Below are 144179 nucleotides of genomic sequence, written 5' to 3' on the forward strand. Positions count from 1 at the left end.
TTGTTCATTCAAAAAACAATAATACACACATCGTCGTGATGTTTCTTTCAAAACAAGGAACCAGTTGCGTGGAATATTCTTTCGGTTGGGGGTAGGGGGTTGGGGGTTGTGGTTAATTTAATGTCATGAGGTACAAATGAAAATCTGTTGACTAAACTAAATATTTTCTTTCATTTCATTCCACGATAACAACTAACCATAACATTTATGCGGTATAAATATGCATATTGTATTATTGACCACATACTGTACATGTATTTGCAACATGAGATCATTTTAATTCACCGATGTAAGTTTCTGCCACTTGTTTGAAAATTAAAAATGTTATCCGTTAAAATAGGTAGACAGACAAGGCAGAAAACTTTACAATTCATAATTTCATATGGTATGAATAATGTGTATATGTCCGAATCGCGTCTATATCAACACTATGCTTACTCTGTGTTAACGTCGCAGTCTGTAAAACAGACCCGTGAAGATCCGGGGTAGAATTGATCTTCACCAACCCATGCTTGTCGTAACAGGCGACTAACGGGATCGGGTGGTCAGCCTCGCTGACTTGGTTGACACATGTCATCGTATCCCGATTGCGTAGATCGATGCTCATGCTGTTGATCACTGGATTATCTGGTCCAGGCTTGATTATTTACCGACCACCGCCATATAGTTGGAATTTTGCTGAGTGCGGCGTAAAACTAAACTCACTCACTCACTGACTGTAAAACAGAAGAAACAGATATATTCCTAACATTAAATATCGTATACTTATGATATGTATAATTGAAAATAAACAAAAAATCGGATAAATTCAGCTGAGAGATACAGTTACATTCTCAGTATATTTCACACAACCCGTACATATATGGCTGCCCTATTAATGTATTGCAGCATATCAAATTATACACTGGCAGAATGATAGCAATTCATTTCCAGTTTCTCATTAACGGGTTCCCATACACTTGTGGCATACTTATCTATTTTTTGCCCGTTTATATATCATAAATAGAATTTAAGAAGGAAATTGGGACTGTGAGTTGCCGGCACTACTGACACGATATCCGACAGGCAGTATTATGATAACTGCGGATCAGTCATTGCGAGAATATTTCTCACGGGTTCTACTAAATTCTAGAACGTGATACCTCTCGGCTAAACCGAAACAAGTAGTGGTCAACAGATAGTGACCTATAGATAGCTAACGGCTTGATACCGTATCCTGCAGCTTGTAAATGGACGTTGCTCTGCATGGCGGAGTAATTTCTCACGGTTGTTTACAAAACTTGGAATGTGATACGGATACGGTCGATGTCAACATGTGACCGAGGCCGAAATTAATCTCTAACTGGGACATGGGTCAGTTGACCTTGAGCTGGGTCAGACGGGAAAGCAATGGGAACATGAATTAATTAGCAACACACGTGATAGCAGCGGTCACCACACGCTCAGTCGGTACATTGCAGGGCATACAGCGCCCATCAGACACCAAAGTTGGCTAGCAGGTTTCTCGTCTTACTGTAGGCTATGTGTACATCGTAGGAGTCCAGCTAAGAAACACAAAGTGCATCATCATCATCATCATCATCATCATCATCATTACCATCGTCGTCGTCATCATCATCATCACCACCACCACCTCCGCCGCCGCTGTCGTCGTCATCATCATCATCATCATCATCTTCTTCTTCGTCATCGTCATCGTCATCGTCATCGTTAACTATTGTAATTATTTTCAAAACACTTTTCGGAAAGTACTAACATGTACGGCTGAGTTGGTTTGATTTTGTAGCTGCGGGATAGCCTAGTATAAATGTCCGCCCGTCACTCCGAAGACCCGGGTTCGATTTCCCAAATGTTTACAATATGTGAAGTCCATTTCTGGTGTCCCCCGTGCTTACGCTGACAAATGATTTTCTTTGTTTGTGAAAAATACGAATGAAAACAAATATTTGCAGATCACAGACAGGCACGGAAAAGCGTAGGAGTGAGTGAGGTTAGTTTAAAGGAGAATACGTCACGAGCAGAAGGTCACGTGAGTTCCAGCGGAATATGCATAATGGCCAAAGCTCAGATAACAGAAACTGTTTTCGCGATAAAAACATAATAAACCATATTTTTGAAATAAAAATTGGGGTACATGTTTCTGATGACTTTATCTTTCACCCAGCAAATGATTGCAATAGTCTAGTATTCTCCTTTAACGCCACATTGAATGGTATTTCATTGGTCCATTAATCCGGTCAACTTCATATGGGAGGAAAAGACAAAGGGATCTAGTTCCCGGGTCACTTTGGACACAACACACTACAAATAACCCACAAACACAATCAGTGCAAACCTGGGATTCGAACCCAAGAGACCCGAGAAGACCCGGGGTAGAATTGATCTTCAGCAACCCATGCTTGTCGTAAGAGGCGACTAACAGGATCGGGTGGTCAGGCTCGCTGACTCGGTTGACACACGTCATCGTTTCCCAATTGCGTAGATCGATGCTCATGCTGTTGATCACTGGATTGTCTGGTCCAGACTCGATTATTTACATACTGCCGCCATATAGCTGGAATATTGCTCAGTGCGGCGTTAAACAACATAACAACCAACCAACCAACCAACCAATCGAACCCAAGATAATGAATGCAACTCTGCATAGCGGATAGCGACGCACGCCCCACACTGCTGGGCCACCCGAATAATGATTACTGCTTCTTGAATTTATGAAAGCGAACGAGCAATGTTGTTGCAGATGAAAAAATGGCAAATCTTGGAGAAAAGCTATAATTTGACGTCGTGATGTTGGTGCCGTGGGAGTATGTTAAGCGACAGCCATACAGGATTTTAACTGAAGTATCGCTTCCTCCGCCACAGGCGACCACCTTCCCCTCTCACGACGATGTAACAACCTTTGTCCACGTTTCCGGTGCTCCTTGCACATCAACAGGAAATTATCACACGCATATTTCATCTAGTACTTATAATTTGAAATGCCAGTACCACAGAAAGGCGTTATACAACTCTGAACGCTTGGGGTCGCCAAGAGTGACTGAAACGTTCTGAGCATAACTAAGAAGGTGAACAGTACCCGTTTCACGGTTTGCATCCGTTCATGCAATACTTCCCATGGTTACAGGCCGCACTAGAAGCAAATGCTAAAAAATCGAACATTTTTTTGCGTGGCTTCAAAGTGACTAGTGAATAAATGTCTCCTACTGAAAGTCAAACTCCAAAAGTCATCCATCGGAATGTGTGTGTGTGTGTGTGTGTGTTTGTGTGTGTGCGCGTGTGTGTGTGTTTTATAAGGGTTGGTCAGTGGATAGAGTATCTCTAAGTTAATGCAACATCGGGAAGACCTTCGGAAGGCACTACAAAATGATATGCTTAGGGAGCGTTCATAATTTATGGCTAGGGGGGTGATGATGATTTGTATGGAGAAGCATGTACAATGAGAATGACCCACACTAAAATTTATGTGCAAAGTAAGTGACCCCACTGCATGTCATGTACAAAGTCAATGCCGCACCCCCTCTCCCCCTTTCCATATTTTTTAAAGCATAATTTTTAAATATTTTGTGTACAAAATTGCTGACCCCCTAGAGAACAAAATGTGTACAAAATTCATATGACCCCCTACCTCCACAGAACAAAATGGGTGACACACACACACACACACACACACACACACACACACACACACACACACACACACACACACACACACACACACACACACACACACACACACACACACACACACACACACACACACACACACACACCAAGCCATAAATTATTAACGGTCCCTTAGAGCAGACTCATCATAATCAATACAAGGGTCATCGCCTATGCCATCTGCCACAGACTGAAATACTGGCGAACAAGTGGAAACATCTACTACGTGTCAGATCCAGCAACAAGCAGGGTTATGTCTTCGATTTGCAGAGATTCCAAAGGCATCCTACTGTTTATGTTTGGTTTATATGATTCTATTCTGTTCAGGCACCTGCGTCAAAATATCAAAAGTTTAGACGTCATTGAAAACCTATTGAAGGTATGTTGATCCACCCGATAATGCACTTGTGTCTACTGTCGCCATGGTTGCAGACCATGGCTTTGGCTTTGAACACACTTCGTATCCACCAGATTTCCGTCAGTTTTCCAATTCTAACCAGGATCTTCACAGGTAAGCATTCCATGATAGTCTGGCTCAAAACGTTTCAGACAAACCCGCGTACATTACCAGCAACCGGTGTTTGTCGAACTTGGCGACTTAATGGATCGGTGATCAAGTTCAAGGCCCTTATTCTCGGGACGTTCGTAGCCTAAGAATTCTTTGATCGTAGCCAATGTGTTAAGAGTGGGCTTAAGAAGATCGTAGGGCTACGAACGTTGGAGAAAAAGGTCCCTGATGATTGACTGCTTGTGCCATTGGTGATCGTGATCATTACATGAACTGGTTTGTCTGGTCCAGATCCAAACTCTATAAGGCCGCTGTCATATTACATGAAGGTTGCTGGTCGATCTACTAAAGCACCAACAAATGTTACTTATTTAAAGCAAAAGGCTCCAACACAAGTGTAAACGAGTAAGATCGAGTTATTCGATTTCAAGACACGTACAAGGTTGATGTGGGCGTGTTTCCTTGCCGGCAGCACACGTCGCCGAAGACATTCTACATGCATCAAACTCAAAGAAAAGTTCTCTGCCAGTGCAGGTCGTCCATGGGCGACGAAAAGTTCAATCCTTGGCAAGCATCTGGGTTAAAGCAGAAATGACTTTACGAGTGACCTGAGTTTTGAGATAAACAAAGCTGGGCATACTGAAGCAGTAACAGACATAGAGCACACAAAATTAGACGTAGATTATATGAGCATCAGTAGGCGGAAACAGACATAGACGTAAATGACAGTAGACAGAGGCTTGTATAGTCTGTCATACAGACCCTGAAGCAAATATATCCAAGAAAGCCCATGCAAGTCTAGAAAATGTGGCAAGTCTAGATTTCCTCAGCTTCAGGTCTAAGGCTTGTAGTTCGGACATGTGTAGGGAGGTGAGGACGATTTTATAGACTGTCGTAGATAAAGGTAAGTAGACGTCAACAGAAGTGATTAGACGCTGCTAGACGTGCACGACATTAGACAGGGTCTTATAGTGAGGAAGGGTGTAGGGAGATGGGTACATGGGTAAAGACCGATGTTGATAAACGAAAGTGGACGTAAACAGACATATTTAGACGTAGCTGGACGTGAACGACATTAGACAGAGGCTTATAGTGAGGACAGGTGCGGTAGGGAGGTCAGGACGGGGGTATAGACGTAAACAGACATATTTAGACGTAGCTGGACGTGAACGACATTAGACAGAGGCTTATAGTGAGGACAGGTGCAGTAGGGAGGTCAGGACGGGGGTATAGACGTAAACAGACATATTTAGACGTAGCTGGACGTGAACGACATTAGACAGAGGCTTATAGTGAGGACAGGGGCAGTAGGGAGGACAGGACGGGGGTATAGACGTAAACAGACATATTTAGACGTAGCTGGACGTGAACGATAAGAAGACGTCTGTAAACAGGGGTAGAGAGACGGAGTGTAGACAAAAGAGGACTGATTTAAACATCACTTACACTGATGAAGACGGGTGTAGATTGATGAAACCTGTAGAATCAGCCCAACTGCTGTGTCGACAAAGTAGATGTGAAGTACATACAAAGTACATGAATGCTTTAAGTTCTTTGAGAGGCATTTTAGAAGTTGTAAAGATGAAGGAAAACCAAGCTCTATGGATAGTCAACTTCTTTATTGCAATGGGAGCGACGTTTCGGCGTCAAGCAAGATAACGGTGTTATAAACTAATGCTGAGTCTCTGAATATATATAATTCTGATAGTGACAAACAAGCCATTTAAATTGAAAAGGAGCCCCAGGGAGACCAGAGATTCAGAACCTGAACCTGAGGATATCTACACTTGCTTTATTTAGGGCTTTAGCACTGCAGAATGAGCTTGGCAGTGGGGAAAATAATGTGGTTCAGGGACTGTGAGACAGCCTAACGGTGTTAGTACCTACGCCGAAACGTCGCACTCATTGCAGTAAAGAAGTTCACTATCCATAGAACGTGGTTGTTACGAAGTAAATTGTAATAAAAACGCAAATTTACGTCGTAACTGTGGTTTTCCTAGGTGAATGCTCCTTGTTAAACTGTTTGACGTTTAGTCATCTCTAGTATCCTTAACACTCAAATGAGTTTATTTTCAGTGAACACTGTTACTGATTATTTCTGACTCATTAAGTGTTTATAAATAGAAACAACCTAACAAAAACAACTTAATATCTGCATATATTCAGTGTAATTTGATAGGAAATTTGTTTCATTTGGTCAAGTGTGTGAGGTTTTGAGTGGTGATATTCTGGCCGAATATTGGACTCGAACTCATGATAGATATATTAAAGATGATTAGAAATGTATATATTTTAACGACTGAATCCCATATATTAACCTTTCATTATATATTAAACATTCAGTTAAAAGAAATGAACTGTTTAAAGAACGTGTTACTTCCTGTGTGTGGCGGGTGGTATGATGTGTTATATACTCCCTTGTATATGGATACAATGTGTGGGCTAGAGGCCTTGATATTGCTACAATAAACCGTAAAACCAAACTTTTGAATTTTTGAATTTTTGACAGGCGTATCCTGTAGGCCCTCAGCAACCTATGCTTGTCTTAGGAGATCTACATTCTATTCACAAGGATCGTGACGAAAAGAATTCATGTGACAAATTAGATTCAAATTTACTTGTTATAAAACTACAATTAGTGAGAGGCAATATGTCCCCCCAGCCAAGTCAGTTTGGGAAATACATAACAAGAATATTTTGTTACCTGTCACAAGTCACACGAGGAACAACTGATTAGTGTTGCTTAGTTACACAAAAACAAAGCAGGTATATTAAACAGGTGCTCGGGAAAAAGTTCAGGCCACTATATCGGGAAAAGGTCCTTGATAATTAAACCACTTAATACGTTCATCTGTTGGTTGGTTTTAAACATGTACACTCCCCAGTGCTTACAGTTACACATCTTGTTTCCACTTTAATGTTGGGAAAACAAATCTTTTAAATGATGGCAAATACATTTAACTCGATAACACCACACGAAATAAACTCAGATACTCAATAACATTTCCACCTCAATTTGTGAGAGTGGTTAACTTACAGCATAGGAGCGTAGCCGTCCTATCGGAGTGAGAAATACACACAGTCAAATTTAGGTCGCGACCAACTGTCACTTCTGATCAAACAATACTCAGTTTGGTGGACAGGCCTGGTCAAATTTGTCCAGGTCAACGAAATATAAACAACAATATTGACCAAGTGTCAATCGCTGCAACTAGAAGCAGTCTGCACATTTCTCCGTGGGGATCACTGGTTTCACTGTCGGTATACTGGTTTCAGGGAAGGGATGCCATTGGCTGCGATGTTGGCAGCTCGCTGGTGTCTACAACAGTATATCATGGGAGGAGTAGTCCTTCGACAAGGCTGTACTGAATGCTAAGCCCATAGATGTATAGCAATTACATCCTTAAAAGAGGTAAATCTAGAGAAGCGGACAGTAAGGACGCCAGTCTGTTGGAGGAACAATGTGTTAAATTTATCTAGTAACAGTCTTAAAAGATGTTTTCTTCCAAATTGTAACAGTGTTAAGAGGTGACGTTTACAATATGTCTTAAAGACAACTCACCTTTACATCATAGTGCAATCTAAAAGGGTCACCTTTACAATATGCAACGCTCTTAAATAGTCGAATTTACACCATCAATAGCCGTAAAAAGGGCCACCTTTACAACATGCAACGCTCTTAAATAGTCGAATTTACACCATCAATAGCCGTAAAAAGGACCACCTTTACAATATGCAACGCTCTTAAATAGTCGAATTTACACCATCAACAGCCGTAAAAAGGGCCACCTTTACAACATGCAACACTCTTAAATAGTCGAATTTACACCATCAATAGCCGTAAAAAGGGCCATCTTTACAACATGCAACACTCTTAAATAGTCGAATTTACAGCATGCAATAGCCGTAAAAAGGGCCACCTTTACAATATGCAGCGCTCTTAAATAGTCGAATTTACACCATCAATAGCCGTGAAAAGGGCCACCTTTACAACATGCAGCGCTCTTAAATAGTCGAATTTACACCATCAATAGCCGTGAAAAGGGCCACCTTTACAATATGCAACGCTCTTAAATAGTCGAATTTACACCATCAATAGCCGTGAAAAGAGCCACCTTTACAATATGCAACGCTCTTAAATAGTCGAATTTAAACCATCAATAGCCGTGAAAAGGGCCACCTTTACAATATGCAACGCTCTTAAATAGTCGAATTTACACCATCAACAGCCGTAAAAAGGGCCACCTTTACAACATGCAACACTCTTAAATAGTCGAATTTACAGCATGCAATAGCCGTAAAAAGGGCCATCTTTACAACATGCAACACTCTTAAATAGTCGAATTTACAGCATGCAATAGCCGTAAAAAGGGCCACCTTTACAACATGCAGCGCTCTTAAATAGTCGAATTTACACCATCAATAGCCGTGAAAAGGGCCACCTTTACAACATGCAGCGCTCTTAAATAGTCGAATTTACACCATCAATAGCCGTGAAAAGGGCCACCTTTACAATATGCAACGCTCTTAAATAGTCGAATTTACACCATCAATAGCCGTGAAAAGAGCCACCTTTACAATATGCAACGCTCTTAAATAGTCGAATTTAAACCATCAATAGCCGTGAAAAGGGCCACCTTTACAACATGCAGCGCTCTTAAATAGTCGAATTTACACCATCAATAGCCGTGAAAAGGGCCACCTTTACAACATGCAGCGCTCTTAAATAGTCGAATTTACACCATCAATAGCCGTGAAAAGGGCCACCTTTACAACATGCAGCGCTCTTAAATAGTCGAATTTACACCATCAATAGCCGTGAAAAGGGCCACCTTTACAACATGCAGCGCTCTTAAATAGTCGAATTTACACCATCAATAGCCGTGAAAAGAGCCACCTTTACAATATGCAACGCTCTTAAATAGTCGAATTTACACCATCAATAGCCGTGAAAAGAGCCACCTTTACAACATGCAGCGCTCTTAAATAGTCGAATTTACACCATCAATAGCCGTGAAAAGGGCCACCTTTACAATATGCAGCGCTCTTAAATAGTCGAATTTACACCATCAATAGCCGTGAAAAGGGCCACCTTTACAATATGCAGCGCTCTTAAATAGTCGAATTTACACCATCAATAGGCGTGAAAAGGGCCACCTTTACAATATGCAACGCTCTTAAATAGTCGAATTTACACCATCAATAGCCGTGAAAGGGCCACCTTTACAATATGCAACGCTCTTAAATAGTCAATTTACACCATCAATAGCCGTGAAAAGGGCCACCTTTACAATATGCAACGCTCTTAAATAGTCGAATTTACACCATCAATAGCCGTGAAAAGGGCCACCTTTACAATATGCAGCGCTCTTAAATAGTCGAATTTACACCATCAATAGCCGTGAAAAGAGCCACCTTTACAATATGCAACACTCTTAAATAGTCGAATTTACACCATCAATAGCCGTGAAAAGGGCCACCTTTACAATATGCAACGCTCTTAAATAGTCGAATTTACACCATCAATAGCCGTGAAAAGGGCCACCTTTACAACATGCAGCGCTCTTAAATAGTCGAATTTACACCATCAATAGCCGTGAAAAGGGCCACCTTTACAACATGCAGCGCTCTTAAATAGTCAATTTACACCATCAATAGCCGTGAAAGGGCCACCTTTACAATATGCAACGCTCTTAAATAGTCAATTTACACCATCAATAGCCGTGAAAAGGGCCACCTTTACAATATGCAACGCTCTTAAATAGTCGAATTTACAACCATCAATAGCCGTGAAAAGGGCCACCTTTACAACATGCAGCGCTCTTAAATAGTCGAATTTACACCATCAATAGCCGTGAAAGGGCCACCTTTACAACATGCAGCGCTCTTAAATAGTCGAATTTACACCATCAATAGCCGTGAAAAGGGCCACCTTTACAACATGCAGCGCTCTTAAATAGTCGAATTTACACCATCAATAGCCGTGAAAAGGGCCACCTTTACAACATGCAGCGCTCTTAAATAGTCGAATTTACACCATCAATAGCCGTGAAAGGGCCACCTTTACAATATGCAACGCTCTTAAATAGTCGAATTTACACCATCAATAGCCGTGAAAAGAGCCACCTTTACAACATGCAACGCTCTTAAATAGTCGAATTTACACCATCAATAGCCGTAAAAAGGGCCACCTTTACAATATGCAGCGCTCTTAAATAGTCGAATTTACACCATCAATAGCCGTGAAAAGGGCCACCTTTACAATATGCAACGCTCTTAAATAGTCAATTTACACCATCAATAGCCGTGAAAGAGCCACCTTTACAATATGCAACGCTCTTAAATAGTCGAATTTACACCATCAATAGCCGTGAAAAGGGCCACCTTTACAATATGCAACGCTCTTAAATAGTCGAATTTACACCATCAATAGCCGTGAAAGGGCCACCTTTACAATATGCAACGCTCTTAAATAGTCGAATTTACACCATCAATAGCCGTGAAAAGGGCCACCTTTACAATATGCAGCGCTCTTAAATAGTCGAATTTACACCATCAATAGCCGTGAAAAGAGCCACCTTTACAATATGCAACGCTCTTAAATAGTCGAATTTACACCATCAATAGCCGTGAAAAGGGCCACCTTTACAATATGCAACGCTCTTAAATAGTCGAATTTACACCATCAATAGCCGTAAAAAGGGCCACCTTTACAACATGCAACGCTCTTAAATAGTCGAATTTACACCATCAATAGCCGTGAAAAGGGCCACCTTTACAATATGCAGCGCTCTTAAATAGTCGAATTTACACCATCAATAGCCGTAAAAAGGGCCACCTTTACAACATGCAACGCTCTTAAATAGTCGAATTTACACCATCAATAGCCGTGAAAAGGGCCACCTTTACAATATGCAACGCTCTTAAATAGTCGAATTTACACCATCAATAGCCGTGAAAAGGGCCACCTTTACAATATGCAACGCTCTTAAATAGTCGAATTTACACCATCAATAGCCGTAAAAAGGGCCACCTTTACAATATGCAGCGCTCTTAAATAGTCGAATTTACACCATCAATAGCCGTAAAAAGGGCCACCTTTACAATATGCAACCTCATAAAATAGTCGAATTTACACCATCAATAGCCGTAAAAAGGGCCACCTTTACAATATGCAACGCTCTTAAATAGTCGAATTTACACCATCAATAGCCGTAAAAAGGGCCACCTTTACAATATGCAACGCTCTTAAATAGTCGAATTTACACCATCAATAGCCGTAAAAAGGGCCACCTTTACAATATGCAACGCTCTTAAATAGTCGAATTTACACCATCAATAGCCGTAAAAAGGGCCACCTTTACAATATGCAACCTCATAAAATAGTCGAATTTACACCATCAATAGCCGTGAAAAGGGCCACCTTTACAATATGCAGCGCTCTTAAATAGTCGAATTTACACCATCAATAGCCGTGAAAAGGGCCACCTTTACAATATGCAACGCTCTTAAATAGTCGAATTTACACCATCAATAGCCGTAAAAAGGGCCACCTTTACAATATGCAACGCTCTTAAATAGTCGAATTTACACCATCAACAGCCGTAAAAAGGGCCACCTTTACAACATGCAACACTCTTAAATAGTCGAATTTACAACATGCAATAGCCGTAAAAAGGGCCACCTTTACAATGTGCAACACCATAAAATAGTCGAATTTACAACATGCAATAGCCGTAAAAAGGGCCACCTTTACAATGTGCAACACCATAAAATAGTCGAATTTACAACATGCAATAGCCGTAAAAAGGGCCACCTTTACAACATGCAACGCTCTTAAATAGTCGAATTTACACCATCAATAGCCGTGAAAAGGGCCACCTTTACAATATGCAACGCTCTTAAATAGTCGAATTTACACCATGCAATAGCCGTAAAAAGGGCCACCTTTACAATATGCAACACCTTAAATAGTCGAATTTACAGCATGCAATAGCCGTAAAAAGGGCCACCTTTACAACATGCAACACTCTTAAATAGTCGAATTTACAGCATGCAATAGCCGTGAAAAGGGCCACCTTTACAATATGCAAGCGCTCTTAAATAGTCGAATTTACAACCATCAATAGCCGTGAAAAGGGCCACCTTTACAACATGCAACGCTCTTAAATAGTCGAATTTACACCATCAATAGCCGTGAAAAGGGCCACCTTTACAATATGCAACGCTCTTAAATAGTCGAATTTACACCATCAATAGCCGTGAAAAAGGGCCACCTTTACAATATGCAACGCTCATTAAATAGTCGAATTTACACCATCAATAGCCGTGAAAAGGGCCACCTTTACAATATGCAACACTCTTAAATAGTCGAATTTACACCATCAATAGCCGTGAAAAGGGCCACCTTTACAATATGCAACGCTCTTAAATAGTCGAATTTACACCATCAATAGCCGTGAAAAGGGCCACCTTTGCAATATGCAACGCTCTTAAATAGTCGAATTTACACCATCAATAGCCGTGAAAAGGGCCACCTTTACAACATGCAGCGCTCTTAAATAGTCGAATTTACACCATCAATAGCCGTGAAAAGGGCCATCTTTACAACATGCAACGCTCTTAAATAGTCGAATTTACACCATCAACAGCCGTAGAAAGGGCCACCTTTACAATATGCAGCGCTCTTAAATAGTCGAATTTACACCATCAATAGCCGTGAAAAGGGTCACCTTTACAACATGCAACGCTCTTAAATAGTCGAATTTACACCATCAATAGCCGTGAAAAGGGCCACCTTTACAATATGCAACGACTCTTAAATAGTCGAATTTACACCATCAACAGCCGTAAAAAGGGCCACCTTTACAATATGCAACGCTCTTAAAAAGTCGAATTTACACCATCAATAGCCGTGAAAAGGGCCACCTTTACAATATGCAACGCTCTTAAATAGTCGAATTTACAGCATGCAATAGCCGTGAAAAGGGCCACCTTTACAATATGCAACGGCCACACATAACGATAGTTTTACGACAGGCATTAGTCTTAAAGAAGGTAGTCCGTTCAGAATGTAGCGGTCTGAACAGACTTAAATACGAGTAACATTGAAACATGAGCACGGCCTTTCAGGAGACAGTCATCTTTAAAATAGGTAATATCGCCTTAATATAACGGTTCTTAAAGACAGGTCACATATGAAAAACATGGTCCTTTAAAAGACATACAATATAACAGCCTTGGCACTCAGTGCTGATATAAAAAGTGGTAATCTCAAAAGAACGGATCTGATATAGCAGCGGAACCAGACACATTTCTAACTCAGAGAAACTTTAAGAGTTCATTATATACCTCGATTTAACTATAACACTACAACTGCAAGAGTAATACATACCAATTTGCAAAGTCCAGAAAAAATTCTGATAATTATACCCTGTGAGTTAGAAAGCACTTAACTGCAGAAACCTCAAACATAATATCATTACAAACATGCCCAGTCAATGAACGACAGCCTCGACTGGTTACCCGTCTCAGCAGCAAGTTCGAGACCTGTGTACTCATATATCAACGATGTTTTTGTTATTACGCTGCTAATTTGTGCAATAAATACGATGTTATTCCCCAGATGAGTTACCAGCGCGTCCTCTGTAGTGTCGGATCTTCAATACAAAGCTGGTGGCGATCCGTGGCCCTCCCGTATACGCCCCTACATATCAGTATCATTATCACACGGACGCTCATGGTAGGTAAGTGTGAAAAGACGGATCTGCAACACGCACTTAATGGATTAGGAGTTGATACACCTGAGGCCGCGCCGTCACAAATTGGACAATTCTTTTTGGAAAAATTCGACATGCGATACCTTTTCCGCCAATGGAATGTTGCTTTCTGCTACCCGACCCCTCCCTCGTCATCGAGCCCTGTCATGTGATACTGCTCCTATCCAATGAGAAAAGCCGTTAATGGGTTGGGATGACACGTGATAAGCATTTCCGCTACTAAGTGAGGTGGTGGCTCTCTCATCAAGGAAGTCCGTTATAGTCTCTCTAATTACAGGTAATCTACAAAACCCGAGCAAATATAAGGGTGGAATTATTCGCGGATTTGGAGATGCACATGCGTGAAGACTTAATATATATTTTGTGTCTTTTACTGTTTTTCTCTCGTAAATTGGATGTCGATGCAAGAAATAATCTTGTAATCCTTTGAACAGTTTTATTAGGTGAATGATTACTGCGAGACTAGTAGGTTGGCCATTTATGTACGGGTCTAGACGTAATAAGCAGTTACGTGTGTGGAACAGGGATTTGGTGTCTGTGTAATCGGTGTAATAATTGATTGGTGGTGACGCTGATCACAAGACTTGAGTTTTCAGATAGGTAATGTTGTTTATCGTACCTCGTCAGGCTTACTAGAGTGATTGAGTGAGTTTAGTTTTACGCCTCTTTTAGCAGTATTCCAGCAATATCACGGTGGGGGAATCCAGAAATGGGTTTCACACATTGTACCCATGTGGGGAATCGAACCCGAGTTTATAGCGTGACGATAGGTCTGTCATACAGACCCTGAAGCAAATATATCCAAGAAAGCCCACGCAAGTCTAGAAAATGTGGCAAGTCTAGATTTCCACAGCTTCAGGAAATGAAGAAAGTCTCAGGGCTCCTTTTTATTATATTTTATTTTTTTTACTATGAGCTATTTTTCAGTAAAATATGTTCATTTCAGAGACTAGTTGTTAGTCTACGTGACGACAGGCTTACTAGAACAGGTATAAATACATGACAACGAGCCTAATCCCTCTTTCCGCTGTATGTCCCAGGCCATAAAGAATGTATTAAGAAAAATCGAATTTAACGCAAGTCTAATAAAAACCCAGGTAAGTCTCGATTGCCTCTCTGAAATTAAGTATTGTTGTGGGCTCCTTTGGGGTTTTTTGAATATATTTTGTAGATATATATATATTTGGATTATTATTCCTGGGACTAATTGTTAGTCCACCCCGTTACCAGCAGGGCCAGGTACACTACGTGGCTGTACATCAATAGTGTCGCACACGATGCACTTTAGGGACGGAGCTGATGTCGTGCATAGGAACCATCCGTAACAGCAACATCAGCAAGTGGTAGCAACATCATTACTTGAATTAACCGTAGCGGTAGTCGCCCGCACTGTTACTAACGTCGATCGTAGCAGTAGTCGCTAGACTACTAGTAACGTCGGTCGTAGCAGTTGTTGCCGCACTGTTAGCAACATCGGCCGTAGCAGTAGTTTGCTCATTATAAGTAAAAACGGCCGTAAAACGGCCGTAACAAGCTAGTCGTAGTGCCGATGCACTGTTAGTAACTTAGTAACAACGGCCGTAGTCGTAGTCACCGCATGCACTGTTAGTAACAACGGCCGTAGCAGTAGTCACTGCACTGTTAGTAACAACGGCCGTAGCAGTAGTCACCGCATGCACTGTTAGTAACAACGGCCGTAGTCACCGCGCAGTTAGCAGTAACAACGGCCGTAGCAGTAGTCACCGCATGCACTGTTAGTAACAACGGCTGTAGCAGTAGTCACTGCACTGTTAGTAACAACGGCCGTAGCAGTAGTCACCGCATGCACTGTTAGTAACAACGGCCGTAGCAGTAGTCACCGCACTGTTAGTAACAACGGCCGTAGCAGTAGTCACTGCACTGTTAGTAACAACGGCCGTAGCAGTAGTCACCGCATGCACTGTTAGTAACAACGGCCGTAGCAGTAGTCACCGCACTGTTAGTAACAACGGCCGTAGCAGTAGTCACTGCACTGTTAGTAACAACGGCCGTAGCAGTAGTCACCGCATGCACTGTTAGTAACAACGGCCGTAGCAGTAGCAGTAGTCACCGTATGCACTGTTAGTAACAACGGCCGTAGCAGTAGTCACTGTTGCAGTCACCGCACTGTTAGCAACGGTTGTAGCAGTTAGTAACAACGGCCGTAGCAGTAGTCACCTGTTAGTAACAACGGCCGTAGCAGTACTGTTAGTAACAACGGCCGTAGCAAGTAGTCACCGGCTGTGCACTGTTAGTAACAACGGCCGTAAAAACGGCCGTAGCAGTACTGTTAGTAACATTAGTAACTGTTAGTAACGGTCGTAGCAGTAGTCATGCACTGTTAGTAACAACGGCCGTAGCAGTAGTCACCGCATGCACTGTTAGTAACAACGGCCGTAGCAGTAGTCACCGCATGCACTGTTAGTAACAAACGGCCGTAGCAGTAGTCACGCTGCTGTTAGTTAGTGCACTGTTAGTAACGGCCGTAGCAGTAGTCACTGCACTGTTAGTAACAACGTAGCCGTAGCAGTAGTCACGTTAGTAACAACGGCCGTAGTAGTCACGCATGCACTGTTAGTAACAACGGCCGTAGCAGTGTTAGTACCGCACTGCACTCACCGCATGCACTGTTAGTAACAACGGCCGTAGCAGTAGTCACAGTCGCACTGTTGCACGGCCTGTTAGTAACAACGGCCGTAGCAGTAGTCACCGCATGCACTGTTAGTAACAAGCGTTAGTAACAACGGCCGTAGCAGTAGTCACTGCACTGTTAGTAACAACGGCCGCACTAGTTACTGTTAGTAACAACGGCCGTAGCAGTAGTCACTGCACTGTTAGCACTGTTAGTAACAACGGCCGTAGCAGTAGTCACCGCATGCACTGTTAGTAACAACGGCCGTAGCAGTAGTCACCGCATGCACTGTTAGTAACAACGGCCGTAGCAGTAGTCACCGCATGCACTGTTAGTAACAACGGCCGTAGCAGTAGTCACCGCACTGTTAGTAACAACGGCCGTAGCAGTAGTCGCTGCACTGTTAGTAACAACGGCCGTAGCAGTAGTCACTGCACTGTTAGTAACAACGGCCGTAGCAGTAGTCACTGCACTGTTAGTAACAACGGCCGTAGCAGTAGTCACTGCACTGTTAGTAACAACGGCCGTAGCAGTAGTCACTGCACTGTTAGTAACAACGGCCGTAGCAGTAGTCACTGCACTGTTAGTAACAACGGCCGTAGCGCATGCACTGTTAGTAACAACGGCCGTAGCGTAGTCACCGCAGTTAGTCACCGCAGTGCACTGTTAGTAACAACGGCCGTAGCAGTAGTCACCGCATGCACTGTTAGTAACAACGGCCGTAGCAGTAGTCACCGCACTGTTAGTAACAACGGCCGTAGCAGTAGTCACCACTGTTAGTAACAACGGCCGTAGCAGTAGTCACCGCATGCACTGTTAGTAACAACGGCCGTAGCAGTAGTCACCGCATGCACTGTTAGTAACAACGGCCGTAGCAGTAGTCACTGCACTGTTAGTAACAACGGCCGTAGCAGTAGTCACTGCACTGTTAGTAACAACGGCCGTAGCAGTAGTCACCGCATGCACTGTTAGTAACAACGGCCGTAGCAGTAGTCACCGCATGCACTGTTAGTAACAACGGCCGTAGCAGTAGTCACTGCACTGTTAGTAACAACGGCCGTAACAGTAGTCACTGCACTGTTAGTAACAACGGCCGTAGCCACACTACGAGTTTGTACTAGGATGTAGTAGCAGTAGCAACCCCAGCCTTATTGGCGGTAGGTGTAACCAATTCTACACGCCGCGTCGCTGAGGCTCCGTGGTGTTCCAATTACAGTCGTGTTGCGTTTCTTATTATCTTCAACATATTTGTAACGGTAATATTTGGTTATCAATGGTTGCAGTCGTCCTTGTCGCAGAGCGGAGAGCATGAGTGGTTCCAGTCTCCGAAAGCCCCGAGAATGATCTGGCAAGTCAAGAATATCTCAACCTTAAACATTGTTATCAGATCCATTTTTTTTGGCTTCCGCTCCTTTTGGAAATAGTTCTATTTTGTCGATATATATTTTTATGTTTTTAGAACTTATTATTGGTTACAGTAGCCCCTGTGCTCAGCATTCTCGGTCGTTTCAAGGAGATATTTTAGGAGGTAGAAAATGTAGGCCACACTGTGAAATGAGGCGTTTTAATTAAACACGTAATTTAATACTTTGTACTAAGATCCTAACCAATAATCACTAATCTGTTTGAAAGAATTTACGAGAAATTACACTCCCATTAACTGTTGACCTTGGGGTCGGAGTCTGTGTTGAGAAGGCTGTCGGTGTGGTTGTTTCACGGCTGGGGTGCTGATAAATCTCCCTCCCCACTCCCGCTCTTATCGCACACTGACAGACGGGCGCTCTAATGACGCGATAAAAGTGCCCCAGTTATCCAGTTTGCAATCTTCCTCACCAACAAGTGGCCAGCAATTGACACAGCCCCGCCTCGAGCGTCGGTCCACACACAATGGCCTCGGGGTACTTTTGTTGATCCTGGGAAATTTTAACGGTCATTTGAAACTGAGGTTTTACGTATTGTTGTTGAATTATTGTTAAATTATTTCCTCTAATAAGTTCTGATTGTGGCTTCTAACAAGGACTGGTCGGTTGGGAGTCAGTACACTGTGACTGTGTGTGGTGTATGTATGACCAGAGATCGGTATATATACCCAACAAATACAAGTTACGGACCAACCCAATATTAAATATTCAAATATTATATGAATCAAAATATGAACTATTAGAACTTTAATATTGAAAATAGGGGTGGTTCTTAACTTTCTTTGTTGAATATATATAGATTTAGACTAAGGCTTAGTCTCTGAATATATATAATTTTGATAGTAACAAACAAGCCCATTTATATTGAAAAGGAGCCCTAGGGAGACCAGAGATTCTAGACTTGCTTTATTTAGGGCTTTAGCACTGCAGAGAGGGCTTGGCAGTAGGGAAAATAATGTGGTTCAGGGGCTGTGAGACAGACTAATATAGATTATATGATCTCCGTTGTGATACACTGCGGTATGGTATCTGGGTTGGCTTGTACTATAAAACTGAGTGAGTGAGTGACTTTGGTTTAACGCCGCTTTAGCAATATTCCAGCAATATCACGGCTGGGGACACCAGAAATGGGCTTCACACATTGTACCCATGTAGGAATCGAACCCCGGTCTTCGGCGTGATGAGCGAACGCTTTAACCACTAGGCTACCTAACCGCCCCACTATAAAACTGTCATTAGTCCGAACTAGTGCATGCAGACACACACAAATACTCACACACGCACAATAAACTCTGTCAAAAAGAAACGCAACCCCTGTCCTCAGATATGAGAAAATTCGTTTCAAAATGAAGTTATTGCTTCCAAACTAAATTTTATTCGAATGTATTGAAATGATACACGTAATTAATGAAGATTACCATCCAAACAACTGCATTTGTACGCATAAGTGTATTTTATTGCTTATTCCGTCACAACGCATGAAATGACCCCTCATGGTGACTTCGCACAAAAAACACATGCAAATCATGAAAATGGCAGTTAATGTAGGGTGTATAAAAGCCCATGTGCTTCCGTATTATATTCATTCATTTGTCGCCGAAAAGCTGTGTTAAAATGCCACGATTGAGTGCTGCCGACCGAAATATCGCCATTGGTCGTGTTCAAGCCGGAGAAAGTTTTGGAACTGTTGCACGGCACCTAAATGTTCACAAAACAACGATATCCCGACTTTGGAGCCGCTACAACAACTTCAATTTGACCAACGATCGCCCGAGAAGTGGAAGGCCAAGAATCACGACCCCCCTTCAAGATCGGTACATCCGGGTCCATCACCTGCGTAATCGGCATGCCCTACCAACCGTGACTGCCACACAAATACCAGGTTTGAGGAGAGTGTCAGCTCAAACGATTAGGAACCGTCTGAAAGAAGCGGGTTTACGTGCCTGTAGACCAGTTGTTGGACCTGTACTACGCCCCCTACATCGACGCCGACGACTCAGGTGGTGCAACAACGTAAGGATACGGACTTTACAAAACTGGAGGCGAATCTGGTTTTCTGATGAATCACGTTTTCTTTGCAACGTCACGACGGAAGACAGCGTCTGTATAGGAGACGTCATAACGTTTTGCGCCCATCTGCGTCCGACAGGTGGACAGATTTGGCGGAGAAAGCGTCATGGTTTGGGGAACCATCTCATACAACCAGAAATCAGACTTGGTGATCGTTCCAGGGAACCTGACAGCCCAACGTTACATCAACCACGTGTTAGAGCTTCACCTTCTCCCGATTATTGACCAACAGACACAGATTTTTCAACGGACAACGCCCGGCCTCATACTGCACGTGCAACAATGAACTTTCTGCAGAATTCCAACGTCAATGTCTTGCCATGACCCTCTAAATCACCAGACCTCAACCCTATTGAACACCTGTGGGATACTCTGATCGACGCGTACGTCAACGTCAGCCGCCGCCACAGACGCTGCAACAGCTCGCCGTTGCACTGCAGGAGGAGTGGAGAGCCATTCCCCAGGAAAGAATCCGGCGTCTTATCCGTTCTTGTCCAAGGAGATGCCGTGCAGTGATTGCAGCGCGTGGTGCTCATACGAGATACTGAGAAAGACGCCCCTGGTGACAAACTGGTGTCTGTGAGATGACTTTGAAATGACAATTTTAAACATGCCCATCTGCTATTATTCTGCCAAATTTCAGACTTCTGTCTTAAATAATAAAAATGCCGTGTCGTCCTAAAACTTCAGATCAAAATCTCTAAAATACAGGGGTTGCGTTTCTTTTGACAGAGTTTATAAATAGTGTGACTTGTTCGCAGAGCCGACTAAACAGTGTGAATTGTTCACAGAGCCGACCAAATGGTGTGAATTGTTCGCAGAGCCGACCAAATAGTGTATGGCCGTAACGAGATCGGAGTGTGTTGCTCGTGGCTTCAGCTAATGGTTGTCTGGTCCACATATCACTACTTACATCTCACTGTGATATAACCTGACAATCTCTCATTGCGGCGTTAAACAATATTCACTCACTCCGTAACACAACACCTCACTCGTACATTGTGCGAGATGCACTCTTGCTTCAGTAATCCATGCTTGTCGTAAGAGGCGACTATCGGGCGGTCAGGCTCACTGACTTGGTTGACACATGTCATCGGTTCCCAATTGCGCAGATCGATGCTCATGATCACTGGATTGTCTGGTCCAGACTCGATTATTTACAGACCGCCGCCATATAGCTGGAATATTGCTGAGTGCGGCGTAAACCTAAATTCACTCACTCATTATCTACCTTTATAACAAATGCAACTTGAATGAATATATTCAGAGCTTGAGAGTGAATCAAGGCGACATTACGCTCATGAAATGTTACGGCCTGTAAGGTAATCAACACTGGCCATACCAACCAACCAACCAGTGGTTGATAGTGAGAGCTGCGGCATCCTACCGGAACATGAGGACACACAGTCTGCAGGGTTGGGATTGTTGTGTTAGATTCACCAGTTGATATCCATTTGATCACTATTCATTTCATACCCGTGTCATTATTTTAAATCCAAATACCGTATATAGTTCGTTAAGTGAGAAGGGTTTGGCGCCACTTCAAATACATAGTTTGCTTATTTATGGCTGTTTAAAGCGGCACACGGCGACAGTCTGACAGATATGGCTGCAGTCTGTAAATAATCGAGTCTGGACCAGACAATCCAGTGACTGACATCATGAGCATCGATCTATGTAACTGAAACACGAAGACATGTGTCAACCAAGTCAACGAGCCAATCCCGTTAGTCGCTCTTACGACAAGTATGGTTTGCTGAAGATCAATTCTAACCCGGATCTTCACGGGTCAAATGCATAGTAGTGATATCGCCGATTGTCACTTTACTTACTAATAAAGGGTTAAAGTGATGTAAGTTGTAGACAGTTGTAGCTAAACTAACAAACATGTATCTGGTTCACGGTTCAAAGAACAACGGTTAATAATCAAAAATATTTTGGATTCGTATCCTCAGTCGGCAGAACTGAGTCAACTCGCATAGTCCATCATAATACCACTTTTGGCTCAGAAGAATACTCAAACATTCAAAGTGTTACTTTCAACATTTGTTTATCTTGTTCGCAAACAGTGATTAACCAATGTTGATGTTTTTCTTCTATTCTTTTACTTATACAATTTCAGTTATTATGTCTAAAACTTGAGGGGCGGTGGGGTAGCCTATATAATAAGGCGTTTGCTCGTTACGCCGAGGACCAGGGTTTGATTCCCCACATGGGCACAATGTGTGAAGCCCATTTCTGGTGTCCCGCTCCCTGATATTGCTGGAATATTGCTAAAAGCGGCTTAAAACTAAACTCACTCTCTCTAAAACTTGAGAAAAGTATGTACTGGTGTGTTATGGTGACAGTTTATCGTTCAGTCTCGCCGACTTCTGGAATATTTTACAACCGCTTCGTACATTCGGCGCCAACTTCTGTCTTCCATATCATTTTCCCTTCCGCCTGGCTCGTTCTGCAATGCAAAACCCCAAAATGGAGCTAGTCTAGAGTTTCCTTAGGTTCAGGGTCTCTTTAATGAACAGAGTTATTTGTTGTATCAAAATTATATGTCTATATTTCAGAGACTAATCGCAAGTCTTCACAGGACCACAGCCAAGTCCGAGCGAGAAAACGATTACATGGCGGATTTCCTCTTAAACATGGTAGGGCGTGTGCTTGTTCACACCAGCGTAGTATTAGATTGCCTTTATATCAGACCCATTGTTAATGTCCTAATGGCCAATCAGAATATTGTACCATTCAACTTTGTTTTGGGATTTTAAGTGAAGAATATTTAGTTAAGAACACAGGGCATTCGGGTTTTTTATTTTATTGTAATGAGTAATTCTTAAAATGAGTAATTCGCAGAGTAAGATATCAGTAATCTGTCTATCTGTCTGTCTGTAAATGTGATAATCTTAGATGTTCACATTTCCACTGTCAGTTTTATGTTAATCCAAATAGTAACAAACGTGTCTCTCTACTACCTTCAGCTAGTATAAATATGATAAATCTGTACACCTTTTTTATTATGCAATATCAGTTAGAAATCAATTCACATTTGATAATAAACGCTTATATACAATTAGTACTAAACCCATGCTTGTCGTAAGAGGCGACTAACGGGATCGGGTGGTCAGGCTCGCTGACTTGGTTGACACATGTCATCGTATCCCAATTGCGTAGATCGATGTTCATGTTGTTGATCACTGGATTGTCTGGTCCAGATTCGATTATTTACAGACCGCCGCCATACAGCTGGAATATTGCTGAGTGCGGCGTTAAACAATCAACCAACGTAGTTGTCTCCCTTGGCCACCAGAATCCGGTGGTTGTGGGTTCGATCTCCACATTTGTCCTGATTCTGACTCTTGGTGAGTCGGTGCCATACAACTGACTGACTGACTGAGTTTGGTTTTACGCCGCTTTTAGCAATATTCCAGCAACATCACGGCGGGGGACACCAGAAATGGGCTTCACACATTGTACCCATGTGGGGATTCGAACCCGGGTCTTCGGCGTGACGAGCCAACGCTTTAACCGGTGGCTACACCACCGCCCCCGGTGCCATACAATCACTTGCGTTACTCTGGGCGTTCTTCCGCCATTAAGGTGTTATAACACTTGCTAACTACTGTTCCAAGTGTAGTTCAGCCCAGTTCTCTCACTTTTTTTAATAAAAAATGATTTCTTTCCCTTTGAAAAGCCAAGCCAGCTCTATTCCGTGTCGAATCCGCTTCAGGACGGAACAACCACAGGCCCTCGTGTCTCTGCGAGGATTAAAGATTATTAAAGATATATATAAAAATTTGAGATGACACCCGACTCGAAATGCTTCACAGTACAATACATAATCACCTTCTCAGGATGTATTGTACAGTGAAGCATTTTGAGCCGGGGGTCATCTCAAAGTTTATATACTTTTAAGAATCTATATATTTCAAGAATGGTTGTATAATTTTTCGCAATTGGAGGTGTGTGGGGGTTGGGGTGGGGAGGGGTGACAACCATTATTGGCATGAGTATATAATCCTCGCAGGGACACGAGGGACTGTGGGAACAACTGGAGGAGAAACTGCATTGGTTGTAATTTAAGCTCGAGACCGGCGTTACGAGATATATTTTACGAAACTTCAGGAGATATTTCTTGCTCTTGTGGGGACGTTGGTTAGTCTAAGGGAGATAACTAATGAAATAAATGCAATATTAGAAACCATAGGTGAAAAAAAAGCAAACATATTAAAATGTGCATTTTGGTTCCTGGACAAAGATTCAGACTCAAGTATTGAACTCGGGTTCTTCCTGGGACTTAAAGCATACCACCATTTTTACCAATAATTTGAGTACATACTCCTTACCCTGTTCTAGTTACGATATGTAATAAAACTAATCATGACATATATTCGTTAAGAATGCATTTAAGAAATACAACCCATAAGTTACTGCATTTTTTCATTCATAGTTAAGCTTCAGGAATTCGATGTTTCTAAAGAGATATTGTTCGTTTCAATGTCAATCTAACTTTTTAATTTCCCAAATAACCGGAAGCGGTTCATTCAAATGGTGCTGTCAAGAACATGAGACAGACAACATGCCTAGAGTAAGCCACAATTCCTCCAGAAAGAGAAAACAACCATCGCCTGCTCGACGGACTCCGGGGGGACGATGATGGTTTGTGAAACTTTCCCAATGGGATGTTTTCTATGACACCGTTGCAACATGAGTACAGACTAGGTAGAGACTGAAAACAATGAGTGGTACCATTATAGTACCGATCCGATTGGTATTAGACTAGTTATTGATGGTTCTAGTGCCACAGCACCCTGTAAATATGGACCAGATAGACCAGTAGTTAATGTAAGCAATGTCCTGTGACATATTCAACCAGGTCACTGAATTACTAACTATTTAGTTCCATTCCATATGTTTTCATGTAATTTGAACAATATCCTTGAGTGTTCAAGCAAGAAACGACAAATGAATTTTCAAAAGTTCATAGTCTGGAAAGAATCTTGTGGTCAGAATAGATTCGGTGAAATAGGATAGTAGTTTTTTTGCTAATTGTCATAGTTCTCATCTAAAATATTGAGAATTAAAATAAGTTGATTTCTTTGGATGGAGAAAATGCAGGGCCATTAACCCACCCTGGGGGGGATTAAGATTTTTATCCAGCATCAAACTTTTAAACTGGTGTGTTATTTTATTTTTTTTCAACAGGCCGTCGAAAAAAGGGAGACCACAGGAGTCCACAGAGCCCTCGAAAGCGACGATACAGGCCAGGCACGAAGGCTCTGATGGAAATAAGAAAGTTCCAGAAGTCGACAGATCTACTCATTAGGAAGTTGCCCTTCTCTCGGGTGGTGAGTCGTAAAAGGCGATTAATGGGAACGTGTGGTCAGGCTCGCTGACTTGGTTGACACGTCATCGTATCCCAGTTGCATAGATTGATGTTCATGCTGTTGATCAATGGATTGTCTGGTCCAGATTTGATTATTTACACAATGCCACCATAGCTGGAATATTGCGGGGTGTGGCGTAAAACTGAACTCACTCACTCACTCGGATGGATATATATTGTGATGTATTGACTGGAAGGTTTCTACCCAACTGTGTACATCATAGCTCTCTGTGTGACATCATCTTCTTATTTGCTGTATGTACACCATTGCGTATTTCAGTCATATTACTCACCTAAGTATTATGTCATTGAGTAAGTTTACTTAGCAGGTATGTTCTGCCTTATGTCATACCTAATCAAAACCAAGTTAAATATAATGGAAATGATTTCATAAAAAATCACTCATCCAATACTGAAAGTACAACACTTGTCCTATAAAAACAGTACAACTTGATAGCAATCGATGTCTTTTTCATTTTTATAAATATATTCCGTACGCATTTGTTTTAAACATTTTGCGTATCTAACATTTTAGATGCGTAATTGGTACGCAACAATTAATTTTCAGTGCGTAATTGGACATTTTCTATGCGTATTTTACCCGGATACGCAGCTTATCTGGGCCTCTGTAGAGCCATAATGTGAAATGTTTAATTGAACTATTGCAACAAAGTTTTGCGAAAGTATATTTGGCACTTTCAGAGCACATTTTGATGCTGTGGAAATCAAGCGCAGAGAATTCAAAGGGTGCTAACTCTGGATGACGCAATATATTGCAGAATCTGAACAATAATGCAATATTCGTATCCTGAGATACTGTACTGGTATATACTGGTTTTCTGGTAATATTACACAGCCCTAATCAACTGTGCAAACATATTTTACAACTCTACCCCTGATTTGTTTTAAAAATACCCAATAATATAACTTTAAAGAATTTTGTAGCAATGATTGAATGAAAGTGGTATCTTATCATACATTATATATTCCAATATCGAGTTATCTTGGTTGCAGCTTTCACTATATATTTATAAAAACTAATAGCCCTTTGGAATACTTTATAGTTATTGCCAGATAATCGTTATGTATAGAACAGTTTTTATCAGTTTTGAGAAATACGTCCATCACTAACCACAATATAGGAACAAGATCACATACATCTTGAGTTGTACAAAGAATGTATGTGTCTTTGTAGCAATCTAAAGTGTTTCGGGACAGTACAACGTCTTTGGACATCAGTGTCATGTCTCAATGGTCAGCTGATATAGCACACATGAAATCTGTGTTCATGCTATCTATAGTTCTTATAAAAACCCAATTTAGTCAGACAACAATGATCAATTGATAAATGTATTATCTGCTAATCCTTTGAATTAAGTATGTTGTTTTTACGTAGGTGTCTAGATCTGGGAGAATACTGTTTGCTATATTAAGCCTACAATAGTAAACCTACCTAAAATATTATTGTTAATCCTATGGTGAATGTTTTTTGCAACTCGAGTGGCAATTCTTCTCTGGCTGAGCAGGGGCGGTGGGGCAGCCTAGTGGTTAAAGCGTTCACTCGTCACGCCGAAGACCCGGGTTCGATTCCCCACATGGGTACAATGTGTGAATCCCATTTCTGGTGTCCCCCGCCGTGATATTGCTTGAATATTGCTAAAAGCGGCGTAAAACTACACTCACTCTCTGGCTGAGCTGCAATGTACATATTCTATAACATTTAATAAATTCACCACATAAAACCTTTTTATAACCCAATCTTAGATTTAGTGATTACATCAGACATGAGAAATGCCAATTGCGAACCACTGATAAATATTTGACACCTTCATTGACACCCTCAGAGGTGCGGTTAATTTTACTCGGTTATTTTACTCGGTCTAGGTAATCCGAGTGCTGCCAACAATAATTAGTACCTAATGTTGTACATAGCCTAGCATCAAGGGAGAAGGGAGTAGTAATTGTGTTATCTGGAGCACCGGAAATGGGCCTCACACATTGTACCCATCTTGGGAATCAAACCCGGGTCTTCGGCATGACGAGCAAACACTTCAGCCACTAGGCTACCCCAAGACCCCTCATCAAGGCAGAGAGAAAGATCTGAATTTATTGAGGATGGGTAAAAATTCAATACTCTTATTGAATTCAAATCAGCTGTTATCCTTAAGTCATTTCTCAAGTTTGAAACATACAACCTGGCAAATGTTTGTATGTTCATGTGTAACTCTTCTGTGTGTACAGGTCCGAGAGATTGCCAGCAATATATACAGAGAACCCCTCAACTGGCAGGCCACAGCAATTATGGCTCTACAAGAGGTAACTTTCCAGGACATCATTTTAATAACAAACAACCTTATGTAATATTCTTAAGCATACAACAGAATTTGTATGCTTCATTTTCTATGATATTAATCAATAATCGATCAATATCTAGTTAACAATTATTCATCTCCGTGATCCATATCGATAACCAGCCTTATTATTTGGAGCATATTAAATGAACAGAATGCCATTGGTGAATGAGTTTGAAATGGAAAGAACAAAAGAACTTTAATGTTAGCAAACATTTGTGGTAAAATGTTTGATGTTAGAGCCTTTATTTTCTCAAATTAGTCAAATACAAGTCGGCTCCTCAAAGCTGTACCATTGGTTAAAACTAGTAGACTAAAACTGCATGAATTGATCAATTGTAATTCATGACAGTGTCATACCTGTGAAGCTCCGGGTTAGAATATTGATCTTAGGTAACCCATGCTTGTCGTAAGAGGCCACTAACGGGATTGGGTGGTCAGGCTTGCTGACTTGGTTGACACGTCATTGTGTCCCAATTGCGCAGATCGATGCTCATGCTGTTGATCACTGGATTGTCTGGTCCAGACTCGATGATTTACAGACCGCCGTCATATAGCTGGAATATTGCTGAGTGCGGTGTAAAAAATAAATCACTCACTCACTCATGACAGTGTCTGCAGGGATAACCTAGTGTTCCCTCGCCACGCCAAAGACCCGGGTTCGATTCCCCACTTGGGTACAATGTGTGGAGCCCATTTCTGGTGTCCCCCACTGTGATATTTTTGGAATATTGCTAAAAGTGGCGTAAAACCATATACTCACTCACTCACTCCACATAAATCCATGAACGCATTCTGAAATGCCATTTACAATTGTGTTGTTGTTTCCAGGCAGCCGAGGCATACCTAGTGTACCTGTTCGAGGATTCTCTAATGTGCTCCATCCATGCCAAGCGCGTGACTATCATGCCCAAGGACATGTGGCTAGCTCGGCGACTTCGGGGAGATGATCGATTTGCAATATAGAAAAGATAGTTTGCAAGATGTTTATCACATGGAATGACTATATACTTTGACAAACTTCTGAAGTGTTTGCTTCCTATGAAAGTTTGTTTCGTCAAAATGGATCTTCCAGATATCTCACATCTGATTTCGGTATTTTTATGAATCTGTATACATCTTGGAACTGATTTGCATCTCCGTAAGATTATTATCATGATTATTAGCTTGGCCTCAAACAGTTGGCTAAAATGGCAGACTGTCATAAGGGTACTGAAAACTGGACGGCTCCAATATGACGCTTTGATGATTTCATGTCACTGTGCCCTAAAAGTATGGATATTCATCTGCCCACGTGCCTGAATTGTTTCCGGAGCGGTGGGGTAGCGTAGTGATTAAAGCGTGCGCTTGTCACACCGAAGACCCGGGTTCGATTCCCCACATGGGTACAATGTGTGAAGCCCATTTCTGGTGTCCCCTGCCGTGATGTTGCTGGAATATTGCTAAAAGTGGCGTAAAACTCAACTCGCTTACTTACTTACTGAATTGTTTCGTCACAGATGGCCTTGAAATAGCTGGAACATTGCTTACCAGCAGGAATCACATCTACCTGACACTGGGTTTGGGCTAAAAAGAACGATGATCAAATCATTCTTTATCATTTACCTGTCCAATTATAAAGTGCTCCATTTCTTGTCCTACCCTTTGTCTAGTTGTTGAGAAACGTCACAGTTTTACATTTGCCCTTGGGTTGAAAAAGAACCATTTGTGTGGTTGGTGAAAGTAGAGTTAAATTCATATATATCTATCTACTTTGGGATAAGTTGGAGTATGTATATTCTGATCCGAGGAATTGTAGAAAGTTGGCCAAAGATTTGCCATCCATCATGGTCTGATTTGGTTAGTGCATGGTTCACGCAGATTTGAGGCTTTGGATTTCTATCTTGAAAATAGGTTATATGCTTTGGAAAGGGCCGGGGATTGAAATTCTGCCATGAAAATGGGTGATGTTTTTTTAAAATGACCTGAAATTGAAAACCTGCCTTGAAAATGATTAATGCTTCTTGAAGAGGGCCTTGAATTGAGATTTTGTCTTGAAAATAGGAGATGTTTCTTGAATAGGGCCTTAAAATAAGAGTCTGCCTTGAAAGTGTGTATTGTCTTTTAAAAGGCCTTGAATATCTCATGTTAAATTTCTTTTTATTCTTTGAAAACAATGTGAATATGAATTTTGTATCTGTATAATATCTGTTGGAGTTACTAGCTAGAGCCACTGCTGTTTACTATGTATACAATGGCGTAGAATTTGTTAGGTTGTGTGCACTGCCATGGATTTGGGAGGGAGAGTATTGAAAATTCCTGGAATTTTACGAATTTATGTAAAAAGAGTACTCCCACATACAGAAATGGTTTTAGCGTTTGTTGGTAAGGAACCCAAAAAACTGTAAACATTTACTAAATGTCATTCAATTAGGTGGTTATTTCAAGTGTTGTGTCATACAAACTGGCTTAATAACAAAATTATGGTTAAGTCCAGGGTATATATTGTAAATGATACAGTGGGGATTCAAGGAGGAAAAACAAACTGAAGTGAAATTATATACTTGATCACGTTTTGCAAGAACAGTTTATCTCTCAATTCTTTGAAGGGGCCGTGGTGTAGCCTAGTGGTTAAAGCGTTCACTCGTCATGCTGAAGACCCAGGTTCGATTCCCCACATGGGTAGAATGTGTGAAGCCCATTTCTGGTGTCTCCCAACGTGATATTGATGGAATATTGCTAAAAGCGGCATAAAACTCAACTCAGTTCTTAAGAGGGCATTTAGAAGCGATAAACATGAGTTACAGATTTATATGAGACATCAACTTAGTTGTTTGTTAAACACGAGATTTCAGGATTTTTTGTGTGTTTTTTTGTGTGTTAACATTTTGTGGTGTGATTTATGTTTTTTCAAAAATGATATAAGACATGGTGTGACTTTACCTAAGTTGTGGAAGCCTGAAATGATATCTTACTTGTGTTCAGATCGCTTCCGGAAGTTAAAAGAATCAAAACTACTTACTAGTTATAGTAAAATATGTATATGATTGATGACCATAAAGATTTTCCATAACACAACTTGTAACATAACGATTTCTTCCTCGGAAGTGAGGTTGTGGTGAAAGTAACAATAATATTGTAAGTAGTATTATATTGACACCCATTCGCTGCCAGGAGGGAAATTGTTATGTTATACGCTATGTCATAAAATCCTATTGGCCATCAATAAAATACATATTTTACTACCAGTAGAAAGTAGTTTTGATTTTGTAACTCGGTGAAAAACAAACCTAAATAGCATTTATCCACAGACTGGCGGATGTTCCCGATGGGGCACCCGCCATTTTGAAAAATCGTGAAGTCTGTTGAAATTAATGAGATTATAGTTTGTTTTCATCAAGTTAGAAAATCAAAACTACTTTCTACTCGTGAGTTAAATATGTATTGGAATCATAACCAAAAGGATTTTGCATGACACAACTTATAACATAATCGATTTCTTCCACGGAAGCGAGGTGGGGGTCGGAAGATACAATACTGCGCCGATAAATTTCTTGCTACATTCACATGGTTAATGTCCACTCACCAGTATGTAGATACTAGTCAATGTGCGTCTTTATATTTGGTCTTATAATCCTAATTAGTTTATTATCATACTTTTATGCATTTTGAAACTAAATAAAAAGCTGACGATCTGCTGATACTTATAGTGAATTTATAACAGAACTGTAATATCTAGACATTTTATAGTTTGCCAATGTGAATCATAATTGCACACACACCCTAGTGTATGTTGTCTGTCCTATTACACTTCACGGCTAAAACAATGATTCTGTTGAATGCTACCACAAATGAATAAAAAACAAAATGCAAAGATTAAAATTAAAACAGATTAAAGTTATAGGAACAATATCAGGCCATTACCTTGTTTGAGGGATGTATCCATCAATATCCACAAAACTGTTCCAAATGATGTGTCTTTTAACAGTTTAATATAATGAAAAAGTGATAAATCTTTTCAGGTATTGGTGTATAGTCTCATTGGTCACCCAAGATAGCACACCTGGCAACTAATTGCATAATGTCCGCCTTCATTAAAACAGTAATTTAGTTAGCCAATAATGGGCAATCAATCAATGTATTGCCGGTTAATCCTTTGGAAAGAAGGACGTTTGTTTTACGCAGACAACGTGAACGCAGAGTGTATTCAGTATAGATTAGTAAATCTACATACATAAACACTACCTTTTGACAATTCCGCTGTGTAAGATAAAAGTAATTAAATAATCAGCGTGTTATCGGTTAATCCTTTGAACGATGTTTATAATGTTGAATATTTACTCCAGACACAAGAAATGCCAAATGGGAACCTTTGTCGGGTAATCTAAGTGTGTTACCACTAATTATACCTGTTATAAATTCATTAACTGACCATCAAGTGAATGATGACAAATAACATGTGTAGGTTTATACCACCTAACACGAGGTTACAACAAGGGAGTATTAATTGCTGTATTGCATGTGAAAACTTATGGGCCGACACTGTTTTGGGAATACAAACAGATTTTTTACATGACATGATTAAATATCGAGGTAAAAAAACACAGAAATGGGATCAATTTGGATCAGTCATTATACTGAATAAAATTCCTAACGACACCAATCAATTCAGACAGAAGCCGCCTATGAAAACAAGTTGTAACTCGAAACCAGAAGGCAAAGCATGAGACAAAAATTAAATGCCAGTAGATTGTGAGAACATATATAGCTTTCATTTTCCACAACAAATAATTGTCACGATTTCAGGTTTATACAAGCCTGTAAACAAGATAATTTAACCCCTAAAATGGTAGATGAATTCTGCATCGGCCCTCAAAGCTATTCCTCATATGACGCCACAGAGTCGCTACCAGCCTGATTGGTTGAAATTTCGCTCATGGGTGAGAATTGTGCACTGTTGTCAAAAGGTCGATTTTAAGTCAATTAAAGGTCGAAATGAATAGTTTTAATGACGGGGTTTCATTTATAACGATGCCAGTTAGTGATTTATGTATTTTTACCCCCTAGGGTTTATGTGGACCTTTAATGCAACATGATACAAAGGTCTCCTTGCCCCTTCGTTCTATTTCTTTGATAAGTGTACGGGAAATACCATGTTCTCAGGCATATGATTTTTACATTGGCGGATACAGCTTTTTAAGAAAGGGGGGTGCACAGTTCATTTTCTTCCATTTCATGAGAGTTTCAATGGTCATGTAATAAAATTTCACAGTCTAAGTGAACTTAGGCTCAGTATTATTCATTACACTGCTATACTGAGTCTAACAAAACCTAGTAGAAGGTCGCAGCTAACCTTTGAGCTAACCTTTGAGCGTCCAATCAAATGCGAGACAGATTTAACCAATCAGACAAGGGCTGCTGTTTAGGGTTCGGCGAGATTTACAAAATTCCCTAGTCACTGACACTGATCTCTCAACAAACCAAAATCCACATAAAACACAGATATTTGACCTGCAGTATATATGCTTAGGGCTTTCTGATGACATGGTTACCATTAGCTAATATTTTATGCAAGCTGACATCCTTGAATATTGACAAAAACACTATTATCAGCGACTGTTTACTCACTGTTGTGGCGTGCTTCATGTGCATCACTCAGAAGTGATCATACGGAAATTAGCATTCGGAATCGTTCGGGTGCAAAATGTCAACTTTCACGATTTGGTTAGCTGTGTTCTGATTGGTCTGAAGGTTAGCTGACCTTCTACTAGGGTTTGTTAGACTCGGTATAAGCAGTGTAACGAATAATACTGAGCCTAAGTTTACTTGGACTGTAAAATTTCAGTACAAAAGGGGTTTTGCACACCCCAGCATCCCCCCTCTGGATCCGCCTATGATTTTTATGAATATTCTTATAGCCATGTAACCTACACTTTAATGTTTCTATGTATGTTTAGTCAGCTCCAGAATATGAAGCTCGGACTTGAAATGAATTATTATTTCATTTACATTTTAGGGTGATGGGGTAGGCTTGTGGTTAAAGCATTTGCTGTCTCGAAGAAGGATAGGGTTCAGATCCTGACATGATTAATGTGTGAGAAGCTCTGTGATAGTGCAGACCCAACTCATTCGAAATATTACAAAAAATGTTTGAAGCAGGAGGCATTTTGTTTTGTGTCTATTTTAAATTCTTAAGAACAAACAGTACCTGTGTTTTAAACTCATCAAAGGAAGTGATGTTTGAAGGTAACAATGAATTTATTGTGTATGGAATAGTGGAACAAGCTCTGTGCTAATCAGTGTTTTTATTCAAGGCATGGCGTGCAACCGTTGCCTTGTGACATGCTGTTTTGTTCCTCAGTGAATGAGACCTGTTCTTGGAGAGTGCCTTGTCATAATGGAATGGTTTGCATTGGTAAGATCCAAATTCAGCGTTTGAGGATCAGCGAGAAGATATTTAGACATCACTGCCAAGCGATACATTGCGTTTGTATTCATTCACATTTTAATAAAGTTTTAAAGTTTTGAATATTTCATGAATATTTCATGTTTTAGAAATATTGTAAATATGATTTGAGCAATAAAAACTCAATATGGATAATACGTTTGTGTTAATTATTCCATGGAGGGATGTGAAATCTGTGGTGAGGTGTCTCCTGTGGGGTGTCATCTGTAGTGATATGTCTCCTGTGGTTGTGTCATCTGTAGTGATATGTCACCTGTGGGGTGTCATCTGTAGTGATATGTCTCCTGTGGGGGTGTCATCTGTAGTGATATGTCTCCTGTGGTTGTGTCATCTGTAGTGATATGTCACCTGTGGGGTGTCATCTGTAGTGATGTGTCACCTGTGGGGTATCATCTGTAGTGATGTGTCTCCTGTGGGGTGTCATCTGTAGTGATGTGTCACCTGTGGGGGTGTCATCTGTAGTGATGTGTCTCCTGTGGTTGTGTCATCTGTAGTAGTGATATGTCACCTGTGGGGTGTCATCTGTAGTGATATGTCACCTGTGGGGGTGTCATCTGTAGTGATATGTCTCCTGTGGTTGTGTCATCTGTAGTGATGTGTCTCCTGTGGGGGTGTCATCTGTAGTGATGTGTCTCCTGTGGGGGTGTCACCTGTGGGGGTGTCATCTGTAGTGATATGTCACCTGTGGCGTGTCATCTGTAGTGATGTGTCTCCTGTGGGGTGTCATCTCTAGTGATGTGTCTCCTGTGGGGGTGTCACCTGTGGTTGTGTCATCTATAGTGATATGTCACCTGTGGCGTGTCATCTGTAGTAGGGGTGTCATCTGTAGTGATATGTCACCTGTGGTGTGTCATCTGTAGTAGGGGTGTCATCTGTAGTGATATGTCACCTGTGGGGGTGTCATCTGTAGTGATATGTCTCCTGTGGTTGTGTCATCTGTAGTGATGTGTCACCTGTGGGGTGTCATCTCTAGTGATGTGTCTCCTGTGGGGGTGTCACCTGTGGTTGTGTCATCTATAGTGATATGTCACCTGTGCCGTGTCATCTGTAGTGGGGTGTCATCTGTGGGGGTCATCTGTAGTGATGTGGGGTGTCATCTGTAGTGGGATTTGGGGTTGTCCACTGTAGTGATGTGGGGATGTCCACTGTAGTGATGTAGGGGGATGTCATCTGTAGTGATGTAGGGGATGTCCATCTGTAGTGATGTAGGGGGATGTCATCTGTAGTGATGTAGGGGATGTCTACTGTAGTGATGTGGGTTGTCATCTGTACTGATGGGGCTGTCATCTGTAGTAATGTGGGGATGTCCACTGTAGTGATGTGGGGTGTCATCTGTAGTGATGTAGGGGATGTCATCTGTAGTGATGTAGGGGATGTCCACTGTAGTGATGTAGGGGATGTCATCTGTAGTGATGTGGGGTGTCATCTGTAGTGATGTAGGGGATGTCATCTGTAGTGATGTGTCACCTGTGGGGTGTCATCTGTAGTGATGTAGGGGTGTCATCTGTAGTGATGTGGGGATGTCCACTATAGTGATGTGTCACCTGTGGGGGTGTCATCTCTAGTGATGGGGGGTCATCTGTAGTGATGTAGGGGTGTCCACTATAGTGATGTGTCACCCAGGGGGTCATCTGTAGTGATATGGGGTGTCATCTGTAGTGATGTGGGGTGTCATCTGTAGTGATGTGGGGTGTCATCTGTAGTGATGTGTCACCTGTGGGGTGTCATCTGTAGTGAAGTGTCACCTGTTGGGTTGTCATCTGTAGTGATGTAGGGGGTGTCCACTGTAGTAATGTGTCACCTGTGGGGGGTGTCATCTGTAGTGATGTAGGGGGTGTCATCTGTAGTGATATAGGGGATGTCCACTGTAGGGGGTGTCCACTGTAGTGATGTGTCACCTGTGGGGGGTGTCATCTGTAGTGATGTAGGGGGTGTCATCTGTAGTGATATAGGGGATGTCCACTGAAATGTTGTTGGGGATGTCCATTTTAGTGATGTAGGGGTTGTCATCTGTTGGGATGTCCACTGTAGTGATGTGTCATCTGTAGTGATGTGGTGTGTCATCTTTAGTGTAGTAGGGGGTGTCCACTGTAGTGATGTGTCACCTGTGGGGGTGTCATCTGTAGTGATGGAGGGGATGTCCACTTTAGTGATGTAGGGGACGTCATCTGTAGTGATGTGGGGATGTCCACTGTAGTGATGTGTCACTTGTGGGGGTGTCATCTAGTGATGTGGGGTGTCATCTGAAGTGATGTAGGTAATGTCAACTGTAGTGATGTTGGGATGTCCACTGTAGTGATGTGTCACCTGTTGGGGTGTCATCTGTAGTGTTGTGTCACCTGTAGTGATGTAAGGATGTCCACTATAGTGATGTGTCACCTGTGGGGTGTCCACTGTAGTGATGTGTCACCTGTGGGGGTGTCGTCTGTAGTGATTTAGGGGGTGTCATCTGTAGTGATGTAGGGGATGTCCTCTGTAGTGATGTGTCACCTGTGGGGTGTCATCTGTAGTGATGTGTCACCTGTTGGGGTGTCATCTGTAGTGATGTAGGGGGTGTCACCTGTTGGGGTGTCATCTGTAGTGATGTAGGGGATGTCGACTGTAGTGATGTGTCACCTGTGGGGTGTCATCTGTAGTGATGCAGGGGATGTCATCTGGTAATTTGTCACCTGTGTAGGTGTCATCTGTGTAGCTGGGTGTCATCTGAAGTGATGTGTCATATATTTGTTGTAATCCTTAGTTTGTCCTTGTTGTAATCCTTAGTTTCTGTCATTTCCCAAAGCCTTTTCTCTTCACACTGAAGGCCTGCATTTGATTTCAAGCTGCTGAGAAAGACACAAACCACTGTTTCACTTGGAGCTACACATGCATCAGTGTGTTGTGACACTGTGGAGGGCGGTGGGGTAGCCTAGTGGTTAAAGCGTTGGCTCGTCACGCCGAAGACCCGGGTTCAATTCCCCACATGGGCACAATGTGTGAAGCCCATTTCTGGTGTCCCACTGCCGTGATATTGCTGGAATATTGCTAAAAGCTTGGTAAAACTAAACTCAGTCAGTCAGTCAGTCAGTGACACTGTGGACCTAAGTATTCATGTCCAGGTCGGGAAAACAGCAGCCGATACCGTGAGCATACATGATGATCTGTCCAGCAAATCATTCAAATCAGTGCTCAACAACATGAGAAGTTGTTCAGCTGTTATCTTTCTGATAAGGTGGTTAAAACGTTCGGTTGTCACACCGAAGACCCGGGTTTGATTCCCCACATGGGTACAATGTGTGAAGCCCATTTTTGGTGTCCCCCGCCACGATGTTGCTGGAGTATTGCTAAAAGAGCAGTAAAACCATACTCTGATTTAGTGAGTGGTCTAAAGCACTACAATTATCAGTGCCGAGTTGTGTCCTTTAGATCATGAGGTCAATCCTTATTTCTTCATGGTTATTTCAAGCTGGGTTAGCAAAATGGCTTGTCAGCGCCTGTTTTTATCTGTCTAATATGTACACCATTTTTTTATGGATTTTTTTACCCGTGAATATTTACAGACCCCGATTATTTAAAAACCGCTACCATATAGCTGGAATACTGAAGAGTGTGGCGTAAAACTAATCTCACTCACTCATTTTGATGGATTTTTGTCTCAGATCAGGCAGAAGTTGAGATATGTTTGAAATACTACAACTTTAAATCCATCGTAACTCAATATATAGCTTTCCTCATGTTACAGGTAGATTATCTCAATATTAAGACAAGGTACTGTCTCAATAATGGTTGGCATCAGTGCTACTTTACGTATCTGGCAACCTGGCAATATTCACGCTTGTACCAGCAAGCATTTTGTTAATATGAGCAGAACTCAGGTTGGGTTGAATAGGTCCACTGAAATCTATGCTGGTTGTAAGATAAATAATAATAATATTTCAATAGTGCCTAACTTCCATCCATGCAGGTTGCTCAGTGGCGAGGTGTACAGGAGAAATAACAAAGTGATTCGGTGAGATTAGAATAGCTGGTCAAAGGCTTGCTCGAAAAGGTGTCTTTAAAAGAGTCTTCAAATAAGGTTTGTCAGAGACAGTTCTTGTAGGAAGAGGTGGATCGTTCCACAGAAGAGAAGCTGAGGCAGAGATAGCTCGATCACCCATTGACGTTTTCGTGATTGGGACTGACAGGCGAAGATGAGTGAGTTTAGTTTTACGCCGCACTCAGCAATATTCCAGCTATATGGCGGCGGTCTGTAAATAATCGAGTCTGGACCATCTGGACCAGGATGGCTGTTAAATGCTCAGTTCGCGGCGTGCATGTTACAACCCTTGCTGCTGCATTCTAGATTTGCTGTAACTTTGTGATGAGAGATGAAGGAATATGGAAGAAAAGGGAGTTACAATAATAATGTGATAAGTGTCTGCATAAGAAGTTTTGTTGTTTCATGGTCAAGATGTCGGATTTTACTGATGTTGTGAAAGTGGAATGTGGAAGATGAAAGCTACCGAATCAGCTCGTCAAGTTTAGGGACTACGTTTGCTCATTATATCAATCACCAGATTCCCTGCTCCAGTTTCCATTATTTACAAATCTGTAATGTATCTGGAATATTGGGGAAAACAAATAACCAGTGCAATGCCCTGGGCCATGACAACACTCAGAAGTCACCTTCACCTCCAAACACAAGTGGGTGATGGGGTAGCCTAGTGGTTAAAGTGTTGGCTTGTGACGCCGAAGACCCGGGTTCGAATCCCCACATGGTGTCCCCCCGCTGTGATGTTGCTGGAATATTGCTAAAAGCGGCATAAAACCAAACTCATTGAGTGTCAGGTTACGATTAGTCCCAAGCAACTTTCGCTGGTCGTACCGGATGGATCCGCGGTTGGCTCAGTAATTTCGTTCACTGCATGTCATCGTACATTCTCTTCCCACAGAATTTACTTGTCATATCTTCCTACAAACCTCTGTTCCAATATGGCCATTTCATGGTGCGAGTGTTCAGGATTCGTGATTGGTTGCAATCAGATTTAGTTGTGCAATCAGCGACGTTGTTTCAAAAGTGATCATTCGCAAGGCCTCGGTAATTTCCGTATGCTTCAGGGAAAACTAGAACCTCTTCCCCTGCGCGATGCGCAAACGTTTCCTCTAGACAGAACTCAGCATTAATGGCGTCTCCATCACCATCGTCGACAACGGACAAGCTAGCCATGTCTTGTGTGTCACATCAACACAAGTCCCCGGCAGAGGAGGGATATTTGTGGCCCCACATTTGCTTGTATTAGTCAAGTTGGATCTAAGTCGATATATAACACGTGTTCTGATTGGATAGAAAGAAGGGAGATAATTCGTGTTGTGATTTTTTGCCGCTAGGTGATTTTACGAGTTCCAGGAAATGTGGCCGTATTAGAACAGAGGTTCGTAGGAAGATATGACAAGTAACCTCTGTGGGACGAGAATGGTCATCGTACCCCAACGATGCATAATGCACACTATCATTGACTGGACTGACTGTACATACCCACATTAAGCTGGACTATTGCCGCTGAACTTCTGCAAACAAACAGGAGCAGTGGGGTAGTGGTTAATCCGTTTGCTGGTCATGTCAAAGACCTGGGTTCGATTCCCCGCATGGGCACAATGTGTGAAGCCCATGTCTGGTGTCCCCACCATGATATTGCTGGAATATTGCTAAAAACGGCATAGAACTAAACCAACCCATCACTCATTGCAAACAAACAACAACGGTTGCACTTGTGCACTTGTTTATTGAATGATATCTACACACATCAAATGCACTTGACTTATAAGTACACTATGCTACATATTGCAGAACCCATCGAGCATTTACAGCTTCACTTAAAGCTCGGACTTATCTTAAGGATGCTATTTACAATGCAATATACAGCTGAGTATATACATATAAGATAGAAGTGTACAATTATCCAGTAACCATGGCAACTGGATAGTTTAGCATATACGCTCAAGTTTTCTTGAATTGAGGTGTGAAGACTCCTTGTCTTGCCAACTCGGGAGTAAGTAGGAAGTGTCAGTCAGAAAGAGTCTAATTCCTGGTCATCTCAAACTTACTTTATAGTCCAAAAAGCTAAATATGTATTTAAATCTTACCTATTAAGTCGGATAATGACATTGTACATCTGACAGTAATATGGTTGAGTGTGTAGTGTGGATCCTTGGACAAACCTAATTATTTCTCTGGGAGCAGATCAACAAATGTCTGCAGCAAGACAACTCCTAAGCCAATGTTAAACTACAAGAGTTACCATTGGCCATAACTACAAACGCTTTGTAGATCAAGGGCCTGGGCCCCATTTCACAAAGTGATCTTAGCCTTAAGACAATCGTAACTCCCACGCTTTAACATAAACTTACGACAGTTGTAGTGCTATGATAGCACAGTGCACCTTCAGGTGACAAAATATAACCATTAACCTGTTACCATGGCACCTTGATACCTTCATAATTGAAGTTTGATTGTTTCAAATTTATAGCAGATGTCTTTGATGGTGAAATGAGGTCACTGTACTCCAAGCATTATCACAGTGGATGCTAGGTCATCACATCTCGAGCAGAGCCCACATGCATGAAAAGATTTTAGTGGTATGACTCTCATAATTAAACACTGACGTTAAATACCGGTATGTGCCCTTGTCACCAGTTTTTCATACACCCCAGAAGGTTAGGTGGGGGTGGCAGGGGATTAGTGGTTAAAGCGCTGGCTCAACCCACAAATACTAGAATCGGACCCGGTAATCCCGATTACTAACAGTTACATGGGCACAATGTGTGAAGCCTATTTCTGGTGTCCCCCCTCCGTGATATTGCTGGAATATTGCTAAAAGCGGAGTAAAACTAAACTCAGTCGATGTATATTACCTCATTTTACAAAGCCATCTTACACTGTCGTAATGCCTATACTGTAACCAAGAATTTGACAGATGTAGCACGACAATTGCCCAGTAAAACAGGCCCACACTATCATATATGTTACGATTCTGAAGAACATTCAGCCAATCACATAAGTTGAAATAACAATCACTGTCATGTGAGCATGGAGCACAATATCACTGTCCATGCATATTATTTGGAAACAATTAACAATTTCCACTATAATATATATCAACACCCAAAGGTCAAGGTTAGAGGTTGGCCTTTCCCTTCAGTCGAAGACGAACAAGTTTAAACAATAACGCCTTGAACAGTCTCGCTGTAACACGCGCTCTATTTCACACAGTTTCTGCAACATCATACAAAAATAGGAGGCATCATGCACCTTAATCTTTCATAACAAAATAATTCACAATACCGTATTTCCTCTATTAGACATCGAGTTATCAATACATGAATGACACTGTGTCAAATGCTCTGTAACAGAAATGGCAGCCAGTCCACTATTAGATGCTAGGTCCATCATTTGTTGATATTAATGAATGCCTAAGACAACAATTTCCTATTTCATGCGGGGCGGTGGGGTAGCCTTGTGGTTAAAGCGTTCGCTCATCACGCCGTAGACACAGGTTTGATTCCCCACATGGGTACAATGAGTGAAGCCCATTTCTGGTGTCCCCCGCCGTGATATAGCTGGAATATTGCTAAAAGCGTCGTAAAGCTAAACTCACTCAATATTTTATCCAATGGTATGTTGATCAATATTAATGAATCATACCCATTGTCGACCAGAGCGTAGAATTCGGGATATCGTAAGGCATGGAGCTGATACTGTGCCAGCAGTAAACAGAATACACACCTGACCTCTAATACACGCCAGGTCAACGCCTTGTGCAAAATTAACAGACACCCATCGTGTACACTGCCTCTAAATGACACTGTGAAAGAAATGGTGGCAAGGCCACTGTAAGATGCCAGGACCATCATTTGTTGAAATTAACAAATGCCCAAAATAACAATTTCCTATCTCATCTTACGATATGTCGAGAGTTTCCTGGAAATGTAGAAATTTGTAGAATTTGGGATTTCGTAAGGTACTGAGTTGTCAGAATACAGAATAGACGCCAGACACAAGACAGCAGGTCGACACACGGACACCTAACTGAGGAAATACAGTACTCCACAACATGTTGCATCTCTGATTTCATAGACTTTGTTAAATCGTACAGCTGTCATGGAACTCACAGATTTCATCATGATATCTGGACGATCAGTTTCTGATATCCCAAATTTATTATCTACATGTTAAAACCATCTCAGGTGCATCAAAATTTGATAATTACGAGCTCCAGATTTTTCAAGCCATCAAGTATTTACTTGCATGTTACCACTAATGTCGGATTGTGATAGTTTGGGAGGGGAGGGGGGAGAGGTGGTGGGGAGAGGTGGTGGTGGTGGTGGTGGTGGTGTGTGGTGTGGTGTGGTGTGGTGTGGTGTGGTGTGGTGTGGTGGTGGTGGTGGTGGTGGTGATGGTGGTCATTCCCCTGGATGCAGTGGGTTTAAAAACTAAAAAATAAAAACAAAACAGGGAGGTGTATCTATACTGAAAAGGATACATTCCCAGATAGCATTCAAACATTGGCCCAACGTTGGCAATGTTGGCAAAACCATTGCCAACGTTGGGCCAACGTCTGAACGCTATCTGGGTTGTAGTTGTTAACTGTTTCTTATATTTCTAGCAGTTTGGAAAGGGGATGTTGCTCACTGGAGAGGAAGTTAACCTACACCGTGAATTTAAGTAAAAAAATTCACTAGTTTACAAGCATGAGTTCAACAGTTCAAGACAAACCACATGTACTATTGACAATAGTTAGTTAGGGTGACACAGAAATGTCACAATGCACATCACGATACACAGGTAATGATACACTATGTATCATGATACATTGGTAATGTTGCAATACATATCACAATGTGCCATTGCAGCTATTTTAGCAGTAAACTTGCATCCCTGATTACAGTGAGTGAGTTTAGTTTAACGCCGCACTCAGCATTATTCCAGCTATATGGCGGCGGTCTGTAAATAATTGAGTTTGGACCAGACAATCCAGTGATCAACAGCATGAGCATCGATCTGCGCAACTGGGAACCGAAAGACATGTGTCAACCAAGTCAGTGAGCCTGACCACCCGATCCTGTTAGTTGCCTCTTACGACAAGCATGGGTTACTGAAGATCAATATCAACGGTCAACCCTGATTACAATTCATTTTACAGTATTGTACTGACAAATTTGGGATGGGAGTGTCATTGTACAAGTAGAAAGTATTTTAGCAATAGTATCAATACCCAAAATATGCATTGTGTGTCATATGAAAAGTGAGTGACCTGCACTCATGTATTGTTTCATCCCTAATCGTTCCAGTTATCGCTGGAGTGATCTGTCTCATGAAGTATTACCCACTGAACGTTTGCATACATCAGTAATATTCCATTAGGGAAGAAGTATCTAATGATAGAAGGAACCTGCTTCAGGTTATCTACAGACAACGTATCATGACGCCACTCCCACAGGTTAATTAGCATATCATGTGACCTGCCCTTTTTCTTGTGTGTAAACAAACATGGTTATTCTAAACTCAGAACATGTTGGCCTAATGTAAGCTTTTCAGTGCACTCAACATATTGCATAATTACATAGACATGTCACTACAACTGTGACAGTGTGGTACATGATATAGATTTAAATGTCAAAGTGACCATATGTCTAGCTCCTAAATAGTTCTTCATGTTTTTGAATAGTTTCTTGATGATAGTTAACCTATCTATCACATCTGTAGATGTAAAGACTTGTAAAAAATGAAACAGATAAGGACCGTGTAAGATTTGTCTCTTCAGAGTTATCTTTCCTTGGTAATAGTACTAGACTATTTTCATCTCCATGCCCGTTTGCGCTTAGACAGGGCTCAGTCGTAAACATGGCCACGAGAGGGGTACGAGACTCCATCCGGCTTGCCGGAATGACACAAGTAGTTACGAATGGGAAGAGAGTGGCTACAGCCTTCTGAAAGTAGTTCCTGCTCAGTCATAAACATGGCCACGAGAGGGGTACGAGACTCCATCCGGCTTGCCGGAATGACACAAGTAGTTACAAATGGGAAGAGAGTAGCTACAGCCTTCTGAAAGTAGTTCCTGCTCAGTCGTAAACATGGCCACGAGAGGGGTACGAGACTCCATCCGGCTTGCCGGAATGACACAAGTAGTTACAAATGGGAAGAGAGTGGCTACAGCCTTCTGAAAGTAGTTCCTGCTCAGTCGTAAACATGGCCACGAGAGGGGTACGAGACTCCATCCGGCTTGCCGGAATGACACAAGTAGTTACGAATGGGAAGAGAGTGGCTACAGCCTTCTGAAAGTAGTTCCTGCTCAGTCGTAAACATGGCCACGAGAGGGGTACGAGACTCCATCCGGCTTGCCGGAATGACACAAGTAGTTACGAATTGAAGAGAGTAGCTACAGCCTCCTGAAAGTAGTTCCTGCCCAGTGATCTCACTGGCATGTTCTCAGAACATAACACCATTATCCCATGTGGTAGAGGGGGATATCGAGCACAGAACATAACACCATTATCCCATGTGTTAGAGGGGCATATTGAGCACAGTGTCTGGCAAGGTAACTTTCTTCACAATCTACATGAGAACAAAGTCTTTCACCTGTGACACTACCTGGCTGAAATAATATCCATATGGTGTCAAATTTGAACTCACTCACCTTCCCTCCAGCACTGAAACCCAATACAACAGTGATGCTTTCTCTGCTATAGAAGCCTTTTCATACCATTGACTGACAACTACTACTCTCAGAAGGTAAGACTGAAAACACTGTCATCTAGTCTTAAAACTGATTCCTGTGGACAACTATCATCACAATAACTGTCAAATATATTCTTATCAATCATTTCAGAAAAAATATTGATTTACCTTAGTTGCTGATTTAGCAATAAGGGACACCAAGGGATAACCTTGGTGGATACAGCAAGAAAATATCTGTGTCATCTTAAATAGTATCACTAAAAAATGCAACTGATTGTCAGACAGATCTTAACTGAGGGAAGTTCAAGACTACAATCCATTACATTCTAAAACAAAGGCTGATTGTTTTTCTCATTCTCAACATCCCTAATCCAGAGTATTTTCCCTTCCATCCAGCCCTACTGTAACGCTATAGCTCTAAATGAAGCAGGTCTAGATTTTCCAGTCTCTCTCAAAGTTCTGAAAAAAAACTGATCCATTACGTTTCCCCTACCACCCAGCCCAACTGTAACGCTGTAACCCTAAATGAAGCAAGCACTGACTTTCCACTGCCTTATAAAACCCTGAACCATTACGTTTTCCCTTCCACTCATCCCTACTGTAACGCTATTGTCCTAAATGAAGTACGTCTAGATTTTACACCGTCTCACTCAAAGTCACTGAGCCATATCATATACCTTCTGTAAATCCCTTACTGTAATAAAGGAAGTCAAGTTTTTCCACAGTCCCTTTCCAGGAACCAATTTCAAAGTAGTTGCTTGTTTTTATAAAAATCCAGTATTTTTACAGACTGTGTTTGTCTAGCTGGCTATGAATCGAAAAGGTTCCCGTGAGCGGATTCAGATCGAGATATCAATCCAAAGACAACTTGTAATGATATTAACTTTCTTGTACAGTAACGAAAATGGGAGAAAATTAAGACACTGAACTACCCATCTACAAAAACGTAAAATTAGTTAATCTAAATACATCTTTCTGAAATATCAACAGTCTTGACATCAAGGATCCCTGTCAAACTGAAAATGAGATCTTTGTACGTTATTTCACAGCCTGGTACATCAAAATTGCACAATACTTTATGAAGTCACAGCAGAGTACCATTCAATCAGCGTGTGACCACTTGAGGCGGCATGTTTATGTGGAATCAACAATTATCACATAAATCATGTTGAGTTACTGAACACTGATAAGCTTATGTTTGTTATCCACTTATCTAAAACACATTCTATGTTAGCAGGGTCACTTTTTTCCTCATAAAAAAAATAGAAATATCTTATATACCTTAAATTTTAATACATATCCTGCATTACATATTTCACAGGTAATAAAAAGGAATGCAGTTTGTAAAATAGGATAAGAAAAAGATTTATACATGTGGAACAATATTACAATTTTTTAGAATAATGTTTCCGTGGGTTTCAAATTCAGACATGCATTTTATTATTCAAATAAATTTGAAGTAGGTAGACATAGGGGTTAACCCTTTTTCCCTTAAATATATTTTCATGTTTTATATTTTGATTTTACCAGAATGACAATGTTATCAAATCTCCTTAGTTGTGGAACCTTAATTTCTATTTTTTGGATTGTCCAGTGTATTTATAAAGAATAATTATTTTTAACAAGGAAGTCAGACGTACATGAGTGAATGTTACGCACAGCTTACAGAAACAACATAACCAATACAGACGAAACCTGTACAGTTTCAATAACAGACATGGGTTACCATGGAAACATGAACACAAGTAGTAACAAGATTATCAACAATGGAGTACTACATGAATCCGCGACTGCCCCTGCAGCTGTGAGCCTGCACAGGTGACGTACACACATATCGGCATACAGCGTAATAATGCACACAAATAAGGATGTACTTACATAATGGCGTACACATATAAAATAACAACTGAAGTATATCACAGTCTGTATGGATCTCTCCATGTATGTCAGTCGAATGTTTCCCATGTGCCACTTTTCTGGGCTTCCGTTTGTTGGCTGTTTGTCGGTTTAGTGATCTGTGGACCAATACTCAACCTAACTAGGTTATTCAGGTCACCAATGTCACCAAAAGGGTCCTTTTTGGGAGGCGGAGGTGGACTCACTGCCTGGGATGAACTGTTCGTTGTCATGCCAACATACAACGGATTAGACACCCTGGGGTCTTTGTAAAGAGGACTTGAACAAACTGTTGGTTGTCCCAGTTTGGCCGCAATCGGTGGTGGCTGGTTCCTCATGGACTGTGGCATTGTCATGTTGTAAGCAGGGTTGGACATGGAGCTTTGTTGGGGTCTTGGGGGGGGACTGACCATCGGGGAGCTTGCCAGTTGGCTGAATGACCAGTCTTGTAATAATGATGGAGATTTGGGGCTAGTGGGTTTGGACAGACTGGACAAAGCTGGGTCAAGTGATTTATTGAAACCAGCAAGAGGGTCAAATAGTAACTTGGGGTCTTCAGCTTCTGAATTTTCAGGTGAATTGTCCGGTTTGTAGCAGTTTCGTACAGGTGTCTCTTGACCTGTTTTTCGGAATGCAGGTGACCGATTAATGAGTGAACTTCGGTTAGGTCTTGATCTATCAAACCCTGGAGAACTATTGAAGGAATCATCTGCTAGTGTCGCTTGACTGGCAGGTGACTGGGTGTTACTTACTGCAAACGGGTCAAACACAATCTCAGGCTCGGACTCCGTTGATTCAAACCTTATCAACTGTTCATCATTTGGTTTTGGCTTTGACGGACGTGGTGGAGGACGAGGACCTGAAATTTTTGATGACTTTGACCTAGGGGCAGGAATGGGAGGAGGTCCTTGAATAGCCATACTAGGAGCTCCGTTTGCCCTTCGTATGACAGGAGAGGACCTTGGTAAGGAAGATAACTCTGCCTGAGTATCGTCTGTGGCATTTGGCACAGGGCCTGAGTCCAGGCCAATGTATGGTATCCCAGATTCCTCTGCAGGTGTCTGTGAGCCACTAGAGGGAGTCTCCGCTGACGAGTCATCACTGGCTGGCTGAAGAGGAAAAATAACAATTATAAGCAGTTGAGACACTAAGTATGGATTTGATATGGATGAACAGCTTGCTTTTTTTGTTTAACACCGCCCTCAGCAAGTTTCCAGCTATATGGTCCAGCAGGCTGTAAATAGAGTCTGGACCACACAATCCAGTGACCAACATCAACAGCATCGATCTACACAAATGGGATAAAATGACATGTGTCACCAAGTCAGCAAGCCTGACCACCTGATCCTATTTGTCGCCTCTTACGACAAGCATGGGTTGGTGAATACCAATTCTAAACTGGATCTTCATGGGTTGAACAACTTCTTTAAAACAATTAAGCAAGTTCTTCGATAACAGAGTTGGGACCTAAACCCAAACATTCTTCCTAATTGCAAAACATCAAGTTGTTCATCCATATTTCATATCCATACTTATTCAAGTGAAAGCATCGTACAACAAAGCATGTATCAGTGAATTTGAAACTGTAAGGAAGGGCTGGGTAGTTTAGTAAGAGATGCAGTAAGTGGAAGACAGCAGGCCGCATGACTGTGTTAGTACACTGAGTGAGTGAGAATGGTTTTATGCCACAATATTCCAGCAATATCATAGTGGGGACACCAGAAATGGGCTTCACACATTGTACCCATGTGGGGAATGAAACCCAGTCTTTCAGCGTGATGAGCGAACGCTTTACCCACTAGGCTATCCCATCGCCCCTGTTAGTACACTGACATTGTAGATGGAGAAACCCCTTGGCTTCAGACTTCAGCACATTTTTGATTCAAAGATTCAGAATTTGCTGTGTGAATTTACCAATCTGATGACATAGTACGCACCCAGATATGATTTACATAAAATAATGCATAGAACCAAGCCATCATTATGAATTACATACATTTCATTTACTGAAAATTTATATACAAAACAGAAATTTGAAAATATGTTGTTTTTAAGAATATTCCAACATGCAACAACAGACATTGGCTAATATACAGCAGCGATGCAGGGAATGCAGGCCAGCTAAATGTCAGTAAGGGAAGATAACTCTAAACCCCTCACCCTTAAGCTACACCCGCACCAATACCACCTACACAGTTATGCCTAATATTGATATTTGAGAACAGGAGTGAGTGAGTGAGTGAGTGAGTGAGTTTTTTAACACCACCTTTAGCCATATTCCACCAATATCACGACAGGGAACATCAGATATGGGCTTCACACATTGTACCCATTTGAGGATATCAATCCTGGGTCTTTGGCAGCACTTTAACCGAGTTGATTACCAAACTACCCCCTTGAGCACAGGAAGTGTGAGGATCCATGTGCCCAAATAGGGGAGATAACTCACAGACATGTAAAGAAAAATTCCATACTGACAACATACTTTCAAAATAGCTCCTAAATCCACAGTGTTCTAAAGCAATTATGAACACAAGACATTTTGCAAAGAGATGCAAATAGGCATTTACATCGCCACATCCCGACCCCCAACTCCCAATCACCATGACAACAACCGCCACCTCCGAAAAGACAAGTTTACCACAACCTGCATTAAGCATACTGTTCTCATTGAAAAAGTCAGCAAATCTTTTCCCCAAATTAACAAGAAATAAACTTTCTCAACTTTACTTTCTCTAATAATGGGAGAAACTACCTGATGTAAAAGAAAAAATAAAAGCAAAAAAAGGTTTTCACGCAAAATTGTGATTTGCCTCTTTTGTCAAAGGGTTAGACAAATGTCAGTATTATTTATACTTGAGCCAGACCAATTTTGTTTGTTTTACATCTGAACCTATCTTAATTTTTGAAAAAGAAAAAAGATGATGTAAAAGATAAAAAATTGCAGTGTTTACAGAAAATGCTTAAACTGACTATTATACTACTCAACACTTGCTACGGTACAAATTATCCCTGATCACAGGTGGACCTTATCAAATACTGAGCTGAATATTCTACCCTCTGCGTCATGGGTTTCCGTGGTATTAAGAAATTTACGACTATGAACATGATCGCTCATATTGCCAAGTCATATAAACATAATATAGTGTTAGAACGACATACCTTTGTATCATTTAATGTCAATAAAACACTTTTGTCATTCTGAAGTTCATTGTTGTCCGTATCAGACGACAGGTGGCCATTGTGCACAAACTCTGGTGACGTCATATGTTTCCGTGGTATTTCCTTCAGATCAAATTACGGGCGCACAGCACATGTCACAATCTCACACGTTGTCAACAGCCAATCCGGGAGTGTCAATGTAGGTTTACAGTAATATCGAAGTTGATAAATTGTAATACAGTAAACGATTTTGTAGAATTAACACACTAGTCACATTTCTTCAGCATGAATTTCCAGTTCATAAAATATGTAGAGTTGATACAGGATACATGAAATGAAAAGTGAAGAAACAACTTAAGAGATGACCCTGTCGGGCTTCTATAGTTTAAGAAATAGAGCTGGGATTCCCCCCTTAGGTCACGTGATTGTTTTATTGATGACATCAGCTAGCAGACGAGCGATGTTTAGAAACCCTGAAGCTGAGTAAGTTTATAGAAAATGTTTGCAAAAATCGCGCAAAAAATGCATTACATGCTAGACATAAAGTTGCATTAGTTTTTAATAGTAGATGACTGTTCGTACGCAAATTGATGAAAGTTCAGACCGGTGCCGATCAACTGATGAACGTAAACAATCGATAGGTGGCACGATTTGGCGAGTGGCTCGTGAGAAATTATATCATTAGAAAATACCACGGAAACGTAAGTACCACGGAATCATATGACGGCATGGTATAGATGTTTTCGTTTGCATTTTTCCCATTTTATCCAGGACATTGAAACCAGCCTGATATGTAATCTCCTAATTACCATCTCAGTTGTTCCGTTATTAATTTAATAATCATGCAAAATAAAATCTCAAATCAACCAGATATGTTCTTATTTTCCCGTCCAACCTCCAGGTCAGGACATTCAGGTCACGCAGATTAGTAAAACAAACAAAAGGATGTTGGTCTGGCCGCTGAGTACATAACGGTATCATGCAGGGCTGGTAACTGATGGGAGAGAGATACGTAAGACCAAACTATACAGTGTTCAGTCTTATGTATCGAGTAATCACGTGTTTGACCTCTCCACAGAGTTCGGAGGTGGGAGATCGTTGGTATGCCTGCTGTATATCAGGGTCGGACAGGAGGCTGCAGCTTACACGCTGGTATGTCGACATCAGGTCATCGTCTGTCGTAGAATCGTCTTCAGGGACGTCCAGCACCTTGTACGTCGTTGTTGGCCTGAAATGACGAGTGAGTGAGTATGGTTTTATGCCGCTTTTAGCAATATTCCAGCAATATCACGGCAGGGGACACCAGAAATGGGCTTCACACATTGTAACCACAGGGGTGAATCGAACCGGGTCTCTTTGGCCGTGACGAGCAAGTGACACTTTAACCACTAGGCTACCCCATCACCCCGACATGAAGACAGAAGTGTGCTCTACCCCAACATATAGTGTAATTGGGAATAGTTCTGCCCTGAACTATTATATCTAAAGTATGAGGACACTTTGATCCTTCAGAAAAGAATCTCAGAAACAAAAGTCTGGGGATATTTAGGCTGAAAGGAAACTGCGAGAACACATGCAATAATATGAAAATGCATTAGAAATTTTCTACAAAATATTGTTTCACTGTAAAGTTTGCAATTCTTTATGAGTTTTCTGTTCCCATGGACAAACACTGATGCACAAATATTAGTTCTATATTGGGTAGTATGAATGGACAAAATATTTTCATACTGATGCAGATACAAGCCCTATTCAAAGAAAATACAATCAGTGCTCTGTAGACAAACTTTATGGAAAACAACTTCTTTATTTTATGAGTGCGACATTTCGATACATTATTCTTGTACCAGTTGTAGACAAACTTTATGGAAAACAACTTCTTTACTTCAAGCTGGAATGTAAACATGATGTACAGATGGCTTCTACGCCTTTCCCTTTGTCAACTTACTGGCTTTATCAGCTTACTGCCTAGCCATTTATATTAATTATGTTTATTTCTTTGTTACACTTAGTATATTTACTATGCCTCCACTTCATGTTTATGAGGGGTGGTGGGGTAGCCTAGTGGTTAAAGTGTTTGCTCATCACGTCGAAGACCCGGGTTCAATTCCCCATGTGGGTACAATGTGTGAAGACCATTTCTGGAGTCCCCCGCCGTGATATTGCTGGAAGATCGCTAAAAGCGGCGTAAAACCATACTCACTCATGTTTACGAAATGTTGCACTGATGAAATAAACAAGTTGTTATCCATAATCTTTGGCTATATTGTACTTCCCAACTTCTAAAATGTCCCTCAAGGAAGTTATAATCAGTGCTGCTATTTGATACTGATTCACAATGATCATTGTAGTGAGTAAGTGACTGCTATAATCAGTATTTCAGTTACAAAACAATGTTTCAGCTTCGTGGAAAGTTCTCGATGAAATGCATGTATTGGATGCTAACCCGTTCAGTGAAACCCACAATCATGAGTATGGTGCTGACAAACTTAGTAATATCAACAGCACTAACCATGATTCAAACTCAGGATCTTCGGTTCATGGTACACCTAAGGGCCACAACTCTGCCCAATGAATTTTAAACCATTTTTGAACAAGGTTACTTGTGACCCAAAATTAAACCAAGAGTCATCATAGCATGATACATGTGGTCTTATGTTCTAATCTCATGTTACCTATCCAATGTTCTTGATCTGAGATTAGCAGCTGATATCTGGGGAGGCCTTGGAGGCTGAAGCAAAGAAGGAACAACAGATGAAGGCATCGCTGGAAAATTAGGTGAAAAATGTAACAAAATTAGATTTGTATGATTTTAAAATATAATCTACAAAAATGTACAAAGTATACAAACATTAATTCAGAAATTAGGTTTCCCTTAATAATTGATTGACAAAATGTCTAAAAAAAGGAAGTGACATTTGTCTCAAATTGTTATCTCCCCTGTATCCATGACAACAAAATGGCAGCAACTGATTAAGCTGAGTAATATTTTTTAACCAGGTATGTACAAAATAGTATCTACAGGTTCAATCAGATTATATTACTGTCAACACTTTAGCATATCATAGACAGATACATGTATTGCAAATTATTACAGTAAATTAGCCTACCCTCGAGCCCTTTATGGTGGGGCCAATGATAGTGGCAGGTCTCTGTCGGTCTGGTGTGCGCTGAGATCCTACGCGGAGACCCTTTGAGCTCTTTGTGCTCTCGTTAATCTGCCACATTAGAATGTGCTAATTGAGACACTCAAATATAAGGAAAATATAATTAGCACACATTTTTCAGAGAAGTGAATTCTAGTCAGAATACCTTCCTCACATCATATCAGCTTGAAATATACAAAAATTAAATAGATATAATGTTTGAATTTGAACGAGGCCATTCAGTAAAAGACTTGTACTATTTCTATAAAGTAAGGAGAATCTTAAAATTCTGACATATAACATAAAAGAAAAATACACAACCCCTGAAAAAAGGTGTTCACTGCCCAAAATGTGTTTGGTTTTACTGCATGTTAACAAAGAGAGTCAGGAACCAAATCACCAACACTAAAAGTTGGTGATCGTAACTAACTCAGACACCAAGGCTTCCAGAGTGAGTGAGTGAGTTTAGTTTTATGCCGCACTCAGCAATATTCCAACTATATGGCAGCGGTCTGTAAATAATCGAGTCTGGACCAGACAATCCAGGGATCAACAACATGAACATCGATCTACGCAATTTGGAGACGATGACATGTGTCAAACAAGTCAGCTAGTCTGACCACCCGATGCCGTTAGTCGCCTCTTACGACAAGCATGGGTTGCTGAAGACAAATTCTAACCCGGATGTTTACGGGTGTCAAGACTCCCATGGTGGAATGATCCAAATATAAAATGAAAATCACTAAGAACTAAGCATACAGAACCGTAACCTAAGTTCGTGGATAACCTTGATTCGTGGATCGTGCAAATTATGATGCTAGCTCGTAACTTCAGTCTCAACTGATGTCAGGAACAGTACTTTTGATGTATATACAATGCCACGCCTAGCTGACAAAAAAGTTCCGAATCTCTGCATTACACGCAAGTACACTAAATATATTTGTCCAGCATTGAGATAAATAGCGCCAGATCACTAATACCACCATTACCAAATTTTATTTTTACAAAATGTCAAGTAAAAAAGATACCGCTAGCTCCAACCTTCTCACTGTCTGCTTTCTTTGGTGTCAATACTTACTGCAGTGGGATGTCGTACATAGTGGTATAAAGTAACCGACTACGTAATCCACAAAACAAGGTGACATCACATTTTGTGGGCACACGAATGGGTGATGATTGCAAATGACTTTCGTAAACAAACATTTCATTCACGAGTGGAATATTTGGCATTTTCAATTTGCTGAATTAATGAATAAAATATTCAGTGCGTATACAAAATGAAATCATGCATTTAAAATATGAATTTTGCCGCACTTCCCTTATATCCACGAATCAAGGTTATGCGAGTGTAAGTCATTTACTAACCAATCTACACGCTGCTGCAGCACTAACCTCATTTAATCTCGCCTTGATACCAGACACAGCCTTCTTTCCTTGGTGCTTCATCTGAAGAATACACACAATATCTAAATAACTGACAAATATGTATCTGGTGGTCAGGGCAACCAGAATATGAAACTAGTCTTGGAACATTTCTTTCCATTCAATGCCTTAGAGGACCCTCAAGGGGTTCAATGTTCCACCAAAATGGCGGACCTGGGAAGTAGGATTCCAAACTGAAGACAAAGTTTATTATGCTGATCTATCTAAGTTTTACACTACAACGTTTATCCGACTTATGCCCCAGAAGTTTGGATGTGTCTTGTCAAGGTCAGTGACATCCTCTACGTGGTAGGAAATGCCTAGCACCAAGATATATGCCATTTCAAACAGTATGGAACATTAAAGTTAATTGTACACATATACTCATTTTACTATGTGTGTCAGAGAAATTTCGATTCCTTAATGCTGATCTAAGTTATTTCAGGTATTTTCATACATGCATTCAAAAGGAAACTTGCTGTAAAACATCACATACATAGCCCTATTAAACACAAATACTTAATTTTGTCATTCTGTAACCATGGTTACTGGATCAGTGGTCATAACTAATCAGTCAGCTGTATAATTAGTGAGTGAGTATGTGTTTAATGCAGCTTATAGCAGTAATCCTGGAAAAGCATGGTGTATATCACACACTCTAACCATTTGGGAAATAGAAACTGTCCCATAGTTAGACACGCTTTTACCATAAGACTACCCCCACCACCTTGTGTAATTAATGAGTTTGTTTTTTGTATGCTTATCGCACACTATACCCATATAGGGAATCAAACCTTGTCTTCAGTGTGACAAGCAAACACTTTAACCACTAGACTACCCCACCACCCTGTGTCATTAATGAGAATAAACAGCTGTGAACAGATAAACAGATAGATATAGAAAGGTAGAATGTGCATATTTAACATTTCTAATTTCGTTTTCTCCCCAAGTTGATATTTTCTTGGTGTTTGTCAAATCTGACAACTGTTCCAAAATTGTACCCATGTGGGGAATTGAACCCTGGCTTTCAGCGTGACGAGCCAACGCTTTAACCACTAGGCTACCTAGCCGCCCTGTTCCAAACATAGTTTCTGGCATCAAGCACGGTGGGACAAACATGACAAGAATGAACCTTCCTGTCATAAAAATGTAAATTGGTAAAACGTAGAAGGCCAGACAGTTACGCTGAGAAAAAACAGGAATATGTCAACACTATTTAACTAAATGACCTTTTGCAGAAATAACACAAAAGTTTCATTGCCACTGATAAATGCTATAATTCACAGTATCCACTGTCCAGTTTTCACTCATGGGGATCTGATGTGTAACAACTGATGGCAGTTGTTTGGCAACACATTTGGCAAAGGTGAAAAACATTGATTAAATCAGAATCCCTTGGATTTGTTATTCACAATGTCATAAAACTCAGACGTTTTATTTCCATACAGTACCTTGGCATGATGGGATCAGACGACACTACCATAAGAAGTTGTGAAAAGTGAACATTCAAATGAGCCAATCAGCATCAAGGCTTCTAAATTGTCAGTTTGATTGGAAAAGACTTCATACAAAAGTATTTGACATCTGTATTTTGAGTACGAACAAAACAAGTTTTTAAAAAAAAACATTATGTTTATGTTGACACTTTATGACAACAATTTCATTTCCTGAGCTCAAATGATATATCTATGTTTTCTTGAGTGAAGTGCACACTCTCCCCCAGTCCCAAAAGCTGTGTTGTGTGGGACATGCCAGTCTTGATGTTTTTCTCTGAGCAAGTAATATACAATGTCATGTTATAATACTCAAAAAGGCTTGTTTTTTTCACAAACAACGAAACCCCTAGAGGGAGGCACATAACGCTGGAATGAATACTATTTACAGGAAAAATGTGTTACAATGAAATAAATGGTTGTGCCCTTAATTAGTCTTCTTTGTTACAATTGAACTTTGCTAAATAAGGCTGTGAAGAAAAGACGCCAAAGAAAGCTGACATCTGATTGGCTGATCACATATCCTTGACTGTTCGCATGATGAAGAGATGTGTTACTCCATCTCAGAGACATACCATTTCCAAGTAAAACGTCTGACTTTAATGAGACTGTTATTTCAATCCCCGTTGCCATGGTTAACTTGAAAACAAAACCAATTGACCAATTTGACTATGGTTGGTTGGTTTGTTGTTTAACACCACACTCAGCAATATTCCAGCTATATGGCGTCGATCTGTAAATGATCGAGTCTGGACAAGACAATCCAGTGATCAACAGCATGAGCATCGATCTGCGCAACTGGGAACCGATGACATGTGTCAACCAAGTCAGTGAGCCTGACCGCCCGATCCCGTTTGTCGCCTCTTACGACAAGCATGGGTTACTGAAGATCAATTCTAACCCGGATCTTCACAGGTTGATTTGACTATGGAGGGACAAGAGAACAAACAAGATCAATACAGTCTGTACAGGACAAAGTAAACACTCACAGGTAAGTACTGACACCACCATCACAGAAACAATATGTACACAACATACATATATCACATATTGATAAAAATATGAAGCATCATTAATTTTGTGGAGGAAGATTTTAAGAAATTGTGATTTTAGTCCCACAAAAATATCCCCCAAAATATTCATGGCACCTTACTTTTTACCTTCAGTATACATACAAATCAAATCTGCAATACTCCATATTCATTTAAGGGATCCACAAAAACTTTCATGATTATAATAACTCATAATTCAAGGCATTTAAAAGGCTCCTGAAATTTTGCAAATACATACCACCAGAAAATGACTTTGATGAAAGTGTAACCTATAGACTAGCCGCCCCCTTTCTACTGACTGCTTTTTGGGGTCCTCAAAATTCAGCTTATCTACAGTCATATACGGTACACTATTATATATTTTTCCATTCAGTTTGTTCCCCACTGCAGCACAATGGAACTACATGGATCTTTTATATACTGTTTTCTTCGAAATCTACAACTAGTTTACAGTCGTGACTATAGATTGAGGTTGGGGCCCGTTTCACACAGCGATCATAGCGCTACGACTGTCGTAAGTCTATGTTAAAGCATGGGAGTTACGATCATCTTAGTGCTTCGACTGTCGTAAGTCTATGTTAAAGTATGGGAGTTACGATCATCTTAGCGTTATGACTGTCGTAGTGAAGTCTATGTTAAAGTATATGAAATGGGGCCCTCATCTTAGAAATATCTGTCGTAAGTCTCAAATGAAATGGGAGTTCGATACCTTAGCACTATCAAGGTGAAATGGGGCCCTGGTTAGAATATCCAAATTACCTCAAATGAAATGATCTATTTTCAAGGTATTCTCAAGCTAGAATCTTATCGAAATCCCTTTTCAAGCCTGTGCTAACTTGGAATATAAGGAAATGTGCAGCAAGTGGTACGGACAGGATGGTGGTTGAATAAAGTGTCATTTCTAGAGGAGGAAGGGAGACGGAAGGGGGAGAAATGGACAGGAGGGGGTGTGTGGGGGTGTGTGTGTGTTTAACTAGCACTAGTACAAGCAGTCAGGTGCAAACTGGACATGTTGCAGTTTTCAATGTTCTCCTACTGTTCCAGCCTAAACCTATTGTTTGTTGCAGGTGTCAGTTATTATTATTTTTATTATTATTATTATGTTATTGTTATTACTATTATTATCATTATTATTGGATATTTATATAGCGCACATATCCACGCACTAGTGCATGCTCAAGGCGCTGACAGATATAGATTTGGGTGCATAAATTCAGAGCATTTCCTCATAGACTCAGCATTCTGTATCCTGCTGAACACCGTAATATACATCATTGTTGTGTCTGCCTTGAAAACCCAGTGCCAGAAACATGGTCTCAGTCCGATGATATTGTCATTCCATTTGTATTATGGATTAAATGACATTTACTAAACACTAAACATGGAAAAAAAGATCAAGTATCTGACATTTATACAAATTTTCAATTATTGGCAAACTGACAAACAGCAAAGACAAAAATTACCCAAACATGAACAAAATAGTAATTACAGAGCTTGTTATTCAAGTCTTGAGGGAGAAAAACACTATTTACCTGCATACTCCTTAACATAAAAATGTAACAATCCCAGGCAAGTCAGACACTAGTATCAGACTCAAAATGCACATGAAAACTAGGATACATTTTCTTTAGGCCATAATACAGAAATGTGTAGATGCTTTTTTACTTTGCTTTTAACAATATTCCAGGAATATCATGGCAGGGGACACCAGAAATGGGCTTTACAGGTAGAGTTTCTTTATACCCCCAAAAGTGTAAGTGAGTGAGTTGGGTTTTACACTGCTTTTCAACAACATTCCAGCAATATCACGGCGGGGGACACCAGAAATGGGCTTCACACATTGTACCCATGTTGGGAATTGAATCCAAGGCTTTAATCACTTGGCTAGTCCATCACATCCAAACCCCAAAAGTAGTTGTGTGGGTAACCTTATAGGGTAAAGTTATGGCATTGATACACAGGGATAATCACTGATGTGGTTCACATGGAGGAAAGTTTGCCAAGACTGTGATTAACAATCCAGTGATTAATGTCATGAGCACTGAGCTGCGCAATTGGAATACAATACAAATCTGACCAACCGATCCTGTTAGTCACATTTACAACAAGCATGGCTTGTTGAAGACCACTGCTAACCATATTTTCAAAGATTATTTCACCAAGTAAAGAAACATGAAACCCCAAAATAGTTTTCTCCATCTGCAGGTACATGGGACAAAACTACCTGGGACAGGTGTTCCATAGTGAAGTGGGCATAGTTATAAATCTAACACTTAAGTTATTATGGCCTAAAACAAACTGTGACGAACATGTCAGTCATACATCAGGCCGGTGTACATATTCCATGCTTCTATCTAAATCTGTCGACAGCAACATAGACATTCATCATCTATAAACTTGCATCCCATTATTTCAGTACAATGTGAGTGAGTGAGTGAGTTTAGTTTTATGCCACACTCAGCAATATTCCAGCTATATGGCGGTCTGTAAGTAATCGAGTCTGGACCAGACAATCCAGTGATCAACAGCATGAGTGAGTGAGTTTAGTTTTACGCCGCACTCAGCAATATTCCATCTAAATGGCGGCGGTCTGTAAATAATCAAGTCTGGACCAGACAATCCAGTGATCAACAGCATGAGCATCGATCAGCAATATTCCATTGGGAACCTGGATGACAATCCAGTGATCACAGCATAAGCATCGATCTGCGCACTTGGGAACCGATGACATGTGTCAACCAAGCCAGCGAGCCTGACCACCCGATCCCATTAGTCGCCTCTTACGACAAGCAGGGGTTACTGAAGGTTCATTCTAACCTGGACCTTCATGCGTATATTTCAGTACAAGAAGTGAGTGAGTTGAGATTAATGCTGCGTGGACAGGTCAGTCATAGTGTCAGCTGGGACGGTACATGTTAAGTTGTGAAACAAGCAACGCTGGTTATAGACGCACATCATGATCTTGGTCGGATTAGGTAATTCTGTACATCGACTGAAGAAGCTTCCCCAGGCAAGGGAGATAACCGACTATAAAATTCAAGTTTCTACTCTTGCCAAACTAGGCTAGAAATTCCCAGATTTATTTTGGCTAGTCAAAAGTCAAATCAAGACAACAACGAATAGCACCTACTGCCTAGATTTCAGTTGACTGCATGATTTGCAATGCATGTGGCCCATCGACTGGGTATTTGTTTCCAACAAAAGACCTGTTTTATTTCAATATAGACTATGCGTACCAATCTGATTGTCTTGGTATGGTGCAACTTGGAGACAGGAAATTCCAGCATAGTTTGTCAAGGTTCGAAACTTTTGTAGTCAGTTATTTGCCTCAGGAAGACAGATTAAGTCCCTTTTAACATTGTCCACATTTTACAACACCAAATATCTCAATTTCTACAAAGGTTTTAAAGCAAAAAATATCTAAATATTAGGGAGAATAACTAATCAGCAGAGGCAAAACCAGGCAAAAATCCCCATTGAATTCATCTAAATCAAAAAAGATTGTACTACGGCGAAAAAATAAAATAATTTAAACCATGACCATCCTGAAAATTAAGGATATTTAAAACCACAGAAGAAAAGGAAACAACTAATCTAAATGGCAAATATGTATCTGATTTTTATAAGATCATTTAATAAATGTTCACATAAACTGTTAAGTGAGTGAGTGAGTTTAGGTTTACGCCGCACAATATTCCAGCTATATGGCGGCTTAACTGTTAAGTACTAAGGTTAGTAAAGGTATGGCTTATATCGATGGTTGTTTTTAAATTGTTGTAGAAATGTGAAGACTAGTTGTCCCATGGCGTTATCTGTGAGACAATAGCAGTTACAGCATTATGTTAATGTTATGTCCTACATGGATGACACTCCTTTGGGGATTACTTCTATCACTTTTACTGTCCCCTGCAAAACCACGCTGACAGTCCAACAAAATAGAATTCATTACATTTTAAATTCATTCTTAACTGTTGGCTTAAATTTGTTGACTGATGTCCAAACTTATGATAAAGATATGTAAATTCATAAAAATCATAAAATTTTTGCATGTACAGATTGATTCTGTGTTCAGCCTCAAACACAATGTAAGTCGGAGGGTATGTTATTAGCCATATTCTGTTATGTAGGATTTGAAGACTGATCAGGGCATATAGCCCATGTCAAATTTATTAAAATATAATCTGATTTCAAAGTCCATGGTCAGATTTATTTTTGAAGTCAGAATTGTCATATTCATACGAAATTTACCTTTTTTAATTTACAATATCTCTATCAATTCTGTTAGGATCAAATCTACCTCAAGATCTACCACAGACAGGAGTTATGAGCCATAGGTGAGTGAGGTGAGTGAGTGAGTATGTTTTTTGCATCTTTAAACAATATTCCTGCCATATCACAGTAAAATATATGCAATGGGCCAACCCAACACTGGCCTTTTATGACATGCCAACAATATGATACAACATGTAATATCATGTACAACTACAAAACGCCGATTTTACATATATTCAGGGGTTCCATAGAGTGCAACATGCAACATACATAATAGATTGATAATTCCTTGTAAAACAATACCTACTGAAAAAGAAATTCTTTAAATAAAGTCTTTGAAAGGCATTTAGAAGCTGGAAGAACATGAATAAATGCCACTTCTTATTCTTTGTGATAACGTTTCAGAGCCACTTCTTGCTCAATCATCAGGTGATGAAACATTAACACAAAGAATAAATGAAGTTGTTGTCCATAAACAGTGTCATGTATTCACATGTATAATGAACATGTTTGGAGAAAGATCCACAAAATTCTATACTTGAGACTTCGGAAGGAAATGAGGAATGTGTAAGGGCATGCTGGTTATGGGCGAGACGTGCAGGTCTGACCATCTTCGATCATCAGGGGCATCGTATCTCCATTCTATCATCATAAAAACCCTGGATCCATTCGCCTCCACAGCTTGACACAAGACTAAAAATACTGTCCAATCAAATTACACTTCCAAATAAGACAAGGAGATACATCACAAGTACTAACTCGCCTAGTTCGTAAGTCAGTTTGATCCTTTGTTGATTTCAAGCACATCGCGAGAATTATTTTGTGCCAAGTTTGTGAGAAAGATTGAGACTGAAGCTATGGTGGTTCTCTGGTCCATGGTATTGATCAGACAGAATTGAGAAACTACCCTTGATCATCGAGGATGGTGTCGGACAGGACATGCAAACTGTCACTTACAGACTGAACAGCAGAATTCATCATAATCGGTGCCTGTTGACAAATAGTCAGTAACATGAGAACAAGCAAAGAGAGAAAGAGTGAGTGAGTGAGCTGGGAATTGAACAGTATTTCAGTTACGTGGCACCAGGCCACTACTGCAGTCAAATATGGCAGGACTCAGCCGTTTACCATGGTAGGGTTCAATACCAAGGATCATCACTGTGATGCATCCAAGAACATCAGATCCTTGCATGGCAAAGGGACACAACTCTGAAAACACCTTTTGACACCACAGCCCAATGGGTCCCACATGTCTCAAGTAGAGTGAGTGAGTCAGTTTAGTTTTAAGCCGCACTCGGCAATATTCCAGCCATATGGCGGCAGTCTGTAAATAATCGAGTCTGGACCAGACAGTCCAGTGATGAACAGCACGATCATCGATTGGGATATGATGACATGTGTCAACGAGTCAGTGAGCCTGACCACCCGATTCCGTTAGTCGTCTCTTACAACAAGCATGGGTTGCTGAAGATCAGTTCTAAACCGGATCTTCACGGGTCGTCTCAAGTAGAGGTAGAAACATAGGACAATGTGCTTTTAAAACACTGCTTGGTTCAGATTACATAAAACCTCTACATACAATTGATGGAACCCTACATTTGAATTGTGGCAATAAATTAAAAATATTTGAAGACTGAACATAGAACAGAAACCAAACAGTTTTTGGCCTATGTAATACCTAAACACACTGAAACAACAAAATGGTGGATGTATGGGGTTTTATACCACAGCCACCATGATCTTAGCCATGTGAGGACTTCAGTGATTGGTCAACCCTGCAAACCAGTGGTTGATAATGTGAGCATCTTTCAACAATCGGTGACTCAAATTAGAGTTGGTCTTCAGTGCCAGCCTGTCAAATTATTATCGATATTTAGTAGCCATTGTGGTCAAACAATCCCCAACTGGGGCAGATCTACCTGAAATTTTAATCAAGTTCAAGAAGGAGAAATAAATGAAATAAATGGATGATAAATAGAAATTATGATCATGATGATGGTAACATGCAAGGGTGTATTGTCTATATTGCATCATATGCGTGTTCCTACAATACTACGAATCAGTAAACAGTCACACTTTATCAACTTCACCTCTATCCTGTTATTAGCAATACTAGATGGTTTTTAAACAAGTTCACTATCACCCATTGTGAATACATATTGTCAAACTGTATTAGAGAGTCATACAATAAAGTCAAGCTATAAAATCTGGTGGTATATAACTCACGGGAATCAAATTGGTCATCTGTGCATAATTTTGTGCAGACTACCAGTACCACTGTCTGACACTGAGAAATACTGATGTGTCCTGAACACTTATTGGTCAGAGTACTCACTGGCTTCCCTCTCAGTTGAACAAGCTACGATTTGATTGGTTGGTAAAAATAGCTACTACACTGCAAAGCGGACGTATGTATTCACGAGTGACGATGATTGTAGTTGGAAACACATGAAGTATCGATGAAGTTGGATGTAAATCGTCAAATTGATGCAAAATTGACTGAACTATAAAATACCTCCAGTAATATGGAGTGGGAATAGTTTTTAATGATTACATACATCAAACAGTAGTTATCATTGTTAATAATACTAAGAAAGATACTATTTCCTATGTAACTGCTGAATAGTTGACAGTGAAGAGGACTTCTGTTGAAAATCTCACATTTCATTGAGTAATACAGATAAAATACAGGTTTTCATCAGTGAGGCAATAGAGGTCAGATATTTGCAGTGAGTATGCTTATTGATAAACTGCCAGGCAAAAGGAAGAATACACTTGAAAACTGTACTTGACAAAACGTTTGAAAGTCTTGTTAAAATATTACTAAGCTGAAAACAGTAGCTGAAAATCAGAAACTTAATATTCAGAACGAGACTATAATACCCCTGTCCAAAACATCACAATAAAAACATTTCTTATCTGTTTCATTTTCTGCCACCAAATATTATGAATCTGGTTATCAAATCTGTAAGGCAGGGGTGGAAATAACTTTAAAATTGCTAGTGTACTCCGGAACAGTAGTACGTGTAAAATCACTTGCCCTGATAATTTTTCCACTATATCGGACGTTTTCCTGTTGATTTTTTTAAATACACACCATACTTAACATTGGAAAGTCAACTGGACACCGGTACAGTGTGATATACAAATTTGCTTGCCTGACAGAAAAAACACTGGACTCGGACGTCGGGCAATGGGTTATTTCCACCCCTGGTGAGGTCTGGCATCTATCCTCATAGAGGCTTCATTACACCCAGATTGTCCTTAATGTATGTGTTAGTTAGAACTGGTAGTACAACTCGGGTTAGTTTGAGGGTCAAGGGGTGGCACTCAGTGGGGTTGATATACAGACAGCAGCAGTAATTACCCTCTCTCTCACGTCGGACAGGACTTCCTTCCCACTCTTATGAAACTTCTTCCCTTGTCTCTGGCAAACAAACATAACAAGAGGTTAGGTGACTCAGTTATCAAAGATATCACATAATCATTCTATAACAACTGTAGGTACGCAGGAGCACAATAATTCCATGTCAGCCATGTTGTGTGGTTTACCTGACAAGGTATGTACTATTCGTTGTTGTGAGTGAGTGAGTTCAGTTTTACGCTGCTTTTAGCAATATTCAAGCAATATCACGGTGGGGGACACCAGAAATGGGCTTCACACATTGTACCCATGTGGGGTATCAAACCCGGGTCTTCGTCGTGACTAGCGAATGCTTTTACCACTAGGCTACCCCACCGCCCCTCGTTGCTGTGAATGCACAATGCCATTAAGAATGTGGTCAAATATAACATATGTTATATTTGGTATTATACTTTCTTAGTATCGTACAGATTCTGCCGTGCCAATTTACACTTATGAGAGGGGTACACAAAGTCTGTGGTGTTAGACTAACAAATGTCTGACTTCCATTTTTGTGGGAGCGGGTTAGGAGCTGACTTTGAGTGGTGGCGATTAGCTGCCTGACTCTGAGGGTGTGGGTTCAAATCCCAGATTGGACTCAACCCAACAAAACTACTAGAATCTGTACTTTACTAAGAAAGTATAATCCCAAATATAACATATGTTATATTCGTTAATGATAACATAAGGGCACTGCCTTTGATCTCAGAGCCAATAAAGATACAATTACCAATTCAAATTACAATTCAAATTACAATTGAAGCCAGAGCTTAGAAAATCCACAGTTAATAATAGCTCTAACCAATTTTCTCTACTGAGATGTCTCTAATACAGCTGCATATCAAACACTAGAATGGGTGGACATGCAAGGATGCACTACAGGAATCATTTCCAGGTGGTCACTGGTTAAAATTTCAAAATCAACTTTGATCCGAAGCTTGGTGCAACACTTAACATTCACTGCTTGGCAACTTCATTTGAAACTGAGGGTGGTAGAAAGGGAGGTAACTCTACCTTCATGTTGCTGGCCCACTCCTTGTACTTGGACTGAGTGTTGAGTTTGTCAGCGTGGAGCACAGCCTCCTTCTCAAACAGGTCATTGAAGCCTTCGCCACAGTTCAGGATTTCAAGGCGGCCATTGATGAACTGAATAAGGACAACATATGCCAAACAATCATAAAATGACGCTCTTTTCAAATCACTATTTCATTTCAAAATTATTGTAAATGGCTGTGATGTTTTCATTGTTGTTTAAAGCCGCACTCAGCAATATTTCAGCTACATGGCAGCAGGCTGTCAACAATCAAGTCTGGACCAGACAATCCAGTGATCAACATCATGAGCATTGATCTATGTAACTGAGATACAATGACGTGTCGACCAAGTCAGCTAGCCTGACCACCCGATCCCGTTAGTCACCTCTTACGACAAGCATGGGTTACTGAAGATCAATTCTATCACAGGTCTTCACGGGGGAGACAAGCATGGGTTGCTGAAGATCAATTCTATCACAGGTCACTCGGTATGAGTAGTAAGCAGTAGGCTGGATGACATCTCAAACATGGTGGTATGAACTAGTGTGGCACTATCATCATGAGAACAGACAAAATATATGTCTATTTGATGTAAAAACACTGCACTTTTAGGGTGTGCAAGGAACAGAACACCATATTCCTACCTGGCAGATGCTATTCACTTTACAACTCATTGTAAGATAAATGGTATCTAACAGACACTTGTGTAGGAATCACTATCTAAATTCCAGACATTAGGGCACCTGTTGGAAGATCTGTAGCTGGAGCATCTGCTGCAGGAACGCTTGCATGGAGGGAGTTGCACGTGATGTCACAAAAGCCTCAGGCTCAAATGTGATTGGCTCTCCTGTGTGGAACTTGAGGGCATCACGATATCCACCTTGACAATAAAACAGATAGTTCCTTGTTGTCTCTTACTGTAGGTTTATTTCACATGTAAGTATATTTCAGCATGTAAGTAAAAATTAATTATGTAATAATTGCATTTGTATTACTTTTGAATAAGGCTAAAACTATTAATATACAATTTATGAAACTCCAATCTATGATGGATCAACTTTAGCATGATCAGTTTTCCTTTCAAATACCAAATTACTTTGACTGGTGATTTTTATTTTTTATTTTTTTTCCCTCCTGCCTTCAGCTTTTCTGAGGACAAAAATCCATAAAACAAGAAATATAATTGGTCTGGCCTTATATGGGTTGTCAGATATGAAATCCAGTTGAAAAATAAATAGTCTAACAATACCTATGAGTCTGACGAGGGCATTGAGGAAGGCCCGTGAAATAGCATCCCCCGACTCCAGCATGGAACTCTTCACACGTTCCCCCTTCAGGTATTTCTTGAGGTAGGACAGCTGGAACATAACGAGTTCGTGAGGCAGGTATAATGGTTTCAGTCACATCAAAGTATAGCATGTATATGACTCAGGTCATTAATTTGATTAAAAGTGATTAATGAATTAATGAATAAGCTTTTGAAGCTTCACCCATTGTACCCATGTGGGGAATCAACCCGCCCCCTCAAGCATTCAGAACAGCATATCTAATTTCTCCCTCATGGTGACCAATGATTACAAGCAGCCTGACCAGCTGGTTGCTGCTGACCAGTTCTAACCCAGGGTCCCCTCTGTGCTCACCACTTCCTCCGGCAGGTCCTCGAGGTCGCTATATTCTGTCTGAACCGTATTCTTGTCAGCATCAACTATCACAGCATCACCTAGTTCTGATGGCCGTAATTTCTATGACAGAAAAAATAGTCTGGAATTGTCATGCTTTCAAACATAAGATACACAAAGGTAGGCATCGCTGTTGATAGAGATCATAGAGATTAATAATCGCTACATAAATAGCATTCGATTATTGGTAAATATCAGAGATGTAACCTGGAGCACAAATAGAAAAAAATGTCTGAATGAAATGAATATTTCCACATTACTGGTGAGTGGCGACATGTTTTCGCATGGATTACTAACAAAATAGCGCCCTGAACATAATTTAGAAGCAGACCATGAATAAAGTCCTAAATTGGTATATTGGGTGAGAAAATTCCAACTTTTTTCTATCACAAAAGTTAATGTACAAAATTGACAATAACACAATTTTCATATCAATAATCATTAATATTTTTTCCTATCGATGATATTTCCGATTAGTCAACCCAACTAAGCTAGGTCACTACACGTGCCCAATATATAGAGAAATGTAAACACATTTTTTCAAAATGAGCACCAAATTGTTTTGTATTTACTGTTTACCAAGCAGGGACCAATGAAATTCTTTTTGACATTTTTCTAACTTTCCTTTTGAGAAGTATATTAAAGTTTTTCATGAGCCTTGCACAGCTTTAGAGTAACTACTGACTGACTGACTGAGTTTAGTTTTACGCCGCTTTTAGCAATATTCCAGCAATATCACGGCGGGGGACACCAGAAATGGGCTTAACACATTGTGTCCATGTGGGGAATCGAACCCGGGTCTTCGACGTGACGAGCTAACGCTTTAACCACTAGGCTACCCCACCGCCCCTTTAGAGTAACTAACATATGCAGATGGTAAAAGGACTCTGCAGTACATCTAACAAGGTCATTCCTACAATCATGATGGCAGTTTCGGCTCTAAACATACCTTTGATCTGTGGTCTCTTCTCACATTTTTAGAAAATAACTAAGATAAAGGAAATGGTGACAAGTTTCTGTTTATAAAATAAAGAAAATTTTGAAAATGTGTGTTGATTTTTTGTCAATTTATATTTTCAAATACACATACAAATATACGGTGGAAGAGAGTCAACTTACGCCCATCAGAGTCGCGTGGACTCCTATCACATACGGCATGGGTGCTCTGAAACATCAGGTTAATAGGCTAAGTAATATTCTCACAGTCAGCAATATTACATGTCAGGCATAGAGATGCGCACTCTGATATATTACATATCAGGCATAGAGATGCGCACTCTGATATATTACATATCAGGCATAGAGATGCGCACTCTGATATATTACATGTCAGGCATAGAGATGCGCACTCTGATATATTACATATCAGGCATAGAGATGCGCACTCAGATTTATTACATATCAGGCATAGAGATGCACACTCTGATATATTACATATCAGGCATAGAGATGCACACTCTGATATATTACATGTCAGGCATAGAGATGCGCACTCAGATTTATTACATGTCAGGCATAGAGATGCGCACTCAGATTTATTACATATCAGGCATAGAGATGCACACTCTGATATATTACATGTCAGGCATAGAGATGCGCACTCAGATTTATTACATATCAGGCATAGAGATGAACACTCAAATATATTACATATCAGGCATAGAGATGCACACTCTGATATATTACATATCAGGCATAGAGATGCACACTCTGATATATTACATATCAGGCATAGAGATGCACACTCTGATATATTACATATCAGGCATAGAGATGCACACTCTGATATATTACATATCAGGCATAGAGATGAACACTCAGATATATTACATATCAGGCATAGAGATGCACACTCTGATATATTACATATCAGGCATAGAGATGCACACTCTGATATATTACATATCAGGCATAGAGATGCACACTCTGATATATTACATATCAGGCATAGAGATGCGCACTCAGATATATTACATATCAGGCATAGAGATGAACACTCAGATATATTACATATCAGGCATAGAGATGCACACTCTGATATATTACATATCAGGCATAGAGATGCACACTCTGATATATTATGTATCAGGCATAGAGATGCACACTCTGATATATTACATATCAGGCATAGAGATGCACACTCTGATATATTACATATCAGGCATAGAGATGCGCACTCAGATATATTACATATCAGGCATAGAGATGAACACTCAGATATATTACATATCAGGCATAGAGATGCACACTCTGATATATTACATATCAGGCATAGAGATGCACACTCTGATATATTACATATCAGGCATAGAGATGCACACTCTGATATATTACATATCAGGCATAGAGATGCACACTCAGCAATATTACATGTCAGGCATAGAGATACACACTCTGATATATTACATATCAGGCATAGAAATGCACACTCAGCAATATTACATGTCAGGCATAGAGATGCACACTCAGCAATATTACATGTCAGGCATAGAGATGCACACTCAGCAATATTACATGTCAGGGTGCCTATTCTCGATAGTGTCCCAGCTAAGACACATCCTAACTAGTTAGGACAGGAGTTAGGACATCCTACTGTTAGGATAAGACCCATTCTCGAAACGATCCTGTCTCTGTCCTAACTTGAGCTACCGAACCTAGCTAGGATAGCGAGCTCTTCAGAAGGTGAGATAGAAAAACATTAATTAAGTTGGGGATTCCCCTAAATATCACTTAGGAAATAAACAGGAGTTACTTTCCCCTATCAAGTTGGCCTTGACATTGAAATTTCACGGCTATGTGACAGTAAAGTTGTGATTAAAAAGGCCGAGAATAGGTAAGAACTGAACAAATCTCTTTTGTAGATCTAAAGAATATGTGCATTGCAACAAGTTATATTCATTACCGATACATTGATAATGTATACACAAAAAACTCTTCTTAACTCATCAAAACTGTGTGCTGTTGTAAATACAAATGTAATTTAGGTGAGTTATTTTGTTTGACAACATCAAACTTGGAGAACAAACAAGAACCACACCATGTTGACTTCCACTAAGATAGACTTAGGACAAGTCACAACCTATCCTAGTATTTGTCCTAAGTTAGGATATCCTAGCGCTAGGATATTTTTCGAGAATAAGGTAGGACACCTATCCCAGACCCTAGGAGGAAAGTTAGGATATCCTAGGGCTAGGATCCTTTCGAGAATAGGGGCCCAGGCATAGAGATGCACACTCAGCAATATAACATACAGGCATAGAGATGCACACTCAGCAATATTACATGTCAGGCATAGAGATGCACACTCTGATATATTACATATCAGGCATAGAGATGCGCACTCAGATATATTACATATCAGGCATAGAGATGCACACTCAGCAATATTACATATCAGGCATAGAGATGCACACTCTGATATATTACATATCAGGCATAGAGATGCACACTCAGCAATATTACATGTTAGGCATAGAGATGCACACTCTGATATATAACATATCAGGCATAGAGATGCACACACTGATATATTACATATCAGGCATAGAGATGCACACTCAGCAATATTACATATCAGGCATAGAGATGCACACTCTGATATATTACATATCAGGCATAGAGATGCACAGTCAACAATATTACATATCAGGCATAGAGATGCACATTCAGCAATATTACATGTCAGGCATAGAGATGCACACTCTGATATATAACATATCAGGCATAGAGATGCACACACTGATATATTACATATCAGGCATAGAGATGCACACTCAGCAATATGACATATCAGGCATAGAGATGCACACTCTGATATATTACATATCAGGCATAGAGATGCACAGTCAACAATATTACATGTCAGGCATAGAGATGCACACTCTGATATATATACATATCAGGCATAGAGATGCACACACTGATATATTACATATCAGGCATAGAGATGCACACTCAGCAATATTACATATCAGGCATAGAGATGCGCACTCTGATATATTACATATCAGGCATAGAGATGCACAGTCAACAATATTACATGTCAGGCATAGAGATGCACACTCTGATATATTACATATCAGGCATAGAGATGCACAGTCAACAATATTACATGTCAGGCATAGAGATGCACACTCAGCAATATCACATATCAGATTATAGAGATGCACAGTCAGCAATAATACATGTCAGCGCTATAGCAAGGGAATACAGATGTTGGTTTATGCTACAAATGACTGTTATAGACGACTTACGAGGCATAATCTATAAGATGGGCAGGTAATACAGGTATGAACAGGTACTGCCTGAAACAGAAGCATGTCAATCTTTACTTAAAAATCACAAACATAAAAAATGTAATTTTTAGAGTAAAATTGATATTTTATACTTATCCTGACTCATGCTCTTTTGCTTGTCTTCTTCTTCTTGCGAACATAGTGGAACACTTGTATCTCCTTATTTGAAGCTCCCTTCAAAATAAAATCACTAATTGGTACTCACCACGAGTTGCTCCCCTTTGTCTCCCCTGGCGGGAAAGGTGTCGCCACCCTCTGGCCATGTGCTCCACTCTCTCCTGATTTAGCGAGCCCAACACTTGAATTTACAGGGAAATCCAAAGTGTTATGTGGGGAGGATGGGAGGGCTAACCTCATGAGTCAGGATAAGTATAAAATATCAATTTTACTCTAAAAATTACATATTTTTCCTTATCCTGACTCATGCTCTCTTGTAGCATCCTATGGAACGGAGGTGGGTAACAGAATACTTTGGATTTATAATTAGTGATTTTGTATAGATATACTGTAATATCCCCTACGGGAACTTCATGAAGTCTTAGATTTAGGATGTTTCCTGTATAAAGAAACCATAGGTTATATAAAGCCATTAAAGGGGAATTACATTATGAATATATTGAACAATACATATAAAATTATATATATATATATAGGTGACTCTGATAGAGGCACTGAAATTGACTATACCAAAGTATATGCTTAAGGTTGAATACTTAAGCTGAACATATATACATAGCCCTAAAACTCCGTAGAGTTATAAGCTAGATGAGTATGTATAAAATACATATTAATCTTGTGAGGATAATATTTTAAGCCCTCACGAGGGACTGTCAGTTGCTGGCCGAGGACCAGTGGTCGAAATGGTGAATGCCAGAGACATCTTCTGTAGTGATGTCTCTTAGGTAGTGATTAGCAAATACCATGTTAGATTTCCAATAGCATCCTTCCATAACGTGTTCAAGGAACAGTTACCGTGTAGAGGCGAGGGTAGAGGCCAGTGCCCTGATCTCATGTGGATTTGATGCTGTTGGTGGGTCCAAGCCTGCTGCCTTGTAGGCACGGAGAATGACAGTCCTTATCCAAATAGATATTGTGGTCCATTGACACTTCTGTTTGATTAAGTAGGCGATAAGGGGATGAATAAGCGTTTGAAATCTTCTCCTTGTTTTGGATCGTCAGTAAATAAACTTTTGAGCTCTTACGGACACAGTGATAGGTCTTGTGTATCTTGTGATCGAGAATAGAGGATAAGCCGGGATGTGGAATAATCTGTCTGGTTGACCTGGCAGTTGATTTTTTTCGATGAAATCCCATCTTAATCCGAGGAGTGCGCTGTGTTATGATTGTCATCAAACTGTATCCTCTCGTAATCCAGAGCGTGAATTTCAGACATTCTTGCTGCTGTGGCTAGCGATAGCAGAAACAGTGTTTTCTGTGAGAGAAATTCAAAGTTTGTCGATTCCAAAGGTTCATAGACCTCACTTTCGTGAGGTGTTGTAACACTACATTCAGATCCCAAGCTGGAAGTGGAACTTCGCTTTGGTCCTCAATCGGAAAGCTCGTAGTAAGGCCAGTAACTCTGGAGATCTTGTCAATTTGACACCCGTTCTCATGGTGATTACAGAACTAAAGCGGCAAGATATGTTGATATCGTTGAACCTTTTAAATGTTTGTTTTGGCGTAGGTAACACAAATAGTCTGCCACTTGAGGTTGTGAAGCCTCTCTTGCTGTAAACCCTTTCTTTGTTGCATAATTTTTGAAACTGTGCCACTTGTAAGTGCATTACAAGTTACGAGTTGAATAGCGTAAGGCAAAGCGTGACTGCTTTTGCAGCCCTGGCAGAATATCCTCTCTTGTTTAAACACATTTGTATACAGTCCATACGTGTAGTTGGAACATTGCTGGGTTTCCGTGCACTTGTTTGGTGTGAGGATGAATTAACAGGTTTCGGCAGCAGGTAGCTCCAGTGTTGGTTGACCGATTTCTTGAATTAGTATGGGAAACCACGTTCTGGCCGACCAGTAGAGCTGACAAAGTGAGTTGTAGGCTCTGTGTTTGTCTGATTTTCTGTAATACTTGAGGTATTATTGCTGGCGTGAACGGCGATGCGCATTGAGGCCTTCCATGATAGACTTAGGCGTCCGTTGCCCAAGCTTGGCGGTCTGGGACTGGTGACACGAATGTCGGTAGCTGATTGTTGAATCGTGGCGAATAGATCTAATAGCGGCTCCTAATTGCTTGATTATCTGTGCAAAAATTTCCCTGTTGATCATCCACTCTGTCGGTGATGGTAGATGAGGCGAGAAGAGCGTCTGCTAGTATATTTCTGGCTCGGGAATGTGCACTGCTCTGACATGTAGATTTAGATCTTGTATTAAATCGAACAGTTGAAAGCTTAGGTTCAAAAGGTTCATCGATCTCGTTGAGCCTTGCTTGTTTATGTAGAAGCGCCACTGTCGAATTGTCTGTATGGATCATTAAGTAGCATTTTGTAGAAATGTGCTCCAATGTAGAATGGCGTTGATTACAGCTTTCATTTCTAGACTGTTTATATGGAGTTTGCATTCTTGCTGATTCCATAACCCTGATATCGTGTGGTTGGTGAGATGAGCTCCCCAACCTTGGAGTAACGTCTATCTACATACAGATGGGTTTTGTATTCCTGCTCTGCTAAACAAATCCCTTCGCAGACATTCGATTTCTTGGTCCACCATAGTAGATCGCGGTCTGAGATGTTTGGTAGACTGAATGGTTGTACATCGTTGAGATGTCGTTGATGAGACCTGTAGGGGCGTAACTGTAATCTGCCTGTGACAGTCATGTCTTGGGCTGATGTGAGAAGACCTAGTAGGCTCTGCCATTATCGCGAGTGGTAGCGGAGAGAGTAGAGCTGGTGGAATGGTCTGCTGTATCTTGAGCCAACGGTCTTCTGGTACCATAATACGGTTCGCGATTTGTGATGAATCGAATACCTAGGAACTGCAGGTCTTGGGATGGTACTAGGTCCGACTTGCGTAAGTTTACTTACCAACCTAGTTGTGTTAGTAGCTTTATGATGTAATTTAACTGTAGTTTGAGCGCAGTGGATCTTGATCTACTTGTATCCGTCGTCGAGGTAAAGCGCTCGCGTAAGCCCTTGACGATGTAGAAATTTGATAATCGGTTTTCGTTATCCTCGTGAATAGCCAGGGGGCTGATGATATTCGAATGGGAAGTACTTTCCACTGGTAATGTAGCCCTTCTAGAGAGTAAATCGTAGGTATTTCCTGGAATCGGGATGAATGGGGATGTGCAGGTAGGCATCCTGTAGATCTATGCTGCCCCATGTAGTCCATAGGGCCGAATCATCTGGCGTAACTGAGGTAAATGTATCATCTTGAGAAACCCGGTGGTTTGCGTAGATAGTTCTTGTTGAAAAAGCTCATGTTGTAGATGAGTCTGTATTTCTCCGTGGAGTTTTTTCTTGGGAACTAGGAAAACTGGGGAGTAGAAACCTGGTTCGGACGTTTGCTTGATCTATTACTTCTATGGCCTGTTTGGATAGGAGTGATGAAACAGCCTCTCTTATCTTTGGTAGTTGTTAGCTTGTAAATGTCGAACTTGGGGGTTTGATTGTCAGCGGAGGCTTGGCCTGTAGAGGGATCTGAAATCCGTGTTGAAGAATGTTGGAGGCGTAAGGGTCTTGCAATATTCCCCAGTTTTCCCAGTGTAGTTGGGCGTCCACCCACTTGAGCTGGCTGTACTGGAGCGGCTGGGGGTGGAAGACTCCAGTCGTTCGAACCTGTGTTTCAGCGTCTATAATTGCGGGAACCTCTGGGTGTCCTGCCTCTTCCTGATCCTCCTCTATAGTTGCCATATAGGCGTGACGAAAAGAATCTTTACCTCTAGAGCTGGCTATCTTCCTGTCTCTTGCTCTTTGTAGGCCCGTGAACTTAGATCTGCCTGAGTATCTTTGTGAAGTCTGACGAATGGCGCTGGCTAGTGTGTCCATCGATCTAATCATAAGGACTTCCCTGGAATCCTTAGAGACTTCCTTGGCGACTTTTGTCGATTTCTCCGTCAAAGATGGATGCAACCCACCACGAGGGCTGTATAAAGTGGGGCTGTAAAGTTCTCCCCAATTACAGGAGGCTGAGGAGGCCTTGACTGACGAGCTAAGGTCAGTGCTGCTGAAACAGATGTAAGATGATCCGTTAAAACTGCTGATCTTTCTTTTGCATAAGTAAGGCAGAATAAATCATTCTATCATCTTCCGTCGTGGAATCCCGAATCTAGTAATAAGAGTCTCATTGATCGTCCTAGATCTATTTAACCCAAAGAACATATGTCGTCATGGTTTCTATATGAGCCAACTTGCGATCATCCATCTTGTAAATCTTGTTCTTTACATCGCTGATGATCTTATAGTTCTCATCGATGTCCTGGGCCTTGTAGAAGGAGTCCATGTTATGCGTGGAGAACTTCTTGGCTTGAAAGTTGGGCAGATGTGGTATCTGAACTTTCGTAGCTTTCTGGAAAGCTGCATCTAGATTCTGTGGCACTGCCTTAATCGGGTCGATCGGGGGTAGAGTGATTGCATCTGGATCATCTTCCTTCATCAAATACGTCTGAGCTGTATTGCCACTTTTAGATGGTGATGTGAGATCTAGGTTATTGACCATCCAATACCGTATCTCTGCATCAGAAAATATGATTCCTCCATCATCCTCAAAACCATCATCATCAACAAATTGTAGATGCTCTTGAGGGACTGCGTGTAGCTGTCTGTATATCTGATGAGGTTTGTGGCGATCTAGTTGACTTGTGCGCCGCTCTATGTGGAGATCTGGACGGTGATCGGCCTGGTGATGAAGCGAAGTGGAGATCGTCTATGGGATGATCTTCGGAGACTTGTGTTGATAACTTCGAAGCTCTTCGGCAGTCCCTCGATGTTCTTCTAGATGATGAGGATCTGGAATCATATGTCCTCGCTAATGCTACTGCCAGCCGAAGCTTCATTTAGCCCGTCGGTCGAGGGGATCGATGATATGACCTTCGCGAAGGCCTCCGTGATGTCTGATGGTCTGAGTCCATATCTAGAGATGAAATCGAAGATGGTGATGATCTCTCCCGCGAAGGCCTTCGCGAAGGCTGTACATCTAGGTCCTTCGTCAAGGTGGTAGCGGGACTTCCTTCGCGAAGGTGACATCGCCTTGGCTGCTACGCTGGCGGGGGTGCCTCTGGGGTGCTGTTCACGTTGGAGCCTTCGCTGAGGCTCGGACCCTGCTGGCGCAGTTTGTAGTGGTCCTCCATGATGTTCATAAACTGCCGCATCATGTCTTCTGGGATGATCTGTGGCCGAAGTCGTCGGCGTCTTTTCTGCGATGGGGTTCACATCAATGACGTCTGACGTCCGTGTAGAGGCATCAGGCTGCATGGTGATCTCTGCAGAAGTCACAGTCGCTGACACCGGGTCGCTTCTTCTGCCGTAAGTCGGGATGATTATCGGCTGATCATCGTAGAGGCCCAATTCTGCTGCTGGAACGATCTCGCTGAGAAAGTTCTTGCTGTCTTAAATGAGATTTCCCTTTGGAAGTCTGGCGCTGCCCTGGGTGTCCTCAATCTGCGTTGAGGCGACGATGAGGCCCTCTTAGACTTGGTCTGCAATGGCCGGGATGTCTGGGAGGCCGGTCGTTTCTTCGAGGTAACGGACTGCGTCCCACGTTCCTCTGCCGCAGGGGTCTCTAGCAGAACACCAGGACGGGAGAGGGTCGATCGCTAGCAGCTGACTGGATGGAATATCTGGACTCTCTGCCATGTTTTGCCCTTGTTTTGCGTGATCTATCTGCAGCACGTCTTAAGACGCATAAAGATGATATTTATTAAATGCAGAATGAGATAAATTAATGCAGTAACTGCAACGCGTGAATTAAATGCACACGCAGTAGAACAACTAGGGCATATTACATGTGGATCGGAGGCAGAAAAGCGTAATCTACAAATCGTACAGATTTTCATCAGCGTAAAGCTAGCTGAACAATCGAATACACGTGAATAAACAGTAGAAATACGATAATTAATCAATACAAATAGTAAAGGATACTAGCTATACCTCTATAGTAACCTATGAGAGGTAAAAACTAAGAGATTATCAAAGGATATGGTGTGTAAGGAGACACAAGGCGCTCTCACATCCTGCTCACTGGGCGAAGAAGGAGAGAGTGAAGCACATGGCCAGAGGGTGGCGACACCTTTCCCGCCAGGGGAGACAAAGGGGAGCAACTCGTGGTGAGTACCAATTAGTGATTTTATTTTGAAGGGAGCTTCAAATAAGGAGATACAAGTGTTCCACTATGTTCGCAAGAAGAAGAAGACAAGCAAAAGAGCATGAGTCAGGATAAGGAAAAATAATATTCATCTTGTCTAAAATAGATGCCATTCCTATTATTTATATATAATAGCATTGTTCATTGTTTCGTATCTGAAACAAAATCAGTTCTTTCAAAAATAACAAGAAAAATGTAGACTGCTGACATCAGTTTTCATAAACATTTCCTCAATGTCAACATTGAAATCTAATTTAAACTGTAAATATAGTACTATTTGTTTGAACAACAACTGCACATTCAAGCATGTTTCCTTTAAACTTCAACTTCGGCATCAGACCCAAGCTGGTATGATTTGTTTCAGTAATTCCACAAATAACTGATCTTAAATACTGAAATCTATTACCACAGAAGAGATCAGTTGAGTGAACCTAAAACACCCACGGTACAATAGATTGATAAATTATTTTCAAGATGGAGAAAATTGGAAATTTTAACATAAATTGTATATTTATATACTTATCCTATCTCACGACTTGCACCTCTCTCTCTTGCTTCGACTTTTAGTGGAATGACTGTAAACTTTTTTCCATAGGCCTCCTTGTCCATTCGTCCGTGCACTCCATGCTGCTCTCCTTAATTAGCTTCCTAGTTCCTAATAAAGCTTGCAGCATGCTCCACTAATTGCCCACGTGACTACCTTGAATGATCATTCTCATCTGGAGCCAACGTTGTAATCTGAGTAGTGGGGAGGCCGGGCGGGCATCCATCTCGTGAGATAGGATAAGTATATAAATATACAATTTATATTAAAATTTCCAAAGTTTTAAACTTATCCTAACTCACGACTTGGACTTATCCCACGGTTGGACGGCAGGGCCGCAGATTACCCTTCTGTCTGGACAGTGCAAACAGCTGGTCTTGGAGCTTTGTGGACTGATGACAACCGTAGATAGCGATGTACAAGGGAGGCCTGTTACGCATGCAAGCAACTCCTATGCTTGTAGTGGGTTCTCCAGAACCCCTTGGCTTACTAAGCACAACGATTCCCAGGGAGATGGGTGCTTCCGAGCGATGTGGTGTTCGGCCGCAACCTTGTACAAGACAAGGGACGCAACTCGGCAAGTAAGCCTCGCCTCGCCACGATTTACAAGGTACCCCCGTAATTAAAGTCTTGCCACTAGAATCGGGCCAGCCCCTGCTTCAAGAAGGCCCCCCAGACACCGACCGAGGCAGGTGAAAGAGAAACACAACTCGGCATCTCCAGGGTTAACTGTTCAGTTCCGGGCAGCATCAAATTGGCCTTCACTCCTTTGCCTAAGCTTAGTCAAAGGATGTGCCTGGCAACTTTGGAGGCAGAACGCAACGAAATCCACTGGAAGTCGGGAGTGTCACATTTCACTGATGTAATTGCTCCGTGGAGTAGAGGTCAGTAAGTGTGAATGTTGAACACCTCTGCATCGTCATACTGATTGTGCCTCAGGTCCGTAGGGCCACGCTAGGTGGCCGTATTCCGATGCCTTGGTATGGAGGCCAAGTGAAGTAGTTCTTAAACCCATATAATGAGAACAAAAGGTTGAGATCTATTCAGTATATACAAAGAAGTAGTAACGCGAATGCAGAACCGTCCCTCATCTGCGTTGTGGGCCGATGTAAGCTGCTGAGCCAGTACAAGAGGTCCGAACTGGTGTAGTCCCTGGACATCCGTGACAGACAGGTCTCGCAGGTAATGTGAAGAGAAGACTGTATCAGAACGCCAGAAGCAACCTTCCATGATAGCGGTCAAGGAGCAGTTACTATGGAGGGACATCGTCGAGGCTAGTGCACGAGTCTCATGAGGATTGGAAGCGGCTGGAGGAGGCAACCCTGCAAGGCGTAGGCTCGCTGGATCGTGGCTCGCATCCAGAAGGCCAATGTAGTCCGTGAAACCTCAGTTCTTGCAGTGGTCGACAAGGGTATGAAGAGGCACTTCCGTAGCCGTCGACGATCCTTTGAGGCAGCAAGGTAAACGTGTAGAGCCCTAACAGGGCAGAGTGTCAAATCTTCATTATCATCAGGCCCAAGAATGGTGGACAACAGGGGAATGGTAAACATCCCGGTCCAGTTGCCCTGGCAGTTGGTTTTTAGCAATGAAGTCCCAGCGGAGACCCAGGAAAGCCTTGCCATGCTTCTTCCACTCGAAACGCACCCGATTGACATCAAGCGCATGCAGTTCAGATATACGAGCAGCGGTAGCCAAAGCTACCAGGAATTATGTCTTGAATGTCACTTGTCCACCATGGCAGATCTGTTTCCTCTGCCACAACCTTGAGTGGCAGAGAACAGATGTTAAGGAGTCCACGTCGGCGAACAGCAAGAGTGTAGCCCCAAAAATGAGACAACTGATCCAGGATAATTTGGAACTGGTCCAGGGCTAAAGTCATGCACCCTCGGATGTAAGCGTCTTGATCAGAGTAAGTATGCTCCAGAGCAGTGTTAACAGCATCGACTGCTGCAATCACGCAACTAATAGATGGCAACGTCTTTCTCACGGCTGAATCCATGTGAGCCAACTCTCGGTCCTCAATAAGGTAGGGCGAAGCAGCTCGTTTGCCACACAGGGTTCCAATATCCTCATCAACTGTTGGAGCCGTAGAGATTTTTGTTAGGCGGTGGATATGAGAGGTAGAAGGATTATATCTGGGAGCAGAGAATCCGTCCTTAATTCGTTTCAGGCTCTTGAAACCATCATTTACTGTACTGGATAATTTCAGAATACAAGGTCAAGGTGGTAGGGTGATGGTAGACCAATCCCGGTTCCTAAGAGTATAAGAGTGATCCAGGTCATCTGCTGAAGTACTCAAGGGAAGTTTGAGCTTTTCAACAATCCAAAGGTGTACCTGAGGTGTCTCAACTGCTGCAAAGCTACCCCCAGGGGTAGATAACTCAGAGTGAGCAGAGATGCAGGCATGGCTATTTGGACTGGATCAATCTCAGGAGGTGGACCAGATGAAAAGCCAGGAGCTACCGAAAAGCCGGATGGGCTGGAGTAGAAGGCTGTATTTGGTTCCAGGCTGAGGTTATGGCCCTGATCATCATATTTAGATCCGGAGTCGCTGTAGGAGTGGGATTGTTATCAGGTTCCCATGACTCAGCGATGATCCTAGAGTAAGTCGAAGGATTCTCAGAGCATGTAGACGGAACATCATAAGAGACTATTAGTGGTATCAGAGCAATGATCACCCGAACGTCGGTCAGAGGAACTGTATCAAGATCTCGACGTGGTAAGTACCGAAGTAGGTTGGTAAGCCGGTGATCTGGATTCCCTAGTATGGCTAGGTGATCCGGTATGATATGAAGAACTAATCCGGGTCGCTGTAGTTCCTAGTTGGTGATCTGGTTCTGATTGGAGCTCTGGTTCGACCATCTGAATAGGATCGACCATGAGATGTGGATCTGTACTGTGATCCCGATTGGTCAATGGCTCTGTAAGGTGATCTAGATCGTATGTTGGTAAGATGATCTGGATTTGTAAAGTGTTCTGGATCGATTCGATGCACTAACTGGCAACTGTGATCGTGATCTGGATCTATAAGGTGATCTGGATCGAACAGGTGATATGGTTTGCAGTTGCGATCTGGCTTGATTTGGTGATCTGGATCGGTTAGGTAATCTACTTTGATGTTGTGATCTGGATCGGTTCGGTGATCTGGATCGGTCTGGCGATCTACTTCGATGTTGTGATTTGGATCGGTTAGGTGACCTAGATCGGTCCGAAGATCTGATTCGAGGTTGTGATCTGGATCCATTCGGTGATCTGGATCGGTCCGGTGATCTGATTCGAAGTTGTGATCTGGATCCATTCGGTGATCTGGATCGATTAGGTGATCTGGATTGGTCCGATGATCTACTTCGATGTTGTGATCTGGATCGGTTCGTTATCTGGATCTGTCCGGTGATCTGATTCGAAGTTGTGATGTGGACCCGTTTGATGATCTGGATCGGTTAGGTGATCTGGATTGATCAGGTGATGTGGATCATAGTTGTGCTCTGGATCGTGACTGTGATCTGGATCGATCCGGTGATCTTGATCGGGGGATATGTACCGATGATCTGGATGATGATAGTGTCGATCTAAGGTCCCCTGGTAGTGTAGATGGGACAGGCAACGATGAATTATTGATCACAACCACTCGCGAGTGATCTGACGCTATGGAAGGAGGTGACTGATGAGTACGTTATAGGTGCCGAACGTCCTCAGATAAGTAAGAATCTGATGAAGCGTCCATTAAATCCTCTTGAACCACAGACGTCGCTCTATTGCGTGAAAGTACGATTTTCTGTCGCTGTAACTTGATACGCTTGACGGGAGTGGGATCAGATTCTGTTGATTTCCTGTCCCTATCGGCGATTCTCCCGGGAGCAAACACGAAGGTAGGCCTTAAAATCCTCATCTTTTAGTGAATTACACTTGCCACATCGTTTGTTCCAGTTACATTGTCCAATACAGTCACTGCAAGACGAGTGAGGGTCGAGGGACGAATAATTCGTCTTGCATTGAGCACAAACTTTCCTTTTCCTTGACTGATTATCAGCTTTCTCCATGATGTCAGGGTGAAATAATGTCCCTAATATACAGCACGTCCACACAGTTGTGCGACAAGAAAGAGAATGATCATTCAAGGTAGTCACGTGGGCAATTAGTTGAGCATGCTGCAAGCTTTATTAGGAACTAGGAAGCTAATTAAGGAGAGCAGCATGGAGTGCACGGGCGAATGGACAAGGAGGCCTATGGCAAAAAGTTTACAGTCATTCCACTTAAAGTCTAAGCAAGAGAGAGGTGCAAGTCGTGAGATAGGATAAATTTAAAAATAAGCATTATTCTGGTTGTCTGAGGATGCATTAAAGCCAATCATTTTTTAAATCTCTGATATGTTTTTGTTCCTATGTTTAACTGTGTTAAGATAGTTTAAGGTAATAAAGAATGTATTAATCAAAGTTTATTGCACCTTCCGAGAGACACACCCTTATAACACTGTCAGTAGATCTGTACATCTAAAACTATCAAAAATGTCTGCAAAGTCGATGATGATGTGGAGATTTAACATGCGCTTTCAGAGATGATGCATATCTCATACTTCTGCGAAGTCTTACCAATGCATAGGATAAAGGAGAGACTCTGCTCCATGGATACACGCCGTCAGCCGACTCAGTTTCTTCGATGTAAACAACAACCGCCTTTCATTGAGCATACTGAAATAATCAACAATGTCACCTTGTTGTATACATAGATACATAAATGCAGACAACGGAAACCCGTTTATCCAAACCCAATATATCTGGATATGTTCGGCTGTATTCTGCAAAATCTACTGGTACTTGTATTTGAAGATTCATTATAGTTGTGCCACCCTGTGTTTGACATTTTGCAAGAAACAGATCCTTGTCATAACGACAGAGCTAAAGTTTACGACTGACAGGGTTCCTGAATCAAATTACTGTAATCTACAGTTAAACAAACTCAAATGGACCACAAATTTAAGTTTGTTATAACTGTACCCATGTCGGGAATCGAACCCCGGGACTTCGGTGTGACAAGCGAACGCTTTAACCATTCGGCTACCACCGCCACTGTTCATTATAAATGAAATTGTCTGCATAAGGAAGACCTGAGGGACCCCAGGACACCAGCTTAGCACTCCAGGTTATTATACTCGTTTGTTTGTCTGTAGTTTAAGCCGCACTCAGCAATATTCCAGCTATATGGTGGCTGTCTGTAAATAATCGAGTCTGCACCAGGCAATCCAGTGACCAACATCATGAGCATTGACGTATGCAATTGGGTTACTATGGTGTCAATAAAGTCAGCAACCCTGACCACCCAATCCTATTAATTACATCTTACAACAAGCATGGATTGCTGAAAACCAGTTCTAACCTGGATGTCTTTTTTTAGACATTTACAATAATAATGGAATACATATGGTTAATATTCAGCAATAGTATGTGAGGAAACTTACGTTTCAGTGAACATTAAGATACCTTAATAAATGGGACTCACCTGGCAAAAATGACCATCATATTGTTTGTGTCTATTGCATTGTAGTATTCAGTTAAATTACGCTGAAAACAGAAGAGAATAGCATTATGTACTGACCATTGGCGGATCGGGTTGGGTGGGGGGGTGGGGGTTCAGGGATACTATGATCAGATAGAGGCACATAGATGACTCAACACAAGCTGTTAATAGTGATACATCGTTAATAGAATCAGATCTTAGTGTTTACTACCTCTACACTAGGTTCGGAGACCATTGCATTACAAGTCACATCAGAACATCGATAATTCACTTGATGAAATGAGCCGGAATGGCCGTTTTAAAAGGTAACTGTTATAACTTTAGCAGAAATTCACAACTTATTATTTTATTGAATGGGGAATAGTTGTTAGACAGTATTATCTAAAGGGAGACCACTCCCATCAAACTTCCTGAATGTTACAACAATCATGGCAGCCACTTACACTAGAAGGAATATTGGGTAGTTGGGAGAGATCTGGACTTGTGAAGCTGAACATCTGAAACAGACAACACATAAGGCAATATAAACAGTAGACTAACATCTAGTCTCTGAAATATTTTACAGAAATTTTTTTTCTTAAATTATAAAAATAACATATATCATGGGACCCTCTATTATCGCGGTAGTTAATGTTGTCGCCATCAGGATTATGAACGGCTACTGACATGTAGCATTTTCTATATATTTTCAGTTGACTGATGTTTAATCTTCATTTCTGTCACAAATAATGTGACACATAGTCACAACTCGTTTAATACCATTCTGGCAATTCCAATTTTCTTGTTTGACCCGGATATTGAAGCAACTCTCTATTATCGCGGTATTGCTATTTTCTTACTATGGCACGCGGTACAAGCAGATGACACTGTGAAACGTTTACTAAGACAAGTAACGAATCTAAATAGTTTGATCATTAAAACATATTTAGGAATTTCATTCACATTAGTAATATCATCATGTTTTTAACCCAAACATCTGAAACTTCTATTCATTTGGATACAAGGTAACAATAACGTTACAAAATATTGTTTTTCCGCCTTAAAACGTACCATACCAGTTGCTGCCGTGTGTAGAGTGAAGTTGCATAATACGTCACTTCCTGTTATATTTTTAGCACGGAAAATATGCAAATGACCTTATAGTTGTCGCAGGATTACTCTTGACGAAGTAAGTTTTGATTAATGCTAGATGTAATGTCAGTAGGGGTCATACTAGTTTCAAAATGTTCTAGAACTTACTGAAAAGATGAATGCTTTGATATTTCTACGATTAGACATGACATTCCAATGAAATAAATAACTTTTTCAAGAGCGATGAATATATTTTACGTAATTTGCATATATAAACAGCCAATGCGGGGCGTGGTGTTTCTGCTTTTCCGATGTTTTCGCGTGCAGCGATAATAGAGAACCCAGCGATAATAGAGAGTCCCATAATAATGGAAAGGAGCCCTGATTCTTACTTCATTTTCAGGTGTCTTGCACCCAACAAACAGTTCATCATGTCTGTTATTTGTTATTTCTTGATGTTTGACCCAAAATGATCAATTATCCACAGTGTGTGATAAAATGTGAGTAAAAGCCTCAGTGGGTTACATTATCTGGACCTGAAGCCTACCTCCTGTTGGGCAAGGATGGTGACCGGCACCCCTGGCATGGGAATCTCATGGTTGAACGTGTTCTCCAGCAGCGGCGTCAGGCTGTTGTCATCTGTCCGGTTGAGCAGTTCCGCTACCATATTTAGCAGCTTGTAAAACACTTCAAACCATGGCAAGAAACTGAAAAAAGGAAGGAATTCATTATTTAAATGGAACATTCAAACAAGGATGATGGAGTAAAGAGGTGAGGCGAGGCAAATTTATGACCTTTTATCGTTCAAGGCAGTACCCCAAAATGAAGTCTATCCTTTAAATCTATTATGAATTTATTCATAATTGGGTTGAAAGGCAAAAGATCATTAAGGGGAGATAGTTTTAGTCTCCACTCAGCAATATTCCAGCTACGGTTTATGACGGGGGTCTGTAAATAATTGAGTCTGGACCAGACAATCCAGTGATCAACAGCATGAGCATCAATCAAATTAGGACATGTTTCAACCAAGTCAGCGAGCCTGACCACCCGATCCTGTTTGTCACCTCTTATGACAAGCATGGGTTACTGAAGATCAATTCCAACCCAGATCTTCACGGGTCTCAGTTAACTCAAAGGTTATTGTTACTGAATTAAGACGGGTGGGAAAAAAACTGTTTTCATTGATACTGTTAACAGACTTCAACATTCCATTTTCAAACTGAAAAAAAACCAAAAAAATTTTTTTTTTTATTTGAGATTGGAATTAGTTACAAAATTCATGGTCGTTTCCAACACGGCAAGAATCGTGAGTAATGTGTTACCTGATAACACACAGACAGGTCTGTGCACCGGTTGCATGGCGACAGAAACCAAATCTATACTGACTGTCCTGGTCCGTCAACACAAACGTGAAGTGATCTACGTTGGAGCTGAAATGGTGAGCCATTCCATCCGATGTGTCAACAGTTCTTACAAAATGATACAAGCTAACTCGCTAAAGTAAATATCTGTTAAAGGCCAGAATGAGTCAATTCAAAGATAAAAAATCAAATTTTAATGAATAATGAACTCAGGGATTTCAACTTTTTCGTATTTTCAATTAGGAGATGAACATACTGTTTTTCTAAATTACATGTTTAAGAGTACATGGTGTAAAATCAATATCTCAGGGTTTTACATATCGCACAAATGTAGAGAATAGACACAGAATTCACTGTAATCACAACACATCTGACTTTGCTGTGTGTTCATTTTTCCTTTCAGAGCAGTCACGAGCATCAATTAATCCCTCAGTCCACATGATCAATGATTCATTCTACTCTGAGGTGAGGTGAAATTAGGTTTAACGTCGTGCTTGAGAATATCGAACACAAACAATATGGAACGCTTGTTTGCATCAACAATATATGTGTATGTGTGGCTGCTTTACTAGCCCAGACTTAAGCTGGCATTATAGTGCTAGCCCACTGAGATACCATATCTTAAAGACACCAGTGAAGCATGAATACCCCACTCCAGACACATTATACTGACTCCCCGAGCCGATAAGTCCATGTTGTACCCATGAATGCATTAACGCCAGGCAGGGACCAACAAGTACCATATTTTAGCGTCTTTTTTGGTATGGGTGTCGGGGGATCGAACCACCTTCGGCTCTCAATTATGAGAATTTAACCAATTCCAACACACCACATGATCAATGATTCATTCTACTCTGAAGAAATTATCAAAACGGACAGTTCTCTAGCTTGTCATTTCACAGGACCCACATATTGCCTGCAAGGACCCTTAAAGCTAATAATTGGGTGTCCACTGAGGTAAAACACTGAATATCTCCTATTTTCAATTTGAAACGAGCAAATTATCTTAGATGAAAGGAAAGAAGAAACAAAATAAGACTAACTCACCAGTCCATCTCACAAGGGTAGACAAACCTTGGTATTGTCTTAAGTACTTCCTGAAAACAGGTAAAAATATTTATTATGATGATTGAATATATAATTTAACCCTTGTTATGTCTAGGATTACACTTTGTCAGTAAAGTACAGTCAGCTGCAGTGTTGGAGTGGGTTGCTGACTTTGCTGGCGATTAGGTGCCTGACTCTGAGGGTGTGGATTCAAATCCCAGATGGAACTCAACCCAATAAAAGTACTAGTGAGTGAGTTTAGTTTTAGGCCGCACTCAGCAATATTCCAGCTATATGGTGGCGGTCTGTAAATAACGTCTGGACCAGACAATCCAGTGATCAACAGCATGAGCACTGATCTGCGTAATTGGGAACCGATGACATGTGTCAATCAAGTCAGCGAGGCTGACCAGCCGATCCCGTTAGTCGCCTCTTACGACAAGCATGGGATACTGAAGACCAATTCTAACCCGGACCTTCATGGGTCATAAAAGTACTAGAATCTGTAATTAACCGAGAAAGTGTAATCCCAAATATATCAGGTGTTCCATTTGACCACTTTCTAAATGGCATTGTGTTCATGAAAATATAATTGTTTGCTTTTAGAACAAATGTAACATCATTTTTTACAACACGTGAACCAAATAGTTCCGACAAGTAGTCAAATCCAAATACTGATCCTCTATCACAGATAGTGATCTGACAAGCTCTGACCATAAAATATTCACAATTAAATACGACAACACTTCAAAATCACTCAGAAACCATGTAACAGGAATACAGTTTTCATTTCAACCATCACACATCACTTCCTGATTCAACTGAAGCAGAAAGCTTCACCATGTTCAGTCAGGAGAATGTGTTTTGTTTGAGCTAATCCACCTATTTCATGGCAGCCTGTTAATAATAAATGGCAAACAAACTGGGGCACGGCAAACAGGTGATTCACAACATTAACAAATTGCATATAAATTCTGCTGCATTTAATTGCCCATCAAGCCAAGTTTTCATAAACCCTAAACAAATATGCAAACCAGCTGACTACCTTTTCCTCATCAGCTGACAACACAATTGCTTCTGCTTGTTTTGCACTATTCAGAGCTACAGATAACGTTTTGGATCATTGAGTTATGCACTAGTTTGTGTCCATCTAAATAGGGTATCCTAATTTTCCTTTGAGTAACCAAATAATTTGTACCTGCCCCACTCAAACTCAATTGGGTATTTTGTCATTTTCCATTAATTGTAAAACTATTATAAGGTTTAAATGTTATTTATATTTGATCTGTAATATCAGAAACGATAAGAAAGACTGCAAGTCACCTTGTTCATGTGTTGAAATGGAACCCCTCAATATACCTCAGTTAGTTTATCTACGCACCTGTACACAAGCTATGATTTGACATTTTTGTGTGTACGCATGTAAGATCTAATATATTGAGCATTTACAAAAATTCATGCATACTTGTTAGCAATAGACTTAATAAGTATTGAGTTTTCACATAACTTTTTGCGTAATTTACGCAGATACGCAGCATATCTGTACCTCTGACTATTAGACTGAATGCTTTAATCACTGCAAAGATGATTTACATGTATATAAAAATGTATTAACTCAGGATATAATGCTAAAACCAACAACTAATAATAAAATTATAAGTGAGTGAGTGAGTTTAGTTTTACGCCGCACTCAGCAATATTCCAGCTATATGGTGGCGGTCTGTAAATAATCGAGTCTGGACAAGACAATCCAGTGATCAACAGCATGAGCATCGGTCTGTGCAATTGGGAACCGATACCATGTGTCAACCAAGTCAGCGAGTCTGACCACCTGACACCGTTAGTCGAATAAAATTTATAAATTGATTTACAGTAAAACGGGATAAAACATATACCATTTTTAGCCATAGCCTACAAAACATACATCCATATACATATATATAATTACATAGCTGTACTTTAATGAGAAAGTATGGTCCCGACCATAACGATTGTTACATTTGACCACTTTCTAAAAGATATTGTGTATTCATAGCTATTGGCCATAGAAGACGTGCAGATTTACCCTTGTCACAGGGGTTCATAAAGTACCCGCATATGATTTAGACTACCCTTCTGTCTAATTTGAATTTTTGCGGAAGCTGTGGTGGATGAATGGGCTAGATTGCTAACTTTATGCGCTGGTGGCTTCATTCTTAGAGTTTGGACTTGAATCCAAGATAGGACTCAACCCCAAAAAGCACTGTAACTTGAATGTTACTTAGAAATTATAATCACAAATGTAACATTTGAGCCATAACCAGTCTGGAGACATAGTGGAAACCATGGCAACCATCCAATCCTTGTTTTGTCTCTGCTTATGCCAGACCTATTCTGTGGCAGATTTGTAAGGGATAATTCATTCCACTGTAAATGCGTGCTGGTTGGAAAACTATATACCTGGTCTATAATTCCCCTGCAAGTTGTGGAACAAATCATCTATATTACATATTCGAAGGAAGCAGTAACCCAGGTTTATTATTCTAACAGAAGAATTTACCAAGGGGAATAAATACTCAATTACACATTCACTGTGTGTTATCTGAAAGTGAAAGGCCTGTTGTAGACCCAAAATAATTTCAAGCAGATCTGTGTGATACAATACGACATGAGAGGCCGGTCAAAATGGTGAAAACTGTCTCTATGAAGGATGTTCTTCATATGAGAATATAGATTTTAACTTTCAAAATTAAAACCTTCTACAATTCAGTTCTTTAAAGAAGCAGCTCAAGCCTCTATTTATCTGTTACTTGTGAAGTACAAAAGCCACTGAGATAGTTGGCACAGTGTTTTCATTAACACTGAATGTATATATACTCAATGAGGACCATGTACAGTCCTTACCAAATGTTGAGTAGAGCATGGTCACATGACATCATTACCATCAAATCAAAGGACCATTCATTATTTCAATATAGACATATTGATAATAATTGTCAACAAAATTCTATCATGATCATAAATATAGTTCCCAATCTGTTAAATGCACTGCCCTTTCTCTGACAAAGTAACCTTCAATGGCAACTTAATATTTGTATGCAAAATAACTTCACTTAGTCAGGGGAACTAAATATATTGATTCTCTCACCTCATCATCGTATTGTAGAGGATACTTCTGCAGGATGAATGCATCTGAAAAATGAAAAGGCGTGACTATTGTTGGATGCAATGGTTACTGTTGGAATACTGATTACTGATCAGCTGATGGAATGCAACGAGTACTGATGAAAAGCAGTTAAATATTAATGAAAAATCATGATCTTCTGTTAAATATTAATAAAAAGTCATGACCCTCAATGGGACATTAATTTTGCCCAGTCAAATTGCATGTTTAGTTTAGTTTATATAGGTATTCATAAGCCCACTGCGTAAGCTGAAAGATTTCTAGTTTTCATCCAAACAGATTGTAGTTTACACTTCCACAACAAGCTACAGTCTAAGTAAAATTAGGCTCAGTATTATTCGTTACACTGCTATACTGAGTCTAACAAACCCTAGTAGAAGGTCACGTCATCTAACCTTTGAGCGACCTATGACTGTCCAATCAAACGCAAGAAGTACAAACCGATTTAACCAATCAGACAACAACTACTTGTTAGGGTTTGGGGGACTTACAAAACATTTTTGAATTATCTCTTCCCTGGTCGCATAAAACACAGATATTTGACCTGCGGTATATATATCCTTACAGTGGTTTCTAATGACATGGTTACTATTAGCTCTTATTTTCGCAAGATGACATCCTTGAATATTGACAAAAAATGGTATTTTCAGCGACTGTTTACTCCTTGCGTCCTCCATGTGTATCACTCGGAAAGGATCGTGCTGAAAATAGCATTCGGAATAGTTCAAGTTTTGGAGGTAAAGGTTCAAACGGTATGTGCGAATAATAACCTTACGCAATTTGGTAAGCTGAGTTCTGATTGGTCAGTCAAAAGGTTAGCTGACGCGACCTTCTACTAAGGTTTGTTAGACTCAGTATAGCAATGTCACGAATAATACTGAGCCTAAGTTTACTTAGACTGCAACAAGCTATAACAATGATAACATAAAAAATATATATATAAAGAAACTCACCCTGCCCAGGTTCAGGTTTGGCCACCTCCACAAACACTTCAAACAACTTGACCGGGTTCTCTCTGTAGAGGAACAAAATGTAAACATTGAACATGATTAAAATTTGCTTGTATTTCATTAGAAAAAGTGGAGTTGGAATCCTGGAGCAAGCTGTAAAAAATGAAAGAATGAAAAACAACCAAAACAGTGACCAGGTACTGCAGCTCACTTATATATGAAGTCACACGTGTAAAGTGCCAGCATCAACAGACACTTGAGCATAGATGCTAGAAGCACTGTTATTCAAAACTGTTCTAAAACTAAAATTTAATTTAAAACTATGATTTGAACAGAATATGTCACTGTAAGGTTTGTTTGTTTGTGTGTTGTTTGTTTGTTTGTTTGTGTGTTGTTTGTTTTGTTGTTGTGTTGTTTGTTTGTTGTTTGTTTGTTTGTGTTGTTTGTGTGTTGTTTTGTTTGTTTGTGTTGTTGATTTGTTTGTTTGTGTTGTTTGTGTGTTGTTTGTTCGTTGTTTTTTTTGTGTGTTGTTTGTTTGTTTGAATATGTTTGTTTGTAAGGTTGTGTTTGTTTGTTTGTGTGATGTTTGTTTTTGTTTTTGTTTGTTTTGTGTTGTTTGTTTGTTTGTTTGTGTGTTGTTTAGCACTGCACTCAGCAATATTCCAGCTCTATGGCAGCGGTCTGATAATCAATGAGTCTGGACCGGACGATCAAGTGATCAGCATCATGAGCATCATTCAACAAAATTGGAATAGGATGACATGAGTCAACCAAGTCAGCGAGCCTGACCACCTGATCCTGTTAGTCGCAAATAAATATGCCTTAAGTGAGTATCAACGGACGCATAAATCAGCTTCACTGGTCTTCTGAGCTCTGACAAAATCCCAACCCGACCAACAGACTTGTCAATCTCATGATCTCCAACACCCCCTTAATACAGACCCGACCAACAGACATGTCAACCTTCCTGTCTCCAACAACAGACTTGTCAACCTTCCTGTCTCCTACAACAGACATGTCAACCTTCCTGTCTCCAACAACAGACATGTCAACCTTCCTGTCTCCAACAACAGACATGTCAACCTTCCTGTCTCCAACAACAGACATGTCAACCTTCCTGTCTCCAACAACAGACATGTCAACCTTCCTGTCTCCAACAACAGACTTGTCAACCTTCCTGTCTCCAACAGACATGTCAACCTTCCTGTCTCCAACAACAGACATGTCAACCTTCCTGTCTCCAACAACAGACATGTCAACCTTCCTGTCTCCAACAACAGACATGTCAACCTTCCTGTCTCCAACAACAGACATGTCAACCTTCCTGTCTCCAACAACAGACATGTCAACCTTCCTGTCTCCAACAACAACAGACTTCCTGTCAATGTCAACTTTCTCCTGTCTCCAACAACAGACATGTCAACCTTCCTGTCTCCAACAACAGACATGTCAACCTTCCTGTCTCCAACAACAGACATGTCAATCTTCCTGTCTCCAACAACAGACATGTCAACCTTCCTGTCTCCAACAACATACCCTAAATTACAACTCCAACAACCTACCCTAACCTCTTGTCTTAGTGTGTAAGACTGACAAATTTACCAGAAATTAAATTATAATTTCCAAAGATCAGAAATTTTACATCTCTTTGTCGACATACTCAGCATTTTCAATTGGTCATCATATGTCTGTTACTTGCCAGATTGTCATAGCATGCTTCACAAAGCTTCAAAAAGTAACCTTAACTTGCAACAAACAGACTTTGTCAATTTACATTCATAGTCATAAGGACAAGTAAAAGTTTCTTGGATATTCGCAACCCAAGTATATATGTCACTGCTTTTCCACGTTTTCCTATGTTACAACTAGGGCTGCGCAATATAACCAGTTTACCGGTATTAACTGGTTCAGACGTGAAAACGATACGTATTGTGATACGCTGATTGAAAACCGGTATTTTGAGATGCATTTGGAAACCTTTGTTACACTCGGAAACCTTGATGATTATGGCAACTGTGGTAATGGTGGTGGGAATGATCGTGGTGAAAATGACATTTAACTGAGAAAAGCAAGATTTATGGATGTCAACTTCTATCTTTTGAATGAAGTTGACATACATAAATCTTGCTTTTCTTATGCATTCCACTTCTACATGCCCTTCAAAGATTTTACATTTAACTTTATTGTTAAATTCGGTTTGAAGTGTTTTTTTAAATTTTTGTTCAAGTGTTTGGCAATGTTTTGATTCAGATTGTTTTAAATATTTACTCATTAATGACCAATGATCCCTGATATGTCCTGACCAGGTCAAGTTGCTGTCTAAAATCTCAGGGCTTTTTTTTGAGAGTGGAGAAAGTAGTTCAAACTAGTAACCACTCTGTTGATGTTAAATTATTCTTTTCCTTGTTTCATTTGTGCCAAATATTATTTATGTTCTTATTTTGTCATGATTAAACGTGTTTATTAAAGCTTAATCAAGCATAGTGATTTTGTTGTGTTTTTGCTTTATAAATAAATCGTTAACTCATTTATAAGTAGTTTACTGTTAAAAAAAACTTCTAGGAATATATTGCAATACATATCGCAATATATGCTTTCGCATCTCAATATATCGCAATATGAAAATTTGCTGCAATACCCACCCCTAGTTACAACATGCTTCAACCATAAGAGAAGTACACACATCATCATCATCATCATCATCATCATCAACCACCACCATCACCAAAATATTTTATTAGTTGTTCCGTATTTAGAGAAATCTTTCACAATAAAACTAATTTGAAACTACAACTATACACCATTGCTCCAATAAGCACCACCTACCGGTACAAATAGTTTAAGCAGAATCAATCTTACACGACAGATCATATTTTTTTTGTGTTATAGAAAATGCAAAGCACACAGATATACTCTGGTAATAGCATAGTGTCTATAACTGGCATTTTGGTTTCATCGATATTTGAAGCAAGTTTGTTTACAACTTTATTGCTCAAAACAAAGTTCAGTCACATGATTTAGTGAGCACTCTCCTACTGTCCTTTGTCAATTACCTCAGCACCTAGGGTGCAGATAATGATGAATACAGCACTATAATTAACAGAAAGTTTTAACCTGTATGTTGTTATGTTATTTCACTTTGTGTTCTGTCATTAAGTGAGTGAGTGAGTTTGGTTTTACGCCGACTTAACTAGCAATATTCCAGCAACATCACGGCGGGGGACACCAGAAATGAGCTTCACACAATGTACCCATGTGGGGATTCAAACCCGGGTCTTCGGCGTGACGGGCAAACGCTTTAACCACTAGGCTACCCCACTGCCCCTCTGTCATTAAGTTATGACCCAAACATGACATTAGTCAGGAATGTGGCACCTAAACATATCTTACAACAAGTTATGCTGAATTAGGACATGAATGTCCCAAATTAGAGGGATACATCACTGTGACAGCTCCTGTAAAGTAATCAAACAGTGTTAACACCTGGACGTCCCCTGGCAATTCTGGCCAGAGCAGTCCAAGCATGTCTGTACACACTGTAGGCATCTAGCAAGGCCTTCAACTTCACACTGTAAAGTGCCCTTGGTTGGGGTTAACTGGATGTCCTTGGAAGTTGGAATCAGAGGCTTAGATGACACTTTGTTTACCTTTCAGCTGATATTTTATGATGACTTGAAGTTTATGATTATCGTAGCATGACAAAGAGAGTTGTTACAGCCTTGAACTGGCATGCTGCAAGTCTACAGCTTCTTATGCTGAACATGACATGGCCTGTAAGGCTGGAGATGAGTATGGTAAATTGTGTTGTTGTTGTTTGTGGTACATAGAGATTGAGTGAGTTTTTCGACAGAGGCTTGAGTGAGTGGTTTGGTGAGAGGTTGAGCGAGTGGTTGGAAGAGTGGTTGTAAGAGGGGTGGAGAGAGGGCTTGAATGAGTGGTTGATTGAGTGGTTGAGTGAAAGGTTGAGTGAGAGGTTGAGTGAGAGGTTGATTGAGTGGTTGAGGTTGATTGAGAGGTTGATTGAGAGGTTGAGTGAGAGGTTGATTGAGAGGGTTGAGTGGTGGAGTGAGAGGTTGATTGAGAGGTTGATTGAGAGGTTGAGTGAGAGGTTGATTGAGAGGTTGAGTGAGAGGTTGATTGAGAGGTTGAGTGAGGTTGAGTGAGAGGTTGATTGAGAGGTTGATTGAGAGGTTGATTGAGAGGTTGAGTGAGAGGTTGAGTGAGAGGTTGATTGAGAGGTTGAGTGAGAGGTTGATTGAGAGGTTGATTGAGAGGTTGATTGAGAGGTTGATTGAGAGGTTGAGTGAGAGAGGTTGATTGAGAGTGGTTGAGTGAGTGGTTGAGAGGTTGATTGAGTGGTTGAGTGAGAGGTTGATTGAGAGGTTGAGTTAAGTGTTGATTGAGAGGTTGAGTAGAGGCGTGAGAGTTGAGAGAGGTTCAGTGAGAGGTTGATTAAGAGGTTGATTGAGAGGTTGATTGAGTGGTTGAGTGAGAGGTTGAGTGAGAGGTTGAGTGAGAGGTTGAGTGAGCGATTCAGTGAGTGGTCCAGTGAGGAGTGAGTGGTTGTGCAGGCAGTTGAGCAAGTGGTGAGTGAGTAGCTGGACGAGTGAGTGATTGAATAAGTCCTTGAGAGTGGTTCAGAGAGTGGTTAAGTAAGTGGGTGAGTGAGTGATTGAATAAGTCCTTGAGAGTGGTTCAGAGAGTGGTTAAGTAAGTAGGTGAGCGAGTAGAAGAATGAAAATTCATGGTCTGTAGATGAGAATGAGGAGGCTCAGATGATAGCACTTTATACAACACTTAATTCTACATATGTTGCAAAGACCCAGACATGAGTGAGTGAGGTTAGTTTTACGCCGCTTTTAGCAATATTCCAGCAATATCACAGTGGGGGACACCAGAAATGGGCTTTACACACTATACCCATGTGGGGAACAGAACCCGGGTCTTCAGCGTGACAAGTGGACGCCTTAACCACTAGGCTACCCCCATCGCCCGACTCAATTATATACAGACAGCCCATCATAGAGCTGGAAAGTTGCTGTCCCATGTTAAAAAACAAACAACTAGTCTCAGACTGAAAACACGAACAAACTATAGTCTGTTTGCAGTGAAAACATGCCAATGAATTTCACTTTAAAAAAAAAAGTAAATTGAATAAAGTGAAATTAAGATTGCGAATCCTCATACTTTTACCTTGCCAACTGAAAATTTAAATCTGAGAATTTTATTCAACTTAGCATAAAAGTTGTTTAACAAACGATCATATTTTCAAATCACTATTATTGGTTTGTATTACAAGGGGATATGCACATTAAATGAAACACCGAGAACAAGTAGGGTTGGTGTAAGTTAACGCTCATCACGTACCGCACGTGCATTTATTTCACTGTTCCAACTACTGTGCTTACTCCCTTGTAATACAAACCAATAATAGCGATTTGAATCTATGATCGTTTGTTAAACAACTTTTATCCTAAGTTGAATAAACTTCTGAGATTTAAATGTTCAATTGGCCAGGTAAAATAATGAGGATTCACAATCTTAATTTCACTTTATCTGATTTACTTCTTTGTTTAAAGTGAAATTCATCGGCACGTTTTCACTGCAAACAGACTATAACGTCCTTGTTTATCCCTGTCCCAGAATTTCAAGGTCCAGGAATGTGATATCTCTGATGCACAACTAGGAAAACATACAATTTTACTTCCAGCGCATTGTAAATCACAAAACATCTGAACTGAAGACTTGTTAATCATGAAGCTTGTATGACAACATCCCAATCATGCTAATGGACTGTAAATTACAACTACTTCCTTCATGACACTCATCTGAAGCTGTTCACACACATACAACATTTTAGAAACTGAAATTACATCTTGGAGTGAGTGAGTGGGTGAGTGAGTGAGTGAGTGAGTGAGTGAGTGAGTGAGTGAGTGAGTGAGTGAGTGAGGAGTGAGTGAGTGAGTGAGAGTGGTGAGTGAGTGAGTGAGTGAGTGAGTTTAGTTTTACGCCGCACTCAGCAATATTCCAGGTATATGACGGCGGTCTGTAAATAATCAAATCTGGACCAGACAATCCAGTGATCAACAGCATGAACATCGATCTGCGCAATTGGAAACCGATGACATGTGTCAACCAAGTCAGCGAGCCTGACCACCCGATCCGTCGCCTCTTACGACAAGCAGTCGCCTTTTGTGGCAAGCATGGGTTGCTGAAGACCTATTCTACCCCAGATCTTCACGGGTCAAATGCATCTTGGAATCTGAATATCCCAAAACATGATAATAGCTTACAAGAAAACGCTACACAGGTAGCTAATCACAAGCTTACAATATACATGAACACTAAATGTTGCAGATACATGAATCTTTGCTTTCCAATTAATTGACTAACATCATAAAAGCTATGCTCAGGGCTGCGGATAATTTCTTGAGCCAATGAGCATGTTGAGTATTTACACACAGTGTCATTCATATTGGTTATTGTATCTTCTTTTGGTCTTCACTAAAAATGTACTATTATTTAAAAAACATTTCTACCTAAAACGCTGTTTTGTGTGAATCTAACTTCATCTCCTGATGCTCAAGTGTACAACATGTCACTTAAACTAACACCAGCAATGTACACAGTAGAGGATGTAACGTGTAACGCGAGACTACAAGTGACTACCTGAGAGGGGGTCACTCATTTGTGTGACTGCCTGATCACAGACAGGGAAATTCTACATGTCACCAATAAATGCGTCTAAAAGTGTTATTTATGAAAATAATTAAACAAAATTTGCCACAGTCATTGATAGTTATTACAGTTATTGAATGACATGCATGAAAATGTAAAAAGAGAAAATAAAATAGTCAAATTTTGACAAAAATTATTCTCAGCAGTAAATGAAAGTTCATGATTCTGTGATGAGTGCGTTTGATCAGTGAGTGAGTGAGTGAGTGAGTGAGTGAGTGAGTGAGTGAGTGAGTGAGTGAGTGAGTGAGTGAGTGAGTGAGTGAGTGAGTGAGTGAGTGAGTGAGTGAGTGAGTGAGTATGGTTTTACGCTGCTTTTAGCACTATTCCAGCAATATCACGGCAGGGGACACCAGAAATGGGCTTCACACATTGTGCCCATGTGGGGAATCAAATCCGGGTTTTCGGCGTGACGAGCGAACGCTTTAAAGGTCACATAAACCCTAGGGGGTACAAATACATAAATCACTAACTGGCATCGTTATAAATGAAACCCCGTCATTAAAACTACTCATTTCGACCTTTAATTGACTTAAATCGACCTTTTTGACAACAGTGCACAATTCTCACCCGCGAACGAAATTTCAACCAATCAGAGCGGCGCCTCTGTGACGCCATATGAGGAATAGCTTTGAGAGCCGATGCAGAATTCATCTACATTTTAGGGGGTAAATTATCGTGTTTACAGGCTTGTATAAACCTGAAATCGTGACAATTGTTGTGGAAAATGAAAGCTATATGTTCTCACAATCTACTCTCATTTAATTTTGTCTCCTGCTTTGCCTAGTTTTCCGAGTTACAACTTGTTTTCATAGGCGATTCTGTCAAAATCGATTGGTGTCGAAGGCCCTATTTGTATAATGACTGATCCAAATTGATCCCATTTCTGTGTTGTTTTGCCTCGATATTTAATCATGTCATGTAAAAATCTGTTTGTATTCTCAAAACAGTGTCGGCCGATAAGTTTTCACATGCAATACAGCAATTAATACTCCCTCCTTGTAACCCGTGTTAGGTGGTATAAACCTACACATGTTATTTGTCATCATTCACTTGATGGTCAGTTAATGAATTTATAACAGGTATAATTAGTGGAAACACACTTAGATTACCCGACAAAGGTTCCCATTTGGCATTTCTTGTGTCTGGAGTAAATATTCAACATTATAAACATCGATCAAAGGATTAACCGATAACACACTGATTGATTAATTACTTTTATCTTACACAGCGGAATTGTCAAAAGGTAGTGTTTATGTATGTAGATTTACTAATCTATACTGAATACACTCTGTTGTGTCGGTGTCTGCGTAAAAACAACGTCCTTCTTTCAAAGGATTAACCGGCAATACATTGATTGATTGCCCATTATTGGCTAACTAAATTACTGTTTTTAAAGAAAGGCGGACATTATGCAATTAGTTGCCAGGTGTGCTATCTTGGGTGACCAATGAGACTATACACCAATACCTGAAAAGATTTATCACTTTTTCGTAGATTAAACAGACACATCATTTGGAACAGTTTTGTGGATATTGATGGATACATTCCTCGAACAAGGTAATGGCCTGATATTGTTCCTATAACTTTAATCTGTTTTAATTTTAATATTTGCATTTTGTTTTTATTCATTTGTCGTAGCATTCAACAGAATCATTGTTTTCGCCGTGAAGTGTAATGAGACAGACAACATGCACTAGGGTGTGTGTGCGAATTATGATTCACATTGGCAAACTATAAAATGTCTAGATATTACAGTTCTGTTATAAATTCACTATAAGTATCAGCAGATCGTCTGCTTTTTTATTTAGTTTCAAAATGCATACAAGTGTGATAATAAACTAATTAGGATTATAAGACCAAATATAAAGGCGCACATTGACTAGTATCTACATACTGGTGAGTGGACATTAACCATGGGAATGTAGCAAAGAAATTTATCGGCGCAGTAATGTGACTTCGACCCCCACCTCGCTTCCGTGGAAGAAATCGTTATGTTATAAGTTGTGTCATGCAAAAATCCGTTTGGTTATGATTCCAATACATATTTAACAACGAGTAGAAAGTAGTCTTGATTTTCTAACTTGATGAAAACAAACTATAATCTCATTAATTCTAACAGATTTTTTATTTTAAAAAATGGCGCCCTGTCGGAAACATCCGCCAGTCTAAGGATAAATGGTATTTAGGTTTGTTATCACCGAAGTTACAAAATCAAAACTACTTACTACTGGTAGTAAAATATGTATTTTATTGATGGCCAATAGCGGCATTATATCATAACAATTTCTCTCGCAGCGAGGTGGGTGTCAATATAATACTACTTACAATATTATTGTTACTCGACCACAACCTCACTTCCGAGGATGAAATCGTTATGTTACAAGTTGTGTCATAGAAAATCTTTATGGTCATCAATCATATGCATATTTTACTACAACTAGTAAGTAGTTTTGATTCTTTAACTTCCGTGAAGCGATCTGAACACAAGTAAGATATCGTTTCAGGCTTCCACAACGCGGCGCCGCACTCACAAACATAACCCATTTAGCACGAACCGCGGGTCCTGTGGAAATCTGTGCATGGGCACACCATCGCCCGACCCCTAGGAGCAATTGACGACAAAGCAACGATTCGGCATATGGTCGTTGATGTCGAGAAATCATCAAAATGATGAGCGTGCTACACATTTTCTATACAACTAACTGAAAATCGTTCCTCATATGACGTCACTGCAGTGCTCTGGCGATAGAGTTACGTAACCTGTCTGTGCTTTCGTTGGCGGGCTAGAGGGAAGCAGGCGACTTTTTGGCCACTTTTAATCGCTCGGTATTAATTAACCACAAGTTTTTAAAGAATAAATTTGGTGTTCCGCATAAGACTAACCACAAATCTTTCATATGTAATGGTTAAAAGAGTAACAAAAAACAAAGTTTATTGTATCTTTAACCACTAGGCTTCCCCACCACCCCGTTTGATCAGTAAAAGAAATACCGGTATGTAAAGATATATAGAATGGAATATAACAGATAACTACACAGTGTCGTTATACTTTTGGTCTCTTAAATTTTTCTTGCATACTTGCATGCAGGCAACTAAAAATTGATTGGGTACTTGTGACATATTTTGCATCTTTTACACAGATTAGCGACTTATGTGGAGCTCTGGACAGGAGTCATTAACTTCTGACCTTTAAAGAATAACACAATTCATGAGCAGTTTGAAATGTTAACTGGTCAAGGTCATGTCACAGCATGTAGAAGTCACTGGTCGGTGTGGCTCTCAACAACCATGTCCAGCAATTGTCAGAATGTTCAAAGCAACTTAGGCCGTGGTTAACACAGCCAAGAGAATGGTTGTATCGAAACATGTCATCACAATATTGTTCGCTCGTTCATTCATTCGTTCGTTCGTCAGTGACAGTACAGTTTACTGCCATAGTGTTTATATCTGTGTATGATTTAGGAGACCCCTTAAACTTCAATATGATACCTAAGTAAGATAAACATGATAAAAGAGGCCAAAGTAGCGGCCATTTCGTCCTCAGGTGTCAAGTTTCTGACGTCATGCCTGCGTTAGATTTTATGACGCCGTTATTTGGAAATCAGTTACCGTAGTTACGAGGTTCTTGATAAAGCCACTTCACTTACATCAGTAGAGGAAGTGATATGTATGTGAGACATGTCCCCCAGCACAAGTGACACAACATAACATGCACGCAAGATGGGTTCTTGAAACAAGTGACAATCTGAGGAGTCACTTGTATGCATGACTGCCTGACCAATGAAAACAGAATTCTGCATGTTGCACAAAAGCATCCAGAAGAGTCTAAAATAATGAAACAAAATTTAGAGCAGTCATTGATAGCTGTAGAAGTTGAATGACACGAATGAAAAAGAATATTGTCTTTTTATTTATTTTAGGAGAAATCAGGAGCAAAGTCTATCCATCATGACCCATTACCATGATAATTTGTCACTTATTAAAAAATTACTTCAATCTACTAATTATTTATGTGTGGCATTGGTGTTTTGAAATAAAGTTCCAATTCTGTCAACCCTGAAGACAATTTCAGGTATGTCAAGTCAGCAATAAGAGTTGTGGTTGTATGATATATGATCACATGACTTAGATAACCTACAGCCTCATCTTCACAATCTTGATGAGCATGATACGAGCCAGAGTGACCAGCACATCAGAGACATACACTGCTATTCTGGATTTAGTTAACATCTGACCAGCCCGCAAAATGTGGACTTCAAGGTTTACGTCTCACAATACTGAAGACTTGAAAATAGTACTGACATGTTCCTGTTATAGGCAAATGATAGGACAGTGATTATAAGTCCAAACAACTTTCATTACCAGTTTACATTTTTTTCACCCAAACACCTAAAGCAGTTTTTTTAAAACGATATAATAAATATTGTAAACTGCCAAACTTATCACTGCATTGTGTTTACTAAAATATTATATTTTTTATATCTGTTTGATCTCTGTTCTCGACAATGATCAAAGGAAGAGATCACAATGAGCCATGACATACATTGTGAACACCCAATCCCCAATATAAACAAGTTTTCAAAACAAGGGTGGGATGATGGGAACTACTGCTGAGATGAAATCAACATGGCGGAAATAAAATTCTCATTTGGGGGAAATCTTATGCAACATTGTTACAAAGGCCTGGCTGGATATCTGTTAACTTCAGTATTGTAGTGAGAAGCAGAACAACCCTTCTACATAGCTAGTGCTTCAAATCAGGTTTGCTTTGTTACAATAGTTGCACAATAACCCAGTGAGCACTACTGAACCCCTCAGAGCTGAGTGCCTGGGGCCTTGTTACCTTGCCAACAGGGAAAGACTACTTTTAAACTACCAGTGGGAAATGGGGGTGAAATGGTCTACTGCGGTATAAGTAGAACTGCCGTATTTTGCCTTCGGTTCAGTATCTTGTAATGCAATAAAAAATCAGCATTTTCAGTATTTGTACTGTTATTGTATTAATCTTTCCTAAAATGTCTAGAAATCAAATCATTTTGTCAAAATCTATGCATTTCTTATAGTCTGTTTGCAGTGAAAATGTACCGATGAATTTCACTTTAAACAAAAAATTTAATCAAATAAAGTGAAATTAAGATTGTGAATCCTCATAACTTTACCTTGCCAACTGAACATTAAAATCTCAGAATTTTATTTGACTTAGGATAAAAGTTGTTTAACAAACAATCATAGTTTCACATGGCTATTATTGCTTTGTATTTCATGGGGGTATGCACATTAAATGGAACTCCGAGAAAAAGAAGGGTTGGTTTCTACGGTAGTCTAAGTTAACGCTTATCACGTACCGCACGTGCATTTGTTTCACTGTTCCAACTACTGCGGCATACCCCCTTGTAATACAAACCAATAATAGCGATTTGAATCTATGATTGTTTGGTAAACAACTTTTATCCTAAGTTGAATAAAATTCTGAGATTTTAATGTTCAGTTTGCAAGGTAAAGTTATGAGGATTCACAATCTTAATTTCACTTTATTTGATTTACTTTTTTGTTTAAAGTGAAATATATCGGTATGTTTTCACTGACTATATCAATTTTCTGTATTATGATCATATCTCATATACCGAACTGAAACGGACCGAACCAAAGGCCTTGTACCGCAATACGTACCATACCGTGGTAAGAGCGTACCGTTTCACCCCCTAGTGGGAAATGATGTAAAATATACTGTAATTCATAGAATCAGACACATTTTCACAATATTGAACAACAAATGTCATTAGTGTGTTCAGGAAGATACTTCTTACCCACAAGGATGTATTTCACAATGACTGGCTAAAGATCTGAAGCTCTAGGATATATCATCATACATTTGTACTCAGGAAATATATATAAGATTTTCATCAATGTCCATTAATAAAAGTCATATTCTCCTTTTATTCATGTGTTACCATGGTAACTGTGTGGAATATTAGTATTAAGTTGTATTTCATAAAAACCATGGTTCATCGTTCTGCTTGATTATTACAAAATGCAGAAAATATTACCAGTACATTTGGAAATCAACACAGAATTTTTACATCTACAGACACAAGGGTAGGCTGGGTTATCCTGTCCTATCCTGTCCTTCAAAGCTAAGGCTGACTGACTGACTGAGTTTGGTTTTTACACCACTCGCCAGAGTCTTAGCAATATTCAATCAACATCATCGACAGGGGACACCAGATATGGGCTTCACACATTGTGCCCATGTGGGGATTTGAACCTGGGTCTTCGGCGTGATCTGAGCAAACGCTTTAACTACTAGGCTACCCCACCACTCTACAAAGCTAAGGGTCCAGGGGTCCCCGATAACTAATTTCAAGAGTAGTAAAGGAAATTTTAGGGTCCTGTAAAGCAATAAACTAGCATAGTGCACTGTGTTATAAGGTGTAATAATGATGCTTATGGCAAAAACTTTGTATCTGAAAATATCTGAGAGTCTCTCAGGATGAAAAATATATTTTTTCGGCATCCAGTCTATATATTTGTGTGTACTGGACAGATATATCAGTGTCAATGAAAAGCTTAGATAGGTGTATTGTGTACCAATACTACCATAAGACACATGAAGTGTAAAGTGGCAATGTATCACCTTTTTAAAATATGTGCCAAAAGCTGCTTTAATATGCTTGTATTGCGTCAAAAATATTTGTATAAATAATGTATATTTTTTAATGCTTGTATCATCGTCTATCTACAGGGCTCGATTTAGTGCTTTGTTACGTGCACTGGTGCAACCCAGTATTACAAAGTGCAACCTAGATATTTGTCTAACTTGCACCAGGTGCAACTCGATTTTTTAGTGGGTAAACACTGAATAAAACATCTAAATAATTTTTAATATTTCTTACATTAAATATATTAAGCATATTTCTCACATTAAATATTGCAATAAAAGCAGTGCAACTGGAATTTGACTGGTGCAACTAGATTTTTATCTTAGGTTGCACCTGGTGCAAGTAGGTTAACATATCTTAAATTGAGTCCTGGGCCCACTTGCACAGAAGCGATCTTAGCCTTTACAATTATTGTAAATCCTTAAGATCGCGATCTTAGGTTTAGGCTACAATCGCCATCGACTTGCACAAAGCGATTGTAGGCTAAGATCGTTGTAAGTTACATCGAAACTTACAATTGGTCCGGACCAATTGTAAGGAGCTAAGATCATTGTAGTCTGTGACAAAATGGTGTTCAAGTTTCACGCAAATAATCAGCTTTACGTTTGGAGATAGCGTGCTTTTATATTGCATAAAACTGTACTGTATGATTCACTCGACACTTCAACAACACGGAGAATGCACCACCGATTTAGCGTCCGGATACATTGTTATTTGCTGTAGTGAACCACAGAACTATCGAGTCGATATCACAAAGTACTATTCCCAACCCGATTCAATGTTGGAATAAGTGTGAAACAACATACCTTTTGATAATCAAGGAAGGATACTAGCAAATGGTGTCCGCGTCACGATTAACAATGGCCGTGACCTTTTTCATTAACTCAAGAGCAGATAATTTTAGTTTATGGGCAAGATGGGAGTGGTTTCCCCTGGCGCCGCTGCCGTAGAGTCTGTCATGCCCAATGGCAGAGCTCCAAGATATTTTCCTTTCGGTGATGGAGTGATTTTGTCTTAGTTAATCATTAAAGTAATCAAGGTTAACGCAAAATCAAGATTCAATTTTAATTTCACTTTTTAGAAAAATATTTATCAACGCTAATAGGGTTCAATATCATTAATATACTATTTTCACAATATTGAACAACAAATGTCATTAGTGTGTTCAGGAAGATACTTCTTACCCACAAGGATGTATTTCACAATGACTGGCTAAAGATCTGAAGCTAGTGGATATATCATCATACATTTGTACTCAGGAAATATATATAAGATTTTCATCAATGTCCATTAATAAAAGTCATATTCTCCTTTTATTCATGTGTTACCATGGTAACTGTGTGGAATATTAGTATTAAGTTGTATTTCATAAAAACCATGGTTCATCGTTCTGCTTGATTATTACAAAATGCAGAAAATATTACCAGTACATTTGGAAATCAACACAGAATTTTTACATCTACAGACACAAGGGTAGGCTGGGTTATCCTGTCCTATCCTGTCCTTCAAAGCTAAGGCTGACTGACTCACTGAGTTTGGTTTTACACCACTCTTACTAAGAGTCTTAGCAATATTCAATCAACATCACGGCAGGGGACACCAGATATGGGCTTCACACATTGTGCCCATGTGGGGATTTGAACCTGGGTCTTCGGCGTGACGAGCAAACGCTTTAACTACTAGGCTACCCCACCGCCCCTTCAAAGCTAAGGGTCCAGGGGACCCTGATAACTAATTTCAAGAGTAGTAAAGGAAATTTTAGGGTTCTGTAAAGCAATAAACTAGCATAGTGCACTGTGTTATAAGGTGTAATAATGATGCTTATGGCAAAAACTTTGTATCTGAAAATATCTGAGAGTCTCTCAGGATGAAAAATATATTTTTTCGGCATCCAGTCTATATATTTGTGTGTACTGGACAGATATATCAGTGTCACGGAAAAAGCTTAGATAGGTGTATTGTGTACCAATACTACCATAAGACACATGAAGTGTAAAGTGGCAATGTATCACCTTTTTAAAATATGTGCCAAAAGCTGCTTTAATATGCTTGTATTGCGTCAAAAATATTTGTATAAATAATGTATATTTTTTAATGCTTGTATCATCGTCTATCTACAGGGCTCGATTTAGTGCTTTGTTACGTGCACTGGTGCAACCCAGTATTACAAAGTGCAACCTAGATATTTGTCTAACTTGCACCAGGTGCAACTCGATTTTTTAGTGGGTAAACACTGAATAAAACATCTAAATAATTTTTAATATTTCTTACATTAAATATATTAAGCATATTTCTCACATTAAATATTGCAATAAAAGCAGTGCAACTGGAATTTGACTGGTGCAACTAGATTTTTATCTTAGGTTGCACCTGGTGCAAGTAGGTTAACATATCTTAAATTGAGCCCTGATCTATTTAACTCATATTCATTTCATATAGTATTTTGATAATTATTCTATGATGTACATTTTATGTTGTATATCTCGTCTCTCATAACTCCATATAGGAGTGGCATACTTTTATTTACTGTGTATAAATTGAATGTAATGTTTTATATGTATATATGGTGAGACGTTAACAATCTGTCTGTCTGTATCATGTGTATAGACATATCACAACAAGCCTACCTATTGATGTAGTTATTCTAAGTCTACTGATCCCTTCTCCCTTGTTTCCCTCTACTAAAACAGGCGACAGGTGCTAGCAACATGCAGATACACTGCAAGACTACACTAACAGAGTAGCTTAACATTGCAACTCAGGAGTAATCATTAATTACAGACAAAATTGACATTACTTATCAGCTTTGTCATGTACTGACAAAGCTGATAAGTAATGTCAATTTTGTCTGTATTAAAATGTTGAGTATCATTATCATGATTATCTGCAAGCTGTTACCAAATGACTGTGAACGTTTTTATACAGACCAATCACCATACTCTTACATAACAGCTGAAGAACAAAGGGGCAGATAACACACATGATATTCTGCGGTTCAGTGTTGTTTATTTTGAAAACAACTGCTCAAAAAACTGTCAGCATGTTCGTACAAGTGTTTTCTCAGAATATACACTTGGTTGACACATGTCAATATTGTCAATGTCATCGTGTCCCAAATGTGTAGATTGATGCTCATGCTGTTAATCACTGGATTGTCTGGTCCAGACTCGATTATTTACAGACCATCGCCATAGCTGGAATATTGGCGTTAAACAACAACCAACCAATCAAAACTAATGATGCATATTTTCATCAGTTTTTAGTTAGAGGTGGGGTGCTAGGGGGTAGGTTCCAGATGTGAACAACCTCAGGTAAAAACATTATTTGTAGTTGCAACAAAGGTGACTTAATGGTAGAAGTAAATAAATAATATCAATACCCCAAAACATAATGTATGAATGAAGACATCCCCAAAAATCATGCCCTCAGGAGATATATTTAACAATAATGAGTGAGTTTGGTTTTCCACTGCTTTAGCAATATTCCAGCAATATCATGGCAGGGGACACCAGAAATGGGCTTCACACATTGTACCAATGTGGGAAATCGAACTTGGGTTTTCAACGTGATGAGCAGATGCTTTAACCACTAGGCTACCCCACCGGCTCCGTTTAACATTAAAGCAAAGACTCTTTTGTGTCTAATTCTCTGGTGCTTGTGTATTTTGACACATTTCCGTGCACCTTGGTACAGTGGCATAGGACTAGTTATGCTAGACTCAAAAGAATAATCTGTTAAAAAAGAAAATACCATATTATGAAGATAATGATCGAATCAGTAAATGGAACTGATCCATGTCAAAGTCCTTGTTGTGATGATTAAGATCAAGGCCACCGTCACTTAACTAGAAGATTTAACAATATACAAAATATGACACCAAGAACAGGGAATGGAATGACATGGACAAGGTATTTTTGTACATGACAAAGAAATGTACGTCCCTCACACACAAATGCAAAGAATATGAGCATATATGCATATATATATTTATTACCTACGAGGGCGAAAATATCAGGGTTCATATTTTTCATACGATGCCCTAGGGCAAAATATCACTTTGTCATGAACAATGCTATGACGTCATGTTTCTTCTATGACGTTGCGTTCTACATGCGGCGACAACGGGTAGCCAGCCTATGTTTGAAAGTAGATTTGGGTTTATTTTCCTCAATTCGACAACTTTGTAAGAAACAGAATATTATATTCGTGCCCATATCATACTATGATTACGAAACTCATGCCTAAATATTGGTATATCCCTCACTCTCGCTCGGGAAATACCAACATATAGGCACTTGTGTCATAAACATAGTTTGACATGGGCACTTTTATAATATCCTCTGTATACTGCATCCCAAGAGGTGCTAATTTAGATTTCATTGTACCAAATTCTTGACAAGAAATATAAAGATCTTGTAATTACATTATTACAATAATCATCAAATCTTAAAACTTAATCCGCTATTACTATTTACAGGACCCTCATATATAGTGCCTGAAAGGACCCCTGAAATGGATGTCTGCCAGACCCCTACACCTGTAGTTTTGTAAGTCAAGGTAAAAACATGCACTAGGATGCAAGAAATTATGACCAATGTAAGGTTACCATGGTTACAGGGAATCTTCACAAGCATAGTTTCATTACCAGGCCTCATTACCACGTCACTGCCTGTCAATATTTAAACTTTAAAATGTTGATTCCATTTTGATTAAAAGTCCATAGTGGACACATACATATATGGCAAATCGTATTATAAAGAAATAGGTATCGTGAACTTGAATGCCAGGAACATGACATGGAGATGTCCATGTATTGTACGTGTGCTGTCATGTGATCAGCAATGTCCAAACTTTGATGTTCATACGTCCAGCTGGATCTTAAAACATTGTGTTTATGCTTTCTCACTGATATATTCCTTGACTTTATCTAAACCCGAATTCAAATGCAATAACTCGCATGTTTCTGAATGTTAGAATTCCTAGGCTATAGCCATAACTGACACGATGCTTCACCCCAAGTACATTTGCAACAGTTGTCAAAATTGAAGTGTTATCAATGACAAATGAAAGGTGTCTCTAACAACACGGAAGCTGGTATTCGAACAAACCACTATCGACATACTTGACACGCGATCCCATGTCTGTACATTCACGTCAGGAACTACACAGCAGGTGCGCTCCACGAAATGTTCCAAAGACACCACAGCATTTGATAAACGTTAATCTTCTTTTCACAATCTATATCGTAAGAACGGAAGTACACCCTCGTCCGCCATCTTGATGGATGGTCACGTGATTATTGTTGCATTTTATCTTCATTTAGTGAGAAATGTACGGGATATGAACGAACAAATATGTCGAAAGCTTGTGTAGCATTTCATTACAATTATGTCACAAATCTGCTGTAGTCGTGATGGTATTTTTATGATTTTTTTATCAACAAGTGTTTGCCAGGGGCAGGTAACTCCCCCGTATGAGTCATACAACTGCTCACAGAATATGAATTAGATCGGACACTCACGTCGAAGACGAACATAATTTACGTCTTTTAACTACTAGATCAAACATGCAGTCTTTATATTTTTATGGGTCAATTTCATCAATGTTATGAAATAGAACTAGAGAACATTTATGAAATTGATAAAAATATAAAGACAGCGTATGTTTGATCTAGTAGTTAATTTAAAAGAGGCAAATTATGTCGGTAATAGCCGCTTGTTCGGTAATATCCGACACCGCTCCAGTAAATAAAGCCTCGAGTGAAAGTAGGATGAATAGATGAAAGAGTAATATTAGTCAGTCTAAATGCCTCTTAAAGATATTTGATATTGTAACTAATTATGTGTGTGCGCGCGTGTGATATGTGTGTGTTTGAGTTTGTCGAAACATGACCATGTATACTCATGCCAATAATGGTTGTCACCCCCTCCCCACCCCAACTTATGCTAAGACTTAACTTGACTTAACAAATAGATTCTTTTATGTATACCGAAAGCGCCGTCTTCAGATATGTCCACAGAATGTTTTTTTAAGAATGTGAAAATATATATTTGTAGTGTACATTAACCCAACGCACAAGAAGTGTGTCCTTACGACATTTTGCTTCACTATCTTAGCGGAAGCATTGGGGATTTTACGTGCGCTGAATATCAATGTTGAAACAAAACACGAAGTATATTTCTCAGATTTTGAGAGATCGGGTTACACCTGACCCTTTACGATTATATTCAAATTTGCGTAAAGGTACAATAATAATGAGCGAACAGCTCCGGTATTCCTTTCCGCGGCTATATCGCTCCATTAGTGCTAGAATCAACTTTGACCCCACACAATCAGACACTTTCACATGGACCGAAGCCAGAAGGTTGAAAACATTAAAAGGGATCGGATGGTTAAGTTCTGTCACTTTCCTCACACCAGTCATCGTGCCGACATTGCATGCATCTAGATTAATAATGCACGATATGAATTTTACGTGGTTGCGATTATCGAAATTTATCCTATAAATATGGAGATAAGCGTGGAACAATATTCCAGTTCAGTTTAGAGATAGTTTGAACGCAGGTCTGACCGCCTCCATGGTGTAGTGGTTAGAGCTTCCGCCCGGAAAGCGGAAGGTCGCGGGTTCGATCCCCGACCGCGTCATACCAAAAGACGTTAAAATATGGTACTTGTTGGTCCCTGCCTGGCGCTCGGCATTAATGGGTACAACAAGGACTGTTCGGCTCGGAGTCCGTATAATGTGTCAGTGGGGTATTCATGCTTCACTGCGGCATGGTATCTCAGTGGGCTAGCACTATAAAACCAGCTTCAGTCTGGGCTAGTACAAGTAGCCGCACATACACATACACACGCATGCGCGTCGTCATATGAGCGAAATATTCTCAAGCACGACGTTAAACCCAATTTCACCTCACCTTGAACGCAGGTTTGAGCAGTATTTCAGTTTTTATTACCTACGAGGGCGAACATATCGGGGTTCATATTTTTCATACGATGCCCAAGTGCAAATATCACTTTGTCATGGTGACGTGACGTCATGAACAAGGCTATGACGTCACGTTTCTTCTGTGACGTTGCGTTCTACATGCGGCGACGGCGGGTAGCCAGCCTTTTTTCGAAGGCAGATTTCGGTAAATTTTCTTCAATTTGACGACTTCGGTAAGAAACAGAATATTATATTCGTGCCCATATCGTAGGCTACTATGTTTACGACACTCGTGCCTAAATATCAGTATGTCCCTCGCTCGGGAAATACCAACATTTAGGCACTCGTGTCGTAAACATAGTATGACATGGGCACTCATATAATATCCTCTACCGTGCCGTACCATGTTTTCGGGGTATGTCTTTTTCCCGTAATTTCTCGCGTACAGAGATATGACAGCGCCACCTGTAAACACCGTTTCCAGTGCAGAAGCTTCTGTGACAACCGGGACACAAAATGTTTGAAATAATCAGCTTTCACCTAAGTTGTGACCTAAATTTCTGTCAAAGTACTAAAATTCTACCCTAGAACGTAATGCACTTTCAGAACCTTCATAAATGTGATCATAACTTTTGAAATAAAGCTCGTAACTTGTCAAGCGGACCATCGTCTGCTAGAGTGAAAAGCCACGCATAAACATCACGTGACTCTAATGGAATGTTGCCGACGTAATACAAAAACTATATAAGACCGAATTAGTCATCTCTTGCATATTTTCTTTTTCGGTGTTGCAGAATTCGTCTCGGCTTGTGACCACTTGGCTCATTTAAAATACTGCTGCGATGTCACTGTACTGCGCAGACATGACGTGTTTTATCATGTTTATTGTCCCTGCCATGCAGGTAAGAAGAATGAATGTGCACATGATTGAATAACTTACGTGTAAATATGTTTATTTTAATTTTTTTTTACAAAAACACACTCAAATAATCAAGAAAATAATTACCAGTTTGCTTGACATTTTATTAAAATGCCACGTTGTATTTGTTGACTTCTTGGGAGAAGAATGCATCACCTGAGCTTCCATACAAGGTCGTGACCCCGCGCTATAACGAGTAACCCGAAAACATGGTACATCACTTCTCCCGCTAGCGCTGGCGGACAGACACGAAATGTTCACTGCATTGGAAACCAGCGGATGACAGAACATTCTGACAATAAATTTATGAAAGGTGAAATGATATTTAATTACGGAATTACAGTTTTGATAATCTACTGATACGCAATAATTTGCATGGTCATCTTTTGCGTTATTACCCCGAAAACACGTTACACCATGGTATATATCAGCGCGCGTCAGCTTGGTGTCAGAATACTTCACCCACGAAACACTACGAGTCAGGAATTCGAACTCCCGATATTTTCAGTTTTCAGCTCGAACACCAAAGGGACGCAACTCTAACAAGCCCAAGGGACGGATCAATCAAGGATACACTGTAACTACATTAATTTGGTATATTGCATCATTGGTTATCGGGCGTTTGTCTGTATCCAACACGGAGTGAGTGAGTTTAGTTTTACGCCGCACTCAGCGGTCTGTAAATAATCGAGTTTGTACCAGACAATCCAGTGATCAAGAGCATGAGCATCGATCTACGCAAATGGGATACGATGACATGTCAGGAGCCTGACCACCCGAACGTATAATCACCTCTTACGGTGGTGTCCACCGCCGTGATATTGCTGGGATATTGCTAAGAGCGGCGTAAGCTTACTAAACTCACTCACTCACTACTGAAGGTTAATTCTAACCCGCATCTTCACGGGTAGGTCAATTCTTATAATTTCCACTGGCAATTCACTTCTTATAATGTTCACTGCTATTTTTTTCACTTACACCAACACTTCTGTTTCTGAGGATTATCAACACTGCGCTGATGCTCATGGTGTTGATCACTGGATTGTCTGGTCCAGACTATTTTTTACAGACTGCCTCCATATTGATCGCAAAATGCTGAATGCGGCCTTAAACAACAAACCAACAAAAGTAAAAGACAAACTATTACCATTTGTCCGAACAAAATACGCATGATCTTCTTTGGTTTTCGACCGCCTCCGTGGTGTAGTGGTTAGAGCGTCCGCCCGGAGAGCGGAAGGTCGCGGGTTCGATCCCCGACGGCGTCATACCAAAAGACGTTAAAATATGGTACTTGTTGGTCCCTGCCTGGCGCTCGGCACTAATGGGTACAACAAGGACTGGTCGGCTCGGAGTCAGTATAATGTGCCTGAGTGGGGCATTCATGCTTCACTGCGGCGTGGTATCTCAGTGGGCTAGCACTATAAAACCAGCTTCAGTCTGGGCTAGTAGAAGCAGCCGCACATACACATACACACGCATGCACGTCGTCATATGAGCGAAATATTCTTAAGCACCACGTTAAACCCTTACGAACCCCCTGAACCCCGCCTTGGCTCTTCCATTGCAAAACATTAACTTCAATGTGGTCTTTAGTCATTTTCAAAAGAAGGGGGTTCGAACTCCCTCACCCAACCGCCCACCCACCCCCTCTGGATCCGCCACTGGATACGAGTTAGTGAGTTGAAATATAGCGTCACATCGTCACTATTCAGCCATTGCTACACATATACACAAGCCCGTTATAAATACAAAGTAATGTTTGAAAGGAATATCTTTAAATACATATATTATCATTACAATTATTATTATTTATTGTCGGATCATTAAAGAATTAGAAGCTAAACAATACCCGAATTTAGGCATATGAAACAAAATTACCAAGTCATTAGGGGCATGGTTTTGATTACGCTTTTCAGTATTCTGACAAAATGTCTGACTTCGGCGTTTCAGGAATATAGGCACAGTTAATACATTTGTATTAGTTACACATAACCAAGTTAAAGATTTCAAGACACACACGTCTCGAGCTAAGGGGAAAGTCCGTAAATTCCCTTGCCTCGGGGAAAGATATATATAGATAAAGGTATATATCACGTGACATATAAGTTACTTGGCAACGGTGCTTGTGGATTTCAATCATATTTAACAACCTCTGCACCAATAAAACGTCTTAATAGGCGTTGGGAATTCCCCTGAAATTAACGTTTCCGCCAACAGATGAGTATTTCTAGGTATTACGCCGGAAGCTATAAGTTGACAGACGAAAGCGTGACAATACATCCGGCTATGTTCCGGCGGTAGCCTATATCATTCTTGATCCCAGTCTGTTCTCAAGTCACCCCCGACAGGTGCTTTCTATGCTGCAGTCGGCGCTCAGTACTCCTGTGTAGATCATGGGTTTTGCAGGTAGGTGACACTCTGTGTTCAACCGTCATCAGGGACAGTAGGTTTATGATTGATTGATTGATTGATTGATTGTTGTTTAACGCCGCACTCAGCAATATTCCAGTTATATGGCGGCGAGCCTGACCTCCGAACCCGTTAGTCACCTCTTACGACAAGCATGGGTGTTGAAGACCAACTCTAACTCGGATCTTCACGGGTCGTAGGTAAATGAAATACACTGTCCATGAACGATGTATAGGTAACAATGAAACAATTTAAAAAGCCAAATATACGATGACCGGACTACCTTCTGTCTTGTCAGCTCAGACATAGATGAATTAAGCCGAGGGGACGCTTCAACTCCACCGTCCCAAATAGTGAGTGAGTGAGTTAAAATTTATCGCCACATCGGCAATATTTCAGCCATATCGTGACGAGAACAATTAATTTTATACATAGTAATTAGTGATAAATTGTAAAAACCTGTCAACGAAGGACAGTAAAATAACTAGATTATCACAGATTCGAATTTAAAACTAATAATTAAATCTAAAACAGTTTAACTATAGATGGCAATACATGGTAAAAACAGGCTATATATTGCCAACAGCTGAAACCGTCCCAAATAAGTTGCAATACCGATTAGCATGAAGTTAGACATAATACACATACTTCGGGAGCGACAATTTCTGCTAGATTTTATTTACCTATGATTACAAAGGTATGAATTAAACACATCTGGCAATAATATATATTTTGTATAGGAGGTGGTTTCTGCAAAATTAGATATTACAAATAAATATATTAAACACGTTCTGCAACAATGTATTTTTTGTGGCAGACAAATATTTTTCAATATATGAATCATGATAATATTTAATTTTTCTGGGCCAAATAAAACCCCAGGACACAGTGTGTAAAAGACAAAATGGTGAATTTTGCATATGAATTGATGACTGAAATTCTATGACACCAGTGTGGCAAAGACTGACTGAGTTTGGTTTTACGCCGCTTTTAGCAATATTCAAGCAACATCACGGCAGGGGACACCAGAAATGGGCTTCACACATTGTACCGATGTGGGGATTCGAACCCGGGTCTTCGGCGTGACGAGCCAACGCTTTAACCATTAGGCTACCCTACCGCCCCAGTATGGCAAAGAAGGGTGGTTGGTTATTGTCTGTTTGCAGTGAAAACGTACCGGTGAATTGCACTTTAAACAAAAACTGAAGGGGGTAAGCGCAATAGTTGGAACAGTGAAACAAATGCACGTGCGGTACGTGATGAGCGTTAACTTAGACCAACCCTACTTGTTCTCGGTGTCTCATTTTATGTGTATACCCCCTTGTAATACAAACCAATAATACCGATTTGAAACTATGATCGTTTGTTAAACAACTTTCATCCCAAGTTGAATAAAATTCTGAGATTTAATTTTCAAATGGCAAGGTAAAATTATGAGGATTCGCAATCTTAATTTCACTTTATTTGATTTACTTTTTTATTTAAAGTGAAATTCATTGGTACGTTTTCACCGTAAACAGACTATAGTTTGTTGTTTAACGTTGTTCAGCGCTATTCGAGCTATAAGGCGGATGTCTGTAAATATTTGAGTCTGGACCACAGAAGCTTGTATAGCTGAAAATAATACGTCCTCAGTCCAACACTCGTTCGCTGATATATAAAGATGGTTATCATTGAAAGAGTGTTGGACCTTGGACGTATTATTTTCAGCAATGCGAGGGCCTGTGATCTGGACAATCCAGTGATCAACAGTATAAGTATCGACCTATGCAATTGGATACGATGACATGTGTCAACCAAGTCAGCGAGCCTGACAGCCGATCCCTTTAGTCGCCTCTTACAACAAGCATGGGTTACTGAAGATCAATTCTAACCCGGATCTTCACGGGTCAGAAACACATAGAAACATCCAAGAACGGGTGGCTGGATCATTCTTAGCATTGTCATCGATATAGCAAAGTATACGTCACCAGAATAACGCCCATCGTTGCTTTAAGAAAAGGAAAACGTTATTTAAGAAGTTTTGACACTCGGAAGTCCTGGTTACTCGTTATTCTATTGATAGTATTTCCGCTGAACCCACCAATGGAAGATATTATCGTCGCCATTTGTTCTGTGTACAATTTTGTGACTGACACGAAATATCAAAGCGCTTAGCAGTGTTGAAAATGGTGTGTGGTGTGTGTGCGCGCGCGCGCGCGTGTGTGTGCGTGTGTGTCATCGTTTACATTTATCCCATGTAACGAAATATACTATTCCAAAAAAGAAACGCATACCCCTGAAATTTTTGCGAAACAACCAAATGGATAATTTTAGATAACGGAGACGTTGAGCGCCATGGTGACGACTTAGCACGGGCTCGACGTGTGTGTGTGTGTGTGTGTGTGCGCGCGCGCCTTTTTAATCCTTGTAAGAAATCGCATCAAAATCAACATTTTCAGGTAAAGTCGATTTTTCACTTGTGCAGTTGTGTAAAATCACGTAATCAACACTTTGTTACATATTTTGACAATTGTTTGAACACAATAGGTAATTAATAGATTTTTAAAAATACAAAACGACTATGCGTTTCTATTTTGGGATAGTATAGTCTCCAAGCGGATTAAATAACATTTTACATATCTGCAGGTAACGATGCATATTTACTGCCCACAATTGTGTTGACAGGAATGATGCCAATCAAGTTCTACAGTTTGGTTTGGATTGTTATTCCGAATCTGATGACATCACTGGGTCACCCACAACATTCCGACATTGAAAAATGCAACATTCACCACGAAGCCAATGAAACAACAGTGGACTGTTCACGTCGTGGTTTCAACCGAGTTCCACGAGGAGTTCCACGAAACACAACAGTCCTTAATCTGGGTACCAACAATTTATTAAACCTCAGGAAAGGATCACTCCCTAACCTTCCTTCATTACATACACTGCTCGTGAATGATAACAACATAGAGTTTCTGGAGGAAGGTGCTCTGCAAAGCCTACCTGTCCTTCAGCAGCTAAATTTGGATGGGAACAAATTGAACTTTTCTTATTTCTCTCTTCCTCTTGGGACATTCCAAAACCTGACATCTCTGACAACACTCCGTGTTAGCAGAATGACGATGCGGTTTACTTCATTGACATATCCTGACACTACATTTGCTGATCTTCACCATCTTGAGTCACTGGTCATTGATGGGGCTGGAGAACCTGTGTTTGGATCTGGCTTTGCACAGATGAAGAACCTGAGGAGTCTGAGTTTTGGATCGGATTGTGGCATTATTAGACGTTTGAGAAATAACTCATTTATCAACTTTAGGAAAGCACCTGTCAGCAGCCTGTCATTGTCAGCATGTAGAGATTTTGTATCTATAGATGACAATGCCTACCTTCCTTTTCCCAATCTAAAATGTCTATTTGCGAGAGACACCAGACCCTTTGGACTGCATCCGTCATTGTTAAGCTTAAAAGGACTTAGTGGAAGGAATATGACCGAAATAGACTTTTCAAATGTCAAGAGGTATGATGTTACAATTCATGGTCTCATGAAAAATCAAACACTCGTGCTCACCTCTGAGATGACACGTTACATTGTAACCATATGTGTTGAGCGTCTGATTCTTAGAGAAAATAACATAGTGGTAATAGAAAGTAGTGCGTTATTGCAGGAACCGTTTCAAAGCTGTTTAAAATATTTTGACATCAGCCGCAATGCTATAACTGGCGAACCAACCTTGTTGTATCATCTGCCTGAATTTGTTAACCTTGCTGTGCTGGATGTGTCAAAGCAGTCAAATCAACAGTATGCTGGTGATGTACAAGATCGACATTCCGAAGACCTCTTGAAAATACCTTTCAGAGGAAATTGGACATTGTCTATCCCTCCATCTTTGGAGAAACTTTTAATGAGTGGTTCAGGAGAACATGGAAGATCATTTCAAGGAATTGGGATTTGTGTTCGTGGAGGTTCACACTTGACACATGTAGATATTTCCTATTCTGCTTTGATAACGGGAAAATGGCGTTTTTATGGTTTAGAACATGTAAAATATGTTGATTTTACAGGCAATTTCTTTCAAACGATTCCGATGACATTTTTTCAATCAATTCCAAAAGTCAGGATACTGTATCTTAGACATGTACACTTTGATGTTGATTTGATATCAAATCAAAGCTCACGAACTCTATTTAGCCCACTAAAAAGCATTGTTTCTTTAGATATATCAATGAACTCTCTGTATAGAATGTATACACATATGTTCGAGGATCTTAAGACCTTAACATATTTGAACTTAAGTCATAATAAGTTTGAAGATGTACCTATTGAATTGTCTGGAATGTTGAGCATCTCTCATATTGATATTTCATTTAATTCTATCAGTTTTTTGAAGGCCAACGCAAGAACAATGTTAGATCAAAGGCTGAATGATTCCCAACCCATTTCGCTTGACCTTCATGGAAACATCCTGTCTTGTGGATGTGGAACCCTGGACTTTCTGACATGGATAATTGACACAGATGTCCAGTTTCGACACTTCGATTCATACAGCTGCCTCAACACTGAGGGTCAGCTCATTAAACTTTCAAATATTACCAGTTCCTTTGGCAGACACTGGAGATCTTGCTATGGTAGATTTTGGCTTGCCTTTTCAGTTTGTCTGATGTGTGTACTGATTTCTTGTCTTGTCGTTTGTCAGTTGGTGTTGAAAAACACCATCTCTTTAAAATACTGGATATTGAGGTTGATAGGGTTTGATCGTTTTGTGCCACGAAGACAAGATTTTAAGTATGACATATTTATTTACTATTCTGAACATGATGATTATCAGTGGGTGTGTACCACGTTTCTACAGAAGGTAGAGGTAGAGAAAGGTCTGCGACTTTGTATTCCAGACAGGGACTTCGATGTGGGCGTTTGTGCAGCTGAAGAAATTATTAATTGTATTCACAACAGCTGGAAGACTGTCCTATATGTAACCGAAACCTTTCTTCAGGACGAGATGTGTTCCTTTACACTCTCATCTGGGGTCTATGCATGCAACAATAACATGCCCAAGAGACTAATACTTCTATATTCCGACACCATCTTGCATCACCCTCTGCCTCCATTACTCACTCAGCTTCTGGATGGAGATAATGTGTTTGTTCTGGAAGAGCTGGAAGAAAAAAGAGCCTGGCAACAGTTCTTTGAACTTGTTTTGAAGTGGATCTGAACATACGTTTTAGATATTTCTTCCTATATTGAGTATGATGTCTGATATGAGTATTTTAAAAAAAAAGTGTTGGTGAGATCGGAATTATTACCCACAATGAAACAATCGAATGTCAAGGTGAAGGTCATCTGTTCTAAATGCCTTGTATGACCCCAGGAGTGCCCAGAACTACCTGGCACCATCAATCCATAGACTGACTGACTGACTGACTGAGTATGGTTTTACGCCGCTTTTAGCAATCTTCCAGCAATATCACAGCGGAGGACACAAGAAGAGGGCTTCACACATTGTACTCATGTGGGGATTCGAACCCAGGCCTTCGGCGTGACGAGCGAAAGCTCTACCCACTAGGCTATCCCACCGCCCCTCAATCCACAGAACCACTCTGATTACGAATTGTGTACTGGGAAATGTTCACTCACTCTTATTGTGCCTTGAAGCCCATTTCTAGTGTCCCCTGTCGTGATATTGCTGGTGTACTGCTAAAAGCAGCGTAAAACTAAAGTCACTCACTCTCTTATTGTGTCAACTGTTGGCAGTTCTGTGGCTGTTGCTGACATAAATAAGAGCATCCTATAGATGTTCGGGGGGCTAGATCTCGAAACCTTGATGGACCATGTCAATACTTGGATGAGGTGATTCTCAAAATGGCCGTTGTCAGTCTTGCCGTGTGAGGTTGCACGTTATCGTATTTGAAAAATGGCGAAAAATTCGTCTGTGCAATGCATTGCCGTTAGATTGCCCTGGACGTGTACCAGGTTATTTCTACAGGTATGGGAGATGGCTTCCCAAAGCATTACACACTAGCCACCAAATCTGTTCAGTTACAGTATGCAGTTTCGAGCACAACGTTCCTTACGAGGTCTTCCGGAAATGCAAAACCGTGACTCGTCACTAAACCAAACACGTTTCCCTCGTTGTTGTGGCCATACTCTGTCCTTGACACCATTGGCATTGCAGCCGATGATGTTAATCCATCAGAATGACTCCTCGAACTGGTCGTCCCCTCTATGTTTGAACGGAAATCCTACACAATGCTGATATTCCTGTAGCCTTGAAGGTCGTCATGGTGAGCCTACCACGTAAGTCATGAACCTGTCCAGCTCTGCAGTGGTGATGCGTGGTCGACCGGACCTGACCCTTTGTCTGAAAACGGTTGCAGTTGTTCTGATGGTGCTTGGCGATACGTGGAAAAGTCTGGCTATAGCCGAAACAGAGTCGCCTGTCAGGCGGAATTTGTGTCAGTCGTGTCATGTTTTCACTGTTGCTGTAGATCTGTGATGAGAGACAGAGGGAGTGTGAGTGAGTTTAGTTTGACGGTGATTTTAGCTATATGACTGCAGTGGACACCAGAAATGGGCTTCACGGTGAGAAACAAAGAAAACGTATGTTGCACGTTCATTACATGTTGGTGGGTTTTCCCGTCACACCTTTAGTCTTTTACGGTAATTTTGGGTTGTATTTTATTCTACCAGCACAAATCCCCCCCCCCGATGTATGCAGTCATGTTCAATTCCTATTTTCTATTCATTTTGTGTCAATAGCAGAAATCCTCCGTGAGATATTTCCTAATTTTGAGTTGATTTTAAGAGCATGTGTGGCTTACGGTCCAGTTACGATTTAAACATTTGTCTGAATAATACAGATATAGTATGAAAACATAGGGGATTCGATAACCAGATGACGGCATTTACAAAGAACTAAACAATGTACTTGTAATCCATGGATCGGGAATATATTACAGGTTACAGCAGAGATCATTGATGCTTCAGATTTGGAAAGGTCCTATCCATCTCTACTGTATTACTTTTCGAGGTCTGTATAAAAGCCTGTTTCTACCATGATCAAACTTTTGAGCCGAAATACATATGTGGCAGACTCAAATATATATATATATGTACATAGTTTTAATTAAAGTTTGGAAGGTTATATTGAGTATTAAGGTAGATGGCATTGTTTCCATTTAATTACTTATTCTAACATCTGTAAGAATATTAGGTATGTTTTATATGGTAGAATGATGAAATCTTAGTTATGTTTTATACTTCATTTTATTCTCATGCCATAGCTCTGCATAGTAAGCCTAGTAACTCTCAGTCTAACCTCCGCTAACTGTCACACTGCATGCTTACAACACTCCTTGCCCCAGCTTTCAGTCAGTTCTATTGTTTCACTGATAGGCCAAGCTGGCCATAGCTTAAACTACAGCTGCGTATCAAAAGTTTGTTCACTTCATAAATGGAAACGCTTTTAGTACTTTGACATTAAAGTACTGCTTTTAATTTAATTCCAGTGTCTGTTTGCAAATCCCATTCGTAAATTATGCATTCAAATGAGCTCAAGTTGTGTGTTCTCATCATTGTTGTGCGTTTAAACAACTTAGTAACCGCTCTGATACATTAACGGAATCGCAGGATGAAATTCAGGAGCGGCGATCATCGAGACAGAAAGGTGAGTTATACTTTTATTTTGTTATTGTGCTTAAATTATGACATCAACGTTTGAGAGGATATATTTAAACTATCCTCTGGCAGAAAGATAGAACAGTTACAAATTTCATTCCATCATAATTAAGCGTATAAAATCTTCCCTGTAAGAAATCTGAACTTTTTTGCTTGAAAGTATAATGTTTCGTTTCTGGGATGCTTTTAGTCTTCGGTTTGAAACATTTGGTAACGCACAATTTGTCGATAATAAACTGTCGTGATTTCTTTACAGAATGGATCAGGCAAAGAAACGAAACTGGACAAACTTGGAACGGAGCAGGATTGTGATATTGAGGGATGCAGGGAATAAATGGAGTACCATTCAGAAGTTTATGGCGAGAGAATACAAGTGTGATGTCTCAGTTAGAGGTATGATCAAGTTATATAAGAAATACAAAGAATCTGGCCGTATTCAAGATTTGCCAAGGTAAGGCATACCTGGATGTACTTCAAGACGTGAAGACCGAATAATCAGGAAACTGTGTCTGAAGGATAGATATGCTACACTGAACATTATTCATGGTAGACTAAAGCAATCATTGAGTAAACAGGTTAGTCGGATGACTATCTCTCGTAGAGTACAAACATTTGGGTTAAAATGTTTTGTCCCTGGCAGAAAACCTCTTCTCAATAAGAAGCAAAGAAAACAGCGATTTTCATGGGCTAAACGGGTCAAACATTTTCGGCTGCCGCAGTAGAACAAGATATTATTTTCTGATAAATCCATTTTCCGTTGCTTCAGTAACCGAAGACGCATGAGAGTTCGACGTTTCAGCTATGAACGCTACAAAACAACTTGTTTATAGAGCACTGTAAAGCACCCCGCTCAAGTTCATGTCTGGGGGATGATTTCCCACAACGGGCCAGGAATTCTGAAAATTGTTCCAGGAACATTGAATAGTGAACGATATCAACAACATATCATCAACGATATTTCAAATCATGGTTCCTGTCTGTTTTTTCCAGAAAAAGGCTTTGTGTTCCAGCATGATAATGCTCCAGCTCACAATTCCAGATCTACACGTGCCTATCTGGCTCGCAGGGAAATTCAGGTGCTGCCATGGCTGGGAAATTCCCCTAATATGAATCCCATAGAGACAGTGTGGGATATCATTGGGAAGAAAGTAGCTAAAGATATGCCTACATCAAGCCATGACCTCTGGAACTCTGTCAAAAATCATTAGTTTTCTTTGCCAAATTCAGTGTTCAAGAATTTCTACAAGTCCATGCCAAAGAGAATCAAAGCACTGGTCGCGGCCAAAGGTGGAGCTACTCATTATTGAATAAAGTTCACACATAAACTACTTCTCATTGTGTTTTCCTTGTTTTCTTTTGCTTATTCGAGCTTAAAATGAATGGTTTGAATGGATTTCCTTGGGTGAACAAACCTTTGATACGCAGCTGTACAATGTAAAGATTTTAAACTCACATGCTGTCCTGTACTTCGTAAGGAAGGTTACCTTTACAACAAGGGGATCTTTATAAGGATTTTAGGTAGGTTCATATTGTATAAAATGTTGTATATATATATATATATATGGATGGTTTCTTGTTTACTACAATAAGAAATATAATTTATTGTGTAAGTCAGACTTGGTTTACTTGAAATATAATATATATCTTATAAATGTGTATAGTTGAAGATGAACTATCAGATCACTGTGTTATTGTGAGTTTATTTATTGTTTGAACGCAATTCTAAACATATCAACTAAATATATGGCAACTAGGTAATGACTAGTCAGTATGAATGCATGCCTGTATGTTTGGTATGTGTGGTTGATAAACACACACATATATATATATATAAATATTATATATGATTCCATGTTGATTAGTGTGGCGAATGCAATTGTATCTTATTTTATATCATATCACTTGTATATATATGTTGTTCTCTTCATACATATTTATTTGTTATGCAGATCTGTGTTCATTCCGGAGAATATCCTCCCTAAACAGCTTGATTACAACCAACCTGGTATGTAACACCTAACCAGAAAAAACCCTATATGTATACCAGAAGTGTATTTACTATTAGAATTTCCTAAAGGTACCTACAGTATGTCTGTATGATCATTGTATATTTGTATTAATATTATGTAACATTATAACTTGTGACATAGTTCAGATGTATTTAACTAGGTGTATTTAATAGGCTTAACGAGTGATTCGAGTATGTACATATTTTATGTGATGCCATTTAATATAGTTCCTTATGTTCTTTCAGGCTTTTTAACACGTAGATCCAGAATAAATGTATCGGCCTCACAACCCACAGCCGTTTGTATTCTTTTGTATGGATGCAAACAAGGCGCTGTCATACATACATTATGTGTTGAGCGATTAACGCCGCATTCAGCTGTAACAGGCGTGGTTCTCAGTAGACAATCACGGCCAGTGACAGCTGAGTTAAGTTACATAGTGTGTAGGAACATGATGTTTAATTAACCTTGTTTGGACTTTGCGTTGTGTACTTTTATTTTTATAGGGGTGCGTTCGGGTTAATCTGTTCTCTACTCAAAACTCAGTGACCAGTTCGTAAATCGGGCATAAAGCCTATTGGGAAATAACAGACACAAGATAACACTGATAATAATTTATTACAAAAGACAACAAAACTTAACAGTCTGTAAACTACACTTCTCTCTCACAATATGAAAAAAACCAGCTTTGTGAGAAAAAAAACAAACCCAAACCCCAATAACCTCTTCAAAATAGAACCTCCCGAAACCAACCCCGTCTAACTGGACATTACCCAAAGTCTATAACCTAATTCCTATTCCGTTTCCTACTCCTAATTCTCCCCCAACCCGACCTTACACTAGTTTAACAAGAACCTAACTTCCCCATCTCAACAATCCATAGAGAAACTTCTTCTGAAAAGCCACCCCAAACCAACCCCGTCTAACTGGACATTACCCAAAGTCTAAAGCTTATTACCTATTCCGTTTCCTACTTCTACTTTTCCCCCAACCCGACCCAACACGAATATACAGAACTTAGCATCCCCCTACATGAAACCTAACATTCCACTCTGCAAATGGGGAGGGAATGATCCTGAAACAGGACCTCGGGACAGAGATATTACCTGATGCTCGGATGACCGAAAGCTAGACACTGAATCCAGAGAGACAGGTCACTTATATAGTGCTCTAGAACGACCTCCGCCAATCAGAGCCTACCCAACATATTTAGCACCAACCACGTGGCCTACCCAATGTATCTAGCCACGATGAACGATAACCCGGTCAAGAAGTTGTCCCGTAGTAGAGCAAGTGAAACAATGTGCTACAAGACTATCTGGTAGACAGTTATTCTACATGTGGTACGTATAGTTTGAATATCCTGTTATGAAGCCCCTGCCCCCATGCTTACGCTATAATTTAACCCAGTTTTCCTACATTCCTCCCCCCTTAAATAGTTATTTCCCCGAAATAACTTTATCCCCTGAAAAAAAAAAAGAAGGAAAAAATGGCAAATTATTAACAAACACAAATCATTTGATGACACAACAAAATATAACAACAAGAAATGCGAAAAGAGTTGCGGTCTGGGAAGTTACATCCCAGGATATAACAAGTCCCAATATCCAGGAGGCAGAGATCTGAGGGTCTCCTGGTCCTCCTCCTCCTCCTGCTCCTCACGACTTGGACGTGTCCCTGGCAGCGACACGATCTTCTGAAAGGGGTGAGGGATGTCTCCAGGGCTGAGCGACGTGGCAGAACATTCCTGGACAGATGTACCTCCTGTTCTAGGAATTCAGCTAACTCTCTCTCATCTGCATGGATTTCCATGTCTTAATGTAATGTAGATCGCTAAATATTTCGCTGAATAAAAGAACGAAATTGAATAACATTTGGAAAAAATGAATAAAATAGAACTAAACTTCTTGGTCTAGCTTAGGCTTCCCTTTTCATTCATTCAGGGCGAATATCCACAACGGGGTCTAACTACCCTCCCAGTCCTTGTCCTGGTAACAGGAACTGGAGATTCTCTTTCTTCTTCCCCCATACTTGAAATACTGTCATTTAACTCCTCCTGTAAGGAAAGGTCACTGGTAGAAGTACCTGCAGTCTGGATGGTCCAGTCTATTGGTGCAGACGTACCCTCATAGGGTTTAAGATGATCCACATGAACGGTGACCACTGGTTTGTGTTCTTGTTTCTGGATGGAGTATGTCCATTCCGAAAGTTTATCTCTCACCATATGTGGCCCATCCCAGCCTAGCCCCAACTTCTGATTTGCTTTTGGAGGATACCATCGCCAAACAAATGTTCCTACTTCAAAAGACCTAGCCTTCAGATTTTTATCATAATTTCTCTTCTGAGTGTTAGCAGCAAGGCCTAACTGACTATTGGCGAATTCAAAAATTCTCTGGAAAGTCTCCTTAAGCCACTCTACATATTCTACTGGGCAGTCCCTAGCAAGAGATAGAGGCGGATCACCAGCCATGAGATCAATGGGTACACTGACTTCTCTACCTAACATCATCAGATTCGGGGAGCAATGTGTACTCTTATGTTCTGTAGCCCTGTATGCCATAAGTAAATACGGGAGGTGATCATCCCAGTCTAAAGGTTCCTGGTGGACATAGATGGATAACATTTGTCGAAGTGTCCGATTAAACCGTTCAATAAGTCCATCTGACTGGGGACGATAGGGAGTAGTTCTACTCTTGTCAACACCTTATAAGTTACAGACTTCCCTGAATAAAATGGACTCGAATTCACGACCCTGATCAGTGTGAATCTGGCTTGGACAACCAAATCTACAGATAAATTCTGTTTCTAATTTGTCTGCAACTGTTTGAGCCCTATGATCAGGTATTGGATAAGCTTCCTTCCATTTTGTAAAGTAGTCTCCTAACACCATTATGTATTCGTTCCCATGACGACTCCTCGGCAAAGGACCCACAATGTCTATGGCTATACATTGCATGGGTGATTGGACCTGAAACTGACGTAACCGTGTTTTGCCCCGTCCTGAACCAGGTTTACAGCGTGCACAAAAATCACAAGCCTTGCACCATCTTTTAATGTCCTTAGACATTCCTGGCCAATAGAATCTGAGCTTAACAGCCTTAAGTGTTCTATCACGACCAAAATGTCCTGCAGCACGGTCAGTGTGAAGATGTTGGAAGATACTAGTACGGACAAGTACGGGAGCAACCAACTGCTCTCGTGGACCAAAGAACTCTGACTCTACTTTCCTGAATAAAAGACCATTCCTAAGCACTAAGGAATTCAACTGACCAACTAAGGTCTTAGCCTCCGAACACAAAGCCTGAACCTGACTTAGATGGCTGGTCATGATTGTTCCTAAGAAACTCCAGTACTGGTCGTATCCCTGGATCAGCTTTCTGACCCTCTAAGAGCTCATCTCTAGTCCACACTGGTAACCAGTTGGTCTGAAAACTATCAGTACCATCAGAAGTATCAAAACTGTCTTCTCCAACAACTGACACAACACACTTTGGTTTTGGTGATTCCAAAACTACTTCCACGGATGAAACGGTATCTTTCCCTGTCTGAACTTCTTGTTTACTACTGATATGTCCCCAGGGGAAAGTAAACTGTTGACAGTCATTGACTCCAAGGTTTGTGAAACAATCTGGACACTCCTGAAAATGACACTTCCTTAATGGCTTACGAGACAGCGCATCCGCATTTTGATGCTTCGGACCTGGACGATACTCGATGTAAAAGGAATAAGTTTCTATCACAATTAGCCACCTAGCTAGCATACCCTCAGGATCCTTGACATTCTTTAGCCAGATCAAGGGTGCATGATCAGTACGGAGCAAGAACTTCCTGCCAAACAAGAAATGACGAAACATCTGAAGAAAAATGACTACAGCTAGTAACTCGCGTTTGTAGTACAATAATTCCTCTGAGCAGGATCTAAAGTTTTACTTGCATATGAAATGACCTTTTCCTGTCCATTCTGTAATTGTGACAAGACTGCTCCTACACCAAAAGCACTAGCATCCGTATCCAGAATAAACAGTCCATCATCCTTAGGAAAAGCCAAAATAGGAGCATCAAGTAAACACTGCTTCAGCTCTTGAAATGCGCTTTCACAAGCATCTGACCACACAAATTCTACTTTCTTCCTTGTCAGCCTGACTAGTGGAGCAGCTATCTCAGAGAAAATGGGCACAAAATGCCGATAGTAACCCACTAAGCCCAAGAAGCTACGCACTTCAGTCCGGTTTACCGGTCTTGGCCATGTTTGTACTGATTCAACTTTTTTCTGGATTACACTGAATACCAGCTGAGGAAACTATATGACCTAGAAATGTGACCCTTGGCTGAAAAAGCGAAAATTTTGAAGGTTTTAACTTCAAATTAGCCACTCGGAATTGTAACAATACCAGACGGAGATTATCCAGGGCGGACTCAAAACTAGGACCAAAGACGATGACGTCATCTAGATAACAGAGACATTTTTTCCATTTCAGTTTCCCTAACACTTGATCCATTAATCTCTCAAACGTAGCGGGGGCATTGGTGAGAACAAAAGGCATAACGTTAAAGTGATGCAGGCCTAAATGAGTGGAAAAAGCTGTTTTGTGTTTATCTCTAGGGTCAATCTTAACCTGCCAATATCCACTAGCTAAGTCCAGAGTACAAAACCACCGTGCTCCACTTAGAGTCTCAAGTGTCTCATCTATCCTGGGTAGAGGGTATGCATCCCGAATACTAACCGAATTCAACTTGCGGAAATCTATACAAAATCTACATGACCCGTCTTTCTTGGTGACCAGACATATAGGAGCAGACCAGGGACTATCACTTGGTTCAATAATACCCTGAGTTAACATCTTTTCTACCTCCTGCTCGACTATCCTCTTCCTAGCCAAAGGAACCCTACGAGCTGGCAACTTGATAGGTTTGGCCCCATCCGTGTCTATCTTGTGAGTTGTTACATCTGTTTGCCCTAAGAGCCCATCTTTTTCCCACAAAAACATCTTGAAACTCTGTAACCAGCCTCTACACTCTGTTTATCGCTCATGTTCACTACTGACACCACTATCTCGTCAGAGGTAGCCTGAACCAAACTGCTTGCAACAAAAGACCATTTTTCCGCCAGTAAGTGTTGGGTTCAACCAAGCCTGAACTAGAATGGAGAAGATTATCCAGTTTACACTTAATCAGCTTCTCAGAATTCTCAGGAATAACAACTTTGTCAGTCACTCTAATCCTAGCACAGTTAGATGTTTTAAGCTTGTACAAAGAAAAATTTTCCTTCAGAAGTCGTAAGGGTCTTTCCCATCACATCCACTACACCATAATACCTTTCCAGGAAGTCCATGCCAAGTATACTACACATAGAATTCAATTCAGCAACCACTAATACATGCTCAAACATGGAGTGCTCAATTCTCATTTCGAAAGGGAAGCATCCATGCACTTCTATGGGTACGTTGTTAGCGGTAAAAAACTCCTTACTGACCTCCTGCAAGGGCCCATCTATCAACCCAACCCTGGAAGCATCAGTGTGAGCAATGATGGATACAGGTGAACCAGTATCAACCAGCCTACGTACAGTGCCTCTTCCTACACATACATCAAGGTAGAGACATTTCCCATTGGGTACTGTGTGAATAAAGACTTTTCCCTGAACCTGTCATTATCTACAGAGGAGGGTTGAGACACTGAACGTGAATGTAAATCCACAACTGGCAAACTTGTCTCTATCTGTTCACCTACAATTGATGGCCTAGAAACCACAGAATTTGTGACTGAAACTTCGGCCTCAGTTTCAGCCTTAACTAGTTTCCCTGACCTAGTCCCTTGGGAACGGATGATGGTCCTAGATCTAACTTTCTTAACAAATGACATTGGTTTTTAAGGTGTGTAGTTTCCTGACATATGTAGCAACGTCTAGTCCTCTTCACTGGTCTAAGTCTATTCAATCTGTCATCTATGAGCTGAGTTACAGTTGCCAAAGTAAGGGTACCTTCACTCTGAGACGGTTCTTCCCTATCCAACTGGAAAGTAGAATTGACAACAGCTATTCTTTCAACATGATCTGGCTTCCGACCCGACTACCATCCACTGCCTCAAACTCAATACCATATGCTACAGCTTGGTCTTTAAGTCCTAGCGTGAGAGAAAGCAATATGTTTCTTCATGTTAAAGATTGTCAACCCAGTCAAAAATTGGTCGATCAAATGAACCTCCATGGACACGTATGGAATATCTGGATATGCCAGATGTGCTAACCTCCTTAGCTGACACCCATAATCAGTGACCGATTCATCCCTGCCTTGTTTACGATTTCTAAACTCACTCCTGTAAGCAAAACACCGTTCTCTAGGATTAAACCTTTGTGTCAGAACGTTCTTAACGGCAGAATAACTATTGAGCTGACCCATAGTTAAGCTACTGAGTAACCTTTGAGTATCACCTCTGAGACACATTGTCAATTGTTGAGCTCTCTCGCTATCAGACCACCTATTCCAATTGGCAACCTGTTCAAAGTGTACCACATAATCCTGCCAGTCACAAGATTTCCTATCAAAACAATCAGGTCTAACTTCCCTTCGTGAGAGTCGAGATGACCCACTAGCAAGCAAAGATCCAGCTGGATCGCTATGATATGTCTCATTTCCAGCCGATCCTAAACCTAAAGGCTGTGGTATAAGTGGCCTTGGGTCCAAACCCAGACTAGCTGACGGGATACCCATCATGTCTTGGTTAAGGTTTCCCAAATGCCGACTTGTTACATTGAAACGAACGGACCTACTATCTATTCTTCCACTATCAAACGCTGCACTATCCTCCATCCCACCAAAATTCAAACTCGGAAATGGCTGTTGGACTGAACCAGTCGCTGTCGCACTCTGTGAGTCAGCTACTCCAATCTCTACTCCAACCCCCCAACCTTCATCCTCTCTATTCACTGGAAGAACATTAGGTGCGGACGTAACAAACTGCATTGGACGTGTAGCTACAGACACAGGAGGAATAACATGCGTCTGATTCAAATTACCAGGCTGCTCACTGGATGAGAAACCAGCGTTGGATAGTGAAAACAAGTCGAACTGATCCATGCTGAAAATAACCACGAACTACTCAAATAACCTCCCAAATTAATCTTATGCAAAAAAAACTACACTAAATCAATTAAGTTACATTGTTTACTAATTACTATCCTGCTATATAAATGTGCAAATTATTTTATTTCCCTAACTTTATTACATCCCGATCCGGGTCAGGGCACCAAATCTGTAATAGGCGTGGTTCTCAGTAGACAATCACGGCCAGTGACAGCTGAGTTAAGTTACATAGTGTGTAGGAACATGATGTTTAATCAACCTTGTTTGGACTTTGCGTTGTGTACTTTTATTTTTATAGGGGTGCGTTCGGGTTAATCTGTTCTCTACTCAAAACTCAGTGACCAGTTCGTAAATCGGGCATGAAGCCTTTTGGGAAATAACAGACACAAGATAACACTGATAATAATTTATTACAAAAGACAACAAAACTTAACAGTCTGTAAACTACACTTCTCTCTCACATTATAAAAAAAACAGCTTTGTGAGAAAAAAAACCCCAAACCCCAATAACCTCTTCAAAAATACAACCTCCCGAAACCAACCCCGTCTAACTGGACATTACCCAAAGTCTATAACCTAATTCCTATTCCGTTTCCTACTCCTAATTCTCCCCCAACCCGACCCAACACGAATATACAGAACTTAGCATCCCCCTACATGAAACCTAACATTCCACTCTGCAAACGGGGAGGGAATGATCCTGAAACAGGACCTCGGGACAGAGATATTACCTGATGCTCGGATGACCGAAAGCTAGACACTGAATCCAGAGAGACAGGTCATTTATATAGTGCTCTAGAACGACCTCTGACATGGGTCAAATTTCACCTACTGATGACGGACGTCTCCGCCAATCAGAGCCTACCCAACATATTTAGCACCAACCACGTGGCCTACCCAATGTATCTAGCGCTACGATGAACGGTAACCCCGGTCAAGAAGTTGTCCCGTAGTAGAGCAAGTGAAACAATGTGCTACAAGACTATCTGGTAGACAGTTATTCTACATGTGGTACATATAGTTTGAATATCCTGTTATGAAGCCCCTGCCCCCATGCTTACGGTATAATTTAACCCAGTTTTCCTACCCAGCTGTGTGAAGGACTTCATCAAATAACAGAGTCTGACCCACACATGTCTAGTGGCAGATACTGAGAACACCGATAGATTTTGTCTGGCCTCAAAGCCTCATAAACTGATCCATTTGATCGACCGCATATAACACAACGTCCTCAAAAGCACATAAATCATTGATTGAATTTCATTGTTTCATTCATTTTTGTTTCAGAGACTCAAGTTGAGTCTACGTCATGGTATATAAGCTACCATGTTTGCCAAGCATGCACATGTCGCTACCCATAAAGATTGGACCAGCGTGAAACGTGAAAAGATGTTGGAGAGGTTTTGCATGTGTTCGATTGTGATCTTTGTCTTTGCTGCTGTGTCAGTCAATAAACAGGAAAATAGCGTTCACGAGTTCCAAAGATACATGATCACGACTGGTCTCTCTCTCTGTACCATACTTTTGTGTCTTTCCTCCTGCTATAGCTAACAGTTAAGCAAGTCTAGAGTTTCTCTCTTTTAAACCTCGTTACTCACGGAGACTCGTTCTCCATTTTAATGTAGATTAATGTAGCCATGGCTGAATACACACAGTTGTGTGTATGGGGGTTAATGGGTAGTGGAGGAATGCTGGGTAGGGTGGGTGGGGAGGGGGAGGGGGCGGAGAAATGGGGTTATAGGTGGGGTCGCTGGAGACTGTTTATTTGTGGTGGTTAAGTTCTCGGTGTCTCACTCCGTCTGACAGCTCCTATGTCACCGACACAATCCTCTCTTATTTTAATATTGTTTAGAAAACCTGATACATGCCTCACGAACAGAGACAAACTAGTCCATTGTGCTTAAGTACAAAAGCGGCTCAGAGCTGAAATAAATTTAGATTGAGAAGGACACAGTGACAAATGACCTGCACTCAACACTTCAACACAAATTCCACAACACTGGTGACTTCAAGCCAATAAGAGATTCACTTTCTCAAAAATCTCGGAACTTGGCATGTAATTTTCACATGCAGCCTCGCACTTTTGAATATCGTACCGGCAGAACAAATCTTTACTTTCTTCAGTTCGTACCGAAGGCACACATGTATCCCGTGGGGACCAGCTGGATCCAGGAACATCCTTGTGGGGTGAGTCAGTGGTCACAGTCACCTGATATACCCCTATCTCCATCACTTCCCGAATCAACAGAGCGTAAGGATACGACGTTCGTTGGGCAAGTTATACAGTGTAATCAGAGACCAGATGGTCTCTGTTGTAATCTACCCTATTATAAACGCGGTGCGTCGCATCCCAGACACATGTGAGTGGGGCTGTCTAAGGTAACACAACAAACACTGAGGGGCATATTTTGAGACTGGAATGAACAGGTATGTGGCAATATCAGCTTATTCTCGCAAGTGCTACTTGGATCTGTTTATGTCAAATCCATTATACTAACATCCCCGGAAGATGTGTTGCAATATTGTATTACATCTGATAATTCAGTGTCACTGTTTAAAACGCGTATTTGATTATTCAACATTAATGTGTTAATCTATGTTGAGGTATTGAGTGAGCGACTACGTTTTTAGTAACATCACAGCGAGGGACAACAGAAAAGGGCTTCACACATTGTGCCCATGTGGGGAATTGAGCACGAAAAGTATTATGTTGTTAGGTTTAGTTCTTTGGTTCTATGTTAGATTTTTACGACATAAAGAAGACTCCATAAATCCAGAAAGCCAAATTAAACTCCACCATATTATTGTATTTCCTGGTTGATTCTAACTGTTATAGGCAAAGCTTTTTCACTTCCTCATTGCAGCCATTCTTTACGCCCTGGTGCATCATGGGTACAATAGGTGCGTGATGACGTGTGGTATGAGCTAACTTATTGTACCTTTTGGGGCATTTAACAAGAAACCAACCAAGAAACTAACAAACGACATATTGCATTTTGGTCATTGGTCATTGTATCAGCCCAGTGCCGGGGTCTGTTGCCCTAGCGCTTCACTGGTCCTGGCAGGGACTGCACAATGGTGGCTTCAACACCAAATATATATATTGCAGACAGAACGAGTCGTTTGATCATTCTCAGCAGTTTCATATTGCAAAATAATCGTCATCGTTACGTTTAGAGAAAGAAAACGTTTTCGAGATTCGAAAGTCCTCCATAATCCCTTTTCTGGCATTTCGAACACTATTTCTGCTAACCACATTATGGAAGATCCGAGACATAATGGGCGACATTTGCTAAAGTAAAGATGCTAATGATATTTGATTAATATGGTCGTTCAGTTCCATGCATTGCGTGCACAATCTCGAGACAACAGCGAGCTTACACGAAATAGCAACCCACATAACGATGTTGAAAAGAGAGTATGCGTCATTTTATTAATTTCTCCCATGTAAAGACTATGTTTTTGTTTCCAAGAGGCTTAAATAACGTTTTACATATCTAAAGATGAGGATACATATTTACTGCCCACAATTGTGTTGACAGGAATGATGTCAGTCACGATCTACAGTTTGGTTTGGATTGTTATTCCGAATCTGATGACATCACTGTGTCACCCACAACATTCCGACATTGAGAAATGTAACATTCACCACGAAGCCAATGAAACAACAGTGGACTGTTCACGTCGTGGTTTCAACCGAGTTCCACAAGGAGTTCCACGAAACACAACAGTCCTTAATATGGGTAACAACAATTTATCAAACCTCAGGAAAGGATCACTCCCTAACCTTCCTTCATTACATACACTGCTCGCGAATGATAACAACATAGAGTTTCTGGAGGAAGGTGCTCTGCAAAGCCTGCCTGTCCTTCAGCAGCTAAATTTGGATGGGAACAAATTGAACTTTTCTTATTTCTCTCTTCCTCTTGGGACATTCCAAAACCTGACATCTCTGACAACACTCCATGTGAGCAGAATGAGGATGCCGTTTACTTCATTGACATATCCCGATGCTACATTTGCTGATCTTCACCACCTCGAGTCACTGGTTATTGACGGGGCTGGAGAACCGGTGTTTGGACCTGGCTTTGCACAGATGAGGAGGCTGAAGAGTCTCAGTTTTGGATCACAATGCCTTATCAGACGTTTGGGGAAAAACTCATTTGTCAACTTCAGGGAAGCACCTGTCAGGGATCTGTCATTGTCAGCATGTAGCATTCTTATTTTTCTGGACGCCAATGTCTTTTTTCCTCTTCATAAACTGAAGTTCCTGTTTGCAAGAGACACTGCTCCCTTTGGCCTGTATGAGTCTTTCCTAAGCTTACAAGGACTCAGTGGAAGGAACATGACCGAAATAGACTTTTCACTTGTGCGTACATATCCTGTCTCTGTTCAAGGTGTTATGAAGAACCAAAGTCTCGTGCTCACGTCTGAGATGACACGTTACCTTAAGACTATGTGTGTTGAGCGACTGATTCTAAGGAATAATTACATCGTGGTCATTGAAACTGGCGTGTTATTGCAGGAACCGTTTCAAAGTTGTATAAAATATCTTGACATCAGCTACAATTCTATAAAAGGTGACCCCAGCTTGTTGTTCCATCTCCCTGAACTTGTTAACCTAGCTGTACTGGATGTGTCAAATCAGGCATATGTACTTTATGCTGGTGATGGACAATATCAGCATTCCAAAGACATACCAAAACTAACCTTTTTTGGAAACATGACACTTTTTCTTCCTCCATCTTTGGAAAAACTTTTATTAAGTGGTTCAGGAGCACATGGAAGATCATTAGAGGGAACTAACATGTGCTTTCTGGGAGGTAATAACTTGTGGTATTTGGACCTTTCCTATTCTGCCATAATAACAAACACTTCACGTGTCTTTGGCTTGGAGCATGTAAAATATCTTGATTTTTCAGGGAATTTCTTTAAGAAAATACCGTTGACATTTTTTCAGTCATTCCCAATCGTCATGACATTGTATCTGAAAAATGTTCATTTTGATACTGATTTGATGTCTAATATGAGTTCACAAACATTGTTCAGTCCTCTCAAAAACGTCCACCTTTTAGATGTATCCCATAACATTCTACATAGAATGTATGCTCACATATTCGGAAATCTAAAGACCTTAAAATATTTGAACTTAAGCAATAATATGTTTGAGGACGTTCCTATTAAATTGTCTGGAATGTTGAGCATCTCTCATATTGATATTTCTTTTAATTCTATCAGTTTTCTGAGCGTCAACACCAGAACAATGTTAGATCAAAGGGTTCTTGTTTCCCAACCCATTTCACTTGACCTCCATGGGAACATCCTGTCTTGTGGATGTGGAACCCTAGACTTTCTGACATGGATAATTGACACAGATGTCCAGTTTCGACACTTCGATTCATACAGCTGTATCAACACTGAGGGTCAGCTCATTAAACTTTCAAATATTACCAGTTCCTTTAGGAGACACTGGAGATCTTGCTATGGTAGATTTTGGCTCGCCTTTTCAGTTTGTCTGATGTGTGTACTGATTTCTGGTCTTATCGTTTGTCATTTGGTGTTAAAAAACACCATCTCTTTAAAATACTGGATATTGAGGTTGATAGGGTTTGATCATTTTGTACCACGAAGACAAGATTTTAAGTATGACATATTTATTTATTATTCTCAACATGATGATTATCAGTGGGTGTGTACCACGTTTCTACAGAAGGTGGAGGTAGAGAGAGGTCTGCGACTTTGTATTCCAGACAGGGACTTCGATGTGGGCGTTTGTGCAGCTGAAGAAATTATCAATTGTATTCACAACAGCTGGAAGACTGTCCTATATGTAACCGAAACCTTTCTTCAGGACGAGATGTGTTCCTTTACACTCTCATCTGGGGTCTATGCATGCAACAATAACATGCCAAAAAGACTAATACTTCTATATTCTGACACTATCTTGCATCAACCTCTGCCACCATTACTCACTCAGCTTCTGGATGGAGATAATGTGTTTGTTCTGGAAGAGCTGGAAGAAAAAAGAGCCTGGCAACAGTTCTTCGAACTTGTTTTGAAGTGGATCTGAACATACGTTTTAGATATTTCTTCATTATTGAGTGTGATGTCTGATATGAATATTAAAAAAAAGTGTTGGTGAGATCGGAATTATTACCCACAATGAAACAATCGAATGTCAAGGTGAAGGTCATCTGTTCTAAATGCCTTGTATGACCCCAGGAGTGCCCAGAACTACTGGCACCATCAATCCATAGACTGACTGACTGACTGAGTATGGTTTTACGCCGCTTTTGGCAATCTTCCAGCAATATCACGACGGAGGACACCAGAAATGGGCTTCACGGTGAGAAACAAAGAAAACGTATGTTGCACGTTCATTACATGTTGTTGGGTTTTCCCGTCACACCTTTTGTCTTTTACGGTAATTTTGGGTTGTATTTTATTTTACCCGCACAAATCACCCCCCGATGTATGCAGTCATGTCCAATTCCTATTTTCTATTCATTTTGTGTCAATAGCAGCAAACCTCCGTGAGATATTTTCCTCATTTTGGGTTGCTTTAAGAGCATATTTGTCTTACGGTCCAGTCGTTATTTTTACTAGAAATGTATTGCATGAGCGTCAGGGCGCCAGTCACATACCAAAGGGGACATCATAAGAATGGATAAGGATAAGCAAAAGGAACACAACAAAGTTGTGACACCCAATTTCGTCATTAATATACTTCATGAGAAACACCCAGTCATGCCTAATTGGTTGTATTTCAAGACAAGATCAGGCAAGTTAACGACGCTACAGTGTTAGTTTATATTCTTGGACAGCTTCGTTATGATAAAATATGACGAGTATGAACTTCCCAGATGTATGCCAGGTGATGAAGGGTTCACTGTCAGGCAAATGTTGATCTTAGCCATTGAAAGAGATTCTTCTCCCAAAGCAGTATGACTGAAGTGTATGTTTAACCGTGTTAGGCAGACATTTGAATTTGAATTTGTGTATATTGTGAATTCTGAATACATATACTTGTTGAAAGAAAAGCGTTTTAGTGTTGTTCATGCTGTGGTCTGTATATGTTTTCCTTCTGTATCTACATCTACTGTTTTATACTGCATGTGTCATAGTTGAGATCCATGCATTTCATGCACACAACTGCTACACAACTTGGACATTCCTGATGTGATTTTACAAGATCCCAAATTTTCAAAAGGCATCAATTTACCATCAGACAGATCTCTAAAGCAAGCTTTAACAGGAAACATTCAACGATTTAAGACTGCTATGGAAACGGACACTCGACAGTTGACATACTCAAAACAATTAAAACAAACAAAAGTTCATGTCACATGGTTTTGCTTTGATTGTTTGGGGCTATGTAGGATGGGGATTGGTCTGGTTATGATTTAAACATTTGTCTGAATAATACAGATATAGTATGAAAACATAGGGGATTCGATAACCAGACGACGGCATTTACAAAGAACTAACAATGTACTTGTAATCCATGGATCGGGAATATATTACAGGTTACAGCAGAGATCACTGATGCTTCAGATTTGGAAAGGTCCTGTCCATCTCTACTGTATTACTTTTCGAGGTCTGTATAAAAGCCTGTTTCTACCATGATCAAACCTTTGAGCCGAAATACATATGTGGCAGACTCAAATATATATATATATGTACATAGTTTTAATTAAAGTTTGGAAGATTATATTAAGTATTAAGGTAGATGGCATTGTTTCCATTTAAATACTTATTCTAACATCTGTAAGAATATTAGATATGTTTTATATGGTAGAATGATGAAATCTTAGTTATGTTTTATACTTCATTTTATTCTCATGCCATAGCTCTGCATAGTAAGCCTAGTAACTCTCAGTCTGACCTCCACTAATTGTCACACTGCATGCTTACAACACTCCTTCCCTTAGCTTTCAGTCAGTTCTATTGTTTCACTGATAGGCCAAGCTGGCAATAGCTTAAACTACAATGTAAAGATTTTAAACTCACATGCTGTCCTGTACTTCGTAAGGAAGGTTACCTTTACAACCAGGGGATCTATATAAGGATTTTAGGTAGGTTCATATTGTATAAAATGTTGTATATATATATATGGATGGTTTCTTGTTTACTACAATAGGAAATATAATTTATTGTGTAAGTCAGACTTGGTTTACTTGAAATATAATATATATCTTATAAATGTATATAGTTGAAGATGAACTATCAGATCACTGTGTTATTGTGAGTTTATGTATTGTTTATGTATTGAACGCAATTCTAAACATATCAACTAAATATATGGCAACTAGATAATGACTAGTCAGTATGAATGCATGCCTGTATGTTTGGTATGTGTGATTGATAAACACACACATATATATATATAAATATTATATATGATTCCATGTTTGATTAGTGTGGCGAATGCAATTGTATCTTATTTTATATCATATCACTTGTATATATATATTGTTCTCTTCATACATATTTATTTGTTATGCAGATCTGTGTTCATTCCGGAGAATATCCTCCCTAAACAGCTTGATTACAACCAACCTGGTATGTAACACCTAACCAGAAAAAACCCTATACGTATACCAGAAGTGTATTTACTATTAGAATTTCCTAAAGGTACCTACAGTATGTCTGTATGATCATTGTATATTTGTATTAATATTATGTAACATTATAACTTGTGACATAGTTCAGATGTATTTAACTAGGTGTATTTAATAGGCTTAACGAGGGATTCGAGTATGTACATATTTTATGTGATGCCATTTAATATAGTTCCTTATGTTCTTTCAGGCTTTTTAACACGTAGATCCAGAATAAATGTATCGGCCTCACAACCCACAGCCGTTTGTATTCTTTTGTATGGATGCAAACAAGGCGCTGTCATACATACATTATGTGTTGAGCGATTAACGCCACATTCAGCTGTAACAGGCGTGGTTCTCAGTAGACAATCACGGCCAGTGACAGCTGAGTTAAGTTACATAGTGTGTAGGAACATGATGTTTAATCAACCTCGTTTGGACTTTGCGTTGTGTACTTTTATTTTTATAGGGGTGCGTTCGGGTTAATCTGTTCTCTACTCAAAACTCAGTGACCAGTTCGTAAATCGGGCATAAAGCCTATTGGGAAATAACAGACACAAGATAACACTGATAATAATTTATTACAAAAGACAACAAAACTTAACAGTCTGTAAACTACACTTCTCTCTCACATTATGAAAAAAAACAGCTTTGTGAGAAAAAAAACAAACCCAAACCCCAATAACCTCTTCAAAAGAGAACCTCCCGAAACCAACCCCGTCTAACTGGACATTACCCAAAGTCTATAACCTAATTCCTATTCCGTTTCCTACTCCTAATTCTCCCCCAACCCGACCTTACACTAGTTTAACAAGAACCTAACTTCCCCATCTCAACAATCCATAGAGAAACTTCTTCTGAAAAGCCACCCCAAACCAACCCCGTCTAACTGGACATTACCCAAAGTCTAAAGCTTATTACCTATTCCGTTTCCTACTTCTACTTTTCCCCCAACCCGACCCAACACGAATATACAGAACTTAGCATCCCCCTACATGAAACCTAACATTCCACTATGCAAACGGGGAGGGAATGATCCTGAAACAGGACCTCGGGACAGAGATATTACCTGATGCTCGGATGACCGAAAGCTAGACACTGAATCCAGAGAGACAGGTCACTTATATAGTGCTCTAGAACGACCTCCGCCAATCAAAGCCTACCCAACATATTTAGCACCAACCACGTGGCCTACCCAATGTATCTAGCGCTACGATGAACGGTAACCCCGGTCAAGAAGTTGTCCCGTAGTAGAGCAAGTGAAACAATGTGCTACAAGACTATCTGGTAGACAGTTATTCTACATGGGGTACGTATAGTTTGAATATCCTGTTATGAAGCCCCTGCCCCCATGCTTACGCTATAATTTAACCCAGTTTCCTACATTACTCCCCCCTTAAATAGTTATTTCCCCGAAATTACTTTATCCCCTGAAAAAAAGAAGGAAAAATGGCAAATTATTAACAAACACAAATCATTTGATGACACAACAAAATATAACAACAAGAAATGCGAAAAATGCGAAAAGAGTTGCGAAGAGTTGGGAAGTTACATCCAAGGATATAACAAGTCCCAATATCCAGGAGGCAGAGATCTGAGGGTCTCCTGGTCCTCCTCCTCCTGCTCCTCACGACTTGGACGTGTCCCTGGCAGCGACACGATCTTCTGAAAGGGGTGAGGGATGTCTCCAGGGCTGAGCGACGTGGCAGAACATTCCTGGACAGATGTACCTCCTGTTCTAGGAATTCAGCTAACTCTCTCTCATCTGCATGGATTTCCATGTCTTAATGTAATGTAGATCGCTAAATATTTCGCTGAATAAAAGAACGAAATTGAATAACATTTCGAAAAAATGAATAAAATAGAACTAAACTTCTTGGTCTAGCTTAGGCTTCCATTTTCATTCATTCAGGGCGAATATCTACAACGGGGTCTAACTACCCTCCCAGTCCTTGTCCTGGTAACAGGAACTGGAGATTCTCTTTCTTCTTCCCCCATACTTGAAATACTGTCATTTAACTCCTCCTGTAAGGAAAGGTCACTGGTAGAAGTACCTGCAGTCTGGATGGTCCAGTCTATTGGTGCAGACGTACCCTCATAGGGTTTAAGATGATCCACATGAACGGTGACCACTGGTTTGTGTTCTTGTTTCTGGATGGAGTATGTCCATTCCGAAAGTTTATCTCTCACCATATGTGGCCCATCCCAGCCTAGCCCCAACTTCTGATTTGCTTTTGGAGGATACCATCGCCAAGCAATTGTTCCTACTTCAAAAGACCTAGCCTTCAGATTTTTATCATAATTTCTCTTCTGAGTGTTAGCAGCAAGGCCTAACTGACTATTGGCGAATTCAAAAATTCTCTGGAAAGTCTCCTTAAGCCACTCTACATATTCTACTGGGCAAACCCTAGCAAGAGATAGAGGCGGATCACCAGCCATGAGATCAATGGGTACACTGACTTCTCTACCTAACATCATCAGATTCGGGGAGCAATGTGTACTCTTATGTTCTGTAGCCCTGTATGCCATAAGTAAATACGGGAGGTGATCATCCCAGTCTAAAGGTTCCTGGTGGACATAGATGGATAACATTTGTTGAAGTGTCCGATTAAACCGTTCAACAAGTCCATCTGACTGGGGACGATAGGGAGTAGTTCTACTCTTGTCAACACCTAATAAGTTACAGACTTCCCTGAATAAAATGGACTCGAATTCACGACCCTGATCAGTGTGAATCTGGCTTGGACAACCAAATCTACAGATAAATTCTGTTTCTAATTTGTCTGCAACTGTTTGAGCCCTATGATCAGTTATTGGATAAGCTTCCTTCCATTTTGTAGAGTAGTCTCCTAACACCATTATGTATTCGTTCCCATGACGACTCCTCGGCAAAGGACCCACAATGTCTATGGCTATACATTGCATGGGTGATTGGACCTGAAACTGACGTAACCGTGTTTTGCCCCGTCCTGGACCAGGTTTACAGCGTGCACAAAAATCACAAGCCTTGCACCATCTTTTAATGTCCTTAGACATTCCTGGCCAATAGAATCTGAGCTTAACAGCCTTAAGTGTTCTATCACGACCAAAATGTCCTGCAGTACGGTCAGTGTGAAGATGTTGGAAGATACTAGTACGGACAAGTACGGGAGCAACCAACTGCACTCTCGTGGACCAAAGAACTCTGACTCTACTTTCCTGAATAAAAGACCATTCCTAAGCACTAAGGAATTCAACTGACCAACTAAGGTCTTAGCCTCCGAACACAAAGCCTGAACTTCCGACCTAGATGGCTGGTCATGACTGTTCCTAAGAAACTCCAGTACTGGTCGTATCCCTGGATCAGCTTTCTGACCCTCTAAGAGCTCATCTCTAGTCCACACTGGTAACCAGTTGGTCTGAAAA

At 40.4% G+C, this 144179-nt stretch overlaps 4 protein-coding genes across 7 annotated transcripts; 3 read left to right on the plus strand and 1 right to left on the minus strand.

The window, feature by feature from the left end:
* The first annotated feature begins 24789 nt into the window (after nt 1-24789).
* On the plus strand, nt 24790-30193 carry LOC124285763 (histone H3.3-like). Its single transcript, XM_046722035.1, has 4 exons — nt 24790-24793; nt 25288-25430; nt 27710-27784; nt 28651-30193. Exons 1-4 carry the CDS (start codon nt 24790-24792, stop codon nt 28783-28785), a joined length of 357 nt encoding a protein of 118 aa, XP_046577991.1. The 3' UTR covers nt 28786-30193.
* Nucleotides 30194-43942: 13749 nt separating this feature from the next.
* Nucleotides 43943-110441, minus strand: LOC124285754 (DENN domain-containing protein 1B-like). 4 transcript variants are annotated; one of them, XM_046722028.1, is made up of 22 exons: nt 110287-110441; nt 91771-91832; nt 90782-90825; nt 87655-87704; nt 86569-86676; nt 85794-85953; nt 84619-84672; nt 84158-84219; nt 83251-83349; nt 71770-71820; nt 68636-68681; nt 67478-67579; nt 67087-67195; nt 66581-66717; nt 65818-65949; nt 64768-64827; nt 62358-62390; nt 54554-54607; nt 53126-53233; nt 52691-52746; nt 51162-51243; nt 43943-47962 (listed from the first exon to the last, which is right to left on the minus strand). In XM_046722028.1, exons 1-22 carry the CDS (start codon nt 110301-110303, stop codon nt 46904-46906), a joined length of 2685 nt encoding a protein of 894 aa, XP_046577984.1. In that variant the 5' UTR covers nt 110304-110441; the 3' UTR covers nt 43943-46903. The 4 variants fall into 4 exon arrangements, with proteins under 4 accessions (XP_046577984.1, XP_046577982.1, XP_046577981.1 ...); XM_046722026.1 differs by having other exon boundaries at nt 51084-51243; XM_046722025.1 differs by having other exon boundaries at nt 51075-51243.
* A 7562-nt stretch (nt 110442-118003) lies between these two features.
* Nucleotides 118004-120875, plus strand: LOC124285773 (toll-like receptor 4). Its single transcript, XM_046722043.1, has one exon. It carries the CDS (start codon nt 118090-118092, stop codon nt 120616-120618), a length of 2529 nt encoding a protein of 842 aa, XP_046577999.1. The 5' UTR covers nt 118004-118089; the 3' UTR covers nt 120619-120875.
* A 13609-nt stretch (nt 120876-134484) lies between these two features.
* On the plus strand, nt 134485-138428 carry LOC124285764 (insulin-like growth factor-binding protein complex acid labile subunit). The gene is made up of 3 exons (XM_046722036.1): nt 134485-134550; nt 135714-136751; nt 138394-138428. Exons 2-3 carry the CDS (start codon nt 135716-135718, stop codon nt 138426-138428), a joined length of 1071 nt encoding a protein of 356 aa, XP_046577992.1. The 5' UTR covers nt 134485-134550; nt 135714-135715.
* The last annotated feature ends 5751 nt before the right edge of the window (nt 138429-144179 follow it).

The sequence above is a fragment of the Haliotis rubra genome, unplaced genomic scaffold (assembly GCF_003918875.1).
Source record: "Haliotis rubra isolate DU_JTF1 unplaced genomic scaffold, ASM391887v1 Scf369, whole genome shotgun sequence".
NCBI lineage: Eukaryota > Metazoa > Mollusca > Gastropoda > Lepetellida > Haliotidae > Haliotis > Haliotis rubra.

Excerpts from the sequence above, each read along its gene's own strand:
- LOC124285763 (XM_046722035.1), top strand. Across the intron at positions 25,431-27,709 it reads AGTTGCCCTTCTCTCGGGTG|GTCCGAGAGATTGCCAGCAA; the intron begins GTGAGTCGTAAA and ends CTGTGTGTACAG. Across the intron at positions 27,785-28,650 it reads CAATTATGGCTCTACAAGAG|GCAGCCGAGGCATACCTAGT; the intron begins GTAACTTTCCAG and ends TGTTGTTTCCAG.
- LOC124285754 (XM_046722025.1), bottom strand. Across the intron at positions 86,677-87,654 it reads TACCCTTGTGAGATGGACTG|CTCCAACGTAGATCACTTCA; the intron begins GTGAGTTAGTCT and ends TCACCATTTCAG. Across the intron at positions 84,673-85,793 it reads CCATCCTTGCCCAACAGGAG|ATGTTCAGCTTCACAAGTCC; the intron begins GTAGGCTTCAGG and ends TGTCTGTTTCAG.
- LOC124285773 (XM_046722043.1), top strand. The coding sequence starts at position 118,090 with ATGATGCCAATCAAGTTCTACAGTTTGGTTTGGATTGTTATTCCGAAT.
- LOC124285764 (XM_046722036.1), top strand. The coding sequence starts at position 135,716 with ATGATGTCAGTCACGATCTACAGTTTGGTTTGGATTGTTATTCCGAAT. Across the intron at positions 136,752-138,393 it reads CAGCTACAATTCTATAAAAG|GAGTGCCCAGAACTACTGGC; the intron begins GTGACCCCAGCT and ends GTATGACCCCAG.